The sequence below is a fragment of the Mchenga conophoros genome, linkage group LG6 (assembly GCF_057382185.1).
Source record: "Mchenga conophoros isolate Kocher_MC1m ecotype Shallow Benthic linkage group LG6, M_conophoros_male_GT1.1, whole genome shotgun sequence".
Classification (NCBI taxonomy): Eukaryota; Metazoa; Chordata; class Actinopteri; order Cichliformes; family Cichlidae; genus Mchenga; species Mchenga conophoros.
The window spans coordinates 15,462,513-15,606,691 of record NC_140531.1 but is presented as its reverse complement, the minus strand read 5'-3'; the positions used below and the strand labels follow the sequence as shown (position 1 = coordinate 15,606,691).

The following is a 144,179-nucleotide window of genomic DNA, read 5'->3' as shown; positions in this document are numbered from 1 at the left end:
GAACAGTTTTCCACTTTGCCTCAGTCCATTTGAAATGATTTCCACCACAGAATCATGACGTTTTTAAGATTAAGGGTATCCAATGATTATTTTCAGCCTTATCCTATGCACATTTCTTCAGAAACTCACAGTCTTTTGGTGACATTATGCACTGTGGATGATGAGATATTCATAGTTTTCCACTGAGGAACATTATTTCACCAGATCTAAAAACTGTTCCACAATTTCTATAGTTTATTTATTTTTGCAGACTGCTGAATCTCTGCCAAGACGGTCTTTTTGTATCCAGTTAAGTTATTAAACACCCTCTACAAATGTCCCCCAGCATGGTTTCTGTTTCTTCCCTCTGCAATCTCTGCTTCTAAGATATGTTTCCTGTGATGCTCCCACTGTTCTTTGCTTGTTGCCATGTGTACCGGTCCAACATGGCAAGCGCAAGCTGCGTTACATCTTCCCACACAGTGTCAGTGAGTAAATGAAAAGAAAATTTTTTCATACTTTTCTAGATGCATAGCATCTTGTTAATTTGACAGGTCTTTTCCCTTTTTATCTGACTGATTTGACTGTTTTGATCTAATTTCAGGTCACTTAGATTTTTTCTTTCTCTCTTTTTTTTCCTCTTCGGATGAAAAAGAATAGAAATGTGTTCTACTGCTGGCTTTGTTACCCAAAAGTCTTAATAAGAGCAATGGACTGTAGCTCTAGAATAAAGTAAATGTAAAGCTGAAATTCTTAAAAACTTCAAATAATATATATAAAACCAAAGCTACGACAATTGTGTGGTTTAGTTCCTTCTTTCTGTTGGCCTTGATATTGATTTTTGCAGAGATGTCTTTCAATTACCGACTCTTGTTTATCTTTGGAAAGTTTTTGTCACGGCGAGTGAGAAGAGCCGTGTGGAAAAGGTAAAGGAGGATCCAAACACAGGCAGTCATGAAGGCGTGAAGGTGATTTATTGAACACGAAATATAGATAGGCAAACGGCAAAACGGAGAACTAAACTATACTGGGACAACTAAACTACTGAGCATGAACAAGAACACGAACCTGGACATAAAGGAAGGAAGACGATGGTACATGATGATGACGGCAGGGAACACACGAATGAAACATGGTGGATACACAAACGGACCAGCCACTACAAACACAGAAGACACGACTTAAATACACTCAGAGAAACACAGGGAGATTACACACAGGTGGGGGATGCAGCTGGGAGTCATTAACGAGACGAGACAAGAGGTAAAACTGAACACACTCACATGAGACGCAGACCTTCACAATAAAACAGGAACAAGAAACCATCACACTAAGACGCAGACTCGACACTGAGAGACAGACAAAAAATGACACATAGAACTAGACCTATACTAACCAGACAAATCCGAAGAATAAATCCTAAACACAAATAAACAGAAACATGAAACTCTAATAATAAACATAACCATCATCATCATCATTAACACAACAAGAGAACAAGAAAACAATCCCTGATGCAAAATTAATCCAAAACATAATAAACTCAAAATACTGGGTAGAAACTGACCCAGAACCATGACAGGTTTTTTTTGTTTCTGAGTTTTTAAAAAAGCGAGAGAAAGCCCAAAGAGCAGCTTCAGTATAATGCTTGTAAGCGCCTTTCAGTCTTGGCTTGTCACTTAAAAACAAGCTGAGAAATGAAATGCAATAAAAACTGAGGAGGGGTTGGGGGATGGAAACTGGGACAGTTTCCATCGAGAACACATCGAGACACATATGGCACTAGAAAGGAGAAAAAAACCTTCAGAACAAGGGTATTTGTCTGTTCTAAGTCAATCCGTATCAAGAAGATAGCAGAGAAACAGGGAAAGCCTCTCTCAAGTGTGACCTATTGATCACACCTCGCAGCGCACCTCCCGGTCGAGCTTAGATGACCAGTCGAGACAGCGCGAGAGGATAAGAGCTGGGACACATGGAGGATTTTCCTGTGGCAGGTAGCGTGAGTCACTGAGGAAAAGGTGACGGCAGCTATGACTTGTTTCTACGATGGTAACAAGTCACGAGACGCCAAAGGGCTGACGGGTGTTCAGAGGAGAAGAAGCAGTAAATAAATGAATCTGCTGGTGCTTGTGCAGGCAGACCAGCAGCAAACTGGCAAACTTTTAAAGGCAGTAACGGTGGACAGAAAGCTGAGGAAGAGAGATTTTCCCGTGTGGCACTGCACATCTGCTGTCAGCCTCATTACTGTTAATGACACGTATATATGCAGTAGTATCTGTGCAGCTATGTTTCACATATGTTCCAGGTTCACACGTTACCTTTCACTATATGACAGTTAAGGTTACAGAATTCCATCATAAGGCTGCTGAATATTAATTCTGTCTTTTACACTGTGCTCTATGTGCATACTGTACTGACCCTATAGCTTGTCTTTGGTTCATTAAACCAAGTTCTTACTGTTAGGCTCATTTACATCTCCAGAGTTGCACTATTCACTGCCTTCTTCCCTTCCATCGTCTGTGTGTGTGATTTGTAGATTACTTTAAAGCTCTTTATCTGTGGTCTGACTGTGTACTAAATATTATAAAAGCAAGCCCCTAAATACTTGGACACAATTAAAGTCAAGCATCCAGAATTCTTGTACACATGGAAGCTAATTAGAGCCCCATGGCAGACCAGCAACCAGTTCAGGATGTACACTCCCTCTTCCCCTACGGCAGTGGTTCCCAAACTTTTGCTAGGGCCCCCTTTGTTTTACAAGAAAAATGTTCGCGCCCCACCACGACGTACAAACACGTCCTCCAACCACACACACCCATATCTTGTTTTCAAACTCCATTATTTCACACCTCAAACATTTAGTAAACAATTAAATAAATACAAGTAAACTGCAATAAATTACAGGTAGTAATAAAATACACTACTAACTCTGTCACGCTACGTGCACACCTACACGGGTATTTATGAAAACGCAGCTGTTTCTATGCGTTTGGGCCTTACCTCTGCACGTAAACGCCGTTTGTAATCACCGAAAACTGAGATTTTTTAAAACTCCTTTTTTACGTTTACGTGTGGGCGAGGAATACGGAGTTCATCACGCAACGTCAAAGGTATGTTCCTTTTTTCACGTCACGCTGTGCTCCACGTTATTGTTTACATGAGATGAATTGCAGAATGGCAGATAGTAAGATTAACAGTATTTTGTCTCTATCTTCAGGTTTTACACGCTTACATATATACATGCAGTTACTGTCTCTCCATTTAGAAAGGCAGAGGCGTGTAGTTGTTTTTTTCCTGTGTAATAAAATTCAACATTGCTATCAATACATTTTTGCAAAAAAAATGCCTCTCTGTGCAAAATGGGTTTAAAAACATAAACAACTGTGGGATACTGTTTGTCCGTGATTTGAATAGGGGAACAAACCGTGGCAGGATCAGCCTGATATTATTTGTATCCCACTGTAACTTTACTTTATAAAGAGCTCACATCCCCAAAATGTCAGGAGTAGTTAGTCATTCCAAGAAGTGCTTGTGAACTAAAAATCAAGAATGTGGGATACTGTTTGTCCGTGATTTGAACAGCCCAGCACTGCTCCCGATGCAGGGAAAACCAATTCAGGCAGGGGAGACCTACCTCGGCACTTGTGCAGGTGAAGCCAAAGGGAAGATATGCTTCACCATATTTTATAGTCTTTGGTTTGGAAGGAAGTTGGTTTGGAAACATATTTGGCGATGCTTCGTCTCCTGCTTTGCGTTTGTGTGGAAGGAAGCCCCGTCAAAAAAAAAAAAGTCCATTATGCTAGCAGTGTCCAAGTGTTCTTTCTTTCTTTTTTTTCATACCCCCCCCCCTTGCAATGCCGCACACTTTGGGAACCTACAGCAACTGCAATATACTCCAGTCCTTCCTGCAACCCAGAAATGGATAAGAGAAGGGAGGGTGGATGGAAACGAGTTACAATATGATAATACCTAGCCTAGCTAAGAGAGTAAAGGCAGTGATCAAGCACACCAAACACCAAATATCAATGATTCATGTGACTCACGCTTAACTGCAATGTTATGCAGTTAAGTCCTATTAAATCATAGTCTTCTATGAGAAAACACTTAAAGACAACTGGCTTTTAAAAAGTGGGTGTGGATTTTATGATAAAATTATGTGAACTACAGACACAAGGGGAAAAAAAGTCCCCACAGTTAGTCATTCGAATTTTGAGCTCTCGTGAGGGAAAAGGACATCCCCAAGAAGTTGCAAAGATTCATCATTAATTGACCTCATATACGGTTTGCCATGTAAGTAGATGATTATTAGCCCTTCACCTAGGCCTCTCATTCTAACATTGCTCGTTGCACACATTCAGCATCATTGCTGCTTCTGCGGGGGTGGTTTACAGAGAGACTGCTTCACTTCAGTGCACGTTTGTACTAGAGGAATACTACCACAGCGCAGCACAGTGTTGACAATGTTATGTACAATATTCTGTGTCAGCCCTAGAACTCGTTCAGTTTTATATTATTTTCTGACGTTCCCAAGAATACATTATTAAGGAATAAATAAACTGCAACCACTAGATGAGTAAGAACATCATTAGTTAGTGGCAACGCTTGAAATAAATAATGTAAATAATTAATGCCAGTTCACATACCACCTACCTGTTAAGGCTGACCTCGTGTACTTAAATACAAGCACATTAGACTGTATGATGTGGTGATTCCTTTACAGGCTCACAGTCCTTTCCACCACACTCGCAAAAACATGCAATGCATACATCATTTGCAATCATTGCACCAAATTTGAGTTATTTTTCAGAAACCTTCCAAATGCATAGGCTGGCTTACATAACATCCCGTCAAAAACACAATACGAATACAATCTAAGTTCTCATTTAATTAATTTTATTTTTAGCAAAAGGAAATTCCCGACGCAGATAGCGCATGTACATTTCCTATATTGTTCCCAGTGCTTTGTTTAGTTTTGAAACCTGATCACCCCTACACTCGCAGCGCCTGCTTTTTATTGTGTGACTAAAACTCCTTTGAAACTGTGACAAACTGTGTTAACTCTGTGTCTTATCTTTCTGTCTGAAACTCTCCCCTTCTTCACTCCTCCAGCAGCTCTTTTGATAGCTCATCTGTCTGTCACACTGCTCATCTCATCTCCTCTCATCTCTTCGGCTGTTCTCTTCTCCTCTCTCCTGTCATGTTCACTCTATGATGGTTGGATCATAAACGCTTGTCTTTTTTTCTTTTTTTTTTACCCCAGTTCATTTTATAGACGAATCTGACGACAACTTTGTGTGTTCCCGCCATTGCTGTGCTGACAGGTTATGGTGCTGACAGTGTCTGCTGGTGCCAGCTGACAGCAACAGAAGCAAGTAAAGCTGGAGTGACAACATTAGGGAGAGACTGATAAAGGTACCAAACATGGAGCGTGGTGCATGCAGTTATTTTCCAACTTTGAATTTGCAACTAGGTTTTCTGGCAATAGACTGTATATAAAAGATGAACTTTAGATGAACTCAATGCTGTCACCGTTAAATCACACACGAATTTCTAGAATTGGTAAGTGAAAGCACTGAGATTCTCGATGCCACATCGCTCGTGTATTGAAGCCATCTGTGGCCATTTTTAGAGGATTAGGGTACAATTAATCACAATGAGATGTATTAATTGTTAGGCAGTTCTATTAAATCTGTTCCAATTTACACCAACACTACAAACACAGTTGCGTTAATCTATTCTATTCTATTCTATTTCATTTACACAGCGCCAAATTACAACAATCAGTCACCTCAAGGTGCTTCATAGTGTAAGGTAGACCCTACAATAATAAATACAGAGAGAAACCCCAAAATCATATGGCCGCCTATGAGAAAGCACTTTGGTGACTATGGGAAGGAAAAACTCCCTTTTAACAGGAAGAAAGCCCCTGGTTCACAAATTATCCCTACAACACCCTGCTTTATCCTCCTTGCTGACTCTAAATGGGAAAATAATTTACAAAAATTAATAGCATGCTGTATGTATGTATGTAGGGTGCTCTAAACATGACTAAAGTTGGCAATATTAGCATGAGAGCGAGAGAGGGATTCACTTATATAGTTTGCACTGTTTATTTGTCTGTTTAGTTGGAATAGTTGAGACCTGCACAGACTCTCTCTTATTTCCTGAATGCCACTTTCACAGCTTTACAAACAAAGTAAAGGTAAAAGTAGAAAAATGTACCCTTCTTAGAACTGCTTCCGTTAAAATGTTTATTTTATGTAAACACGGCCACACCTAATGGCAGTTGGTTAACTTTGGTATTTTCGCAGATTCCTGTAGATTAATTACACTAGTGTACAAAAAGTAGAGTTTTTCTTGCAACTGGTAACTTTTATCCCTGCATCTAGTGTTTTTATATGTTTTCCATTTAGGCTTGGGCGTCATGTTTTTGAGATACACATCACTGATGTTTTTGCACTTTTGAATGTCAATATGTAGTCGAGTGCTAAAAACCTTTACCTTAATAACGGAGTTTTCCATCTGGACTAAATAAGTTTTCTCTTGGGATGTTACAGTGCCACTGAACACGTTCTTTGCTGTTTTCTTTTGAATGTGACACGTTATTAATTTGTAGTTGGAAGGTACATTCACAAGATGTTACAAGCTTTCACCACAAGGTGGCAGCGTTGCAGAGAACAGTGGTAACCCCGTCCAAATTTTTCAAAGTTCATATACTGATGGTAGTGATCAGTATATGCCGCAGGTATTTTTTACGTTTGTTGTTGTTTTTGTTTGTTTTCCTTTTTGTTTTTTACTTTTTTTTAATCGTCTCTGTATGTAATTAAAGTACTGCAACACTCTCTGTTACTGTGTCCTGTGTGGCAACTAATTTCCCAGACTACAAATATATCAATAAAATACATATAATTTTAACTATTTCCCACCAAAATAAATTGTGTTTATCTCGAAAACAAACCAGAAGACGGTATCAGAGATGCATTAAAGCATATTTCTGTCAGTTTAGCTCAAAATGAGGTTAGCTAGACAAAAACAGCTTTCAGATTTGGAGTCGGAAAATGAAATTGGTTCAAGTACAGGTGAAAGAATCCCAGTACCAAAAATGCATGTTGACCAGTGTTATTTCAGGACAACATGTTATCAGATTGCAGAGAACAATAATGCACTATTCCATCTGAAACGGACAAATATGTACCCTTGTAGTTGACCAATCTCTAAATTTTTGATAATTATTATTACATTAATTATTATAATTAGTATGAGCATTCCAGCTGGAAGGCCATCCACAGTCTTGAATGAAGCCTCGCCTTGAATTAAAGTGAAATAGGTACCGTGATGATGGTACTCGGTGCTCTCTCTCCCTATCTCTCTCTCCCTTTTTATTTTAATTAGATTTCATAGCACTGGAACAGATTTTAAGCCACCATTTCCATAATACTATAAAACTAAATCTAATTAGGAGTCACACCTTCTGCATTAACTGCCTTTTAACTGAAAAGGTGAGATGAGTGGGAAGCAGCTGATTCTGAGGGTCAATGTATTCCCATCTTAATAACCCGTGTCAAGCATCATATCAGACAGAGTAGCACGAGCTTATCCTCTTCACTTGGCTCGTGAAAAAGCTCAATGAATGTGCTCCTGCCAGTTCCACTCCGTTACACAGTTACCCTTGTTCAAGTGTGTGTATCATAAATCCCAGACGCGACTGTGACATTTATATAGTGACTGCAATTACCGACTCATTATACCACTGCTCCCCAGTGGTGGAAGAAACAATAGGATGACCTGGTCTCTGCTTCCCAGTAGCATCTTAAGCCTAAAATGATCTAAGACTATCAGCTCAGATCATCTCACATTTCAAATGTTTTGGGAAAGAGGGCCCTGACCGGCAAAGGGAGGGCATCTGAAAAACTTGAGGGGTTTGTGTGGTTCACTTTGGTACTTTTATAAAGTAGTCAAAGACTTTGTTGAACTGCAAATGTGTGGGATCAGGAAAACAGGACAAGTTTCACCTGACTTTGAAAAACTCAAAGTTTTTAACATTTGATTTATTGCCTGTAAAAACATGCTCAGGCTAAATAAGTAAGTGGAAACTTTAGGAATGACATTTCACTTTTTTAATGTGACTCTTTTAATTTTACCTTTTGAAATGAAAAAAAAAAGATGTTGAGTCAAACATTTTTTGACTGCCTTGTTTTCGGTTGCCTGTTGTATTTTTATAACCGTCTATGCAGTCCCTGCACGCTTGGTGATTTTTACATGATGTGAGAAGTGCACTCATACCAATTTCCATACTGACTGCGGTTATATTTGTGGTATTCATTAGGTGGTGGACAATCTTATGTAGTTCTGATTTCTGCAAAATCACATTCCCAGAGGTGAAATTGAAGTCGCATCATAAATACGGATGCTGTGAAAAGCTATTTTGGCGATATGATGCACCCAGATCCACATCATTAATGTAGATCGAGCTCATCGTACTAGCATGTGTCTTTTCTAGGTTTTTCTTCTTTTTGTCTTTTTTGACCTGAAGACTTCCTGTATTTGATTCCTTTGCAGTGAAAAATGCAGACATATTTTAATCAATTGCAGTTGCATAGAAAACCTGTTTCTCTCTCATTGGGCCTGGGATTTAGATGTTGTACTCAGTAAGACTTGAAACTAGAACCTTAGGTTGAAAGTGTTTACTGTGGTCATAGATAGATAGAGGAGAATCAAAGACTTGGTTTCCTGCAGATTTTTAGATGACAGAATGTTCCTTCGCAATCAGAGGAGTCGCCCCCTGCTGGACATCAGAATGAATGGGCACTAAAGCATTGGTTTAATCCAGTGCTGTCAGCGTTAATCTCGTTAAAATGACATTAACACTATAAAAGCATTAATGTGGCAAATCTCCCTTAGCGAGTTAACGCGGATTGCCCCGTGCGTGGGCTGCACAGCGTTAATGTGTTAGCAGGGTTAGCTCGTTAACGCGTTAGCCCCTCGCACGGGCCAATCCACGTTAACTTGCTAACGGAAATTTGCTGCGTTAATGCGGTTATCAGAGTCACAGTCAGAGAGACTTTATTCATCCCCAAGGAGCAATTAAGATAGGTACGATGGCGTTAACGTCATTTTAACAAGATTAACATTTACAGCACTAGTTTAATCTTTATGAACAGGAAGCTAATTTAACCATTTTTTACATTTCGTAATGAGAATAAATTAGCCGGATGCTACCATTTGAAGAAATAGTCAAGGGGTTAGGGTTAGGTTATTCGAATCATAAACATCAACAATGACATTAAAAATGTTGTTGCATTTACATTTAACAATACTTACGTTTCATGTCTTTAATTTGAATTGTTTACAAAACTATGTTGTTGATAAATGTGATCTAGCTGCAGTAAAAGGCTGGTAAATGAACCGTGAATGCCTTGCTTGTAATAGCGATTAACAGGGCATGGGTTTGAAAATGGAGCATGATGAAAAGGGCAAGAAAAAGGCTCACCAACTTGCCTCTACGCCTCGGGGGTTAAACTGGAGCAACACACCATGACTGAGAAAATGAAAATAAACTTTACACTACTATAGCGTTGTTGAAGCCCTTGATCATTGCACTCCTTTCTCTAAGGCCAGTAAATGTGTTTTGATTCAGTATGCAAATCAGTCCGTGCAAGTCTCCGACCAGGGTTGGTGCCTGCCATTTCCAATCCTATTCTTCCTGTCATGTTAAGTGCTCCTGCTTTGCTGGATATCTGTTACTTGTGATCATCAGGTTTTTGATCAGCCAAAAGTTTCTGAATGGAATGATTCCAATAATGGTGTAAGGGGAAAAAGGGTGAAGTAACCCTGTAAACTGGTCAACAGGGAAGAGGACCAGATTTATCTGAGCTGCTAAAGCCTTCGCTTCTTCAGCTTTATCTGCTATGACAATTTAAACACTGAAATGTCATTTTAAACATGATATTTAAAAAAAAAAAAAAGCTCTAACAGAAGAGACAGGAACACCAGAGAGAACGGCTGCTTTATTGCCAACAATTTCATGGTATAAACCTGGGATCTGTGTGTAACAGCTGCCCAGTCAGATGTGTAGAGTAGAGCAGGGCATTTTTAGCCTGACATCCTATATTAATGAAGTGTCAGCCACTGTGTCACCTGCATAAACGCGCACATGCCTCTCAATTTCATGAAGCACTTGTCCTTTCTGCTGCAGGAAAACCTCACACAGGCAGCTTTGCGCAACCAACACCGGAAGGTCTGCTTATGATTCTGCATATTCCTGAATTACATTTACTGACACCTGAAGATCATTACTGTGAGAGTTACACAGTAAAAACACATTCCTGAGATTTGCTTGAGAACAATTTAAAAGCTGTATTTTGAGAGAAATTTCAGTGAGTTGGGTCATTTAAAGGAGCGTTTTAAACAGCCAAAACACATCGAATCTGATTTGTGTTGTTGGAGGGTTGCATGTGTGCGTTTCTGCTGACAAAATGGAAGCTTTTGAACGCTTCTCAGTTTTCAATGTGTGTGCGAGAATGTGATGACAAGGCTGAAACAAAATGCTCTCCCCTTTCCACAGATGCTGTATCTTAAGATGAAAGCGTGGGGGCTTGCAAGCATCAATTACAAAACGGGATGGAAAAGAAGCAGCATTCAGACTGACAGGGATGTCAGTAAAAATGTACTGTTTGGCAATTCAAGAGAAACTTTGAGTATTAATTTGGCTCACCTGTAGAGTTCAGAAGAATATATAATAGAGTACTGTGCAAAAGTCTTGAGTCACCCCCCATTTCATTTTATTTTGCTTCCAAGGAGTCAGACTTTCTTGTCATTTTTAAAGCAGCCTTAAGCAACACTTCTCCAAACTTTCTGAAGGTCTCTAATTGGACATTTGTTGTGGCAGATCGCTGCCCCTCCCTGAGCATGCTCTGCATGAGGGTTCTTCCTGTTAAAAGGGAGTTTTTGCAGAGCCCGCGGGCACATCACTGCAACCCCCTCTGGCCTCTGCTCCGTGGCTGCTGGGTGACCTCTCGTTTGGGGCTCTCCTCAGCTCTTCCCAGGAGGGTGGCACGGTTGCCCCCCCTGGTGGTCCTCCTCGGGTCCTCGTATTCTGGGACCTCTGGATGTCTGGGGCCTGGATCTCCTCCATACCTGCTTCATGCCCTGGGGGACGGGGCTATGGCTCGCCACACTCCCTAGCAGATCGTTACATGGAGAAACCTTTTGAATACAAGCGTGCTGATCCACACAGGTGTACACACGGGTGTTCACAGACACAAACTACACCTTTCTTGGCTGCTACCTCAAAGCACATTGTGCGCTGTCGATCTTGCGTACTGCACAATAACATGTAATATTTAGTATCTACTGTTATCTACTGTTAGCTAGTTTATTGTGATGGTGCTGTATTTATTATGTTGCTCTTTTTTGTTTGTTTTCTCTTCTGTTTTTTCTTATCTCCATACAGGTGATCTAGGTGCTTTGTTTGTTTGTTTGTTTTTTTCTTCCCCCCTTTCTCACCATCTCTTCTCCCCTCTATTTTTCTTTCTCTCCCTCTCTTTCTTTCATTCTTTCTCCCTGTCCTATCCCCCAGTCATGTCTGTCCCGTCTGTAACAACCGAAAATAAAATAAAATAAATACATAATTATAATAAAGGTCAATCAAATGGACCAATATGGTAAGGCCATGATGATCCAATTGGTAAAGTAAATCCGCTTGGCATCTTTCTTGGCCTTCAGACAACAATTCTGAAGGCTAAAGATCCAAACGGGACACAAAAAAGAAAAAAAGAAAAGAAAAGGGGAGTTTTTCCTTCCAACTGTCGCCAAAGTGCTTGCTCATAGGGAAATGTCTGATGGGGTTTCTCTGTATTATCAGGTCTTTACCTTACAATATTAGGCAACTTAAGGCAACTGTTGTTCTGATTTGGTGCTATATAAATAAAACTGAATTGAATTGAATCAAAATGCTTTAATGTTTATGGTTGTCTGCACTTTGTTTAAAAGTTAAAAAAAGAACACATTTTAAATTGTATTTTCAGGCACTTTGTGACTGGCAGCTTCTTGCAAAAACACTTGCTCCCGAAGCTTTAGCTGAATCTACCGAAAACACAACAAGGATTAAAAAACTCTCTACATCAAATAAACTGAGTGGATAAACAGTCTCAGTGGAAGTGTGGCTGCAGAGAAGCCATTCTTAAGGAAGACTGAAAATAATCACCAATAGATCTTATAATGAATCCATATTTGAAATTTTTCCTTTAAATTTCTGTTAGTATGGATGAAGGAAGTCAGGAGAAGGATTACCAGCACCAGAGATTTATAGCACCCGTTGGGGATCTGCCCTGAAATACCATCTGGAAAGGATCTAGTTGGCAGCAACTTCATCTTTTCCACAAAACAGTAATTTCAAATACACTGCCAATGCAGTGAAAGCATACCTGGATTAAAAAATACACACTAAAAGGAACAATATCAGTCATGGATTGGCCTCCCCAGTCTCCAACAATACAGAAGCAGTATGCGGTCATCTTGACTGAGAACCAGCCAACATCCGAAGAACAGCTTTGAATGTGCTTCAAGAAGCCTGGAGAAGTTTTCCTGAAGTTTTCTTAAAGAAATTAGAAGAAAGCTTGTCTAAGACAGTCCAGCGTGGGCTGAAGAATGAAGATGGTCATACCAAATATTGACTTTCAAGCATTTGTTTTGCCATATATTATACAGTATTTCAATAAATGCTTCCATAATCTCAGCACCTGAGCAGAATGTCAGTGCACTTTGTAACCTTCAACTTGTTTATTTGTTTAGTAGGTGCAGGAGAACTGGCAGGCCAAACAGTTGTGCTCCTAATTTTTTGGCACTCCAAAATCTCACTTCATCAAAGTACACAGATGATAGCAGCCAGCTGTCTTATTCGCCATTTGGAATAGGTTGCTTCTCAAGAACTCACTTCAGAGGTAAATAACAGTAGTTGAGGAGCTTCATAAATAGATTTTCTTACATTTTCACTCCCATTAAGATTGAGTGGGAACATCTGTGTCTGGCAGATGCTAGGTTTTAATTCTGTGTGTGAAACATAAATGTTGTGATGTGTTCTCAGTACGGGATGAGTGGTCGACCTTGAAGCACAAACACTCTGACTGACTGTCGAAATGCGTATCACGTGGATTTCCCTGCGGTCTCTATTGGAATGTGAGATCATGCTCAGTAGTGTCTGCTTCATCATAACTTCGGGCTTGACTTCTCATGCAATAAATCTGTGAATCATGCAGTGAACCCTGAAGTGATCAATGTAGGTCACATCAAGATGGTCAGTATCTTGTCCTGTCCATAAAACAGCACAGGATATAAAGTGCATATGAGCTGACCTAATTAAACAAGTTTTTTTGTTTTCCAGAAAAAATATACTTATTCAAGAACATTGTACATATTATGTATTTAAATGGTTCTAACCTGTTACTGTAATGCACATTAGTTGTTTTTTTGTTTTTTTTAATCTATCATTCCTTTTATGCCTAAATGGTATCAATATCAACAATGAAGGTAGCAAACATAGTTTTAATTAGCTCTTTATGGCATTATTATCAGATCAAGCTATTGACCTTGAAGGTAAAACCAAAGCTCAAATGTATCATGACATTTGACCTTTTTAATGTAGTACTTTCTACAAGTTGACAATAGACGAGGCTTTTTGTCAATTTTTGACCAATAAATCAGTAAATTGGAGACCTTGAAGACCGTGGTTAATGTAAGCCAAATTTTATGGATTGTTGGCATAACCCTAAACTACACCCCAATATAGTTTTATTTACATAGACTCCCTCAAGTCCACCATCAGGGCAGGGCCTTTCTCTGTGGAATTTGCATATTCTCCCCATTCTCTCCAGGTACTCCAGCTTCCTCCCAAGGTCCAAACATGTGCCCTTTAGGTTAATTTGTGATTCTAACTTGCCCATAGGTGTGAATGTGAGTGTGAATGGTTGTTTTTTTTCTCTGTGTTAGCCCTGCGTGAGACTGCTGACCTGTCCAGGATGTACCCCACCTTTCTCCCTGTGGTAGTTGCCATAGGCTCCAGCACCCCTGCAGCTCTGATAAGAATTACTGTATAAATACTACAGTTGCAGTTTATCACACCATCCAGCACTGGAACTGCTCCCTCTTTCTTATTCCATCATCCACACTGCTCCGTCTCAGTCTGCAGACCCTTACCTCCTCAGCTCTGCGCCTCAAGCATTCTGCTCTGAATTTCACTCTACTTTCTCAGATTAGTGCTCCTTTGGAACCAGCTCATCCCAGTTCTTCACTCATTCCTCATTCACCTCTATAACCCATCTGTGACCTGTTCACCCTGCAGTAATTACTCATCTTTTATCTGACTACAGTCTAGTCTAGCATATCTGACTAGCTCTTGCTCACATTATAGCAGCCTTCACATGTATGAGTGTAAAGAAAATGTGTTGCTAGGGAACCATGCAATATGCATCATGGTTGGTTATATATTAATTCAGAATTTGGTTGGTTATGTTTTTCATTGTTGTTTAATGTCTAGCTTTTTTAGCATTTGAACCTTGAAATTAAAACTCCATGTCCCATATCCCTTGTCACAAGAGGATTTTCCTTTCCAGTGAGTTTGATTTTATCTCGGACAAGCCCCCAATTTATGTCCTATCCATTCATGTTACATGAAAAAGGCATCCACATTTGTTGTTTATGCCCAATTCTAAGCCTACTACCAGAATGTTTCAGTGGAACATCTGATCTACGGTCTTCAGACCACAGAACATTTTTCCAGTCATTTATTGTCAAGTTTTCATGAGCCCATGTGAATTTTACCAACTGTTTCTCGTTCTTGGTTGACAGGAGTTTCTTTCTTTTTCTTCCCCATTCTGATGCTTACTTTGAACTTCAGTATATTACCTAAAATCTGAGCTCCTGCCAAGTGATTAGATATTTCCATTATTGAGCAGTTGAACAGGTGTACCTAATGAAGTGGCTGATGACTGTATATGAGAAACTAACTACAATTTTCAGGAAGTAAGCATTAATTTTACAAGATACTCAATGTAATATTTAACAGAATTTATTCCACTGCTTTTTTTTACCATTTAAATCACTAAGATTAAGGTACCACAGCACAAACTTTTATTATATACAGGAGGTGTAAAGCATCCTGGGCTGTGCATTTTTACAATAGTGGAGGCTGAGAGTCAAAGCTATTTATCAGCAAGGCAAGATAATCTTAGTGTGCGTGCCTGTCTCCACTGATGGTTTGATTGGTGTCACATTGGATTGTGCAACTTCCTGAAAGGTTAGAAGTTGTGACGTCAAAGGAGTCAGCAGGATAATCTCAGTTATTATGTTTGAAAGCCCATTTTCACATAATCTTTTGTTCTGCACATATTTATAACTGGGAGACATCAGTCAGATCCATGTCCATGAGCTCATGCGATGTAGTCATTCAAAACTGCAAGGATCATAAAACTGAAAACCGTGTGGAGTCACCCATCACCACAAACAGATGTTTTTTTGCTTAAATGCCGCATGACTCCTGACTGCAGCTTCTAGCTATCAGTGTAAAGAGATTACAAATCACTATGAAAAATCTGATACAAATATGTTTCATATGGAAGGGTAAGCTGAAATTTGAAAATATACCCTCACCCAATATACCCTCTGCAGTGTGAGCTGTGCAAAGGAAGATAATAATAGCTATAGGGGGGGAAATCAAGACTGCAAAGCATTAATGGTGATGAATGAGACTAATTGTCAGGATGAGGTCGTGGACGAAAGAAGGAGGACCCAAACGCTGGACTCACAGGTAGGTGAAGATTGGTGTTTTATTGTCAACGGAGTGAACAAACAGAACAGAAGTAGGAAACGGCTGGCCGGCTGGACGACTGACTGAATGGATGAATGAAAGACTGACTGACAACTGACCGGCTGACCTGACGGAACTGAACAGAGGACAACCTAACAGCGGCGAGAACAACATCACAATAACATCAATGACACGACATTGGACTGGTTGAACTGAGGGACATAAATACACAGGCTGAGTGATGAGAGATTAGAACCTGGTGAGTACACAGCTGAACATAATGACCTAATGATAAACGGGAAGAGGACGGAACATAATGCACATGGACCAAGGCTAACACAATAAAACAGGAGGTGAAGCAGACAGAATATAAACAGTGAACATGAACTAAGAATACTGGGTCAAAGACCCAGAAACCCTGACACTAATATGGCTTCATATACATTCATCACTGTCCATGTAGTCAGAACTAAATTTGATTAATGTCAAAGATACCTCATAAGGTCCACACAATGATAATGACTTTTTGAAAACTTAAAATACTTCAAAGGAATAAAAGTGAACATTTTGCAACCAGTAAACACTCAAAAATCCCAAAGCAAAAACATATTAAACATTTTTATTACTTGAAATCTTTACAATAATCCTCCAGGCAGCAGGTACATCATGTACTTGCTTTTGTTTTTTTTAACCAAAACTCTTAAAGAAATTTTAGTGCATTTGCGCAGTACTGATATTTTCAGAAATAGTACCATCGCTTTCTGATGATGAGTTATTAGGCATAAAAAACTGAATAACATGTATATATAAAATATAATATATTCAGTAAAATGAGAGTCTTGATTCTCTATATATGACACAAGCAACAACTTTAGGCCTTGTGCAAGGCACTTTATACCCGGTCAGTGGCATCCTATACAGGACTGAGTTAATTCATCACTGTTATGTCTTTACAAATGGCCACATCAAAGTGAGGACAACTCCAGAACAAGGGAAAAGGTCATAGAGACAAAGCCTTGGCATCCTCTTCATTTAGGTTGCGGGCGTTCACTGGTGGCTACATTAAACACTGGCAGGGTTTTTTTTTCTTTAACTGTGGCGTCTTAAAAAGTCACACTGCAGCATTGTCAAATAACCAGTTAATTCAGCTTTTTTTTTAAAAACTATGTGAAAAAATTATTTGGACATGCCTTCCTTTAATTGTGACTTTATTAATATCTTGTGTGAGCCGTTATATCTGTGACAAGCTCCAACAAAAAAGTCCCATTTCTGATTAGATAACAGGGGTCTCTTTTTACCTAATTATATCTATTTTGTATAATAACCGCTGTAGCAGTTTTCTGCCAGGTGAATGCAATTATGTTCAGCTGAATCAAGGTAATGAATATTTTTTATTAGAGCCTTTATTTATTCAGAAAGGTGAACAATGAAAGCAATTTCTTTCTTTCTTTTTCCTTTTCTTTTTTTAAGAGTGCTTTCTCCAGAGAGTCAATTCAGCCGTAATCTCCATTACGCAGTTATTTACCAAAGGACTAACAACTGACGGTTAGCAGAGATAAATGCTTGATAATCACACCATGACCTTGTCATTGTAGCTGTTAATGTGCAATAGAAGCGATTGCCTGACTGATTTGTGAAGCGCTGGAAAGTATCGCCTTTTATGGTTAGGTGGTTGGAGCAAGAGAACTAGGATGAGAAATCGAGATGGACACGAGGTAAAACGGCATATGTATTTATTTAGGTGGAATATTATTTCACCTGCAGATGAGGAGCCAGATACCTCTACTCATTATCATCTCAGGCCTATTCAACTGTAGTTAATGTAGGTAACTGAAATATGAGTACCCTTAAACTGTTCTGATTTAAAATATAGGATAAGCTGACGCATGATCTCATCTTCTATAAGCCAAGCAGATGGTCTCATTTAGTCCAGCAAATTAAGCATGAGTGACAATTATACACAAATCTGAATCAATCAAAATAAACAGAGCTCATCTGGCCGAATTTGACTCCCAGACTAAATATTTCTCTTCTGTCTTTTGTTGCTGCGTCACACGTCACTCACCAGCCTCTCCATGATGTGCTGTGAAGTTTTCCTTTCCAAACTGACAGTTCAAATAAATGCAAAAGTGAACTTAGATGAATTTATTAATATCAAATTATACTGGGGTAGTTTCTCAATGTTCAAATGGAGCCGAATATTTTTTTCCAATGTCCAGCACAGGCCACAAATAAGCAAGTTCAGCAGACAGTGAAGGAGCTGGAGGACAAGAAGTCAAGCGTGACAGCAGTTATTCTAATTCGAGCTTTAATGAAAGGAAAACAAATTGCTTAGCAAGGAAACAAAGCCACTGGTTAAAAAGGACCCTGAAGCAAAATTTTTAATTTCCATCTTTGGAGAATGTGTTTACATTTTGGACAAGAGTGTGTTGAAGAGAGGGGGGTAGTTGATAGTTGAATGGTCACTAAAAGTCTTCAGCATATATGGAGCTAAAGCCGATAAGGATTAAGTCCAGCTTTAACCTTTGTGGCGCTTTAGCCTCGGTCCTCTTGTGCATTTTAGGCTCTGCTAATAATTCTGCTGCTTTGCTTCTCTGCACACTCCTTCACTCCGAAAATGGTAATCGCACGCTGCTTTGGTGTGGAGCAATTTTAGAAGCCACGCCATCCATCTGCTTGCACTTCAAGCCATTCGTTCCTCTTTTTTGTGTGTGTGTGGAAAAACCTGAGGAGCTTGTGACGAAACCAGTCTTGGAGAACTTGATAAGGTGTAAAAAAACAACAACAACAAACAAAAAAAAAACCCACACTTTTCTTTTCCACTGGATTAGAGAGAACATGCAGAGAGGTCACTTATCAGTGTTTATCCTCTTCGGTGTTCAGCTTGAGCCAAATTGATGACTTGACTGATAATAGCACAACTGAGCTTTTGTTGTAACAATTTCAACACAACCGTGATCATCTTTTTATATATGAAAAACCAGCTTAGAACGTGTTTAACATTACGATGAATATGGAAAATACATGTTTTAATGATAATGAACATTTCTGAGATTCAGAGATGGCATGAAGCAAATCTCTGTATTTGTGTTCCAGCGCCTTAATAAAAGAGTTTCAGTTGTGTGTGGGTCTATTTCTCTCTCTCTGTGTGTGTGTGTGTGTGTGTGTGTGTGTGTGTGTGTGTGTGTGTGTGTGTGTGTGTGTGTGTGTGTGTGTGTGTGTGTGTGTGACCTAACAAAACGTAAAGCGAACTAAGTTTATTTTAATAGCCAACAATTACACCTGCAGATAAACACAATAGCATTGTTTTACAAAGGGTCAAAAGTAGAGTTGGATCCCTTCTTGTATTAACTGAGCATCAGGATACTCACAAAGAATACACAAAGAATAATCTCAAGACAGTCTCTCAAATAACAAAGCAAAGGGCTTGACTATAAACAGAGCTACATGAGAAACAGTGCCTCACAAGCTGAGTAACTTCCCCTTTATTGTTAGAAGTAGAATAAATAGTATTAGTAGAAAATATGGTAGAATAAAGCAATTCTTGAACACAAACGTTCCTCTCCACCATAAGAGAAATAAGCAAGTACAGAATTTGCTGTATAATACATCAAGAATCCAGTCGTGGTCTCAGAGTGGAAGTAATGTCGCACTACTAGAAGGAAAACAAAGCCAAATGCCAATGGGCTAAAGTTCAATTCATGCTTTCATATTTACATGTCTGCAAGGAACTGTAAGGGGTCATTTTGCTTTCTCTTTGAGTCCATGCACACGTCTCTGCATGCAGCCTGAAAATATTAAGCACATAGTGGGATTACACTCCAAGCAGGCCGACTGCACGGTCACCAAGAACACATAGATGATTGAGAAAATTTGGCCTTAATCCACATTTTTGTAATTCATTTGTTAAAGAGTTGTAATTAAAGTAGTTGCTGCCAAGCAAGTTTGACTTTTAAATATTAACCACTGTGCTTGAGATAGGGTGTCAACAAAATACAGTTGTGGGCTTTTTCTTAGCACCTGGCACACCTCTCTGCATCTGTGATGAGATGCTATAATTTCTTGGTCAGACTTCCAAAAGAGCATCCACAGGAGCCCCGTGGATGTTTTGTGTTTTTCCTTGTTAAATGAGAGGGGCAATGCAACAGATCTACTATAGCAGACCTGGAGCAAGGTTGTAAATGGAATCTACATTCAAAGTCACCTCACACGTCTGTGAAAACCATGAACTGACCTCCACAAATACATTTCACAGTGGATAGCCGGGGAAAAGGTCCCAGTCTAGTTATTGGGAAGGAATAAGGAATTCTGGCAGCAACAGAAGAAGAAGGGCCAATAAGAGGGGAAGAACATAACTAAGAATGATACCTCAGCGTATCAAAACTACAGTGAAACATGGCGGGGGGAATATTCAGGTCTGGGGGGTGTTTTACCTTCACTGGTGTTGGTTACCTTTACTGAATTAGCTCCACACTGGCCGTGGTGAAATAGCACTTCATTTTTCAGAGACATACTGCACTGTTGGTAGGGAAACCGACTCCAAACACACTTCAAAGCTTTGCATGAACTACTTGAAGGCCAAAGCGGTTATAGAATTTCCTCCACAGCCACCTGATCTCAACCCCACTCACTATTTGTCGGGAGATTTGAAGCCTGACAAAACCAAACATTCCTGGCATGAAGTTCTTTGGAGCGTTGTCAGATCATGTGAGAGAATATGTGCTGTGGGGGGGAAGCTGTGGAGTGCAAAAGGATTAATTCCTTGATGAATAATAAAAACTCAGCAAGCTTAAATGATAATAATAATAATGACCAAATACAGTTTTTAGAAAGTCGCTGCTTTCAAAAGCGCAGTCTAACACACGGATATGCAGAATTAGAAGAAGAAGAACAGGTAAAAGTCTAGATAGTTAACATTCAGTTGCTCAAACATCCATTTACGTCTAATCCTTCTTTGGACTTCTCATCAGCAGTTTCTGCAAATTGTTTTGACCCCAATCCAACACCTTTGTTTACCCTGAGCTTCCTATAATTGAAACTTAATCATGAGCATGTCCAGAAACTCTTGTGATTAATGAGAAATGAATATAGAGAGATTATTTTGGAGTCAAAGTACAAAAGGGACTGATATACTGAGCTGTGGATGGCTTTTAAGTCTTACCCCCACTGTAGTAAAATTGGAGCCATGACCCACATTTCAAACAATTTAGCAGCGAGATTAAGTACTGGTGTACTTCAAAGGAAGTGAAGAATGCGTGGCCGTGGTGCCTTGAGCATTGTGCACCGGTGCACCTCAAAGTTGGTGGCTACCTACCCCTCACATTTCTGCGCGAACAGTGAGTTAGCGGGCACTGGGGTTTATTTTAACATGGAAGAATGCCTTCTGTGTTGCGACACTGATATCCTTGGCTGATAGTTTTGGTATATTTTCTGAGCTGTCTGATTATTGCTTCTCACTGATCCCCATTTTCAGTTTGTCCTTCTTCTAGACAGCCAATCTGTTGCTTTTACTCAGTCTGATATCTTATTTGCTTTCCCATCAATCAGATTTCACTTGATTCCTTTTCAGCTTTTTCTCCCTTCACGTCCCCCTGCATCTTTCCTCGCTGGACAACACAATCCTTATTTATTGCTTATTATTACTTACTGTCTAATGCGGGCATTTGTTTGATGTGAAAATTGGCGGAATCAAGGATGATTGAGAAGAAAGTGCTGGTGTGGTGTATGTGTGCATTTGTGCAGGCATGTGTGTGTGTGGAAGAGTGACTGAAAGCAACCAATAGAAATTGCAGTGTGTCATGTTGTTCCAGAATGGCCCTCGGTCAGATCTAGGGATGCTGTCACATCCTGTCCTCATCATCACTGGTCAGACTTTGTGTGCCAGCGAGATCTGCAAGATATTGCAGATGTAAATACTTCACCATCCTAACTATAACTTTTTCTATTGTCCTGAGCAGAGTTAGGGATAAAAGCGAAGCAACTCAGTAGGTAGAATACTTTTTGCTTTTACTAGTGACATGAACCCTGAGTTTAATAACTCTGGACAACTACATGAAAGATGGAAATAACTTCAATCAGTTTGTTCCTGGTGATGTCGTGTCACATTTCTGTTTTGATTAGTGCTTTTTCTTAAAAAATAAAAATGTTGTAGGGTCTCAAAAGACCCCAGTCAAAACGATCCAATTCTTCCATTGCAGTTTTAAGAAATGCAATTATTTCATCAGTTAATATTTGCTATAGATCCTAAATTAAGTGGAGTTATCATCTGAATTTCAGGAGCAGGACCACTCCTCCTTCAGACTATAAATGCCCCCTTCTCCAATACCCGCTGTGCTCATTTCCATGCCCCACCCTTCCCCCCTTTTCTTTCCCTCTCTTCTCTCCTCCTCCCTTCTTTCATTCACCTCTCATTAGTACATGGGGTTCTGCCCAGCCCGTGAGCCGTCGCCACTCCCCTTCGAAGCCTTCTCCAAACCGCAGCACCAGGTCATACTCCCTCATCCCTCTCCGCTTATCATTCAGAGGATGTGGTCCCAGCTAGTGAAATTAAGTAATCATCATCATTATTATGATCTGGAAGGGGAACTCCCATGATTTAAAGTTATCAGAATGTTGGAGATGCACCAGATCTACCAAAGATGACTGACTCGTGCCCTGGACGTACCACACATGAAAAAACAGAGCTGGTGCTTCTGCACTGTAAAGCCCAGACTTCACTTCACCCCTACTAGGAGTGAAGTGCTGACGTGACTGTCCAACAGTCAGCTGGAAAATTGACTTGAAAAAGATGTTTTGCTCCCAAAAAACAGATAAAAAAGGTAGAAACTGTCTACTCCTCCATTTGATCAGTTAACGTTTGCTATAGATTCTTGATTAAAGTAAGTACTCATCATCATTGTCACATATTAGCATGCCCTGAACATAGCATGAGGCACGTGTTTGTACTGCTTGTGGTTTGTTTTTAGCTGTATTTCTTGGCACAATGGTGGATGCTGGTCTCCACCTGGGCTGTTCTTCGTCAAAGATTTGATTCATAGATTTGCAGATGATGTGGCTCGGTGTGCTCATCTCTTCATCAAGAGATGAGCAGCTGAGTGTGAAGCAGTGGGAATGAGAATTAGCACCTCCAAGTCAGAGGCCATGGTTCTCAACTGGCAAATGTTTAAACTCCTCTACTCTGGCTAGTGACTGAAAGAACTGCATAAATTAGCTTCTCTGTCTCAGAGTAGAGCCACTACTCCCCACATCAAAACTGACTGTTTCTACATACGTTTGTGAAAGAATTATTTGCTCTCGGGAGCACTGGTACTGTGACAGGACACCTCCTGTGCAACAAATGCAAGTTGTGAAATTTTGTCGCTGCTAAATATTCCATAGTCAGCTGTTAGTGATTTTAAAACAAAGTGGAAGCAATTGGGATCGTCAGCGCCTTACCCATGAAGTGGTAGGCCACAAAGAATCGCAGAGCGGGGTCGCGGATGCTGAGGTGCATAGTGGGCAGATGCTGACAACTTTCTGCAGAGTCAAGAACAGTGCATAGAGAGCTTGATGGAATGACTGAGCATCCAAGCCACTGAGTGTGCAGATAGAAGAGCGAATACTTTTAGCAATGTAGTGCAAGCTAAATATGTTGGTTACCCCCAACCAGAGATGGGCAGTAATGCGTTACTTGTAACGCGTTACTGTAATCCGATTACTTTTTTCAAGTAACAAGTAAAGTAAGGGATTACTATTGCAAAAACGGTAATTAGATTACCGTTACTTTCCCTAAGCACGCTGCGTTACTGCGTTACTAAAACCATGATTTTTTTTGCGAGAATGCCTCATGACAGTGACGTAAGCGAGTGCGACATTCGTGACAACAGCTGTGTGCAGATCAACAATGGATCATATATTGAGTGCGGGAGAGAGTATGAGCGTGCAGCGTTTAAAGCGTGGAAGTACTGACCTTACTTTAAGTTTGATTCCATAAAAAGTGACAAAAACATTAGCGTCCATCGTGCGTGGGAAGAAAACTTCCTTTTACAGCGAAAAACCCCCTAAACTTCCAAGCAAGCACCGAGTGCGCTACGAGGTAATGGGAAACTCACAGAGAAACTCGCGGATTCTTCCACTGACCGCCGCGGCACACCTGCACCAGGGTAAACCTACGCCTGCCCTACTCCTGCTTTACAGGTGAAAATAGAGCAACAGGGCCGCTGGTCTTTGATTTTATTTATTTTCTGCTGTGTTTTACTTGCATCTATTTGAAAGACTGAGTGTAAACACACACAAAAAAATATGTGCTGGAATGTGCAGAAAATAGGTTTAAATATTAAACAAATTTCTTCCAGTCAGAATGTTGCATATAATAAAATTTTTGCTTGATGCATAAAGTCAAAAGATTAAAACTGATAAAACAAGTTTTAAAAAGAGACTTTTCCATTTGATTACATTTTGTATGATGGATTATGTAGAAAAAGTAGAATTGGGCTGAAAGATCTATCGCTTTATCACCTATTCAGGTTGTAAATCATGTTTTTAAAAAGTAACTAAGTAACTAAGTAATTAATTACTTTTGAAAATAAGAAATCAGTAAAGTAACGGGATTACTTTTTTGGAGAAGTAACCAGTAATTAGTTACTGATTACTTTTTTCAAGTAACTTGACCAACACTGCCCCCAACAGAGCCAAAATCGACAAGAAAAAAACATCATGTTTTAGCCAACCCACCTTTTGTCAGTCAGATTTTCCATTTACACCGTTAGTATAGTGAATATCTGCTAAATTTAAGATTAGATGCAAACAGCTTTATATCCCTACAACCTTGGAACCCAACACTGGTGCTGGAGTGAGTGAAGCTTCACTCAACAGTACTCCATTGTTTTTAATGGGTCCTTAAATTAGCATGAAATACTTGAAAGTTAAATTGGTAGTCTGTCGCTCATATGAATGATTTATTGGTAACATACAAGAAAGCACTTAAAATCATAATAATACAAGGATTCATTGTGTATAACCAGACGTCTGTGCTTCAGTAGATCAGGTGCATAACATCATCAGGAATTCAGATATTTAAATTTTATCTTTTATGCATTGCCAATGTCAGACTATGCACATTAACTGTGTTTCTGTTTTCCTTTCAATGTTCAATGATATGGCTTTTAATGCCCTTATTAGTGGTAACTGGTTAGTTCAGATTTTCTTTCAGACTACACCAGCATCATTCTAAGTTTTATCATGTTTCTGAAACTGCCCTTGTATTACTTTTTCATTTACAGTCCTTCTGTGGGACTCAGATCCAATCCAATTTCTTCCTGTGAGGTCAAGTTAGGTTTGTTGTAGAAAAGAATTAATGATTGTTTTAAAGGATGAGGAATTTTCCATCAAGAAATAAAATAACACAAGAGAGAAAAAATAAAATTAAACATGCCCATGTTGGAACTTTTTTCAGCTGCAGTTAATACGCCTTTGGTCTCTTGATGGAAGTATAATGCTGTAAGCTTGAGCCTTTAAATCTCTATTTTACCTTTAAATTTCATGTTCTGGCTGTTTCTGTGCGAAACAATACCTTATAAGGATCACAGAACATGACAAAAAATAAGGGAGCTGGCACAAATGTAGCAGAAGCCTAACCAGCAATGCACCACCTGGCAAACATATGTGATCTAAGCCTGCTAGAGTGCCCGTTTGTTCATGATATTACTGTGACTTCATATTGTGAGTCATAGGAAGTGGAAAAATGAAACCTTATTTGGACAGCAGGTCACTCTGTGTTGCTATACTCTAAACTTGAGAAAATCCCGAGGATTTTTAAGCAGGTCAGTTCAGGTCTGCCACATCAAGGAGACGAGAGACTGCTGAGAGATTACGATGCCTTGTGCCATTTGCAAACACGACAGCTATTTGGCAGCTTTGGGGGACGCTGCTCGTCTCACACTCAGATTGATCTTGTCATATGTAAATCAATGTCATTTGAGTTTTTAATTTAAATATGTTTCGGAATTTAGATTTTTTTTCCTTCATTGTCTTTCTGCATCTGGCTTTCACTGTTGGCTGTTGCTAAGATTGGACACATGGTGCTAATTAAGGATTGTTAAAGGAACATTGCATACATTTATAACGTGTCATTCAAATATAAAGATGCAGAGAATCTGAAACTCACAGGCTGCACACGTGCTGAAGACAGCTGTCAGTCACATCGACATGAAGCTGCTGGGCAGTGATACAGAAAAACATGTAGATACAGTCTGCTGTGTGTGTTGGTCTCTCTCTCCCTCTGTCTGACACACACACACACACACACACACACACACACACACACACACACACACACACACAGAACCAAGTCCTCCTTGTCTTTGTTTTGCACTCTAGAAAAACCATACACTACTGCCACTCCCTGGGCGTTAGTTTGAACTGCACTGTATTCGTCAGCAGTGTGGTCTCTCTGATCTCGGAGTATACAGTACAGATGTGTTTCTCTGTCAAGTAGCAGGATTTCATAACACGTTCAGCAAAACCTGAATTTTGAAGGAAAAGGGGAGGAAAAAAATCTGTCTTCACATTTCTCCTCTGGTTTCATTTCATTTCGTCAGAGAGCCCCATGAGGCGCACGCACATCTCGGATAAAGCTTGCTGACATTGAAATGTGATAGGAGTCTTTTATGTTGTTTTTATTGTTAGTTCACAGAGTTTTGCATTGCTCCTCAATCCATACTTCGCAGCTTTGTACTCCATCTCAGTGCCTGATCTAAATGCGAGCGACTGAGTACGCAGCATGTGTCGTACCTGACTGTTGATCCAGGGCTTCTGGTTGGGGAACATTCTGACTTGTGTGGTGGGCACAATATTTTCAACACAGGTGCTGATGTACCCAGTCACATAGCAGTTCTTCATAGTGGCTGCAGTTTGAAACACACCCCAGTCTGTTTGGGCAAAGCAGTCCTGCAGGATGCTCTCAGACTCTGGGGTCCACAGTTTAACAGGTCTGATGGATTGTTTCACTTTCTGCCTGTAAAGTATTCAAAGTAACTGCAGTTTAACCAGCAATTTAAACTGAAACAATATTTAAAAGACTGACAAAAACTCAGAAAAAACCCTACAAATTAGCCATATTTTGTTTCTTTATGTCTTGCGAATCATCTCACAACCATTCAAATTCATCTTGCAACCCCATGCACGGCCCAGTTATGAACCTGTGCTATTTTGGCAACTGCACATGTACTTTGAACTGTCTGTTGTCCCTCTTCAGCAAACCTGCCTTTGCACTTTAGAAACATTTGAACTTTGGCGAACTCAGAGTTAGTATTACGTCTGCAGAGCAGGGGGAAAAAAAGTTGTTCACAGAGAAAAAACCACAAAGATTTTACAGCGAGAATCTAAAATATTGTTGAAATTATTACGTAACTGCAGTGTGCTGTAAAATAAAAGCAGCCAGGGTGTACATGATGAGGTTACTTCAGCAGATTAATGGGGTCAGTCTTCTTTCCAGGTCTTCTATCATACCAAACTTACTTTGTTTTATACAGAAATGCCCAATAAAGTGAACAGTTGCTCGAGGCTACTGTAAGATTAAATTGATCTTGACAGTCTTTACAGCCAATGTGGTTTCAAACTTCAACAACATCACACTGTATGATGATGTATCACATACTTTTCTACTTATAGTTTTATTACAGTGTTTTGATACTTTAATTTATTGCATATTATGAGCTCAGTTTGAGTAAATGTATGTGTTATTGTTATAAAGGTGTCCTGAAAAGTCATCTCTTATAATCCATCTATACTCGAGCCCCACATAAAGCTCCTCTATCTCAGCCATTTATTAGAGATCCTCAGATAAATGAACTCTTCCTGCTTCATTTAGAGCTCGGGCACCTCAGCTCTGCTCATTGATTAGAGATGTGCTCAATAATTCAAAAAATAGCATTGGGAAAGAAGATGCTATTCATCATCAGTCAAGTCATTTGGGTGTTAGGCAATGACCCTTGCAGGCGCACCTGCTAAATCATTCGATGACATAATGAATGGGGTCATTTGTAACTGTATCATGCTGTGATTACCTATTCTTACAAAGGAGCCTTTTTGACCTCAATTCTGATTTAGTGAGTTTTGGTCTTGATACTCGAGAGCCTGAAAGTACACCGAGGAGAGTTTTAGAAGTTTTAGGAAAAAGTTTTAAGGACAAGTTTTTAGACGTGTGCTCAGAGCTGGAATGACAGAACCAACAACGCTAAACAAAAGATGGATTTAGCCCAGAAGTACCTTAAACCTGACCAGTAACCAACAGGAGGGGGGGGAATCGCCTAGTTTTATAGCAGTCTATAAGAAAATGACCCAAGGCTAACTTTCTCTTTGACCACAGCAAACACTTTCCTGATTAGGTTTACGGACTCGTTATGAATTCACTATGATCTTCATTTTGTACATTTATGGTCACATCAGTGTCCACAAGAACAATACATAAAGGTATACTTTGGAGCAGGCCAGCCTTGTGATCGAGCAGAACTATGATCAAACAGAATATCTCAGTTCCACAGTCCACGCTTCCATGACGGTGGCTGTGTCGGCCGTTTCCATGAAGTCTACAGCCTCAGCTTGACTCGAGGCTACAGACTTGGCTGCACGAATGTGGCTTGTGAGCTGATGGATGATGTGGAAATTGACCGTTTCATATGTGCATCTCTCATATGTCCAAATCTTTGAAATGATCCCAGAAAAACACAGTTTAAGCAACACTTTTTATTGGAGAAAGAATAGTAGGTTTTTGGTAAGTAAAGAAAATGAAAGCTACACATAAAGACAGCAACTATTTTTTTTAAAGGGGGGTCAATCCACAGAAAACACAATGGCTAAAGGTTCAAAATTACTATAGCACTTGAAACACTGCACAGTCAAAAGACAGATCTTGTTTGTACTGTAAGTGTAATTAATATCTTAAAGTGTGATTCAGGACTTCATTACAAGCTGATACCACAAAATATATATACATATATGTGTGTGCATGTACATAAGTTCCGTTTTTAATCCTCCATACTGTTTATCTACGTTACACAGCCACATACAAAATAACAGAAATGTGTCATACATGGGTATAAACTCTTGCAGAGTGCATAGTGGATGTGAATCATCCATCCGTCCATTCTCGTACACTTATCCAACTCAGGGTGCAGGGCGGCTGGAGCCTATCCCAGCTGGGAATCAAGATGAATGCTTTCATTTTTTCGTAAAATGGGTGTAACCTAGAAAATAATTATCTGTGACTGACTCCAGTTAAGTAGCTGTTTATCTCATTTTCCACAATTAATCAGTCGCGTGTTTTGAAATCGTCGGTTCATTTTTATTAATGTAACTCACAATATGGTGTAAATCTTATAGTTTGGAAAACTCTTTCTTTATATTTTGCTTTCGAGGATTTTTTAAGCCTCTTCACACTGACCTGTGAATCATTCAGCTCAAAGATGGACCAGTGCTGTGTCTACACACAACACAGCAAACAGCATTTCAGGATTCCTTTGTCATCTGTATTTATGAATATTTATCATTATGAAAATAGGAATTTCCTAAAATTACTAAAATATTTTTTAAAAATGTCACATTGTTATGTGTCATTAGATAAAAACCATGCAGAGAAAATTCCCCAGGATGCTGCATCAGGTGTTAGTTTGATGACGTTTGAGGCGTCTTCTTTTCTAATTTGATCACGATGCCCTTCTCTGGTCGTAGGATGAGCTCTCCAACCGGGCGGAGGTCTTCGCGTTTCTGACAGGCTTCGACTGTGAAGTTCCGCAAAATAGCCGCCAGCACCACCTTTTCTTCCATGAGTGCGAAACGCTGGCCTAAAGAAAATGACAGTAAAACAAACGAAGACGTGACGCACCTATTTGGAAACCTCACACAGCGAAGCGCGTATGGAGACTATAAATTTAAAAGTCCTTACCTATACAGTTGCGGAGTCCAGCTGAGAAGGGGACGTATGCATAGGCAGGCCTTCCCACCGAATTCTCCGGCAGAAAACGCTCAGGCCTGAACTCTTCGGGCTCGGGGAAGTACCGTGGATCACGGTGAAGAGAGTAGGTGATTATGATCGCGTTTGCGCCTTTAGGAACCTTGAAACCGTCTAAAAGTACGAAGAAAATATGACACCAAAAACAGGCAAAACCGATTACTCAGATGCATCTGTTACGTGGCCACGACAACAGAGGAAGACTGGCTTCCCTTTTTGTGAAGAGGTATCAGCACCGTCTTGTGTTTGGGGTCAATGAGCCATTTGTTTCAGGTGCCAACGATCTAATCTTTAACTCACTGATATAGCAGTCTTCACCGAGGCTACGAGCAAAGAAAGGCACAGAGGGAAACAGCCTCAGAGCCTCCTTGATCACACACTCCAGGTACTTGAGCTTCTTCAGGTCCTCAGTGCTGGTGGGCCGGGAAGATGTACCTTTGAACATTAAACAGCACCACAGCACAGATTAGACATACAGTGATACTTAACCTGCCTCAGTAGGTAAAAGTGCAACAGTACATCCTAAAATTCACCTGTAAATAGGACAGCACTCAAGATCTGTAACTCTCTATAGAGCAATAATTGTTATCAACCTTGTGACTGTAAATCAACAATCATTAACATAACAAATTAATTATATAACCAGGTGTGGTAAGGTAATCTAATAGCTCAGACACAACAGGATAAAAATAGGATAGTAACCTCTTTGCAAATATGGTGAGGTTACAAGGATTTTGGTAACTTTTTGCACTTTTAACAACCAATTGCACGTACTTGCAGTGGCCAGCTATCTCAGAACAACCACTTTTGATTCCAAGTCATTGCACAGGTCACATGGTGGGAGTCGACCTGTCTCCAAATAACTGTGATCCGAATCAGCCCATATGGGCTGGTGAAGGTTTGCAGACATTTGTGGCCAAATTTATAAATGCAGACAGATCACGAGGACATTGCAATCAATCTGGATCAGTCAGTGCAACTCATCTGCGGTGCAACTCTTTGCAATCGGTGATTTCACTCAACTGGATACCAGTTGTTTGCGTTCTTGTTATAGTCCTGTATAAAAAGCTGCATCTATGTCGGTAGTTAAATCGGAATTTTTAAATTCTTTTTTAGATCTATGCAGTTCTTTCTGTAATCTGAATATAAGTGGTTGATGTCAGTTTCTGTTTAATATTCATTTCTGTGTATGTACATTTGGGTGATTCACTGCAGTAAATTGCTGTACTATCATAAACACATTGAAAGTTATCGCTAACTTGCCCCCATTCAATCACAATCACAGTGATAGCAGACTGACTCCATGTTATTGCTGTTTTATCACCATCTTAATGCACCGCAGTCAACCTGAAGACAGCAACTGACCCTGGTCCCCGTCTTCAAAGCAACCATTTCAAAGACAAAAAGGTTATAAGTTCACTGCACATGGCTACAAAAGTCATGCCACGGTCTCCAATCACTGCTTCCCCAGGTGTGGCTGTAGCATAGGGTTTACATTGGAAATATAAGTGATGACCATATGGCAAAATTATCCTTCTCTACTTGTGGACAAATTAGCCTGGTTGCCTATGGTTACAAGGCCATCGGTAAAGAAAGTTATTATGCTGCACTTTTTGTCTGTGTATTCTGGCGGGTATGTTCACAGCTCTTATCCCTGAAAAAGCTCCCCGTGCCTTACAAAGAACAAATGAGTTTGAACAAAGATGAGTCAAAAAGCCCTCAGGCAGGAACAAAACAACACCATTAAAGTGGTAGAGCCTGTTATTATTACCGAACACCTCCTGTAGCTCTTGTTGAACTTTCTTGTGCACCTCAGGGTGCGAGCCCAGCAGGTGGAGAGCCCAATTCATAGCGGCGGCTGTAGTATCATGGCCCTGCAAATAAAGAGAGTTAATTAGAGACTTTTTTAAAGACCCTTTATTGAAACAGGATATGTGGATTATTCTCCCAGAAGAGGCTCACATCATTATCTCAGAAAGTAAATCCTTTATTGGCACAAAGTGCAGTTTTTTGGGTAATATAAATGTATTAATAAGAGCAGCCTTAAGTATTCCTTTTCATTGCTTAACCACCAACCCGAAACATAAAGGTGTCCACTTCCTCCTGGATGTCCTCATGGCTCATCTTGCTGCCGTCTTCATAGGTGGTGCTCAGGAGCATGTCCAGAAATGCCCGTCGTTTCCTCTTGCCTTGGTCGTTTTCGCTGTCTGACTCGTTGCAGGACATGTTCTCAGCTCTTTCATGGATCACCTGAAAATAAATGGGAAGAGAAGAAGAGATGCTTCTTCTGAACAATTTCATGATTTCTGCATGATCGCGCAACGTGGAAAAGCGACCCGCTCCGTTACTCACTTTGTAGGTAAAGGAGTGGAGGACCTTGAGTGTTTTGTCGTGGTCGCGGCCTTCACTAAAGTAAGTGTAAATGAAGTCAGGCCATAACCAAGGTGACCGCTGTCTGCGACTGACAATGTCGCTCATTCTGAGAATAAAGAGAAAGACAGCAGATTAGATCTTTTTCTTCTACTATAATTTGCATTAGAATGATAAAAGCAGTAACTCACCTGTACACGCTCCTAACATACTCCGAATCAGAGTTACTCTGTGCATAAATTTTCTTTCCCATTGCAGTTTCTGTCAAGAAATTAAGGGTATATAAATATAAAACGCCCTTTTTCTAATTATTTATTTTGTATACCTGCATTTGTTAAGCACAAAAAGGGTCAAAGGTTTATCCAACTCAAAGGGTTGACAACTTAAAGGAAAAACCTTTACAGTTCAACCCCTACAGTAAAGGGATCTGGTGTCTCCGTTATGTCGTTGCAGATATTTCACTGGATTGGATTCGCCTTCCACCTTATAGAGAAAAATGAATCTAGAGTTGTTCTGGGAGATCACCGTCATCATTTGACGACTGGACTCGTCTCTTCCAGAATGACATAATGCATGAGGGCTCAAAAAATGCGACCGAGACCCACTCATCATTTCAACCCAATTAGACTGCATGAGTGGATGAATGGTCTCACTGCTAATCCCTACCATTACCAATTCTAATGAGAGAATATGTTTTGGAAGGAGAAACCATGCCATGCTGAATCTGCTCTGTTCTGGATGCGTATCACCTTAACGCAGGGTTTTCCTTTAAGTTGTCCCAGATTTGCACATTCTGCTTACCGCAGATAATATCGAGAGCACAGAGGGTGATGAGACTGAAGCAGTTGAATGGACCCTTCCCTGCGTGGTTTTCCAACTTCTCCACCAGAATCTCAGCCTGCTCGTTCATCACTTCCAAGAAGTCCTCCAGGATGGAGAAGTGAAAGGTGGGCGTCAGCATCTTCCTCCGCTGACGCCACTTGGTCCCAGTGCTGATCAAAGATAAGAAGGCGTTATGCACTTTATATTATTTCATTTGCAATAATAATGCTGTAGATAGGAGCTTCTTTTTGTTTTGTGCATAGTCTTAGCTCAAGTTTTGATATATGAACGATCTAAATCTTTTGATCTTTCCTGATGGACAGATGGGATGTTTGCTATGCCACAGTTATACCTAGTAAGCAGACCAGTTCCCAGCCAAGGATGCAGAAACTTGTATGCAAAAGCTTTCTCCATGTGAATGCTGTTAGCCAGAACCGGCTTAAAGAAAAAGTAGACAGAAACATGTCATGAGTAATATTTGAGGCAAAAAGTTGTTTACTTAAAGAAATCTTCAGTGCACAATCGAGCATGCTATGTTCCAACAGTCCCTGTCGTCACAGGGGGAAAGAAATGATTCACTCAGACTGACCCTGCAAGCATCCACCTTAGTCCATTATCTTATCTAGATGTATGATGAAAACAAGTTACACATACAGTTTAGGTGGGACATATTGTAACTTCTTTAAGGAACATGAGGAATTTGTGCTAAGAGGAGTAACTGGCTTCAGCTTAATGTTTGAGTGGTGGGTGGCAGGAATTCTGTATCCTGCACTGTATAAAAGTGCAAAGACATCCTAAGATGTCATCACAGACTGCTTAGCTGATCTCAAAGACTTCAACGGGATCTCATCCAATCCATCTGTAACGACAGTGCAGCTTCCACTTCAGTGACATGTGTGGTTTGTTTACCTGCTTCGCTGAACGGGGATGGAAATTGTCCATAGGCTTACTCATCACAGGCATATTTACAGTATAAGACGTGCTGCATCCACTCTGTATTTTGGATAGGTGTCAGTCCGCTTACCTCAACCGTCTCAGCGTGATACAGAACCACAAAGGGGACCGGCCCGACCCAGAGTTTAAACAGCGGCTTATCTCGGAACTCCCAGGTAAAATCCTGAATTTGACGAAAGAAGTCTTAAAGAGAAAAATAAAGATGTTGGGTACAAAAATCACGAGAAACTCAATGTGCTTCATCACTTTGAGTACTTTAAATGAACACGTTGCTTGCTTGCTTACCGCCCGCATTGTTTTTGAACTGCAGAGCATTCCCAATGAAGGGGTAAGTGGTTCCCAGCTCAGGGATCGGCTTCATCTCAAACCATTTGTGCAGGTAATCGCTCAGCAGCTTGTAGGTTAAGTAGGTCAGAAAAGCAACAAAGATGCTAACTCCGAGTAAAGTTGTGCTGTAACTGCCAATTAAAACTGCCATTTTTCATGCCGTGTGTGTGCTCAGCCTGTGTGTGCTGAAATGTCGGTGCCAGGCTGTCCTTAAAAGCTCTGTGACATGTTTTTGCCCTGCCTTTTACTCCTCCTCTCCTCTACTGTCCTGTAGTGGGTAAAGGGGACCCCTGGTCTTACATTGCCATCTATTGCCCAGGAGGAGAGGAGGATGTGTGAGGGACTTCATAGAAAGTTTATTAAATTGACATTTATAGCATGAGATAACAGGTAAATGTACATTTTCAAATATGAAAAACGTGCTCTCTGCTGGCACGAATAACCCGTGTTAATTATTTACTGCGTGATCAAGAACTTTGTCCGATTTATTATCTCCGTGTATTTATCCACATTAACAGTTCGTGTCCTACCTGCCTGGTTAATAAGTGACAGTCTTATCTGTGATTGCCTTGTGTTTTTTTTTCTTTTTATGTCATCATAGCTCTTCAGCTTTGCACGCTAATTACCTTTAGCAATGGAAGGAGTGAGCCTGTAATATCTCAGCCAGGATTTCTGCTGCCCAGGCCCCACAGCTACTGAAAGGACTTACACTCCTTTACTAGAGAGCCCTGCTTTAAAATATGTGGTCTGCCAGTCTCCTTAATGTTAATGCATCCACATTAATAAGCATTGATATCTTCCCTGATGCTGGCTTTTGAACTGTGAGCTGATAACAAGGAAGGAAGGTCTCTGTTTTGACAAGGTGGTGCCCGAGGTTTCCAAAAAGGATTTGAAAATCACAGATTTTACGACAGGAGAGTTTTTAACTTTTCCTCAGTCGATTAAAACTGGAGATTTTGCTAGTAGTGGCTTTGACTCGTGCAGAGAATTCTCTGAATCTTTTAATAATATCATGTGTCTAAGTGATGAATTCTTAGATAAACCCTCCCAAGAAAGCCTGAACCATTGTGGGAATGTGATTTGTTTTCAGTAATTTCCAGACATTGTAGTCTACAAAGACTGTAAAAATGTCACTTTTAGAAACGAACATCCTTAAGACAATTTGTTCAGCCAGAATGTTTTGAAAAAGTATTTGTTGGAAAATAAGCATGCCATTTAAATATTGACTGATAATAAGGTAAAAATAATTTTGGTAGTTTTTACGGTAAAACATTTCCGCTGGTAAAAAAAAACAAAAACCTAGGTAAAGACAGTGCACCTTAAAAACATTGCCTGAGTGGCTGGAAATATACTGCAAATTAGAACAACTTCGTAGCTTGCTTTTTACTCCTTAGTACAAAATGTAATACTGAGCTTTAGCCACTAGATGTTCGATGTCAACTTCTTCTTTTTTGTTTGTTTTTTCCATATTACCCTCTGCATTGGCATACAATATAAAATAGGACTAGACTGGAAACAACAATAAAGGAGGATGTTACGAATGAGCAAGCAATAAATCTGTGAATTCCACGATTTTTATATTATTAATAAAACGTTTAATATTTTTATTTAAAATATTTATGCGGTTTTATTGCATTTATTATGCAAAAATACAACTCTTGCAGTCAGTCTCGTGCAATCAGTAGCGGTTTTTGATACGGTCGACATGGGCGGTTGCCCGGGGCGGCATCACGGGCATCGGCAAAAAAAATAAAAATAAAAAATTGCTCGTACTCATGCTGCCCCGACATCAGCCAGCGCACATTGGGAATGGCATAGGCACCGATCGGTTTTCTATCGCCCATTTGCTGGGAGTAAGGACGCCCTCCGTTTGCCAGGTGCGCCTGCTGCTTGCGGCACAGGGAGGAGAGGGCGGGGCGGCGACGGATTCACTGGTGGCTGGAGCGGCATCTAATAACCAACTCGCAAAATAAAAACAAACCAACAAACACGAAAACACCAGACATCATGATACAGAGTTATAATTTGCGCCGATGTTTTTTCGAAATTCTATACGTGAAAAGTGAGCGCGAGAGCCCTCAGTGCGCCTGCTTGCTGCTGAAGTCAAAGTAAACTTTATTGTCATCTCCGCTACATACAGTCCAGTGTAGAGAGAGACGAGACGACGAGGCTCCAGTTACAGCAGTGCAAGTAAACAAACAATAAATATAAGAAGAGTAAGAAAATGAATATACACTTTAGGACAAGGGGTAAAGGGATCAATAACAATTTAAAATTTATAATTTACAGTTTGATGATTTAAAGTACACACAACCCTTCAAAGGGGGAGGGGGGCCGGCTGCTTCCAGATAGAGCACATTTCATTCATAATGATGTAAATCCAAGCCCATTATGTATTCATGATTTGAATCCTGGGTTGTGTGAAATCCCAGAAATAAACCTTAGACAAAGTGAATCTGTGAACTAAGGTGTAGGTCTATTAGGTTATGTTGTGGCGATCCTGGAGTTGGGGGATTTGTGTTCATACTGGAGTGCAAAATCAAAACCAATGTAAGATGGGGCAAGGATACCTAGACCCCGGGGCTTAGAGTACGCTTGGGGAGTGTGATCGTGTGTACAGTGTCTCTTTATGTCTGTCTCCACGTTGGGTGAGTGTTGAGTAAGTGCATATGAGAGCATGAGGGTGGGAATGGATGTTTGTATCTGTGTGTGCCTGTTTGTCTGTGTCCATATGTCAGGTTGGGTATCAGACGCCACCTCTCTGGGGACATCTCAGGCCCTCCAAGGTCTGGAGGCCTATCTCCCCCCACAACTTCCCCTGCCAGTGACAGACGCCCTCAGACACCGGTGCGTTGGTGGGTCTTGGATGAGCGTCCAGGTACACACCGGCTCACTCCTTGGTGGCTGCTTATCGGGGCCTGGAGCCTGGGGCTCGCTCGGGCCACTTCGGGGGTGGGGTGCCCTCGGCCTGGGGCTCGGTCACTCTGGTGCAGCTGGCTGCCGGTGGAGCTCCCGGGCATGTCACTGCAACCCCCCTGGCTTCTGCTCCGCGGCTGCTGAGTGACCCCCCCCCCCATCTGGGACTTTCCTCAGCTCTTTCTGGGACAGTGGCGCGGCTGCCCCTCTGTTGGTCTTCCTTGGTCTCTTGTGTTCTGGGGGCCTCTGGATGTCTGGAGTTTTGATCTCCTCCATACCTGCTTCATGCCCTGGAGGACGGGGCTGTGGCCCCCCCACACCCTCTAGCAGATCATTACATGAAGGAACCTTTTAAAAACAAGTGTGTTCATGCTCACAGGTGTACACACGGGTGCTCACACACACAAACTACACCCTTTTTACCTTAAAGCACACTGTGCGCTGTCGATCTTACTTGCTGCACAATAATGTTTAATATTTAGTATTTACTGTTATATTCCCATAGATCATCATGATGTTGTTTATTCTATTGCTCTAGTCTTCTTCTGCTTGTTTGCTTTTTTTCCTCAACAGGTGATCCAGGAAAAGAGAGGGAAAAAAAGGTGATGAAGCAAATTTTCATTGTCTTTTCTCTCTCTCTTTTCTCCCTTTTCTTTCCCTCTCCTTCCATTAACTTTCTTCTGAACTTTTCTTCTTGTCCAGTCTGGCCTGATTACAATAACTTAGAATAAAAATAACTAATAAAAGAAAAAATGAAAAAGAAAAAAAAAACAATGTAAGATGGACAAGAAAAGTTCAAAGCCATCAGGTGCTCAGTTTAGAAAAAATAGAAAAGAAGAGGAGGAGAAACGAGCAAAAGATACAGGTAAGCAGATGTGTCATTGGCAGGTCATCCTGAAACAATCAGAATCAGAATCAGAATACTTTATTAATCCCTAAGGAAATAATGTGGATTACAGTTGCTCCAAAAAGAAATGGTAAAAATAGTAACAGTAACAGACTAAACTCCAAACAATACATTATGTTACAGATTTTAATATTAATTAGTCATTGTCAATTGTTGATTTGTCCTGTTCTCATTGTATGACGAATTATGATGGCTGTTTGGTAGCCGTTTGCATACAATGCATACTTCCTCTCTCTTCATATGTGTGTGGGGCAGAGGGAGTGTTCGCCCGGGTGCCAAACAGGCTAGGACCGCCACTGAGTGCAATGTTTATACAAAAGGCAACACAATCAGAAATTGGAAGTAACATACAAACACTAGTTTATGTTAATTCTTTTACCCATTAACCCCTGAGGCTCTTTTCCAAACGGAATGATTTCTGTCATATTTTAAGCTACTTGTAGAATAAAATCACTGAGTGTACATTAAAATTAAGTGAATGCGGTCTCTCGCTGTATACATCATTACTGATATACACTGAGTTGTGAAACTCATCATTAAGAATAGACTTGAGGTCTTCAAATCCTGTCTTTATTGTGGAAAGAATCAAGAATGCAATCTGTCATGATTATCAAGGATAAACAAGTCAGTCCTTCAGCCGATTAGTCAAGCCGAGCGCAATGAGAAGCTTCTGGTGAAATGCTGGTATCCTTTCCTTATGGACAGGCCAGTCCAGAATGCAACGTGAACGTAACATTCCTCTGCGGAGGAAGAGTGAGTGAAACAACTTGTGATCGTGCACATCCTGAAGAAAGACCAGGATGACTGAGTCCCTGCTTTCTTCGATGACTTGTTGAAGTGCATGATAGACTTTAAATCTGGTGACAAGAAAGAGAAGACATTGTGCTATTAAACAATATTATCCGACTAAGATAATTTTGCAACTTTTGCAATAAATAAATGACTGTTTGATCTCAAAATTATAGAGTTAGTGTGTGAACATGTAAAAAACAAGCAATTCGGAGCGCTTAAATCTACAGGTGAATAGGGACAAGTTCTACATATTGCTTGAAATGAACTACTATTGCTTTAAAAACACTATATGAAAGGTGTAAGTGTACTGATTTTTAATCAAAGGAAGGAGAATTTGATAAAACTGCCTTGCACATCACCATTTTTTTTCTTGTACTTAGCTTTCACCTGATACATAAAGTCACAATAAAGCATAATCTAGTGTATGTTTTATTTACCGTCTACACCAGGGATCTTTGAGGAGACTTTCGGTGACGACAAACATGATTTTTCTGGACTTTTTCATATTTGTCACAATGGATTCCACCTGTGACATGCCAGCGACTGAATCTCGATCCTCTAAACAAAACTGGCACTTTTCATTCTCTAAAGGGACCAACCTCCTCTCCACCCAACTGGAGTCTTCCTCCGTACGTATGACATAAGCGTCGTACTCATATTCTCTGCCTTCGTCAACTTTGGCATCACTGAATCCTAATGTGCGATTGATCATTATGTTCCAGTAAAAGTGGATCCTCCAGTCATGAAACCGCACCGTGAGTGCGGTTACAATTAGCAAGATGACGGCTGTGCTGCTCACTATGTAAAGAGTCTGAAATGGGGTCATGTCTTTGCAAGAAAGGGGGTCGAAATCCATGATGGAGTGGTTAAAGTAAGCTCGTGGAGTGTTGCACACATACTCGTCCCTGACATTTGGCACACTCGTCGTATTTGTGGTATTCAACCACGTCACGAACCACAGGATGCTCTCGCATGTGCAGTCGAATGGATTTTTGCCCATGATAAGCTGGGTGAGGTTGCTCATGGGAGTACGAAACACTTCAGGTCTCACGCTTGTGATCAAGTTCTTCTCAAAACGTAATACCTGCAGCGACTTCAGGTCATCGAAAACAGAGTCCTTGAGATTATTTATGAGATTGTTGCTAAGGCTTAGCTCCTTGAGGTGAGTCAAACCTTTCAAAGCCTTCAGTGGGATCTCATCCAGTCCATTATAATCCATCTGTAAGGATTTCAACCTCTGCGCATCTTTGAGAAACAACACCGGCCCACCAAGGTTGGCACTCTTCCACAGTCGGGCCAAGTTGTTGTGCTGGAGTTTCAACACCTTTAGGTTTACAAGCCCCTCTAGCAGATTGTCTTTGATGTTAGCAACATTGTTGTTGCTGAGATCCAAGACAGAGAGGTTGGTCAGGGGTTTGAATGGAGAGTGATCTAGGTTTAGGGCTAAAGCTTTAAGACTTCTCCCCAAAGTCAGGACTCTAAGGTTGGGCACATTAATAAAGGAACTGGAGCTTAGGTCAATTGACTGGAAGTTATTGCTCATGTGAATTTCCTGAACCTGATCTAGGCCTTCGAATTCTCTGCCTGTCAAAGTTTGCTTGATATGGTTGTAATCTAGAAGAAGAACAGTGAGGTTTCGCAAAACAGAGAAGCTTCCGGGATTGATCTGCGCTATATTTGTATTTATAAGATTTAGCCATCTGACTGGTGAATCTGCAAGAGATGCTAAGGTCTTGTTGGTGATGTTTCGGAGTGACGGACAGCTAATCCAGCTTATGTCAAGTTTTTTAAGACTTTTTAAGCCTGCAAAGGTGTGCTCTCCGATTTCCCGGATTGCAGTCCTCTGTAACATCAAACTCTCTAGCATGCCTAATGGCTGGAAAGCAAAATCATCAATAACTGGGGCAGCGGTACGACCTTTCACCAGTGCTTCTGTAAGTGCCAGTTTTTTCAATCTATTGAGCCCCTGAAATGTCCCATTGGTTAGGTGCTTAATGTTATTGTGCGACAAATTTAGAGTTTGAAGTTTAGATAGCCACTGAAATGAGCCGTCTTCAATTTTACCCATGCCATTACTGGACAGATCCAAGAAGGTTAGATTTGTCTTCTGCAGTCCTGTAAAGACTTTGTTTGTGACCATGACTAGACTCATTTTCCGAAGAGAGAGAGCATCGATGGCTGTCCCAGACAACTCTGAGCACAGTTTGGAAACCATCAGAGTTCCCAAGTTAACCCCATCCATGATTAAAGTGCGCAGGCCTGAAATGTGCTGAAAGCAGCCGGGCTCCAACTGCAAACAAACAATCACAGAGATTTTTTTTAGTGAGACGGAAAAAGGAAACAAAACAGACAACCGAAAGGAATGTGCTACAGTAACTCTACTTTCTACTGCCAGTTCCGATTTTGATGGAATTTCATTTCCCATTTCTGGATTAAACAAGTTTCTTACTGTTTTTAACAACACAGATGACAGGTTGAGGACTTGCAGAGAGGATGAATGGTCAAGAAATGAAAAGTCATCTTTCTTCAGAGTGGTGAAGTCATTGAATGCCAGGCTGAAGTTCACCAGGCTGGGCAGCTGAGGCTGGGAGCCGAGCTTGGGTGACTGCAGTTTGTTTTTAGAAACATCTAGAAAGGTTAGGTTCTGTGGATTATTAAAGAAGAGGGAGACAAGAAGAAGGGTTATTTAATGCTGTGCACAAGAGGCAAACAATTGATCCACAGCATATGTCAGACAAAATTTCATAAGCAGCACTTCTCTCAGGTCACAGGATAGTTTGCTCCATCTCTCTACAAAGACAGCTCACATATGCACCATCCATCCATTTCATATTAAAATTCCTCGGCTCTTTGTTTTTTTTTTATTATTGTTTTTTTTTTTTTTATTTTATTTTTGGTGGTAGGTGGAATTTACGTTACTCATGTGTATTACTTTTGCAGGACAGTCCATAGTTATTAGGTTTTAACTGTTCTTACTTGCCTTTATTTCCATTAAGTACAAATTAAAGAATGGCAGAGGAACTCCAAAGGGTCCCCCCCCCAACACCATCATCGTTCCAATCATAAAGAAAGCGTCCCACATTTTTCACTGGCTCTAGTTTTCCAAAGTTAACACTGCAGGGCGGATGCTTTTTTGGTCAAAATGTCTGGCTTTTTTATCTAGTGGCTGTGAAGAAACCAGGAAACATCAAGTGCAGGTTACAATGTCCGTGTCTTTTGTTGCAGATGCATGCAAAACTGAGAGAACTACACGTCACCACAAAGATATAAGTGGTGCAGATTTTGTAATTTAATGGAAACAACCATTAAAAAAAGGAAATACGGCTACAATGAAGACTGGCTGAAGCAAGCGGAAAAAGACTGTCAGACTTTGTTGGGGTGGGGTGAGTCACGCATATGAAATATGTGGCTTGGAAGAAATGCGCTGAGCAACAGATGCATCCCAGCTGAAAAGATGATTGGAAGGCAGAATCCGTGATGAAACAACAGCTAACAACTGCTGTAACAGTTAGTTTAGAAAAAGTTGATATGTGTATTTAATAAGACTGGAAAAAAAAACGCAGTAACTTTCACTTCCTGCTAATCATAGGAAGTTCGGAAAATCGAACTGAAATTAATACACAAACCTCTTCCGTTTACATTTGTGGGACTTGATTTTTGAAGCTATATGTGGCAAAATTTCTCTCTCTCAGAGGAAGTAGGAAGCTCCACATTTCCTCACACACACACATACTCTTTACCCCAAATTTAATTTGTTTGGATACCAACACATCAGTAGATATCAAACAAATGGCAGCAAGCTTTGGGCAGCAGGCTGTATAACCTAAATCCATGACCTAACCTAACCTAAATCCCCAAAACACTGATCACTGATGATTTGTATGATAAAAAGAAAACTAACTGAAACAGAGCTGTCATATTAATAATGAGGAGCAAACGTACAGTTTTTGGCCTTGAAATATAATTGAGTCAAGCAATAATTAGTCATCTAAGTGATCCGACACATCAGTACCTGCAGTGACGAGAAGGGTTCTCCCTGCAGCTTTAGTCTATTACTAGCCAAGTTCAACGATGTCAGTCGGGTGCAGTGGCTCATATCTCCAGTCTTCAGCAAATGCACCTGATTGTGTTCCAGGTTCAACATCTGCAGCAGAGGCAGTGTTTGGCACAAACCCGCGTCCACCTTGGTGATGCTGTTGTAACCGGCGTCGAGGTGCAGGAGGCCCGGGTACAGGCTTAGTGACAGCGGGGTAATCCCTCTCAGTATGTTGTGGGACACATCCAGGCTGGTGATGTTCCTGGGAAGGTCTGAAGGGATCGCACTGAGGCGGAGGCGACTGCAGTCAGCTCGGCCGTCTTCCACATAGCAGGAGGTCTTCTTCTCAGAGGCATCGCAACGGTACGGTCCCGTCAAAACACAACACGTGACGAGGATCCATGACAGGAGACGGGAACGATGGGCGCACATCATTTCAAAGACCTTTAAAGAAGAGAGAAGGGTGGATTTGCATTCAAATTTGTTGCTGGGATGGTAAGACTAAAGAAAAGGCTGAGAAGCCCTCTGTGGAGCTGGGTGGAACTGAGACATGTTTTTCTTACTTTTTTTTTTTTTTTTACTTTCCTCTATATTAATAACAATTATAACTCTACATAATTTGTTTATATAAAAATATAATATTTGGTATACTGGGAAAATTACAAAAACAATGTACCAACGATTTCAATTGTGACACTACACTGTAGAACTAGTAAACACTGTTGTGCAAAAGTCTTGGACCACCCCTCACTTCTTTATACAAGTAGTTTACTTCCAAGGAGCCAAACATTCTTGGGCAGTAGTTTACTAGACTTTGCCTGCAGTACAGGCTGGATAAACCTGAATGGAAAAATAAACAATAAAAGATCACGAGTCATGGATTGACCTCCACTGAGCCCAGACCTCAATATTACTGAAACAGGGTGGGATCATCTCGACAGAGAACAGAACAAAAGGCAGCCAACATTCAAAGAAGAGCTCTGAATGTCCTCCAAGAAGCCTGGAGAACTTTTCCTGAAGACTACCTAAAGATATTAGAAGAACGATGATCATACCAAATATTCACTGTCGAGCTCGTTGTTTTTACCTTTTCATGTTTCAATAAGTCGCGGCAACCTTTTCGTATTTCCTATCAAAATATAAAGAGATGAGCGGTGGATCCAGCCCTTTGCGCAGTTCTGTAACTTTGAAAGCTTTCAAAAATATCCGCCCTCGTAATTACAGGGTGACTACAGCGCTCCCACGCTGACCTTACAAGCACACTAATATTTTGAATGCAGTCCATACAGATTTCTTACCAGATGTGAACATTGCACAATACCTTCGACAGTCAGAGTCCAGACAGAAGATTCCCCCTGCAGCTGCACGGCTTCTGTCGCTGAACGCACACAGCCACAGCGGCGCTTATGAGGAAATGAAACTGTGGTTTCGTTTCTTCTTCGGTGGTGGGTATCCACTGGAGAGCTAACCATTTCACGCAGGCGGATAGCCACAGATATTGAGATATTAAGTTTGCATAAAATTTATATGCATCATATCCTACACTCCAGAGACACGTCGGGTGATTTGACGTCTAGTTTCCGAACAAACTTTTTGGACTTGCGTGTAGACCGTAGACAGGATTCAGGAAGGCGTGGTGTAAACAGGTTGAACAGGTTGAGTCAGCCGGTCGTCTATTATGTTCGTGCCTTCTGAAACATTTGTCGGTGGTTTCATATATTAAACCGGGAACCGTTTCTTTAAACATGTTTAACATCCGCGGTGAGTTAAACAGCGACTGAGATGCGCCTGAGCAAATACACTGCTGTGTAGGAAAAGTGTCGTAAATATGTGCAGGTAACAACAGACAGCTGTAGTTATTTCTCTTTTTCTTTTAGGCATCCTTTAAATTAATAGTTAATTATATTTATTATGTTATAAGTTATTAAAACAAAAAAATTGTTACTTTATATTTATTTAGTTAGTTCGTTTTTTTTAGGATATGAAACTAGTCAGATGTCATTTAGGTAGCTCAAAGTTTATATGTGGTACTCTAAAACGCACACTTATTATAGTGACAGGACCAGAATAAATACGAGGTTTTCACTATCCAAAAAAAAAAAAACAACTGCTGCTTCTCTTTTAAGAGGAGTAGCATCTTATAGCTAAGCACTTGTTATAGCAAGTGAACCACACACCTGTGGGATATGGTTTCCCTTACCCTGATGAGGTTTCGATTTGGGGTCACAAACACAAGGCCTGGGTGCCAGAATAAGCTCTGCTAAGAGTCCAATCCAACCCACTGCATAACTTTGGAAAAACTTAATTTTGAACTTTCAACTGTGTTTTAAAGCTTTTCCTACATGGCTTTTCCCTCATGGTCATTCATACATGTAATATTCTTTATTTTGGTATCAGCCAGGCTCTGCTCTCTCATCTTCAGCTAGTTCAGAATGCAGCTGCCCGACCCTTGACAGGCACTCGTAAACATGAATATATCTGTCCAGTCTTGGCTCGTTTATACTGGCTTCCAGTACGTTGTAGAATCGATTTTAAGATTTTCTTTCTTGTTTTTAAGTCTCTAAATTAGCTGTGACGGTTTAGCTCTCAGACCTACTCTCAGGTCAGCTAATAAGTTGCTTGTAGTTGTCCCTAGAAACAAGCTAGGGCCTTTGCGATTGCTGTGCCCAAACTTTGGAACAGTCTGCCTCTTCATATTAGGATCTCTCCAACACTTGACATTTTTAAAAACCCATCATCACTTAATTGTGACTGGGCTTTTGTGTGATTCTTTGTGTGTGTTTGTTCTGCTTTTTACTTTTTTACTATGTACAGCACTTTGGTCAACCTTTGTTATTTAGAGGCATAAACACAGTCATTTAAGACTGTGTTTTTGTTAAGTTATATTTAAGAGTACACCCTAAACAAATGTACAGAAAGCACACTTTACAGTTTCTCTCTCTCTGCTTTAATTTTATTACATTTATTCACAGAGTATCAAGTTCTCCCTGATTGTTCCGAGGCCTGCAGGAACACTGCAGCGTACAAACTGACATCTCATTACATGACCTGATATGTCCTTATTCAGAACGACAGAGAAGTGAAATCTTGTTGTTGTAAATCTGAACTTGGTGTTAGTAACCACTGGAGGGCAGTAAAACGCTGCTATTAAACCATGAGCTTAAGTAATGCTGTGCTGTTTGTTGGTGGGCGCTATGAGTCCTCTTTCAGGGTACAGCACATATTTATAGTGACAGGTCTTTCAACAGAATGACACAACAAATGTCAATGAGCCTGTATTATACAGTTTGTATGCATCTTTGTGTTGGAGATTGCATTACACATACTGGATAATGTGCTAAAATCTATGGATTTGTTTCTGTTTTGCAGGGTGCTTTAATTGAATATATTATCTGACCCCACATAACTTTTCTTCTTATTATTCTATTAGAAAATAGAATAATAAGAAGTCCTTTTGGTAGGGACCCAGAACAACACAGTTCAGAACGCAATCATATCTACACTATGGACATAAATGAAACATCAATGTTATTTCACTCCTGACTCTTGCAACCGATGACACTGATTATATTTATTTTAGTTCAAATTAATTATTTAATGCAGGGAGTCAAAGATGTATGACTTCCACCAGAGATGTACAGTGCAGGTAATTTCATTTTAAAGTATAAGTTACTATGATTGCAGCTGTAGGCTGCAGCTAAGTGCATTACATAGGCAGTCCAAATACCTATAAATCTGAAGGTAATCACCATGGCAGGCCTTTAAAAGGTCAGCAGTGATAGAAAATCAGAAATTACTTACAGCTGGTGTAAGTTACATAAAAAAAATTAAAAGCAATAATGTTAGATTGACAATTATTCTTTAAACTGAATTTCACTTGAGATAAAAACCTTTATTTTTTTTATGGAAGCATAAAGATACAAGTGCCAGTTGAGCCAAAGCATTTTCATTATCTTAACATCAATTATCATACTGCGGGGGTTGCATGTCCCATCTTTTGCCATACAACACTGCCGTAGTTCAAACCTGCAATGAAGTGCTACTGAAATCGTTTTCACTGAACTTTAAAAATATTTTTTCCTGTATTTTCAGCCATCATTTAGTTTTTTAACTGTGGTCTGAAAAAAAGAGGAAAAAAATGGACCAATCTTAAGAATTTTCACTGTGAGCGTGTTAACATTTAGCCTCAGAGAGCTGCAGCTGTGCACTTTCTGGATTTATAGTATCATAGAACTGCATACATAAGTACTATCTTTTAAATGTGGAGATAGCAACGTGCGATTAACATCTTAAATCTCTTAAACTCCACAGACCGTGTCAGCGTTTTTCCTGTCTTTTTCATTTTCCATCTCTCCTGCACACTGCTAATCGATTAATTATGCAGAGATGGATGAAGGAAGGTCACTGACCCTGCAGCAACATTTTAACACAGCATGTTTACTCTGTCTATTAACTGGATTAGTGCTATGGATGAGGACAGCTGTGTTGCATGAAAAGGAGGAAACATTACATTGCTTCAGTTTGGAAAAAGAAAAGCCTTCTTCTCTCTGTAGTCAGACCCGAAGATATGTAAACACACCATTCTCTCACCTCCCTTTTCTCCTTCATCCCCCCCTCAGATTATTGGGCTGCAGAGCAGGTACTTCCTGGAACAGACCTGAGGCCACTGATTGGTTTACCCCACCACTTAAGCTGAGGCAGCTTACAGGGCGTTGTGCCAACTCCTGGATTGCTGAAGACCTGCAAAAACTGAAGACAGCTGGCATGGTCAGCACTGTGGTGGTGCTGGTGGAGGTCAAGCTAGTAATGCAATAAATAAAAGCAGGAAGAATAGATTGAAAGGATTCAGCAGGGGGGGGGGGGCAGGAATAGGGGCAATCAAATGAAGTGAGATCAAAGGCGCATGGAGTGGAAAGGGCTGTGATGAGAACAGGAGCCTCTGCCATAACACCAACTAACTCATGAGATGCACCTTGATCAGCTCGCGAAGAGAAGAAAAGTAACCATCAGGTAACCATCTGATTCTGACCAAGAGGAACAACTTGGCGCTGGAATAAGGGATTAAGAATAAGGAGAAGCACCCCTACTTACCTGTGGACAGTGACAGGCGTTACTGTACTTATTTCACTTACTGTTGCCAGATTGTGGCCGGTGCGTGTTGTGCGTACGCGTGTGATTGAATGCACTCATGCAAAAGGGATAATTGGTGGGAGGCAACAGCTCCATCAGTGGGAGTATGTGTGCGGCTTGGGTTAATCTCCTCTCCCTCATTTATAGATTGAGTCTCCGGAGTGTTGGAATGCCCTAACACAAAAGGTGAGTTTCCCCTCTTGGCTCTTCGCTGTAGCGGTTGTTAACCTGTGCTATGTAATTATGTCAACAGCTTTAACTCACAAATAAATCTTCATCATCAGCGTGTCCAAACCCTCACTACACACTGACTGAGTGACACCTGTGCTTTGGACATCCATTTATTTACTCCCAGAATATGATTGTGTGCGTAGTTATAGGGAGTTGCAGTCTTATAGCAGCATACTGCCATTGTTTGGTGGACATGTGTGGACTTAAAAAAGACAAGCAGTGTTACTTTAAGTCTTTGTTAGCCTGACATTTTTAGCAGCGATGGGATAAATTCTCACAATAGGTGAAGTGGAAAACTGGAATGAAGAGATTTTTTGCAGAGAGGAATGGGGAAGAAGGGAACGGCTAATGCACATACAAGGAGATGTGCAGGCGGTAGAAGCAATGTTGTAGCATGTTCCCTCTGCAGAAAAAAAAAGACACTGCAGCATATCTCCCCCTCCCCAATTTGCTGACCAATGATGTTTGGAGGTCAGACTCCCAGCTCTGCTGTCAGCCCCATGACATACAGCTTGTTCAGGAACACACCTTAAAGGAAGCGCGGGGGAGGGGGGGCAAATAATCACAAGCAAAATATATGCACATATTTATGCCATCTGCTGAGAAGCTAGTGAGCAAAAATGTGCAAATATATGCATTCAGCATACTGTTACCCAAAAAATAAAGCTGCTCAGCACGGATGACTGCATGATGTGTCACCCCGCACAGAAACGGCTGTTTTGTCTTCAGTGCAGGAAAACGAGCAGCCGATGTCAGACGACAGAGATGTGGCCAGATAATTTTTGCACGCACTTGGAAACTCAGATTTTTAACAGTTTTGTCCTTATTTTGACTAAAAAGAGTGCTGTTGAGGAATAAACAAAATAATTACTGCATGTGAGTGTTTCTCATCAGTGGCTAGTGCTCACTAAGTGCTTACTCGGGTCTGTTCTCACTAGAAGTAGTCCCCGGGGGTGACAGGACATCAATACTGAATTGGAATCAGCAGCATGGATCTACTACCATACTCTTAACTCTTTGCAGTGTGCAGTGCAGCTCAGTGATATTCAGTGTGTAAGAGGCACAGTTTGAATAAAATGCCAGACATATGCATGTATGGATTTGAAGGACCTGAAATCAGCTTCTTGTTTTTAGAAATCTTTTCCTTTTTCTAATTTTCTTTCTTTCACATTTGAATTAATCTCTATTGATTTTTGTTCTTATCCTCAGTTACAGTGTTAGAAAATGTTCTGTTATTTTATGCGTGGCCTAAAATTTGCAATACACCTTCCATCTGGCTCGTTTAAGGTGGAACTTTTGTCTGAGTCAAAGTGAGTCATCTCTCTCAGTGGCCCATAGAAAACTGCAGATGTGGGCCACATTTAGACCAAACAGCAGTTACTGCTGTCTGGGCAGTGAGTCAGCATCAGAGGTTTGTTTGTCCACGTACTGAACACCTGTAGGTCGAAACAGTAGTTAAACATATTTTGAAGAACTTGTCTTAGGGCTGTAGTTGAGAAGGTAAACTGGCAGTCATGTGATAATTTCACATCTTTATCACTCTGTGTTACAATAAAATAAAAAATTAGAGCAGCTTTAAGGAATTAAAAATTGGCTGTGGCTTTCCTTTTAAGCAGACTTACTGATAGCGTGCAGCTTTTTCAGGCTGATCTGAGAAAGCATGTGACGCGATCTACAGCAAACATTTTTATTTTTGCCTACAGCACAAACAGTGCCCGAGCTGACCCACGACCCAAGTTTTCCAAGGTTGTGAGCCTTTCTGTGAAGAGCTGAGACCTGAGCTTTCTCTGTGTGATAAATGCTGTCGGACATGTGGCCTTTTCAAAGAGAGATTACACATTTCTAGCGCCAGCCTTAAAGTAAAGGAGGCAGCCACAGCTTTGTTCCAACACCTTAAGCTTTGGCAGTCTTAACAACCCAGCCTGCCTGTTATGTTTAGCAGATTGCACTAAATGCCTTGATTTAAAGAGCCAAGCAGACTGAGTGAGTGCTGAGAGTCAGTGGTTTGCTTTTATGTTAAAAATAGGGCATTATATTTAGAATACATTTTTTTTCAGTCTTGTTAATTCTAATGTAAGAGCACAGTAAAGTCCAGCCACCTGCAGATCCTCCTTTAGTATTTTTCATGTAATTAATGTGTAATTACAATATAACTAATGTCCAACAGGGAAGATTGTCCTAAAACAGAAAAACAACGGGAAAAAACAATTTAGGCTCAACGCAGTAATTACTACATGTCTTATTTTCAGCTGATAAATTAAATAAAATACTTTCATTCACTGCTGTGTGAAGTTCATCCCCTTTGGGCTAAACACACAAATATTTTTTCTGGGTCATGTGGTCAAAACTGATTTAGCGATTTAGGTCTCTTTTGATGTAGCAGAGCAGCAATGTTACCAAAGAAGGAAGAGGGAGTTTCAGGGGTCACATTCCTCACACCGGAAAAAAAAATGGACAGACTGCTTTACTCCTAATGCAACAGAACCAGAACGAAGGACACTGAAAATTGAGAGCAAAAGTATTTTGATGAACGAGATAGTCAATATTTGCTGACAATTCTGTCTGCAGTTCTCCCTTTTTAGGCAAACTAAAAGTAAGCACTGTTTTTTTATACACAAAACACTTTGCCCTTTTGCTACTGTTTGCATCCCCTTGTTGGTCTCTGAATGAACTTAGACATTTTGTTTGGTCGCCTAGTTTTCAAATCCCACTGCAAACTGTGCGTTGTCGTGATTGCGACTGCACACTTGTCTACCAGCACCATCATGTGTTTGACCTGTATTAGTCTCCTCCTGTTGGCTTCTAATAAATATCCCTGCTTCCCCCCCCCCCCCCTGGTTTGATAGGATTAATCGAGCCATTACTTAATTACAGGCTTGAGAAGAAGCTGAAAATCTATGAGGAGGATTTACAGCTCTTCCCATAAATCAAGGACAGATTTTTTTCATAACTGCTTTCCACTAACAGGATCATTAGCAAGGAAATGAAGGAAAGAGCTGGTGTTGCTGCTGATTCTGCTATCCAGGTAGCATTTCCAATGCTGGTCAGGAGTATTACAGTAATTACTCACTGTTAGAATGTGAAAATGGTTTAATAAATTTATGATTAAAATGTTCAATCAGGATTAGTAGCTCTAAATTGCAAAAAAAAAAAAAGCAGTGCAATTGTTCCATCATACTGTAGGCTTAGACTGTAGACTTTTGGCATAATGGTTCACTGCTACACTCTCATTGCTTGCTGAATTTGTAAATAATTACCTTACATTGAACTCAGAGACCAAGGATGGGGTCTCATTACAAATGCAAAAAAGTTTTGAAAAGAAATATTCAGTATTTGCTAAGTTAACACAACATCTCTACTACTGACTATTGATGGTGTAAACACTGCTTTAGAGTTGAGATCATGTCTAAGTATTTCTATACTCTGTTAGCAACCTCTTTTATTTTACCATGTAGAATAGCAGAGAGTTTGGTCCATGTTGGCCCAATAGCATCATGCTATTGCCGCACATTTGTCTGCCACACATCCACGATTGTACTGAGATCTGGTGACTGTACATTTGAGTACAGCGAGCTCACTTGCATGATCAACAGTTGATGTTTTGAGATTATACTTCTACAGAATATTATACAACGCATTTTAAAGATAAATGATCCAGTTAGCAAGCTCCTCAGAGGTCAGAGGAGAGTGGCTTGAGTTTTTCAAGCTAATGAAGGCAACAGTAGCTTAAATAAACACAAGTTACAAACAAGGTATGCAGAAGAGCATCTACAGCAGCAGAAGACCACACAGGAAACCGAGGTCATAATTTACACAGGTTCATGAAAATTGAAAAATAGAATATGGGAAAAATGGTGCCTGGGCTGATGATGATCAATTTCTGCATACACAACATAAAGACACGGATCAATCCTGCCTTGTATCAACAATTCAGGCAACTAATTGTAGTGTAATGACGTAGGAGATATCTTCTTGGCACACTTTGGGCTCCAACTTGTTCATGAACACACCTTAAAGGAAGCAGAGGGGCGGGGGCCAAATAATCACAAGCATAATAAATGCGAGTTGTTTAAATCCCGCAGCCTACTTAAGTATTGTTGCTGACCATGTCTATCGCTTTTTGTGACCACAATGCACCCATTCCCTGCTGGCTGCATCGTCATGTCACTGTCATATCATCTCAAACTGGTTTGTTGATCATGCAAGTCACCAGATCTCAGTACAATTGTGGATGTGCGGCAGACAAATGTGCAGCGACAGCGTGATGCTATCGTGTCAATATGGACCAAACTCTGCTATTTTACATGGTAAAATAAAAGAGGTTGCTAAAAGAGTTTGCAAACACTTGAAATGTTTATGCCGTCAGTAGTTAGTAGTAGAGATGTTGTGTTAACTTATCAAATATTGAATATTGAATATTTCTTAAATTGAACTGTAATAAGACCCCATCCTTGGCCTTTTGATTACAATGTAAGCTAATCATTTACAAAATCAACCAAAGACTCTCCAAACACTCAGGCTCTGAGCTGAGAAGGGGTGTCTATCCTCACTAAACACTTAGATGTGCGAGGAATGGCTAACTATGAGCCAGCTGGCATCCCCACTTGCCAAGCACCTCTAACTATCAGTCACTTTTCATACTTTCTACTTCTCCATACTCTCTCAGTGCACTTGCTAATAGTCCATTATCTTCTTTTTTGTCAGGGTCCCCCACCCAGCTGCACATCTATCAAGTTTGCTTTTGTATTTGTTGGTTCTCATTTCTGCATCGGCTCTGCCAACTGGCATATACACAAAGCTTGCATCAGCAACCGGCCACATTTCGCAGCACCACTTATCAATCCACTCAGCAGTCACACAGGAGAGGCCTGGCTTACCCACAGTGAAGAGTAGAGAGGTGTATTAGAAATGTGTTCCAGAGAGTCTGTCAGCAATTACGCTTAGAAGACGCACGTGGGAAACATGAAGAGGTAGCTATGTTGCGTAAGGAGCACAAGATAGTCTGCCGTCCTTTCATGCCCTGATAAGGAAAAGGAGAGAGGTGGATGCGGTTCCAAAGGTTTCAAATGTAAGATTGTGTGTTTCAGTATCAGGGTTAGATCAGATTTAATGGTGTTGCAGTCTTCATAACACTGACAAGACAACAATTACACATGCATGTGATTACTAAGTATTAAGTGTGTGTATTAATCTGACACTGATGGAATGCCATTCATTTTTGCAGGCCTATCATAAATGAAGGCACTGAACAAAACACACATAATGATTCACTTTATTGCTACCCTTTCAGGAGTGTCACCAGTGTCATTTCAGTTCATCCTCTGGACACCATGGAAAGGTCTTCCAAACCTAATGGCTCATCTGTTCAATATTTAGTCAGATATTTCAGTCTGGACCACAGCAGACCTGCTAAATAACAGACTAACACTGATTCACTCAATAGAACTGTGCTAAAGAGCCTATTCATGTATTATCATGGCTAAAAAAAGAGATAGGCCTATTAGGACTTAATGATTTCCATAATGATGGGTTAAAGGGTGAGGATAATTTGGTTATTCAAATTGGGTGAAAGCTGAACTTTAATCTGCCTTAAACGTTTATTACAATATGAGAAACTTACCAGCATTCAGAGTGAAAGAGACATAAGATCTTTAATATCTTGATGACATTGCCTAACATGTCCAATATTTGGCTATTTCCTTCTAGAAAGCATGCTATTCCTCATTTTAAAAGGTTATCTCTGTATGTCAGCTGTAAGTTTGATCCCCCTATGTAGCATCACACAAATTAGAAGAGGGAATGATATAGACAGAAGTTAGTAGTTATCTTAAACGCATCCTTGTGCCCTGCTGCGGTAATTACAGTGTTAATTATATAGCTACACCCTCTGTTGGCCTCTGATTGCTCAATAGCTGCTAAATCATAGTTTAAGGAAACACAGCTAGTGCCTAACTTTGTCTCTGTGAATTGTAGTGCCGGGAAGGTAGCGTATCCAAAAAATGGCAAGCGAAAAAATAGTCCAGGATGTCAGGTGTTGTAGAGTTTGATGGCCATAATGAACGACTTCCTGTGGCATTCTGTTTTGCATTGTGGTGGAAGGAGTCTTTTCCTGCAAATGCTGCTGTGACTGTTCAACATGCCACGGAAAGGGTGTATAGCATCCAAAAATGTGCTTAACTTGGACAGCATCCTCCTTTCTGACACTGACATCAGAGAGTCAAGCTCTACAGCCACGATCCTACTCGGCCAGCAGCAGTTTGTTGATGCCCCCGACCCGCAGTCTGCTGCCCGTGGACACCACAGACTCAAAGCATGCTGAGCATCATCCAACAAATATTAAAAGACCTCAGCTTCTTCAGAAATAGAGATTGCTTTGGCTTCTGTGTTTTAAGTTAAGTCCAGTATTGTTTTATTCTATTCATTTATTTGAATGAAAACAGTTCCCTGTAAGATGAGTTTATGAGAGTGGAACCTGGGGACAGTACCATCAAAACAATTAGTGAAATTAGCCTAAAAAGCTCAATAGTACTGCAGAGTCAGGTCTAACAATCTGTAGCTTTGGCAATTTACACAATACACATAGTCATTTTATCCGTTGTTGTTATAGGACATATTGATTAGTGGACTTTTTGAAGACTTCACAAGCACCGCAAGCAGACCAAAGACACTGCCGGGAGCATTTCCAAACAGCTACAGATAGATTATTAAAGCCACTGAGTCAGCAAATTCATTTGGGAGATCTATTACAATACTGAAAACACGTGCATGGGAAATCTTGCAGAAAATTAATTTAGTCCTGCCTCTTTTCCCTCTGCCTCCAGTCTGACTGTGTCAAACATCTTCAGCACTATTGGATTACTGGTAATTGCAAAATATCAAAAACCGAGTCGGCAGCGGTTTTGTAGCAGTATGCTACAAAAAGTGAGCCATGATTGATTTTATCATCCAAATGGCAATAAGAGTCTGAGAATCTGCCTCCGAGTGAGCCTAGGTGAGAATTTATGGCCGAGGAAAAAGGCTGAAATGCGTAATCTGTTTAATTAATTCAAAATATAATAAACATGATAGTGTGCGTTGGTTATGCTCAACATTTCACATGTCTGCAAAATATTTTAATTCAATTACATTTCTGCATGCAGCAACATGCTATCAAGTATAATTTTGTTATTATGGCATCAACCTCTGGTTCCCCTCTCGTCCTCTGAGCTCTTCACAGTCCTTTATATTGCTATTATATTTCAATTCTCTGGTATTCCTGAACTTCTCTCATGCACCATTTTACTACTTTATTCAAACTGAAGAGTCATGAGTGACACTGGCTTTCACACTGGGCAATGCTCACTCTTTCTGACTGATTACAGCACAGGAGCAGGGCAGAAGCCAAAGTGCTGGGTTCACGGTAAATTATACCATCAACTGGATGATTGATGGGAGGCGGAAAGATTTTTTTTCCCCTTTTTATTCTATCTGTGTAAGGTGGAAACTGACTCTTGACCAAGTAAAACACAGCTAAAACACAGCTAGCTTGATTAAGATAGTTATCTGACTAACTGCAGTCACGCTGGGTAAAATAAATAAGAGCAAATGGAAGTTAGGGGGTCAAAGATTTACTTTAATACTTGAGCTGTCTCTAATGACTCTGCTAAACAGAGAGAGGACGTAGACTTCAACATCATCGCCCTCTTACAGATCTGCTTTGGCATTTCACCTGCTCAGCTCTTAGACATCAAAGTAAGTCAGGAATAGAAGTGAAAGTAGCATGATGTCATTCCCAGACAATGTCCTCCTGTACTCATACGCCATGCACTCATTCTGTACCACTTCTTTAACACTGGCCAGACGAGTGGACCTCAGTATCAGCTGTTCCAAATGTGGATCTCTTTGGATAGCAATGACTGAAAGATGTGACAGAGTGCCACTGTTCAGATAAAAGAGTCATTTTCTCACAAGATCAGTGTGCCACCCTGCTGTCCTTTGTCCCGTGGGCTATTCTGAGAGAGACTGCGAGGGTGCTTTTAGTATACACTGTATGTTAGGGCTATATATTTATTTATATACATTTATTTATATAAAAACATCAGTAGATTATGAGGGTGTCTTGTGGGAACTTTTATGTATTTTATTTAGAATGAGTTCTACAGTATGATGTAGCTGTAATCATGAGAAAATGAAACAGTTGCAGTTGTTTAAAGGTTAGGTACAGGGATACTCTGTGTGACGTGCAGCGTGTTGTCTCCTGGCTGTGGCCAGCTTCAGTGTGTCTTGTATTTAATGTCAGTATTTGGAATGCATTTAAGACTTTACTAAATGAACGATGCACTATGAGAGCCACCCGCACTGAGGATGATTCTTGAACGTCAGTGGAGACTGGTAAGGATTCTTGCAATTATATTCATTGACCACTTTGTTTGAGTACATCTGTTCATCTCCAAATATCAAAAAAGCCAATCATATTGCAGTAATTCAGTCCATTTAAGCATGTCAACATGTTCTGTTGAAGCTCAAAGCTTTAAAGAAAGGTGATTTAAGTGACTTTAAATGTGGCGAGGTTGGTTAAGCTACTGGCTTACGTCGGAAACTGCTGATCTGCTGGGATTTTCTCACACAACCATCTCTATGGTTTATAGATAGTGGTCTGAGAAAGAGCAAAAAGAAATCCACCGAGCTGGAAAAAAATGCTTTTGTTGATCCCAGAGGTTCAGATGAGAATGGCTACACTGTGTCAAAATAACAACTTGTTACTGCCAAGGTATGCAGAACAGCATCTCAGGGCACACAGCCCATTGAACCTAAAAGCACCAACACATGTCAGCTAAGAACAGGAAACTGAGGCTACAATTTACACAGACTCGCTGAAACTCGCTGAAACCTACCACCAGGTGGGCATTCTAGCCTAGTTATTTCATTTCTATTACTTGAATCTTTAAAGTCCATAGCCTCTTCCCTCGGTATGTCTATACCTGTACCTCCTGTGGATCTCTGCATACCAGACACAATGTATCATCATCGTCTTCCCTGGCCCTGTAAGAATGCATGCCTGATAGTATGCCAGCGGATAACATATCACCTATAAAAAGGAACCCTCTTGACCACAGTAACAGACAGTAAGGGCTGCTTTTACAGCACATGAGTGCTGGTGATAAAAGACCGAGCAGATGCCTGCATACACGCGCGCTCACAGAAACACATATGCACACATACACACTAACAGATGTGGTCTTGCTGACACCTCACAAAGGTCAGCCATCAATAATGCTCTAAATTCGTACAGCTTTCAAGCTGACAGAAGAAAGGGCTCTTTATGGATGTGCTAACGGCAACATAACACCTCAGCTTTAACGCTGCTGATGAAATGCTGTTAATGTGATTGAAGTTATAAGATGACACAAATAATAATCACTCTTACTGAAGCATTAAACAGTGAAAATGTATCAGAAATGTGCAGTATAGTAAAGAAACTCACTTGAAAATCAAATTCAGACATAGTTTAAACATAAATTTGGCATCTAAAGATGAAAACCCTGCATATAATGTTTTCAATAATTTCCATATTACTAGAAAATTAGAACAACTCAAATTTTTGGCTTTGTGTGTGATTCTGTATCAACTCGCTAGACCATGTCTAATGGCCCTCAAAAGGTTTTTAAGAATTTATGAGCAAAAACTGCTTACGTTCACTTTAGAGTTACAACACATCTGCAGTCTATGTCTCTGTTACACTGAGACCTAAATAGATAAATAGACCAGCCACAACAAAGAGGTATTAAATTAGATAGATAGATAGATAGATAGATAGATAGATAGATAGATAGATAGATAGATAGATAGATAGATAGATAGATAGATAGATAGATAGATAGATAGATATTATTGGACACATTAAAGACAAATTATTAAATGTGCATAAAGAATATCTTCTGTTGGCTATAAAGGCCTATAGTAGATCAAGTTTATATATTATTTAATAGCTGGGTGTGTTCGGATGGGGCTGGGGGAAATGCACTTAGCTTCCAAAGTGAAGCCAATGCAGCAGTGCCCTAAATAGGCATTCTTTTCTAACAGCCACCAGGGGGTGACACCTGTAGTTGCATAAAAGGCTTCAGATCCTACAGAAATCTATGAGATAACAGCACTCTCCCTTTACCTCTGTAAAAACTGACTTGTGTTGCATGTTTTGGGGCATAATGAAAAAAACCTTAAGTCCGTTTTGTAAAGTCTGGTGTCAGAGAGGAGGATTATATTATGTGACTGACAAGTCATTAGCCAGTGAGCGTATAAAACAATTAAAACTGACCTGTTTTAATTGTTTTATGGCCTAAAGTCATGCATGAAGAGTGTAGCCACTTTGAGCATCTGTAGCTGCTGGCTTTCTGCTAGATCTCACCTTAGATAATTTATCTAAATTTCAAATGCAGGACCACACCTCGTACACTCCCCTTCTGCTTCTCTGTCTATATATCTATATATGACGCCCCTGCACTACAAGCTACGAGTTTGTTCTCATTTTTGTTCCTCACCCTCCCTCTCTTTTTCAATTTATTCACTTCTCACAAGTGCATGTGTATCTGCCCATCCCAAGAGCCGACGCCAGTCCCCTCCAAGGCCTTTTCCAAACCGCAAAACAGGTAGCTAGCATTAGCTGATGACACAGAGCTCAAAACTAATATCCAAATATGATCATCAAAAAACCTAGATGGTGCATGCCAAAATGTCAAACTTATGACCAGGTGATGTCATAGTGGACATGTGCATCTTTTATATACAGTTTATGGTCAGCACTCAAATAAACCCACACTATCACAGCAGAGTATTTCCCGATAATTAAAAGATTTCGCTGCCAAATAATAATAATAAAAAGTAGAAACAAATGTATCTAGAAGCAAATACCTACAGCTCACGGTAGGGACATGGTAGCTAAAAGAACTCATTTAAACCTACAAGCATGGTGATGGACAAAATGCTACCAGGACAGCATAGATATAAATCTTAACACAGCTTCAAAGTTATTCCTAGCAAACATCTATGAATCATTTCTTATTTAGGCTTCGAGCCTTAGCCTGTGTCATGGTCTAACCATTAAAACAAACCGTCAGCACCCCGCCTCATATCTGAGGTCAGTCTATTGTGTGTTTCTGCTGCAGATAGAAGGCAAAGTGACACTTTCCTGTTGGTGAGCCGTACACAGGCCTCCCGTGTGCTGTGTGTGTCCTCTGCAAACACTGATTGAACCGCGGGCGTTGCCATGGCTACACGCAGACCCAATGAGAAGCTCGCGGTAGACTGTTGCTGAATGAAAATAACAGAGGCCATTTTGCGAACGAAGCCAAGACATCATTCACTAATAACGAAAAACGGAAACGGAGGCAGAGCCGGTCCATTTCTGGACTGACGCCGCTTCTCTTCTCCAGAGTCGCTAGGGTCGGGACTGCGGCGCGGCTCGCGCATGTAGTCGAGAAAGAAAGGCAGGCGGTAACTTAATTGTGCCGCCTTCTCCTTGGAGTGTCTTAAGGAGAGGGGACAGGTTATTTTCACCGCATTGCTGTCCGAGGCCCAGTGACCCCCCGGGAGAGAGGGAGTAGCCTTCAGTCAAGGTTGGCACAACATCCATGCGCGTTGAAAACAGGTGTACGGTTTCATCACACAGTAGCTCCCGAAGCTTCACGGTGTGTGTCACTTCTGCGCCTGTCCGAGGACTTCACTCGTTTTATATGGAAAAGACATGTTATTAGACATGTTTCGGGAATTTGTCCGGTGAGGTGGCAGCTGTGTTAAGGTAAGTACACACTACCAGTTTGTTGTTTAAAAAACACAGGGGGGCTATATATTTATCTCTCCCCCGCGTCGCTTTTAGCAGCTGCACCAGCAGCAGCAGCACTAGATCTGACCCTCGGCTTAATTTCGTGGTGTTAGAGCTGGTAAACAAGGCTATTTGGGTTGTTTTAACTGCCTTACAAGCAGTTATGACCCTGCAGTTGTAATTGACGAAACTCGAGAAAATGAATTAGCTTATGCGGTCGGGTCGACTCGGTTTCCATTTAAAGTGCATTCCGGTGGACTGGTGTCTCCAGTGCATTAGAGGAAGATGCGGTTGGGACTGGGAGGATGATAAATGACGAAACCACAAGCTTTTAAGCTTTACAAAGAATATTTCTAAAACCGTAAGGACCGACATTATGAGAGCAGTGTGGGAAGAACATGCAGCCTCCTGATAGTTGTAAACATGAACTGAAATATCCACGTTTAACCTAGATCTTAAACGCTTAGGATAATCTCTATTGTTAGCTTGCACTTGTGCATTGGTCAATACAGTTTCCCGTATGTGTAAGAAAAAAGGATATAAGCGTATAGCAGATATTTATTTTCTAACTGGACGAAGAACATATAACTTATTTGGTTTTATGATGATAATAGTAACACTGTTACCCTGCAATTCTTTCATTTCATCTTGTGTGTAATATGTAGAGCAATGCTTCTGCGCAGGGCCACCCTACAGTCATCACTGAGTTGCAGTTTTTCCTTATTCCTGCTTCCTGAGTTCACATTCATCTGCCATTAAAGCTTTATCAGTCAGTCTCTATGCAGATAGGAAAACTCATCTGCTGCCTTGCTGTCTGACTTCCTCAAAGCCATTGCTGTCCCAGTTCAAAACAAGCAAACAAAAATAAAACGGATAACACAGCTTTTTCTGTCCAGTCTTCTAACTTGGTTAAACGGATGATGTAATGAGGGGCAACGGATAGTATCCGTAAGATGCATATGAATGCTGGATGAGCAGGGAAAATGGGGATGTGTCCAGGATGCACAGACTGTAACACTATCACTCCGGGAACCACATACCACTCCCAGTGAGGCCTACCTTTCTACCTGCCTTGTGAGTGTCTTTTGCTGTGTGTGTGTGTGTGTGTGTGTGTGTGTGTGCCTTAGGCCATACTGGCCGGTGTTTCTGATGTTGTCTTTCTTGTATTTCTGTGACTACACACTTCTGTCTCTGATGAGGAAGCAGCGGGCAGGATGCAGTGTGACGAGCAACAGTTGGCTACTGACTGTTTCGCAGAGGACCAATAACAGGGACTTAAATATACACTCATAATGAGCAATCATAGCATTTTTGATTTGATTAATGGCCAGAGAGCCCAAAACTAAGTGTCTCTGTTGCTAACTCAGTTGCACCTGCTAGTTTAGAGTTACTGGGAGAGAAGCTGTGTGGTGCATGTGTGTCCGAGAGGGAGAGAGAAAGAAAGAGGATCAAGGCAGGTTGTCAGGGAATGGGCGAATGTGATACATTTTCTTCTGAAAGTACAGAATGTAGCAGAGGGGGTTACTATCACAGTGGCCTTTATTTCACTCTATCATTCTCTCACACTCATTTTTAATTTTCCCATGTCTATTCTTTGTTTTGGTGCCCTCTCTTTTCTCATTGTATCCTCTGCTCTGCTTCCTCCTTTATCTCCCCCTCACTGTGCCCTTCTCCAGAGTCTGATGTCATGGCTCAAGTAGTGTTTGAGAAGTGGTGTGTGCCTGCTCCCAGAGCCCATTAACAATGTCCTGTAGCGTGCATCATAAAGTGTCATGCTGATGACTTTTTTTTTTTTAAAATCTCATCTGCTGAGCCACTTTTATCTAAAGAAATCCTCTTTTTTGCACAGTAATCAGTAATTCTTTGTTACTGAACCAGAGATACTTTATTCTGACAAATAAGCTACACATTGTAGCACAAAAAAAGACTTGATACGGTCCTGCATTGGAATCATTTTTGCTTAGTTATCTGGCTGTGCAACAGAGACGGCCCCAAAAAGCTGCTGTCGAGGCCAAATGCTGATTGTGGTGTGCAATGTAGTTGAGTTACCACAAAGACAAAGAAAAGCAAAAAACAACAGAGATGAAAGAAGCATGGATAGGAAACACAAACAATGGCTGTGATGGACAGTTCTGATTCTTTATTAGTCCTACTCCATTGTAGAGACGTTCTAGTAGATCATGACTTGACAGTGGCCAAACCAAAATGACTAACATGAGTGCAAACAAGAGCCCACATTACCGGTTGTTCCACATATTTTTTACACTGCCCCCTGGAGACAGTACACAGCGACAGCACACAGATGCAGGTCAGCCAGCCTCTGTTGCACCTGCGGATGACCATACAGGGACCTTAATCCCACCCAATATGGTTTGCTTAGTGGCAAACTTGTGCATATGTATGTGATGTGTAATAATCAAATGTGTAAAAATGGCAATATCTGATCTTATAAAATGGACTTGAACACATTTTTCTGGCTTTGTGAAAAACCTCTGCATCTATACACCGCTAGGGATGTTCAAATTATACTGTATCTGGAAAATTAAAAGTCTAAAAACTTACACTGCAAGTTGACAAGTATATCTTCACCTGTATTTCCAGCCAAGATCTTTCCCTAATTTAATCCTTGCACGTCAATCCTATTTCAGTCATGAGGCCTTTTAATCTATTTCAGTGGTTGTAAGAACAACCACAGGTTTCTAAATATAAAGGCTAAACACAGAAAGTAATACACAGCCAGCTTTGTTAAACAGCAGAAACACTAAGCCTCTGAGTACACTGAGTGGGCCTGCTATACCTCTGTTACACTTCATGTTATTCAAGTCCTGCCAGGTGCTTTCAAATTATGGTAAATCTAGAAAAGTGGACCAAAAGCCCGTGCAACACCACAGTTACTTGCTGTGGTCACATCCAGCTTGTCATACATCAGATTAAGCCCCGTGTATCCCTATATCATTAGGGGCTGAGGCCTAACCCCACTGACAAAGGGCAAAATGCAGGGCACACCCTCAGCAAGTCACTATACCGTCATAGACAGGGCTACCACATGAGGCAAACATGCACGCTCATACATATGACAATTTTAGAATTATCTACCAACCTAGTATTTGTGTCTTTGAATTGTGAGAGGAAGCTGGAGCAACCTGAACAAAACCCCAAACGGGGACAGGGAGAATGTGCAAACTCATCACGCAAATGCCCCCATCAGACCAGCTGGTTCAAATCTAGAATCGTCTTTGAGAGGGCCAACCAGTACAGTACTTGGCCACTCAAAAATGGCCAGATCTGAATGTATGAGTTATACTGAAGGAGTTCACAACACCAGTTATGTAATACATGTTTAAAAAAAAGTTTGTAGAAAAATAAATATTATTAAACTATTATATCTCTATTAAAGAGCACGCTGCTTTGTGAATATGCTTTTCCTTTTTTGATCTTCAGATTTAAGTGTTTTCCAGTAAGTGACACTTACTACATGCGCAGCTCTTCTGCTTTTTATATCCTACCACTTACTTAACTGGGAATGGCAGGGCCTTGGAGAAGCTGATAATGAATTAGGTGTTGAAACTGTACGGGTGAGAGCATGTCGACACGGCTACTGTAGTCCAGAGTGGCTCATAGGTCAAAGTGTCGGTGCGTTTGAGTGTGAGTTTGTGTCAGTCACTATAAAAATAGTTTGCTTTGGTACTTTAATAAGATCATTACTAAGCTGCTGCTCTGTCCGTTTACTTTAAATTAGGGCTGCTCGATTATGGCAAAAATGATAATCACGATTATTTTCACTGAAATTGAGATCACGATTATTTGACGATATTTATTTAACCCTTTAAGATCTACCATAGAACCAAGTCCGCCAGAGCTTATAATATTTTTTTACATGCTGTAGTGCCATTTGTGGGAGCATTTCAAGTTGCTATACATCAATACAACTGTTATAGCCCATATTTTAAAAATGTGTATGTATTAAGTCCATAGTAACTACATTAATTGCAAAAAAGTGCAATAAACTACAAAAAAATTGAAAATCGTTTTTGTTTTTTTTTTACATATATTTCTACTTGGAGAAATTTAAGAGGTTTATCCCTCAAAACTTTAAATACAAAAAAGTTGCAAAAAATAGTTTACAACAACAGGAAATTTATTTTGAGTGTCTTCATAGTTTTATTTTTGGAGATACAGCAATTTGTATATACTGCAGGAAAAACAAAAAAACAATCCTATGATGCAAATTTGCAAAGAATGTGCATGTGCATCAAAATAAACTATTTCCAGCAGTGCAATTCGAGTTCTAAGGCCTACAAGTAAAAAACTACATTTTCCGCGAAAATGATGTCACTTGCGATAGTTCGGTTGACGTCTTTTTCAATGTGGGAAGTGTTAAGAACAGCTGATCGGATCGGCAAAGCGTGTTTCTGGAATATTATGTTTTTGTTCCTGCAAGCGCTTTTTATGCAATTTTTGCAAAGCTATATGTGGAAGGAAACCGTGACCTAGGACAAGCTGATGGCATACGATGTAAGTACAACTCCTCTGGTTTCATATGGAAAAAATTTTTTATTGTGCTAGCTTAGCGGTTCAGGTTCTACAGGGATTTAAAAATAGTTATACAAAACGAGCATGCTGCTCTGACCGGCTTTAAAGGGTTAACAATAACAATGTATTGAATAATGACTTTAAAAAATAATATAAAATAGTGTGCAAATACTGATAACAGTGCAAATGTTTGCAATAAAAGAAATAAATGAAAAATGTAAACTTTGCAGTGTTGCTCTGTGGTGCAGCTACGACACCATAGCAAAGTTTACACACTGTGTCTACTTGATCCACGTCTGACTCCGCGAACCCATAATGTTTCCACACCACTGAAGTTTTTTGTTTTTTTTACCTCTCTTTTCAACCAACGGCAGTCCACTCCTCTCCAAATAACTTCTGCTTAGCTTTCCGAGCTTCCCTCGGGTCCTCTTAATTGTTGTGACGCGTGTTCGAAATGCAGAGCAGTGCGCTTGATTTGTCACACGGAGCAGCGCGAGAGTAAAGCATGAGGGAGGGGCTAATAATCGGCTCAGTCATTTTTAATGATCGTTGAAAGCCCAGATCGTAATCGTGATTAAAATTCGATTAATTGAGCAGCCCTACTTTAAATTGTCTTATAAATCATTCTTCCACATGCAGCACTAAGTAGGACACACCTAGAAGAGCCAAAATATGATCTCAAGTAAGGAATGTGGTCAAAAATCTGTTTGCTTTGATGTGTGATGCAGATCCTGCTGCTTGTGTTTGTCATGCCAGGTTACAAGATTAAGTCTATAGTTGATAGCACTTATGATAGAACTTTATTGGTCCCCTGGTACTGCCCTGATTTTGGCCTCAAGGTTGCATCATTAGCACCTGTCAGTTGTCAGCTTTTCACCATACCTCAGTGATCCTTCCCACATGATGAGATGTTTCTGGGGGGGCAACTGCTGTTTGATTATGTTTGTTGACACACTGATCGCTGCTGTGGGGCTTTCAGGAACCCTAAAGTCTGAAGCCTAGGTGTTTGGGAGACATAGTTGGAGGAGCGCTACTCGTCACTGGATCCATTCGTGCCCATGTAGACAGGATTTTTACATTACCACTTCATCATCTGCATGATGACAGCAGGCACAGAGAGTGTTGATCAAGACTTAGCTGTGTCCATGTTTGATTTAAAAGTTGGCAACAGGTTTGGCAGAGCCTATGAAGCTTTTTTTTTTTTTTCTAATTTATGGCCTTATACTAAAATAGTTGCTGGTCAGCTACTGTAGAGTAAGATAAATACATTTAAAATGACAGCAAACTAAAGAGATCCGCCCACTGTTTGGTGGAAGGTTTGTAGTATGAATCTCATCTGTTTTTGTCATATCTCAGGATTTGGTTTATGGAAGCTAATTAATTTCTTTTGTAGTGGCACCTCGGCTCTGCCCGAGCCTTTACCGCACTTTAATTTGTAAGTTGCGGATTCTTGCGCCTCTTCTGTTTATTGTTAAAAACTTGTTTTAAGTGGATGCGTTGGATGTTGTCCAAATAGCATGTTACACAGTAGCTGCCTGGCTGGTTTTAGGTATCCAGGCTCTAAATATGACATGCTAATAGCAGTAGTTACATCATCATTCTAGGAATAGCAGGGAGTCTGGGGTCTAGAGGTGCTTCTGGCTGACCTCTCTCCTGTGTATATTCGGCGTCTGTGTGCATGTGTGTGGTCATTTTCCAAATATACAGTCCCATATGGATTACAGCGCGGGAAAGATTATTAATGGTACAGGTGAGTGGTCATATAATTTGTATATTTAGAGCCTGGTATGACGTTGACAGTACAAGATGGATTTACATGGATTTAAAAAGGGAAAAGAAAAAGTGCAATTGCATGTCATGTCTATGTGGCTGGATATTCACATCTCCGAGGGAGCATTCTTGACACAAAGTCAAGCTGACCACAACAAAAAAGGAAAGAAAGAAAATCTCATGTGAGAAGGATTTAAGACTCCTGTCAGTTTCTGTGTGGATGCTGCCACTTTACATAGCCACAAACTGACAACTCTGGCCACTGTGACATAAAACCTGTTAGGAGGAGATGAGTACATTGAGGTTCTCTTACACCCTTCTCACACCTCAGGCGAGCCTAACATCTGAAAGGTGTATCTACCCGATGTAGCATACAGTAGAATCACTCTGCGACTCCTTTGGAATGTATGAATTGTGTGAACGTGTGCTTAGAAGTAGTTTGTCTTCATGGGCATGCGTGCGCTTATACTGCGTGGCATGCATGCAAACATGTGTGTGGCAAAATAGAGATACTCAGGCCTGTCACTTATCCCCCACCCATCCACACCGGGGGGTTACTTTCCAGTCTCAAAGACAAGCATGCCAGAGTCTGAAAATAACCGTATCTGATCACTGCTTCACCCAAACAGGCAACTCTCTTTCCCTGTCACTCCCACTCTTCGACTCCGTCTCTTAACTTTCTCCTCGGTCTGTTGTCTCTGTGCTTCCCAGGCATTGAACGGGGATCTTGGGACTAAAGCTTGAGCGGGAGGAGATACTTGTCCTGAGCAGAGGAGAGAAAGTGGAAGGCACAGGGGGACTTTAAGTCACAACGCCATACGTGACTCTTCTTAGCACTTCTTCAGTCTTTTGGGTTTATGACGGTAAGAGTTACATTTACTTTACTTGATGGACCACTGCACCTGCACTCTGTTGTCTGCAGTGGGGCAGGATTGCATTTCGTTGGCGTTCACAGGAAAACCATTTTTATTAAAACAAATTTAAATCCGAGTGTGGATATTTTGGATTTAACCTGTCCTAATATCTTATATTGCTTTCTTCAAAGACCCTCTTCAAGGCACGCAGATATTGCAGCGCTGTCTACTCGGTTGTCATGTGTCTATATTTACTTGTTATGAACACAGATGCTTTAAAAAGATTTAAATTAAAAGAGATCCGAATAGCTTTTACAGCCCAAACACCCAAAGGGAATAGTATTTATCTGTGCTGCCAAAACCAAAAATTATAGCCCAAGAGTAGAATTTTTGTCTTTTGTGACAGTGGACAGAGGAAATGGTGTCAAATAAAAACAGCGGTTTTGACCGCGGTCACCTAAGAAATAGGATCACAAAAAAAGCTTAGATTACAGTTGTGAGCGTTAACTTCCTGAGCATGACTTTATCAGATTTTTGTGTATTTGTTTGTTTGTAAATATATTTATAAGAACTCCGTAACCTCTTAACTTTTGCCCCAGAATCCTTTCCCTCTTCGGGCCCTTTTACATACTTCAGTCTCTTGTTACAGCCTTTTTTCATGGTTTCTTATTTCCTATTCAACAAAAGCCATGCACCAATTCCTCCATTAGGCCAATCTCAGAGGTGTTGTGGAATGTCACCTTGACCCCTTGGGTACACAGTAAGGGGTGGTTCCCAGCCTCGGTTTGTATCACGGGCGGCTGGATTTGTTTTCTTCCGGATCTCACATACACAGTCACTTTGTGCGTTCCCTGCAAACGTCACAGGGCAACCTCTTCTTTTTTTTTTTTTTTTTTTTTCTTCATTCATATGCGTCATTCCAGCCTCATTAAAACTGATTGCAGAGGTCAGCGATACTTTTGTAAAGGTTTTTTGGTTAGATAAATCTTTTTGTTGCTTTTATAAAGTCCACGCTTCATTGTAATGAATAGTTTTCTTCTTCAGCTGATGGCATTTGCTTGGTTAGATGTGTGTCATGTGGAGTGGCAGTTCTATGAAGCTGGTGTTATTAGAAAAATTAAATGAATCTGGCATGAAATCAGGGATTTTTTTTTCTGCAGTGTCTGTGTTTAAAATTAAGGATAGAATATTTTGTGGTAGTTATGATTATGAGCTTACCCGGGCTGTTGTTTCAGCCCTTCTTTTCCGCATTCCTGATTACTGGTTGTTTGTTCTAAAGCTGAAAATTTTTTTATTTTACTGAATCAAAGCGAATGCAAGGCTCTTATTTGAGGCTCTCATGCAAATATCTAGAATCCTGGAAATAGGAAAAAGTTTTTTCTAATGTTCTTGACCAGCTTCGAGGTTAAAAGGTCACGGCTAATGGCATTAAATATAGCGCCTCCTCTAATCAAGTTCCTCTTGTCTTCATGCTCGACACTTAACACTGGTACCTGGGGAATCCAGACTATGCATGGGGAATTTAATCTTGGGCACAACAGATAGCCCTGCCGCTTCAGCGTACCTCCTGTCTCAAATCAAAAAATATATTTTTGAACTGTTTGTCTTAACAAAGTCTTAGACGTAAACACTTTGTTTTACATATTGTAATTTGGAATTTCTTTTTGTTGTCATCTCTCTGACGTGTTTGCATATTTTCAGGATACATTTCTTTACCTCGTCACACTTTGTCGCCCTCGAGATGGGCGTGTTTACTCGTAGCATGTGGAAAAACTAACTTCTGCATCCTCTGCAAGCACAAAGGAAAATATTGCTTTTATGAAGTCCACACCAAGTTGTAATGAATAGTTTTCATCGGCTGATGGTATTTGTAGTTCAAACATCATATTTTAAACTCAAAATGTTTCAGATTCCAAGCTGAACAACAGTTGTTCTTCCTTCACTCAGAAAGCTGGAGCTTGACTATTACATTACGTCAAAATGACAAGTCAGGAAACGCTCAAGCTTCATCTTTGAAATTGCTTTGACATTTAGCCTAATGTCACACTGTCCTCTCATTTGCTCACTCTATTATCTTCTCGTAGCTCTGCCTATATTAGCTTGTTGTGTGGGCTGCAGTCTGAATAATAGTTTTCAAGCTTTTGTTAGATATCTTTGTGTGTGTTGTGCTTATTCTTAAGGAGCCGGCATGAAACTGTGGCAGCTCTAAATGTATTGTTGAGCGGGGCTGCTCAGATGTGTCCTCGGGCAGCTTTTGGCACAGAGCTTACACAATGCAACTAATATAATTTTCCATTTTCAGTAGGATGCCAGTTATTTTGCACTTCCTTCACTAAACACAACACAATAGGAAGGTTTTCTCTTCATCTCTTGATTTTATTAGATTTCTATGCACTTTTTTATTTTTAATTTTTAAATTGCTCTCTCCTTACACACAGAGCACATCATAAATTCTGTATAGGAAGACTGAGATAACAAACCCACCAAGTGTCACATCCAATTCATTCTTTTTCTCCCATATCCCCGACTCAAAGTACCAGGGATTGTGTTACATAATTGCATTAGTGCTCTCGGGCCAATGGCTGTGCTCGTTAGCGTCGTTGTGATGCAATCTGGAGAACACACTCTCTGTTGTTTGCCGTATGGGCAGTGAGTGGGCACGCAGGGTCAGTGTGTTGACCTCCCCTGTCCATTCTTACAGCCAGAGGGGAGGGGGGTCCGCTAATGAGTGGCAAGGTTGAGCAAACAAGGCTGATAACAGAGACTTTGTTGCAAGTGGTTGTTGTTCAACTACTGGCAGTAATGTGCTGGTAGAACAGTAACATGGCACCGACAAAACATTCCTGCATCTAACAACAAATACTTTAGAGCTTTTGTGAGAGGCTTAAACTGTGTTCTGCTTGAGGATTGAAGCTGTTCGTTTTGTACTTTAGAAAGGTTTCGTTTTTTTAAAGGAATCATTAAAGACCATTTATTCAGATTTAGTGGTATGGACGGGTATTTAACATACTTCTAACAGGCTGGAGTGCGGGGCCTAAACTGTTTCATGGTTCGAGTAATCCGCTTTTCTAAAGTGAATTGCAGGTCAGAAGTTTCTTAAGGTATGTAGGAAAGGCAGCATGCTGAAACAATAGCACCTCAATCATATGAATGGGAAATGACCGGCATATTACCAGGAATCATTGTGATGTGGCCATTAAAGGATTTTTAACACCGCTGCTCAGCAGAGATTTTGACACATGCCTCTGTGTTAAAGTGCTTAAAATCACCGTGACATGGATTACTCATCGCTTTCTGAATGTAATATTTAAATCTGACTTTGTTGCCACCATTATGGGAGGTTATATTTTTCATTACTTTGTTAGGACATTTGTGTGGCTAAATGATGCCAAGATACTTGGAGTTTTAAATTAAGCATAGACAAAAACTTGTTTGTTTTTTTTATGTTCTTCATTATTTGAAAAAGGAAAAGGTTACAAGCTCTTAACGCTTCCTCTGCAGCTTTATTAAAAGGCTTATAAACTATTTCAATGTTTACTTTTATTAACATTTGTTGGGCTAACGTGGCTACAGTGTCCATTTAAAGCACAGTGGGCAATTCTTTTTACTGTTTTGATTCTTTCGTTTCTTTTACCACAATCCCACACTCCCCACATTTTTACCACAAAAATGCAACACTGAAGAAAAAAAAGCAAAAAATTTGGCTCAGTTTCAGTAATTAAGGAATGAAGCAATGCTAAATCCTGCCTTTTTTGGAGGGGTTGTTGTCCCCGTCGGTTTGGTTTCAGTCTGGTCATGTCTTGACTGAGATTTATGTTGAATCTCCCGGGACCTTCTGTTTCCCTGTTTAAAAAAGGAGTTTGTTTTCTCTGATTCCTCCTAGATAGGTTTTCCAGATTTCTCTGTTTGCTGTTGTTGTATCTGCGTAAAATGCACTGGCCTGGCTGTTACTGTGTAGCATCCCTACAGGTAATACGCAGAGCACACATTCCAACTCGTGTCCATTAATATTTCTGCTGCAGTATTTTTTGTTTTTTGCTTCTTCTTTTTCTCACTGAAGCTTGTAACAAGCATTTTGAACATTGATAAAGCTGTTTTAACATTTTGCAATATGCTGAGTATTGCAATAACATAAACTGTGATTCATCACCTTTTTTCAACTGCGAAGTATGTTCAGAAAGTTATACTTTGTCAGTATCTTATTGGATAAGAAAGATATTGACAAACTTGTCTCACATCTATTATTTTTTTGCATTAAAATCAGATCAGAGTGGTTGTGAGTGTACAACGCCCTCAAGTTCTGGGTAGTCACCACGGGTTATGTGGCAGAACGTGGGGAAAATTCAATACAATCACCAGGCTGCCTCTGACTTTTGGTGACGTACGGAGGCCGCTGTCATATTTTACTTGTGTGACTGCGCCGTTAACTTGTTCTAAATTAAAAGGGCAACTTTGTCAAGCTAAGTGTGTCCAGTGTTTGTTTTTGTTTTGTTTTGTTTTTTTCAGGTGAACTGATTTAATATAAGTTTGCTCATCTTGGGATGAGTTATCATTTATAGTTTTTGATATTTGGTGCCCCTGTATTGATACAATATTGCCATGCAAAATATTTCAATGCTCTGTTGTATCAAACATTTTCCCCACCCTTAGAGTGCAGTCGGGCACATCAGCTGGTCTCCCCAGAAAATAAAGAGTAACAATAAAATTGGTTTGTTTGATTTACGCAACTTATGTGCACAAATCTCAACTGTAAACAGACAAGAAGTCAAAGAAGACATTGCTGTGGTTATAGTTTGTCAAAACAGAGGCCCAAAATATCAAAGTCACTTTATATGGAGAGGCATGCCCAGCCTCACCTTCAAGTAAGCAGCAACAGCCAAACCAAGCTGGACATAAAGTTGATATATAGCTGTTCTGTTTTTCTGACATCATACGGATGATGAATCCGGGCAGCTCTGAGTCTGTTGTTCTCAGTTCTGTGTAAAATACAGAGATTTAATATACTGCAAATGCTACCTATTAAATGTATTGATTACTCATAGTCCAATAAAGCTATCATATACAGTGGTCTTATTGCATTGATTTACATATTTTCTTTCCTCAAGACCAATTGATCATTTAAAGAGTAGGTACAGTTTCAGTCAGCCAGAGTTTACATTGGTTTAACTTTGGCCTTTATGTTGATGTAAATGTAATTAAAGCTGCCATTGAAGCAGGCTGGCTTCGTGTTTTGCAGGACTGTGTGCACACAGAGTTTCTGGTTGTATATGAAACACAAAGGTGTGGTCAGTGCAACTGTTTGTTTTGGTCTCAGATGTTCCTCCAGTGGGACATTCAGGGTCATATGCAACACTTTTAACAGATTTGCTACAAATTTTAATCTGTGAGTGCATCTTAGTGAGTGACCACTTCAGTACCAGAACCTTTGAGGCTGATGTCCCCTCATCACTAATGACCATTCACTCTCACCTGGTGATTTTCCCCCATACACACTCTTCTGCATAATCTTGAACAGCAAAGTATTGTTTTTATAATTATTTTTTTTCAATGCAGTTATAGCTTATAAGAAAACACCATCAGTTGTATAAGGTCCGTTTAGCAGGCACATGATATTGAAAAGTGCTTCTCTCAGCTCTTTAAGTACTCCCCCTAAAAGATGGTGGCATGTTTATTCTTAAGACTCTTGTTTTGTTTATGTCAAAGCAGTCAGTGACTAATGGTATCCTGTCGAACACTTTTTGAGGGCATATCTTTATTTTTCACAGCATCCTAGCTAAGTGACTGTTGTTGTTTTGTTTTTGTTAATACTGGCAAAGACACTTGTTCCTTCCGGTCTTTGGTGGTCCAGCTTTGTTGTGCTGTCTCCGCTCGGATTTTATGAGATAATTAAAACAGCGCTCAGATTACACATGGAATTTCCCATACATGTACTCAAACTTATCAGTTGTTTTCAGAAGGACATTTGTGTCAACACGTGATTGATTAAGTCAACAATATTAAAAGTCTTCCTGTTTAAGCTTACCATGTGATGAAGGGAAGGAAAATTAAGAAAACGGCTCATGGTGAGAAACTCAGATTAGCAAAAATGTTTTTCTAGTACTGACACAAAACAACACAAACTTCCTCTTACAGTAACAGTCTCTTGTCTATAAATAAAGTTTATAAAGTTTAAGCCCTATTAGTCCAATAATGTAAACCAGGTAGGTCTCAGAGGGCCACATGGCAGACTAACGAGACTTGATGGCCCCGATACTGGACATCACAGCTTTCTGCAGCTTCTAGCTCTGAGTTGTATATTTGCTGTCCCACAGCTATTACACTCAGTAATTATATACACACTGGTCTCCAGAGTGGCCAACCGATGTCTAAATTACAGTCGGTGGAAAAACCACAGCAAAGTAAAAAAAAAAAAAAAAAAAAAAATGTCTCGAAAGAAACTTGACATACCAACTTTAAAAAGTAGTACAAGAATCCAAAGCATCTTGCTGGAAAACAAAGTCCTCTTCTTTATTATTGAGTATTTATTTAAGGTTTTGAGAGCTGACAGAGTATCAGATGTTTGGTCTGTCTGCATTTATTTCCAGGCTTCCTTTTCAAGCAACACAGTAAGCATTTTAGGGGAGTATTTGCAGGATTATTTTGGAAACTTTCTTTCAAATAGAGTGAGGCACATGCTAAAGAGCTACTAATGGTCTATCCCAGGCTTTAGACGGGGTTGCTAGATTGTATTTAAAAGCTTTAAAAAGCTCTATATTGACAAGCAGGCAGAGTTGAACTGAGGTGTTGAGCCCGGAGCGTTTTACTTCCAGTGTGTAGCCTTAATATTACACCACGGCCACAGCTGCTGTGTCGCCGCTGATCTGTCCCCAAGAAACATGATGCTGTTTATAATCTGACCATCATTTGGACGCCGACAGCCTGCGACGCCAGACCCATGATTTACCCCTGGGTGCCTGCGCGCGTGTGCGTGTGTGTGTGTGTGTATGTGTGCGTGTTTGTTTCTGAGAGCAAGATTTATGAGGACACAGGGTATGAGGGTGAGGATTAGGTCTTGAGGGACAGAAAGTATCCCATGTTGTCTTCATGCACTCCCACAAATATTAGGATTTTATTTGCCAACCAAAATTAGCTGTGTTTGGAAGAATGAAGCAGTGAATATGGATAAACTAATCAAAGACATGGTGCTTGAAGGTTATGTCAAGAAGAATACAGATTAAAAAAGAATTTGTCAGTAAACGTTACTTCATGATAAAAACATGCTGATCCCATCTCTTATTGGGTGATAAGCAGGATACCTCTTGTAATTTAATTTATCTATTTAATGTACTCTTGTTTCGTTCCATCTCAGGGTGAGTTTGCTTATATAACTGCTTTACTGTGGGTCTACCCTGCTCTGAAGCAGATGGACACAGGGCTGAGCAGAGGAAAGTGTAGTAAAAATAATATTGTGTAACTGTAAGTGATAAAAGATTCAGCACTCAAAATCTCAAAGCCAGGGCAAAATATCTATAAGTTATGATAATAAAGATCTATGGCCAAAATAAAAACCCTTACCTGATTTATATTTGGCCCACCTCAACTTGTTACACACCTCTCGAGCATTTTGAGCTCACTGTGTACCTGCTACATTTTATCCTTTTGCACTTGTGCCTCTGCAGTGCATGCTGAATCTCCCCCATTGTCAAAGTGACTACCCTTCAGCTTGATTTTGAATTTTGGAAAGTGGTTGAAGTTGCAGGCAGCAAAGATTGGCACCTAGTCCAGGTGGTGAGTGAAGGTTGTGTTTGTGTGGCTAGAAAACACAGTTATAGTACAGCTGACGGTCTCAGCCTTGGGGTCGAGGATATGATGCAGCTGAAAACTGCTTCTGCATCGCTGTTCTCATCAATGATGATGCTCCTTACAGTCAAGTGAGGAGCATTATCAGGCCAAAAGGGTGATCTAAAAGGACAACCTTATTGGGTGACTGGCCAAATCAGGTAAGGCCTCAGTCACACTGGCTTGGGCCATTTGGCAACCCCCTGGCAACCTCTGGTTGCTGTAGTCTATTCCCCCAGTGTTGGCTGGAGGCATCTGGCTGATGCCTGATAAAAATCAGTTGAAAAGAGGTTGTTGCACAGATGCCCCTCATCTACAAACACTCGCCGTCTACTCTCCAAGCTGAGAAACTTTTCAAAGTCCAACACAATCTGGAAACAAAGAATGTTTGCCTTCATAGTAAAAGTTGTTCATAACTGCTGCAACCAACACGTTTCAAAACATTTACTATGAAGGAAAGTAGTCTCCATCCCCCGTTTGCATCACACTTCTTAGTTTTACTATTGCTTAGCAAGTAGTTTGTTACTATTTGTAGAAGATTCTGTGTCTTCAATTGGGAACCAAAGCAATCACAAGAAGGTTTGTCGTGCAGCACTGTATACCCCTGCAACCAAATCGACTGTCAACAGGCTCCCACGACACACTTTTCCCTAGTGACTAGTGGTTACCAGGGGTCTCCAGTCTCTACGCCTGCGTCAATTGATTTCACAGCAGATGCTAGCAACTGTCTGCTAACCGATCAGGGATTATAGATTTTTCCCTCATGGCGGGTAGTTTCCTGATGGTCTTTAGCCCCAAATGAGTTTAAGCTCTGTGTGACTGGGGCCCAAGACAGTTTCATCACACCTTGTGCATTTCTTAAAACCATTACAAGCAATCAAATAGAATCTGCTGACAGGAAAATAAAGTCCCTGTGATGGTAGATGTGTTTCACTATGTTTTGTATTACAAGTTAATGGTTGTAGCTGCATGTTTTTTGTCTTTTGTTTGTTATGTGTACATAAACTACTTAGTTGTAAATGAAATGGTTCTGAGAGGCTGGTGCTGTAGTTACTTGTATAGTTAGCAGCAATAAATGTTTCTTAGTTACTTCAAACTTAGTCTGTCATTAAAACTGTTTTGTATTTATCTCCTTGTTAAGACTGGAGTTGTGAGTGTGGTCTAATACAGTATGTACTAAAATGCTGGGTCATCCATCTCGTGCCACTCATTACTGGGGACAACTGCTAAGGCAGTTTACACATTTATGTCAGAATACAATTGCATACCGTCCCCCAAATAAGCACCAGTAAATGACAGCTGTAATTATCAGGACCTCACATGCGTGCAAAGAGGCCCTAAGCTGTCACAGTGTTGAAACAAATGTCTGATGATACATGTGTTTTGTTGGTGAATATAATCTGTTTCATCCTTTTTAACAAACTGGCAACATACAGCTATGGGGCATATAGCCCAAACATCTGTGCATTTCTCTCCTCAGCTCTAAGAATAGAAAGATAAAAAACAGAGTTAAACAGAATCAGGCAGTGTTAGCGATGTGAGTCTTGTTTCTTTGTAAAACAGGTGTGCTGTTTGCTTGTCAGTTGTAATGATTCTTTGCCTTTGATTTGTGTCCTTTTCCTGTCACTCGTATATCCAATAGTTTATATAGTTTATATAGTTTTTTAGAAATCATTTATTGCTGTTTCTCAGTGAAAAATGATCTATTCCATGTTTACAAAATACTATCATGCACCCAGCCTGCCATCATTTCTCAGAATGGAAAAAAAGCCAAATTAGTGAGCACACTAAAAACTAATCACAGTCATATGCTTGGTTGCAGTAAAGCAGGTACCTCGCTACAGTTTTGTGTTTTAACACCGGAATCTCCAAAATCTGCTTTTGAGGTTTTACCCTCAAGAAGATCTATTTGAGGTCTTGGATTTGAAACTCTATTCAAACAGTTTAAATCTCTTTCTAAAATACTTTGTATTTTGTTTTGTTTTTTAGGAAAGTGTGTGCCCCTGCTGCCGATCAGTAAGAAGTGCTCTTCAATATGAATACAGGTACAGTATATATCCAAAAACAAGTACAGAGTGCAGCGTTTACAGGATCGTTGGGAAGTCCCCCATCCACCTGTCCGATCCATGTCTTGCTTTTGTTTGGAAAAGTTAAAATAATTTTGTCATGTGGGTTTATCAGCCATGACGGTGATGAGCATACATGAAACTTTTACTACAAAACAGTGTCTTATATAAGACTTCAGGTTATAAGTGTAAAATGTATTCATCTATGAGAAAAATGGGAGAAATATAACAAGAAAGAGCATGTTTTACATTTCTGCCTGTCGTCATGTCATGATCATAAAATCATTAGTTTGGGATTTTTTTAAATTTATTTTTTGGTAATAACCCAGTTCAGAATCACGTTGATTTAAAAACAACTAATGTCTCACTTTATCTCTTGTAAATATTTAGGTTAGTGGAAGCTAATGCAGTAAATCATATTGACTTTGATTTGTTCACTTTTGCAGTTCTCGTGTTTGCACAGCTTTTTCCTAATTTTCTATTGAGTGCCAGTAAAAATCAGCTACTTGAAATGCATGTGCTTTGCCTCCAAATCTGCCTTTGTTTGCAATATTGTTACTGTAATTATTATCTTTCCGGCTGAATGCATTTGTTTATGGCAGTATGCGCACAAGCATGTGCATGTATGCTTCAGCTTTTGCTTCTATGATCATCTGCCTGGCTGTGATTTCTCAGATAGCGGAGGATATGCTCGCAAATGTGTGGCCTTGTCACTCATGCTCTCTCCCATGAAGAGGGTCCAGAGCTCACCAAATCTAGCCACAGGTACTAACACTCACAAACATACAAATGAACATAACTATTTCCCAAAATAACCCAAATAAAAGGCCGCTGCAAGTGTTGGCTGAGCCAAACTATCGGTCAAGGACATGAGGTACATCTAAGTGGCTTGTTGTTGTTGAAAATCCTGTTATGGCTTGAACACATTTGAAATACTTTGAAATAGGCTGTGGCTGCCTCGGTATGCTTAAGCAATGTTTGGATTGTGGGATGCTATTTTTTCCTAATCAGTTCATTGTGTAATTCTTTCATTTCCTTTTGTTCATTTCCTTCTTTTGCTTCCTTCACTCATTCGTCATATTTGTATCTATGTGCTGTTATTCTTTTGCTTCTTCTTTGTAGAAGTGATATTATGTTCTCACATCCCACAATGTCTTCTCCCTGTCTATGTGTATATTACCTTAATGTTTTTAAAGGGTTTTTTTAATATATGTTTCTTTTTTTGGTTAGGCATTACACTGTTTCCTTGACCTAAGCTAAATTATCCTCAGATACTCTGTGTACAGAAAATGGCATCGTTAATGAAATTACTGTTACACTAGATTCACCACAGAGTACTATTGTTTGTGAGTTCAGTGTTAAATTAGATTACAGTTATTTGATTGTATTTTTAGTCATAGGAAGCAAGTTCAGTCACTGAAGCAAATGCTGATATTTTTTTATGCCAGGAGTTTGAAATGCAGAAAAAAATCATTTTGGCATAGATTTTGATATTACAGTTTGATAACTGTCTCTATAGAGTCTCGATTTCTTTGATTTCCTTTTAGATAATTTCAAGTTCACTCAAAGACATTTTTAGGTTATCTCACATATTTTCCTAAAGCTCCAACTTGCCTTTCTTGAAGTGGCTCATAGTGGATTTTAACATTTGCTTTAGATGATGCTCCTGTTACAGCGTGAAGCGTGAAAATTGCTTCAAGAATGAGTTTTCTGTCTCTATCCTTTAAGCTGACGGGAAAGCAACCTCAAGAGGAAACCCACAGACACGTTGTAGCATGCAGGGGGGGAAATCATTAGCTGTTAAAAATGCAGTAGAAGCAGTTCTTGGTAATTAGGTGTGAATTGTATCTTGATGTTTAAGAGCTTTTTAAAAATGTTTGCACAGTAGGTGTATATTGGAGTTTGTTGCAGAGATGAATGTAAGGAACACTCAGCCATGTTGCTTATTATTGCTGTGTCCTTTTTTCCCCAGGGAGTGATTCTCACTCATCGGACTTGGGTAAGTGCCTGATGCTTTTGGTGATTTCTGGTGGACAATCCTAACACTGCTGTAAAACATCCCACATGATCCCAGCAAACTTGGTCAGAAAACATTAGTAATGGTAAAATTACTAAATTTATCTTCAGATTCTTGGCGGTCACACAGCGCAACAGACGGCCTTAAAAACGGAGATGCTAGCAGCTCATCGCTTGCTGCCAAAGGCTTTCGCAGCGTCAGACCCAATCTGCAGGACAAAAAGTCCCCCTCACAGGTGAAACATCATTCACAGTACACTGACAGACACTCACGCATTTATTTCTGTTGTTGCTATTTAAAATTTAATTACAAGTGTAATTTCATGATGTGATGTGCTTCTGTTGGCTTTTGAGTGTCTGAGTGGGGAAAAAAGTTATTTTTAACGTCATTAGGAATTTGGATAATATACATATATTGTTGCTGTATTCTGAAACAAGTCTTTTAAACTTTCTGATCTCATGCTTTGTGCTGATGATTTTTTTTTTCTGTTTTGTTTTTCTTTTTTGCTGTTTGAACTTACATTGGTTGCCACTTTCTAATTGGCTAACAAGGATATCAGTCCATTGCCATTGCCACCCCCCAGAAAAGAGAGTTTTCACTTCTCGCCTGCAGGCACTAATCCTCAAAATTACAGTTCCCTTATTGGCCTGGCTAATGATTTGAGTCCTGGAATGCTAACAATCACTAAAAATGAGCAAGCAGTCTTGAAAGAGTCCTACACTGTAAGAAGCACATCATCCTACTCATACTCAGAAACCAGTGCAAACACAGTCCAGCAGCTGAATGAGTCCGTTGTCTCGAATGACACAAGCAATGCTAATACAAAAGAACGTAAGGTGTCTTCCCTTACACTAACTCCTGTCACCATCCCTGACCCTCCTGCACACCTCAATTCTTGTGTTGATCCCCAACATAAGACCCAAACCACAGGGTCCCCTCCACCCACTTCCTCACCTCCACAAAGAAGTCCCATCCTATCTCAACCCGTGACACAGACAGCTTCGATTTCTGTCCGCTTGGACAAAGAGAATAAAAAAAATCCTGCTTCATCTAAGACAAACTCCAAAGTGGAACTCGAGGTCTCAGATCAAATGGCAGCTCCAGCTCCATCCCAGGTGGAGATGACGAAGCCTCCTCCTGCAATTCCACCAAGGCCTTCTCCTGCAAAACTGTTGGTACATAACTGACTACAGACCGGTACAGCAGAGCAAAATACACAGTTGTGTTCATTTAAAGGTCACTTTAATCCAGACACTGGGTTTATGTCTTGGTGACATCAAGACTGATTAAAGGGTAACACACCAACTGCATCATGTCACTTGGTTGCAGTAGGTCCCCAGAAATAACAGAAGTAGTCAAGCTACTATTACAGTGATGGCCCAAATTCTAAACTAGCTTCTTTTCTTATATGTTGAGTCTGACTGTGGCATTCTGTTAAAGCAGATATACCGTAGGGGTTTTAATGCATGTCTCCTACTTGTGTGTGTTGCCCTTTAGTTCATTCTTGTTCTTGATAATACCTTCCACTGAACCAAACAGTGATTCTACATTTGTGTGAACTTGTACTGCATTTTAACCAAGTGTATAATATGTTGTACACCACAGTTAATTACCATGTAATCTGGTGCTTTTTCTGTAAAGTGTGAATTAACAAAACATCTTCAGTTTCCAGCATTAATGCGTTCAGAAGAGGGTGCTGCAGCTTTATGACACAGTGTGGTTTCACAACAGTAATTCACCTGTTGTCACATGTTATTTTTACACATCCCTTTTGACGCCATGTCTAATAAATTATATCACTAAGCACTCTCCTCCTTTCCTCCTTTTCCAATGAATTACCTTTTATTCCAACCTCAGGGGCCTCCCTCGCCTGACCCCACAGCACGGCACTCCCCCTATCGCTACCACAGCTCAGAGTCACTTGACTACCTGTCAGGTCTAATGCCCAAGGCACTATCACCCACTCCGTATGTCCCAAGTGGAGCTGGTGGCACAGCTGGTGCGGCCAGCGGGCCAAGCCACGGCGCAGTCAGCAGTGTGAGCTGTGCCTCGCCCTCGGCTTCCCCCGTTACCGTGTCAGCTCTCAGCCACTACTCGACATCCACGGTCGGTCTGCTGGACGAGCTGCAGATCTGTAGCCTGGACTCGCCTGTCGCCTCACCCACGCCATCGCCCACTCTGAGCCATGTCTCTACCTACACGCCCACTGCTGGCCGTGATGATGTGCTAACAACCTCTGTGGCCTCCACTGCTGCAGCAGCCACTTTCACTAATGTAATTATCCAAGTCACATCTATAACATACATCATTACCAAGAACAGTTGGTTCCCACGCTCCCTCCACTCATTTTGATGGCTGAATCAGAACTCTACAAAGTGTGTGATCACTACCAATTTTTAACTTTCACTAACTGTTATCTACACCCTACCTGTCAGATACTGAAATTAAATCCAGCCCTCTTCGTTCCCTTATTATGTTACTGTCTGTACTCATTCAAACATGTCTATGCGTGTCTATATTTCTCCTTTTGTCGTTTTTGCCATCGTGTTTCTTAAGGCCAGTTCATATCAAAAATTCATGATGCAATGGAGTGATTTTTCTAAGGTGAAGGTGCAGTACTCTGCTGGAAGCCATTAGCTATGGATTATTAGCATCTAAAAAGACTGAACTCCTGCTGTTTTTCTTCTTTCTTTTTTTTTTTAGTACTGCAGCATGTGTTTGGACTGTAATTATGTGACCATTCAGCTCATTATATTACACTGCAAATAGACATATTCTACTTTATTGTTTCTCTATGTTATGCTAGGAGAACATACATGTGTATGCTGTGTTTGCAGTTATGCAAGTATGATATTGAAAGCAGTAGATTTCATTTTGGTAAACTTGTTTCTTAGTATTTTAATCTAATTTTTGCCTTTGGGGAGAGCATGCAGTGCTTTGTAAATGCATGTAACTACACTGCTAATCACTATGTGGATAACAAGTGTTTGCAAAAGTACTCTAAATACAGAATTCTTCAAACCTTTTTTTTCAATGAGATATACAATGTTACCATGAGAAGTTAATTAGTCATTTTTGTTGTTTCTTCCTGTTAAAAGGGAGTTTTTCCTTCCCACTGTTACAAAGTTTTTGGTCATAGGGGGGTTGTCTGATATTGGGGTTTTCTCTATTATTGTAGGGTCCCTACCTTACAGCATGAAACACATTGAGGCACATTGGCGCTTTATAAATAATACTTTATCTTTCTGCTATATGACCACTATGACTAAAATATCATATTGGCCTTTCTTTATTCAGTTTATTAAAAAATCATATTCTAATAAGTAGCTTTAATTAGTATTCTCTGTGTAAGTAGATTAGGGTACTACAGGCAGGCAATCTCACTTGAACCTATGTATAAAAATAATTGTGTGTGTGTGTGTGTGTGTGTGTGTGTGTGTGTGTGTTTTTGTTTTTTACATAATTTTATACTATTCATATGACAACATAATAGCATTATATGCCAAGCACACTTAAAAAAGCAATTCATTTTTTAGTCAGTCTTTCTTTGGGTTATCTGAGTCGAAGATGATGGTGCTCTGGCTCTGTAGTACCTCCCTCTTGCTTCACCATGAATCTTTGGTGTGAACAGGCAAACTTTAAAACTGAAATGCAGTGCTGTGAAAAAGTATTCGCCCTTCATGAGTTCATAGATCTTTGCTTAGTTCTCACACGTTTCAGAAAATATAACTATGCCACCCACAGCAGCAAGTATAACTGTCAATGATCTGTGTCAGATCGCTATGAAGGAATCTTGAAGAATTATTTCAGTTTAGCAGCTTTGCGGGGTTTCCAGCATGAACAACCCGTATAAGGTCATGCCAGAAAGTCTCAATGAGATTAAAGTCCAGACTTTACCTTTTGGTTTGGTTTGGTTTGGTTTGTTGGTTGTCTTTTGTATCCAAGTCTTGGGGATCATCAAGATGTTTTCTGGTAAATGTGAGACAGTCGCTCTGTTCTTTTCGGTCAGCAGTGGTTTGCTCGTTGGAACTCTCCCATGGATGCCATTTTTTTTTCTCTTAGTAAATTAAATCATCATTTAAAAACTGCATTGCTTTTACATGGGTTATCTTTTTCTAATGTCAAAATTTGTTTTATGATCTGAATCATTTAAGAGGGAGAAATTTGGGGAATAACAAAACTATGAAATCAGGAAGGGGGTAAATGGTTTTCACAGCACTGTACAGACTTTTTATTCTTTTTCAGTTAATGTAACTTCTTCCTGTGACATATTGAATGGGAAGAGCATCCCATTGTAAATATATCATGTCCACTATCTTGTTTATGTCAGATGTTTGTTAACTAAATAATGAGATGTGTGTGAATGTGAATGGGCTTACTGTCTCTGTTTTAGTCTTTTGTTTTTTTCTTTTTTCATGTATTTTATGTACACTGTGACGTGTTTCAGTGAGTGACCCTTCCCCCCACTAACTGTCTTTATGTTTTAGTCACTTCAGATTCACAACTTACTGTGAATCACGTTCACTGTATGTTCACATGTCCATCCACTCTTAATCAGAACTGGTTCTTTTACCCGCTCTGATTGGAACAATGTGATGACTAATGTTGGATGGTAAGACTTTGTAATAGCCATTGCTAATAAACCACAAATTGATTGTTAATTAATCTTTACTAAGCGGTTAATTTACTAGAAACAAACAATGATTTGTTTTAGTGTTAATGAAGTTATAACTTAGATTTAGTAGCTGTTACATTATGATGTCACCAACACAAGCAACATTTTATAAACTTCTGTTATGTGTTTATTGCAAAACTGCATTAGCATTTCGGTAATGATTAACCTGCCTGTTTTCACTCCCGGGGGATTAAATGCTGCTGTTTATTCAACTGTGCAGGTGTCTCACATGTATGCACAAGGTGTCCTTTAGCCTTGGTCTTATATTGGTTCCTTGAATATTTACCTAAAACACAATCTTTTCATAAACATATGCAGTATTTTGAGGGCCTGCACCAAACCAAACAACAAATGTAAACAGCAAGTGACAATAAAACTACACACCGACAGAGACGTCACTGTCCAGGTTCCCAACTCTTATGATTTTTAGTCCACTAGTATCCATCCTTAGCAATGGTTATCATGAAGTGTTATCTGGCGGCTAATCCTTTTGTTTCCACAATTTTTTAAAAATATATATATTATGTTAAGCCAATGTTATAGAGCTTTACAACTGTAAGTAGTGTAGGTTTTGTCTGCTGTTGGTGATTTTCTTACACTCCCTGTTTCTGGGTTTTGGGTCGCTCCTAGGGCCAGGTTCTTTCTCACGCAATGAATGGAAGTACTAGCCATCCACATAGGCCACTGTCTCCCCCGTCATATCCTCCACCTCCTGTCTCACTCCACACGGGGCTTCAGAGACAGAGCAGGAGTTCAGGTGAGTCACTGATCTGTGGTGATATATGACATGCCTAAAAAGATTGAAAGACATTAGACTTAAGACTACACAAGCACATGCAGAAAATAGAACCTAAGTTCAGTCAGATAATTGAACTGAAACCTCTCACAGAGGAACAAACGTTACATCATTGCTTACATCATTGTAAATGTAAAAGGATCTTTACAGTGTAACTGTAAACGTTAAGATGCCAAGTAAGGTGTATGTATCTATGTCTCAGGATTCATATATAATCTATATCTGTAGCAGTCTATCCATTACAAACATTTAACTGGAGCTTGTGGAGGACCTGTATTACTAACACGTCTGTCTCCTCTTTCTCTGCTTCCTTCTTGGATCCAGAGGGCAGTGAAACAGTCACCAGAGAGTCTGTGATGTCAGGGCACACCAGCATCAGCAGCACTGTGCCCATTGCCCGTTTCTCAGAAGAAGAAAAGAAGGTGTCGGTCGTTAAAGCCCCCCACTACGAAGGCATCGGCCCAGTTGATGAGTCAGGCATTCCTATCGCCATCCGCACGGTGAGAGAACTCGTACAGTAGACCTGCTCTCGTAGATGCTGTAGTAAAGCAGAGGAGTTTCTTTGAAGCCATTTTCTCCTGCCTCCTTGTGTGAACAGGTTTTTTTAAGCAAGGAATTACTTGAAGCTGTCAGCAGCTTTTGACCCCATGTTCAAAGACTCTCTCCCGCTCTCACTATCTCAGTTTCGCTTCCTTCTGTGTGCTAGTCATGAAGATGAGCTCAAACAAGGTCTTTGCTTTGGTACTACAAGGTCCTTGCTGATTACTTGTCAAGGAGCGTGTCCCTGTGTGTTATCTCTGTTAAGGCTTTCCGTGTATTAACACTTCACTCAGTTATTGGTTGGTTGAAGAGCAGCATTTAAAGGAATGCTCGCTGAGCTACAAAATGAGAGAAAGAGAAATGGGGAGAATAAGAGACGAGCAATAAACGAAAAGAGTTGAAAAGAGACGAAAGCAGGAGAGAAGAAAAACAGATGCTCCTTGTTTTAAGCGGGCAAACATTTTTGTGGCCACTCTGTTTGGTAACCGTGGAGAGTGAAGTGGTAATTGGCGCATCTCTTGGCTGTGCCAGTGCTGCGTGCACAGTCACATGCTCTTTCTCTGTGGAGCCAAACTGCCTCCTCTCTGACCGGAATCCAGGCACATTGTTTAGTGCTACTGAATAAAGAGAGGATTAAGTCTCTCTGCCATTTGATGGGTCTTTTTTTAAGTGTCTGTTAGATCTATATTGTTTACACAAAGGCACACATACCAGGGTCTCTCCTTGATTCTCCAGCCACAGCAAGCAGAGCCCCCACTTTGTACCAACAAGGATTCGACACCTTTGTGGTTCAAAACTGAACCTGCTGAGGCAGCTTGACTCGAACATACGCACTGATAGTCATACCAAAACAAACTGACATAGTAGTCATTCAGGTAAGTGATAGTGTGTCATTTGTGGCTATTTAAACTATGCATTTAAATATTCTGACCTTACATAAACATCATGTTTTTTTAATTGCTCACTTTAAGATCTCAAAGTCATAGTTAGAAAGAAGGACCCCACAGCCCTACTAAGGGCTGCAGCAAGTGCCTGATTTTAGAATATTACAAAAGTAGTTGCCCATGCTACAGTATCGTTTGTCCTGTTCACACTTAATCACACTGAGAAAAGCATAAAAAAGGAGTGGTAAATACAGGCCATATGCTAATAACGGATCATTTTAGCCCATTGCTAAGTAATGATGTCATGTAATAATAATGTATCATGCATAATTTGAGTTTTGTGTATATCTGTTGAAGGTTATTCTCATGAAATTAAACCTATGAGATGATTTTATAAGGTGTTATAGGCACAAAATGCTAAAATTTAGTAATTTTAGCCATTTTGTTTGCTTGCAAAAATGACAATATAATAGTTGATATAACCAAAAAATGTCCTAAAGGTCTCTGAGGAATATGCAGACACAAACAGAGGTTCCACATATTATCCACATATTTAAACACTATCACTGCCAAATATTCTAAAAATCTGTTTTTTCACAGCTCTTGTGTTTCTTTTCATATGAATATTCAGTGTAAGTTCTTGGTGAGACTTGTATGGTTACTGAATATTATCAAAATTTCTGTCTAAAAGCTGTCTAAACAAAAGACTATCTTAACCTTTTAACAAATGTCAAGTGAAAAACAGTTATACAAGTTACAAACACACTATATGTGAAAAGCAGCCATACAGAGCAGGAGTTGTGTGAATAAAGCAACTTTAGCCAGTGGTCAGACACTAGCCTGATATTTGATGTAGGGATGCACCAACTAAACGTTGGCCCGGGTTTCATAATTAGTGCTTACTTAATTTAACGGGTTTGTTTGTTTAATCAACAGAAAACGACAACACACAAGTGGCCATGACAGAATAACCTTATTGGCAAATACAAATATTTCTCTCGGATAAGACGCAGTCTTGGTTTTATTCTTTATATTAGTTATAGTTATATTAGTATTAGTCTGTTTATATTAGTTAAATTATTTATATTAGTTATATTATCCCTGTGTGAAGTATAAATGCTTCAACAGGCTTACTGTGTTTTTTCAGCTCTAGAATGTCCAATAACATGTTGTGAGTCCGTTTATAGTTTCTAAATTCAGCCTTCACATTTGTGTTACATTTAACGGCACATAACTCTGGTTATTTCTTTGTCTGCAGACGGTGGATAGGCCCAAAGACTGGTACAAAACTATGTTCAAACAGATTCACAAAGTTCACAAAGCAGGTAAGGCCTCTGCTGTAGCGTGCTGAAATGATGTGCAACGACTAGATTATTAGACATTTCATGCAGAATTGGTCATGTATGCATGCTGTTTGTATGCGTGTGCATATTTTGTGTGTGTGTGTGTGTGTGTTTGCATGCCAGTTCTCATTAAACCAAAAGACCCAGATGATCCCAGAGCCAGAGCTCGTTAGATTGCGAGCAACAGCCTGGAGAGGAGGAGGAATGGAGAGAAACCTCTAATAGACACAGAGCCATCCTGGGAAATCTGCTCTAATTTTGTGGGCTTGACAGAATCACAGAATCAGTACAAGGCTTGTTTGTTCTAAACTGCTCAGCCTTCTGCTACAAGAGCACACACAAAAAACTCATGCACTCTCAGATACACAGACTATTTCACGGGTGTGTGCGCTGAGAACTCATCCAAAGGCTCATTATGGTCTTGATGCATTTTATTTTTTTGATTTTACTGGAAGCACAGGCAGTAGTATGCTTTCCCCATCCTGCAACCTTGATTCGTTTTAGTCAGAATTTCAGTCATCTTTCATCTTTAAAGTTCAGAAAGAGTTCTGGGAAAGTGGATCATGTTGCTTTGGTGCTTTTAATATACTTGTAGCTGAAAAGAAAATCACTTGTGTAACTGTTCATTTCCAGGCTGGTTAAAAGTGCTATCTTTGAGGACAAACTTGTACCCTGTGTACAACAAAGTGTGCTTACACGTGTTCCCAATCAACTGTTTTGTACATTTCCTCTACAGATGACGACTATTCCGACACATACAATGCTTCATATGCTCTCGTAAACAATGGTGAGACCTGCTCCTGTGTAACACAAGTTGTATTTCCTAAAAATCAATAACTTCTTCCCAACCTTCCTTTCTGGCTTACTGGCCTCATTGCTTCTGCCTCCACTCTCTCCTCCATCCTGTCCTTGCCAGATAACTACAGCCTGTCATCCAGCACCACCATGGCCCACCCTGCCCCTCGGACACATACGTACAGGCCTCTGTCCAAGAGCCCCTCGGATAACAATGAAGGGCATCTTGGACCTCGGGAGCTTTCACCATCCCCTGTACCCCCACCACCTCCACCCATGCCATCCCTTCTCCAACTGAGGGCGAGAGACAGTGATCGCGAGAGGGACTTGACAGACGCGTAAGTGCGAACTTTCTCAATATTAACTAATATTGATGATATATTGATATGCTGTAATATTTTTAATAATCTTTATTTTAATGTCAGTTATCTCAAGCGTTTTTTTTTCTGAAAAAGCATGTGTTTGTTTCTCTCACACCAGCAATGAATGGGGTCCTCCAGACCGAAAAGTGGACACGCGAAAGTACCGCGCAGAGCCCAAGAGTATTTTTGAGTACGAGCCTGGGAAGTCCTCTATCTTGGAGCATGAAAGACCAGTGAGTAATTATTATTATTCTTTTTTTAAATACTGAAATTCCCACCCCTCTTAAAATATGCAGAGAAATGCCTCCCTGTTTATCTTCACCCTGGCATCGTGTGAGAACATCAAGTGATTTCCTCACAGTGTTTCTTGGTATCGTTTGGTAGAAGATTAAATAATTCAGTCACTGCTCAGGCTGTTTTTAGAGTGAAAAAATAGTCACAAGCAAGAGCGCCTTTTTTTTTTTTTTTTTTTTTTTTTTTTTTTAAACTTGCTAGTCTGGTAGACAGACATTAGTATGTCATTATATTGTTGGCTTTCACATGGCTCTTCTTCTGTCAGAGACAATGTGGGCGTTAAAAGCTTCCAGTGCTTACATCCGCTAGCGACAGTACTCAGTGTTAATGTTTGTGTGGGGTGAAGGACAAAGCAGATAGCAGGAAAAAAATGCAAAAACTGACTGTGTTGACAGGCGGGACTGAAAAAAATAGTATTTGAGATTAGGACGGAATAATGAATAATGTGTTATAAATGAGTTGTGTTTGCAAAAAAAAAATGGCTGTTTCGCAGATGTTTTATGTGATGACTGCTGAGAGTGCTTCCAGGGCAATAATGCATGAGTCACTTCCTGATAGACAGAGGTAATAAAGGAGAAAGCTGTAGAAGGACCCACGCTGTTTAATGTGCTGCTCGGTATAATTTTTTTTCTCCATTAACCAAAGTAAAAAAGTGTCACCCCTAAAACAACCTGTATGTTGATGACGCACTCGTTTGGGTAATTATGGCCTTTAAGAGGCAAAAAATGTTTTTCTGTTACTCTTGTTCGTTAGATGTGTGTGTGCAAGTGTCCCTAATGCATTTGTGTGATTGGCAGTCTCTGCTCCAGGCTTCTGTTTTGTTTTTTTTTCCAGGGTGACTCATCCATCTGAAAGCTGAATTTCCTTTTAAGCCAGAGATGTAGCACTACAACACCTACAAAACATCTCCTGGCAGTTTTTCATTTGGCATGAAAACTCAATTTTATGTGGGATTGGGGTTAGAAAGAGCAGACAGCGTGGTAAAACACACAATGCCATCTCTACAGTTCAAGTAACAGTAAATGGAAACAAATCAAACAAGCTGACCTTTTATTAAAATGTGTCTTAAAAGGCAACAAGACATACAAGAAAACTAAGGCAACTAAAACATTAATATGGACATCATTTTAAAACGTGAAAAACATCTAAATGTTGTCTTTTTTCATTCACAAACATTCACTTCTGAGTGGTTCATGGTGCTGTTTGTGTTTGATGTTTATAGACTGTATAAATGCATACAGCAGCACAAAAGCGTAGTCAGTTACAGTTATTATTTACATGTTTAGCCTGAGCCCTTTTTGGATTGTGGCAGTTTGTTGCTCTAGACTGACTGACCACTGTACTGTAGGAGTGAAACTTGAGCTGTAAATGGGCTCTGCTGCAACACTTTTGTTTCCATGGGCAAGCCTTCATCCTGGTTCATCCTGTGCCCATCTCCCTTTGCCACCTGTGCCCATTCCTAACCACGAGGACCATGTCTCTCTTTGTGTGTGACTTCTTTCCACACTTCCTTTCTCCTGTCTTTCTTCTACTTCCTCTCTCTGTCACTGTCATGCTTTCCCAGACCTATGATGACATAGATTTAGAGAACGAGCCTTGGTATAAGTTCTTTTCCGAGCTGGAGTTTGGGCGGCCGGTAAGTCAGGGCCTAGCTACTCCTTTAAACACAACTCTGTCATAGGCATACACCCACTATCTCCACTCCACCCGGGACTTTTTTTTTTATGTCTGTGCTATTAGACTGGGTGGGGCTAGTTGTTTGGGCATGTGATACTTGTTTGGTGCTTGTTTGGTGCCCCCTTCCTTACCCCCAAAACACCTTTGTGACAAACTGCGGTTTATCTCTCTGCTGCTGGGTTTTTGGTTCTTTGACTAGCAGGCACTAAAATGCTCACACGTGAACCTCGACACTTTTGTTTCAGTTGGTTCATTTCTGCATCTTGTTCAAAAATAAGCAGGAAATGGTTTAAAGGCAGTGGCCTCCAAACGTTTGAGATAACTTGAGGTCATGAACAGTCAAAACATTAATAAAAAAGATGCAGTAGCAGAGATTCGACTGATATTTACTTTTTGCTCTAAACTCTTTCTTAAATAATTTGTGTAATTTTGTTCAGTATCTATCATACAGTTCTTTGCGAAAGTCTTTAGCCACTTCTAAATTCTTCATATTTAGCATCTAAGAAGCCAGACTTTCTTGTAATTTCTTTAGTTCTCTGGGCTTTCTGAAGTTTTTCTTTGGACATTGGCTGCTTTTTCAATCTGCTTTTTCATTCCAGTCATTCTGCCTCACCATTTTCAGAAGAATGTGTTTTTGTTAGCTAAGCCTCACAACGCTGACCTATGAATCATTCAAGCATGAAACAGGCTCCTAAGTCAAGGAATGAATCAGTGTTGTCTCTACACATACAGTGGGGCAAAAAAGTATTTAGTCAGCCACCGATTGTGCAAGTTCCCCCACTTAAAATGATGACAGAGGTCAGTAATTTGCACCAGAGGTACACTTCAACTGTGAGAGACAGAATGTGAAAAAAAAATCCATGAATCCACATGGTAGGATTTGTAAAGAATTTATTCGTAAATTAGGGTGGAAAATAAGTATTTGGTCACCTCAAACAAGGAAAATCTCTGGCTCTCACAGACCTGTAACGTCTTCTGTAAGAAGCTTTTCTGTCCCCCACTCGTTACCTGTATGAATGGCACCTGTTTGAACTCATCATCTGTATAAAAGACACCTGTCCACAGCCTCAAACAGTCAGACTCCAAACTCCGCCATGGCCAAGACCAAAGAGATGATGAGATGAGATGAGATAGCCTTTATTTGTCAGTTGCAGGTCTTTTGCCCACAACCGAGATGACAGACCTTGCCGACCATACATACAATACAAACATCACATTGGGGAGACAGGTCAGGCCAGGTAGCGAGGAAAAAAAACATTGAAATGTACAACACAAAAGGATAATACAGGAATGCACAGGTATCAACTCACAATAACACAATAAACACAGACAAGCAACATGGGAAAGAGTTCCAGTGTGTACATCTGATCTGGGACCGCTACAATCTTTCGACTGCGCCTCCAGCTGACCCGATGTCCACATCATGGGGGAGGTAAGCGTTGGAGGTGGCGTTGGAGCCGGGGTAGGGAGGGTGTTGCGTCAGTGAGTGCTTATCAGTATCAGTATATGTATGTGTGTGCGTGTCCATAGTTCAGCTGAGACAGTGTCCTTCGCCCTGCCAGAGCTTTCAAAGGACACCAGGAAAAGTATTGTAGACCTGCACCAGACTGGGAAGAGTGAATCTACAATAGGCAAGCAGCTTGGTGTGAAAAAATCAACTGTGGGAGCAATCATCAGAAAATGGAAGACATACAAGACCACTGATAATCTCCCTCGATCTGGGGCTCCACGCAAGATCTCATCCCGTGGGGTCAAAATGATCATGAGAACGGTGAGCAAAGATCCCAGAACCACACGGGGGGACCTGGTGAATGACCTGCAGAGAGCTGGGACCAAAGTAACAAAGGTCACCATCAGTAACACACTACAACGGCAGGGAATCAAATCCCGCAGTGCCAGACGTGTTCCGCTGCTGAAGCTAGTGCATGTCCAGGCCCGTCTGAAGTTTGCCAGAGAGCACATGGATGATACAGCAGAGGATTGGGAGAATGTCATGTGGTCAGATGAAACCAAAGTAGAACTTTTTGGTATAAACTCAACTCGTCGTGTTTGGAGGAAGAAGAATACTGAGTTGCATCCCAAGAACACCATACCTACTGTGAAGCATGGGGGTGGAAACATCATGCTATGGGGCTGTTTTTCTGCCAAGGGGACAGGATGACTGATCCGTGTTAAGGACAGAATGAATGGGGCCATGTATCGTGAGATTTTGAGCCAAAACCTCCTTCCATCAGTGAGAACTTTGAAGATGAAACGAGGCTGGGTCTTCCAACATGACAATGATCCAAAACACACCACCCGGGCAACAAAGGAGTGGCTCCGTAAGAAGCATTTGAAAGTCCTGGAGTGGCCTAGCCAGTCTCCAGATCTCAACCCCATAGAAAATCTGTGGCGGGAGTTGAAAGTCCATGTTGCTCGGCGACAGCCCCAAAACATCACTGCTCTCGAGAAGATCTGCATGGAGGAATGGGCCAAAATACCAGCTACTGTGTGTGCAAACCTGGTAAAGACCTATAGTAAACGTTTGACCTCTGTTATTGCCAACAAAGGTTATGTTACAAAGTATTGAGTCGTATTTTTGTTATTGACCAAATACTTATTTTCCACCCTAATTTACGAATAAATTCTTTACAAATCCTACCATGTGGATTCATGGATTATTTTTTTTTCACATTCTGTCTCTCACAGTTGAAGTGTACCTCTGGTGCAAATTACTGACCTCTGTCATCATTTTAGGTGGGGGAACTTGCACAATCGGCGGCTGACTAAATACTTTTTTGCCCCACTGTATGACAACTTGGCAAAGAAGCAGTTTTAAATATTACCTTTAGGCACTTTGTTACTAGCAGCCTGTCACAAAAAACACATAATTTGTTCCCATTTCTTTAGCTAAATCCATGAAAATAGTTGACAGGCATAACATACTATTGTTGTAAAACTTGGTGTGCAGTGTGAGTTTTAAAAATTTCTAGAAAACTGGACAAGTTGGGGACAAAATAAGAAATGACCTAAGAAGGCATAAAAAAATGGTTACAGCTAAAAGTCATGTCCTCGAGAAGTAGGAAAAAATCAGTAAAGACCTGACAAGACCTGAGAGATGCAGCTAATCCTTCAGCTGATTGGCAGCAGGCTTTATAATCATGTATCTGAATTTGAAACTTTTTGTTCACAAATTGTAATCAGTATGTACAGAGGAGGTCTAGAGAGAGGTACAACAGTGTCTGCAGCCATCTATAAAACACAGTGGAGGCACTGTCATGGTTTGGGGCATTTCAGCCTGTGGTATTGGGAGAAAGCGTCTGGTGGCTTAATTTTTCAGCATGATAATGACCTCAAAAGCAATGCCAATGCTGTAAAGCATACCTAGGAAGTAAAACACTATCAGTTATGTATTGGCCTTCCCAGAGCCGGGACATTAATATTAATGAAGCCTTGTGGTATCATCTTGACAGAGAACAAAACAAAAGGCAGAAACACTGAAAAAAGAGCTGCAGCCTGGAGAACTATTGCTGAAGTCTACTTAAAGAAATGACAAGAAAGCTGCCTGAGAGAGTTCAGACTGTGGTGAAGAACATAAAGAATAAGAATGGCTCAAGACTTTTGCGTAGTACTGTACATGCCAGTATTTATTTGTCAATCTGCCTTTACATACCCTGTTTATTCATTTGATCCTTGCAGTACTATGAGGGAACTCTCTGCATACTTTGAAGCTAAATGCTTTAGTGCCCTCTGATGGATGTAAGTGGTAATAATGTCATAGTGACTTGAAACAGAGATCGCCTCCAGTCATAAATGTGGGATCAAATTACCCACAACCTGTCTGATTTACAAAGTGTCACATGGACATGCCTCTGTCCATGCCAGCGCATGACATCAGGTGTTGACTTGCTGGGCTTATTCGAAATGTTCAGGTGAAAATTTCACATTCAGATCTAGCATGACTTTCTGTCTTCTCACAGTCATGTTTAGCTGTTTTGTGAGATTTCTACCTGCAATGTTTTCACTGTTTCACATCATTCAATAAGCCCTTAGAGTGTAGACATTTTATCTGACTGATACGGCCACGGTCAGAACCACACACTGTGTTCAGTTTTCGATTGAGGCGATAAGTCACAGCATTTGATTGTGCAAGTCCTTGCACTCTCAAAGAAACACAATGTCGCAGCTTGTGCTTCACTTTGCTTTTTGCTTACAGCTTGTTCTTACACTCTGCATGTGTGTGTGGTAAATAGGCACAGTTGCGTGTGTTGGTGTGGTTTATAGACTGGTGTAGTAGGCCTGCGTTGTTTTAGCCTCGACAATCTGCAGTTTAAGGGAAAAAACTAATAAATAGAATACATTAGAAAGTGTATATCAAAGAACGTGTGTGATGAATAGATATATGTAGGTGTGTGTCAATGTGTTGGTGTAAGTGCACAAGTGTCTGATACAAGCAAATCACATGTGCTGTGGTTGTCTGTGGTTACTCAGATTCTCTAACAGGTGTCACTCTCTCCACATGTTTTTTTTTTTTTTTGTTTGTTTCCCCCCCATGATGTCACCACCGCTTCTCCTCCTTCACCTCCTCCATCTTCACCTTCTTATTCCTCCTCCTCTTCTCCTCCCCTTCCTGCTCACTGCTGCTGCTTGGGGCTCAAGCCTCCTAAAAAACGGCTGGATTATAATCCAGACATCTCCGCTCGCCAGCGCATTGAGGTAATCTCACATTCACAAGTGTTCCAGTAGTGTTAATTGTACCATTTCTAACCCGTTACAGCAATCAGGATCTCGATTGCTAAGACATATTTAAGATACGACTGCTAAAAATGAATGTACTGTGAGTTTAAATTAAAATGCTAGCCATTTACTAAAATTTGAGTGGGTTGTTTTGTGAAGGCTGTTGAACATTTGAAGCTTTGAAGTGCTGGTTCACGTCATTCTTTTTTATCAGCCTTTGGTAACATTACAGTATGAGCTCAAAACTTTAGAAAACCAATAGATGCTTCAGACATAAGTGTCCACCCATCATTTTTCTCAATCCAATTCAGTCTAGTTCATGATCATGGGGGTTGGGGACTTGCACCTACCCAAGTCATCATAGGGTAATCACACATTTATCCCAGTATAAATGTGATTGCAATCGATGCTGTTGATTTCCCTACTTTTGTCATCAGCGTTGAACACTCTATACCACTAAGACCCATTCCAGCTGATCCATGCCAGTTTTTGCAGGGTAACATTTGCCCCCCTGAGCTGAACCTCCATAACACCCTTCAGTGCATCACCTTTTCCATCATCCTTCAGAGCAGCACGACAGAGACCAGAAATTTGTCTTCGGTATGTGTGCACCAGCAGGGCCTCTTCTTGGTCAGGTGTGCCATGTGGAACCAGCATCCATTGCGCCTTACGCTGGGGGAGTGTTTTGAGTGTGGCACAGCAACAACCGCATGCAGGCTGTGTATTGTAAGCTGCTCTGCCTCAAGTCTTTGTTCCTGCGGGGCTCACTTTTCTCTTTTGTTGTCTGCCCTATTCCAGACATCCCTCCACATCACTCCTGCTGACAAGGCTCCAGAGAGACCTGCAAGGTAACTGCTGCTTCTTTTATTTTCCTCTGCATCACCCTCATCCCCTCTTCCCCCTCCCCCATCCTTTCACCAGCAGCTGTCCGTGTTGTGATTCAGCTCAGTAGAAAAACTAAGGTCTTTCTTATATTGTCGCTCGCACAAACATCTCGTGCGTGTGCAGTAAATGATGACTTGTGAAGTCTTAATTTTGCTTTTGTCACTGATGGTAGGGCGCTTTGCCTCGTTTTTTTTTTTTTCACGAGCTGAGCCAGAATAAATGAACCCAGCAAACCTATTGATGCTGCTCTTCACCTCCTGTCCTTCCCTCAACCCCCATTCCTCCCCTCATCCCACTCCCTTTCATCAATGGCCTGCTTATTCAGATGCATTATACTCTGTGAAGAGAGAGGGCAGAGCGGGGATGTGATGAATAGGCCGGGTCATTTATTTAACTGTCCTGAACAGAAAGCCCCCTTGGATTTTTAACATTTAAAACTCAAGTTACTTTATTCCCTTTGTTTTGTTTTTGGATTTAAGTATAATCTGGTACTTTGTATGATGATCTTAGATATACTAGAAATGTATTCAAGGTTTTCATATTGATCATAGTGATTTTAACATTCTCTCAATATATAAAACCTATAAAGTATTCTATGTAAAGTCAAAGGAGCTTGCAAAGAAAAGCGTCTGGACTTCTTTAAGTTGCTTGAAGACGTTTCACTACTCATCCGAGAAGCTTCTTCAGTGGCCTTCTTCGGGCCTTCTTCTTCTTAAAGTCAGCAAAGAGGCACAGAAAAGAAGACCAGACACCAGCGAGGGAGGATAAGAAGGACAGACGCAACAACATTGTCATCCCCTATGTAGCCGGTGTATCAGAAAAACTCAGGAGAGTTTTCTCCAAGCATGACACCCCGGTGCATTTCAGACCCAGTAACACGCTCAGACAAAAACTGGTTCACCCGAAAGACAAAACGCCAAAACACAGACTTAACAATGTGGTGTATGCTGTACAGTGCAGCGAGGAATGCCCAGACCTCTACATTGGAGAGACCAAACAGCCACTTCACAAGCGCATGGCACAACATAGAAGAGCCACCTCCACAGGACAAGACTCAGCAGTCCATCTGCATCTTAAGGATAAAGGACACTCTTTCGAGGATGCCAATGTTCACATTTTGGACAGAGAGGACAGATGGTTTGAAAGAGGAGTGAAAGAAGCCATCTATGTCCACTGTGAGCGACCATCTTTGAACAGAGGCGGGGGTTTACGACACCAACTCTCTGCCATCTATAATCCAGTTTTGAGATCCCTTCCCAGACGCCTTAACGCCCACTCACATCCTGGGCCATCTGACCTCAGGAATTCGCATGATAAGGTGGGGCCAGGTTTCACAATGAACACACCCGAAACTCTGGCTGATTGGGACCCACACCCAGTCTCACACCTTGGCTCAGGCGATTAGAGGATCATCAGGGGGTCCTTTTGTCCCTCTGTGGGGGGTTACTCCCACTAGTTTTATATCTGGGACTCTCCACCATTTGACCTTAGAACTGAAGAAGCTTCTCGGATGAGAGGTGAAACGTCTTCAAGCAACTTAAAGAAGTCCAGACACTTTTCTTTGCAAGCTCCTTTGACTACGATGACCTGGATGACTGAGAACCTTCACAGACATATTCTATGTAAATTTAACATCTCCTTTTGTCAGTAGCATCATTTCTTACAAAAGAGGTTATTTCTTAAAACTACTGGGTTACTTTTAATTTATTTATTTTTTGCCTGTTGTCAATTCAACTACTCATGACTTTGGTAAATAAACAGTGCTCCCACAGGAGATTTATAGTGTCTGTATTCGCCTTCTGCAAACTGGATTCACTGACTGTTTGGCCCATTCTTTATTGTAGTGCTGCCAGTGACTACAGGAAGAGAAGGAAGTCTGAGCCGTCAAGCTCCCAAGTGAATGCTCCATCTCAGAGCCGAGCTGCAACTTCCCCTAAACCAGTGGATGCCTACAGACCCAGCAGCAGCCTAAAGAAACCCGTCATTCGTTCCTCACCATCCTCACCCTCCAGAGCCAAAGGTAGCCACGCTTTCACAGATGCAGCTTCTTTCACTTCTGGGTATTTCATGAAAAGAGATATTTTTTTGTATTTTGCTGTTTGGCAAATCCAGAAGAAAGTTACCATTACTGTTTAGCCACCAAAGGCTCACCCTAGGTCAGGTTGTGTTTGTTTTCCCTTCTTTTCCCAACACATGCATGTGAACTGTGCTTATATGATTTTGTTGGGTTTTTTGCAATATGATGCCTTTCTGGTATAAACCTTAAAGTTCACTGATTGGTGGAAGTCTGAAGGAAAAAAAAAAAGAACATCAAGTCATCTGTTTTTTCCATCCATTCTTCTCTCCTGTTTATTCTCCCTCTCCCCAGCTCTTCTACTGTTTTGCTGGGTATTATTTCTTAACTTGCTTTCCTCCTTCTTCTCTCTCACCACGCTGCTCTCTATTGGACATCTAAAAGGTGGGGACGCATGCAGCATGTATTCAAACAGTTTGACCTCTCCAGGTCCTTATCAGCAGCCCTTTGTTCCCCCAGTCCCATCTGACCCTCTCAATTCAAATGAGGATGGCAGCCAAGATGGCAGCTCTTCCTCCAAACAGTCTGTCTGTTGTAAGAACAGCTGGCAGACAAAACGCCAGAATGCTGAGACGTGGAGCAGTGCAGAGGAAGCGCCAGCTTCTCCTGCCAAGCTAAAGTCACGCAGTTGTGATGACCTACTCAACGATGGGCGTTCTAGCTCGGGTGGACGAAATGCTACCCGCTCAGAGAGTGCTGGGTCACTGGTATGCGATGGAAATCTCTCCACAGTATCATCATCTACTCGTTCATTACCCCGTCTCCATCGACGACGAGCACACGACTCGCCGGGCTTTCTCCAGCTCTATCGAAAGATGCACCAGATCGACAGAGCTCAGCTAATTCCATCTGAAGTCATCCGGTCGGTCCGTGCGCGCATCCTGGATCTAGAGCGTCAGCCTCATCTGCTTCGGCATCGCCTCTCTCCTTGGACACCCTCCTGGGGTGTGGAAGTGCCACGTGATATGGTGCCAAACCGCATTTCTGAATATGAGCGTCTTATTCAGAAATCCAAATCCATGCCTAACTTGGGTGATGGCGAGGTGCCTTCAGGCACCACCACACCAGGTGGCTCATCATCTCGAGCTAGCAGTGGTGGTGGTGTCACACCCAGTTATCCAAAACGCCGTTTTTCAATAGAGTCTTTACTGGAAGAAGACAACAATGGAAACAGTGGAACAGTACCTCAAACCATGGATCACTTACACCGACCTCGTAGCCCCCCTGAGGGACAGCCTCGTGTTGGACCAGACCCCGGGCGTGGACGGTCCTTCCCCGCTCCTCCTGTTCTCCAAGGCCCCCAAGCCAACCCAGACTATTCTGACAGTGAACAAGACGCTGTTGCCTCTGACCTCAGTGACTTCATTCAGGTTGAAGGCTCGTCATTTTGCAGTGAGAGTGACTTTGACCATTGCTCACTAACCTCCTCTGAGAGCCTATACGGCTCTTCCACCCTCCACCACCATCACCACCACCTCCGTCACCACCACCACCATCACCACCATCATCCTGGTCACCAGAGTCTTGGCCAGAGCCAAGGCTACCAACACCGCCATCTCATCAGCACCTGCAAAGGCCGCTGCCCGGCTTCATATACCCGTTTCACAACCATGATACGTCATGAGCGGGAACGCGCGCGACAGGAGCACCAGAGACCTTCACAGCAGACCCGCAGCAGCCATTCCCAAAACCAGAGCTCACAATCCCAGCAATCGATGTCCAAGCTGGCCTTCCTGGTCAGTCCAGTGCCTTTCCGCAGGAAAAAGGGCTCACCACCTACCTCTAGAAGATGCAGTGGGGGCGGAGGTCGAGGTAGCAGACCCAAGTCTAAACAGGCAATTTACGAAGCGCTAGATGCAGCTTTGAGAGACATATATGAGCACATTCAAGCAGAGAGAGGCCACAGAAACCCTCGGGCACCTGATGATAGCATCCTGAGAAGAATCTTGGCAGAACTGCTGCCAAATGTGCCAGAACGCAGCTCCTCGTTGCGGGGAAGGAGGGGGTGTTGGCACGGCGGTCACTCCTCTGCATCGTTGTACCCAGACAGTAGCCCCACTGGGTATGCCTCATATAGAGGAGAGCCCTCAACACCACGGTTACAGTCACCACGGATACAGTCACCAATCAGTGCCTGTTATGGACGACAGTTGGAGACCTCAAACAACAATGATTATGGAGAGGAGCAGGGCAATGGAAATGGTCTCTGTTACTCAGGTGGAAATAACACACATGTAACACCTCAGATACACACTACACTTAGCAGTCACTTAACATGAGTGTGTTTCACAACAAATACATGCATGCATACAAGCATAAATACACGAAGGCACATATACATCCACTTACATTTATCTCAGTGTCTCTTTCAGTTTTGTCTGCACTCGTTGCCCAGTTCTCCTCATTGATCTGCCGACACTTCCATTACCATGCTTTTCTGTTTAATTGTATGGCATTGATTAAGACCCATTTACTGTAAATTCTCGAGACAAATCTGGCTATTTGTTTATTTTGTTAAGTTAATGTGAGTGAAGCTTCCTGCTATTTTTTTAGTAAAATAAGAGGACAGTGCTTCTGCTTTAATTTGAAACACTGCACAGAATGTGGAGTTTTATTGGCAGATCCTCAATGAACAGATGAAGAAAACAGTGGAGAAGCTGAACTATTACAGTGAAATAGTACAAAAGTACAGTGAGGGATACAAATAACATGGTCCAAGTATAATAAGTCTGTTTTAGCACTGATGAAAAGGGTTTGAAACAGGAGAGGGATTGTTTCAAATGCTGGCTTTGTTTTCTGCAATTTTGGAAGACAGATATTTGAGAATTTACAGTATATTGCTCTGTAATCCTGTCTCAAAGATGTAATATTTCTTTACACCTTACTTTTAGGCTCCTAATGAACGAGTCATTAACTGGATTTTGGAGTTTGGCTATACAAAGAATTGAATTCTCTCACCAGAAGCCGAGGTTTACGTGTAGACTTGAATTTATAGTTGGGTTTAGGCAGTGTCTAAACCTCAAATCACAAAACAGAACAGGATGTGTAGTTACTTCAGGTGGATATTGATCAAACACTTTTGTTTTAAATGTGTTGTCAGTGAATGTGTTCAAAAAATCTACTTTCATGTTCAGAGTAAGAAATAATAATCTGGTTACAGTTTCCTTCAAACCGTATTTGTTATTTCAGTTTATTTGTAAAGAAATATAACTTCTAAGAGACAAGGTTGATGTTTGGGGTAAATTGTTGTGAATGTTCCTTTTTTTTTTTTTTTTTTAATGCATTTTGTTTTTCTTGTATCATTTGTCTGTTTCAAACATTTATTTATAGTTATCGCATTATTACCAGGTCATTTTCTTTCCCGTAATCCTTTTGATCCTACGTTTTTGTTGTTTGCCATATTTTTTTGCTCTGTATTCCCCGTGTTTCATTTTGTTTTCCGGGTATTTTGTAGCATCGCATGTGTCTATTTGTGCTGTTGTCCAATCACCTTGTTTTCTCCAATGAAAAACAAATAAAACACACCTGTTTATGACCCAAGCTTCCATTCCCTCATTTACCTGTTTGAGTGGCATCATCACTGTTTCCCAGATCACACTTTGTATTGTAGGTGATGTGGCATGTTCGCTTAGTAACTCCTGTGAACCTTTTCATGTGTCTCTGCTAATCACAGACCAGGACATCTCCAGGAGTTCCACACTGGATGGACGCCACACACCCCAGAACAGAAGACCCACTCCTGACAGAGAGGTACAACATTGGAACTGGTGGTGCACTTAACACATTTATACACGGTGCATTTCTCTCAAATAACATGTAATCAATGTGCTCAAAAGGGTAACGTCTTTGTCTTTAATTTCCCAGTTCTGTAGCACATTGATATTTATATTTATTCTTAAAAATTCAAAATAATTATGTTACATACGTGTTTCATATACCTGGTAATGCTTGTGGGCTTTCTTTCTCTCACTCCGCTCTTTTAGGTCTCCCATAAACAGATGACACAACTTATTCTGTTCTCTCTCCTCCATCAGAAACAACCTGCAAGAGCCATTTATGATTTTAAGGCACAAACGAGCAAGTGAGTACAACAAGCTTAGAGTGCACGCGTGAGAGAGCCGAGTCTAAGAACGCAGACATCTAACTGCACGTCAGCAAACTCAATGTCCTTTATTTACATTTTGTAGTTGTAATATTGCTTTCATGTATACCAGTATAACACCTTACCACCATAATCTGATGGGGGTTTTTTTTCTTTTAGATGTATGCATGAATAAAGCTGCTTTCTGCATTGCTGTCTCTTATTATTTTGCTCTTATTACTTATATTATTTTGCTTTCCTGGCTGACATTTTGTCACCGATGCTCGTGCTGCAGAAGTCACCGTGTCTTGTTCAGCTGCTATGTTATGTCCATGCAGTGGATGAAAGATGCATGCAGAGGCCCTTCACTCATAAAACTGTGTTACAGGGAGCTGACATTTAAAAAGGGTGATGCAGTGAACATCATCAGGCAGATAGATAACAACTGGTATGAAGGAGAACACCGTGGGCGAGTGGGAATATTCCCTATAGCATATGTAGAGGTAAGTCGGCTGCTGATTTCTGGTCTGAATATGGCTTGGTTGTATTTGAATATGCATCTCCTCCAACATGACACGCATACAGGTTTACACCATTTTTCACACATTTACAGAAGATGCCGTCTTCAGAGAAGCAGCAGCCAATCCGTCCTCCTCCTCCAGCACATGTCAGAGAGATTGGAGAGGCAGTGGCCCGCTACAACTTTAACGCTGATACTAACGTGGAGTTGTCACTGAGAAAGGTATTTCAACTTAAAGCATGTTTATAATGTTTTTGTCATTGATTTAAATATTTGAAGTGCTGGCTTTTGCAGTTATATCTAAAGGTAAAGATGTTACTAAATTGTAGTAAAAAAAAATGCAGTCCTCTGAAGAACTAAATTCCCGGTATTCTCTGTTCCATAGGAAGGAACTTCTAATCAAATGCAGTTTGATAAAGCAGACATATTGTATAAATTCCTCTATTCATATCAGATTTGAGGCCTAAAGCTAGGCCAAAACTGAGCCATGCAACAGGACAATGATCTCAAGCACAGCAGCAAATTTATAACATAAAGGCTGAAAAAGAAAAGAATCGATGTGTTACAATGATTGAGTCAAAAGCAAGAAAGTGCATAATGATATGCGCATAAATTGATGACAAAGAACTGAAGCAACGCCGTTAAGAAGAGTGGGACAAAATGATGTAAAATGACATGGGGAAAAAAGCCACATTGTGGTTTAAGTAAGTGTGAGAGGACCTGCTGTGGGGTCCTGTTCATTCCACCGTTCCTGATTTGCAGCTAAGTGCCTTGTTTGTGTGTTGTTGGTGTGTCTGATGTGTGCAGGGTGAGAGAGTGATTGTGATAAGGCAGGTGGATCAGAATTGGTATGAGGGGAAAATCCCAGACACAACCAAACAGGGGATCTTTCCTGTGTCCTACGTTGACCTTGTCAAGCGATCTCCATCCAAAAGCTCCGCCCATCACATAGATCCACATGGTTACCCCAGCAACAGGACACCAAGCTCCACACCCGTCAAGGTAAGAGAGTCTAGAGCCTGCTTACTCGTCAAGCCACAAAAAACAATAGAGCAACTTCAGATCAGATTTGTGCCTTGAAGATATTGATTAAGTTATACTTGAACTTGGCTTTTATTATTTATTTTATCAAAGTTATAAGTAATCAGAGCCTAATTATTGTTAAATTACATTGTTACTGTTTAAAATCACGTGTTTGTGTGATGGTCTCTTTATTTCCTGTTTTATGCAGTTTTCCTCACAGTTGTATGGGATGTATGTATAGTCAAAGTTTATTACAGAGGACACTGTTTATTTTCAAATGCGCTCTATAAATAAACTTTACTTGACTGTACGACAGTGCAATAATGTAAATAATGCATCTCTTTCAGGGGCTTCATAAATTCATTAAGATGTGATTTTGGGGGGTATTTCTTCATCTTAAAAAAAGCTGTTGGTTATCAACTTGCACCCCAAATAAAAAGAAAATAAAGATCCAAAACTTCCCTCTGGTGTAACGGTAGTCTAGTAATTAGTGAATACTTTAACTATAGTAAGTCTTCTGTTCTACCTTGAAGAGTCAAAACGTACATAAAAACACACAGCACGTCTCTGTTCTAGTTTCATAAATCACCCACTGTTCCTTCTTTTTTTGCTTTATTTTCATGGAGCCTTTCTATCATCCACCTCCACCACCCACCACCCACAAACCCCCCTCCCCTCACCCCTCTTTGAGAAGCCTTGACCTGCAAGCCATCACCACCGAGTGGCTGTCCCTCACAGTGGAGCCGTCAGCATCCACTCAAGCTCGCTCCCTCACGAACACCCCTCTGCCGCCCACACCGCCTCCTCTCCCCTCTGACCTTGCATCTCTCCTAAAGGCTCAAGAGCCCAAAGCACTCTCATCTGCACAGCCACAAAAAAGTTTCACCTTGTCATCCCTAGCAACCACAGCCTGCAAAGAATTTTCCAGAACGCCCACTTTTAAAGACGCAAACCTCAGTTTAGGTCACACCACAGCTGTCTCACCCATCTCCCCCCCTACTCCTCCTCCTCCAGACCCCCATTTCTCATTAACCTCTCCACTGCCTGACTCTTCATTTCAATATAACTGTGGCAGAGGACTGCATATCACTGAGGAAGACTCAAACTTAGGAATTACTACACCTGAGGTTTTATCAGAGCCGATAAAATCAGCCACACCTCCTGCACAAGAGCACAAATCCACAGTACGAGTAAACAAAAGCAGGGAAACCCCGAACACTAAACTGCAAGTCAAAGACCCTTATGATGAGCTGTTGTGCATGTTTTTGGATGGTTCCAGCAGCACAGATGATGGTGATGTTTTGAGATCATCTCCAGTAGATTCTTCAGCAGCTAAGCTGACCAAAACGTCCCAAAGCAGGCTCTTCCCATTAAAAGCGGAAGAATCCCATCAGTCGGACGTAAAGCCCCCAGCGGTCACTCCTGCAAGCAACTCAACAGGCAGCTTTCAGTTAGCAGTGCAGCTTCACAAGCCTGTAACAATGGAGCCCCTATGTGTTTCGTGGGGAGAGCAGTCAAAAAATGTGAATGGGCAACGTTTTGACTCACATAGACCACCGTCAGTACAAGCAAAGGAATACACTGAGTTGTTCATTGAAGAAGACGATGAAGCTAGAAGTGAGAAAGAGCAGGATGTTAGAGTTTTAAATCAGATGCACAGCCCACAGGTACAGCATGGTGTGCACTACATCTGTTGAGTTTGGAAATGCTATAGGGCCTTAGAAGGGACATTGAGGAATTAAGTTAATATACTGTATGATGTCATTCCCCGCCAAAATTAGCAAGTGTGTCCCATCGTCCTTTTTTTATGTTTTGTTTTGTTTTCTCCCATCTCCTGCTGCGCGACTGCAAAATGCTGAGGCGCATAGTGCGTATAAGTCGCTAGCACTATGCTGACTCATTAACTGCAGAGCTCCAAACCTCTTCTGGCATTAACATCAGCATAGAAACTGTTCACCAGGAGCTTCTTGGCATTGGTTTCCATGGCCGAGCAGCTCCTGTAGGTGCAGTACACCCAGGGTTGTTTTTTTTTTTGTTTGTTTGTTTGTTTGTTTGTTTGTTTGTTTTTTTGGGGTGGGGGGGGGGTGTATTTAGTGTTCAAGAGGCACTTGAGTTCTCTTTCCAGTTTTTTTTAAAAATTGTGTTATTTTTGGCATCTGATTTAAAAAATAATACATTATTTTTATTATTGTTATCTAGTCTAGTCTAGGGCGCATTATAGACTTGTGTTCTTATTTCCATTCAACACTGATCACAAGATTTTTTGGAAACATCTCATACTCAGTGGAAACTAGTGGATATATTTTTGTTAATTAGGATACTTATCACAAGATTGTTTTATATATATATATATATATATATATATATATATATATATATATTAATTATACTTTCCTCCATGTCCCGTCTGGGGTGTAGTAAATCACAAACAGAACAGCTCATCCCGTGGTTACACTTGAGTATTCACATGTGTGTCTTTACCCCGTAGGCTGAAGTGTCTCCATCTACTCAGTTTCCCCACAATGGTCCCTCCTCCCCCTCCACACCACCCCCTGTGACCTCCCTGCTTTCCACTTCTTTTTCCTCTGCTTGCCCTTCATCCTCTTTCTCCCACACACAACAGCAGCACAATCGTAGTATCGTCCCTTCCTGTGACCATGCCTCCCCTCGTCCTCCGTCCCTTCCTCAGCTCACAACGTCACTGCTGCCTCCAATTTCTCCATCTGTCTCACCACCTCCCCTCCACTTCCCTCCAGACGATCCCTCTCAGCGGTCTGTCGCTCACCCCTCAAGCTCTCCTTTTCTTTCTAGTCCGGTCACGACATGTCCCATCTCAGAGCCAAATTTTCCCCTTCCTCCCGCTAACATTGCCCCTCCACCCTCCACTCAGCGCTGTCCCCCCACTGCCCCAACTGTACCACATCAAGGACGTAGGTCGCCTAAGGTGAAGGTAAAGCTGGCATGTAACGAGTATGCCGTTGATTTGTGGTGATGAGGATGATAAGAACTCTCATAATAGTGTATTTCTCTAACTACTAAGACGTGAACTGAATTGAGAAGTAACTGATTGGTTATATATATCAAAGATTAATTACAATTTATAATCAGATTTATAGATGCAATGCAAGCAGTACTGTTAGTTTCAGGCACTAATTCTCATTATATTAACATGTAAGTACCCAGCTGATGATTTTAGAGGCAGCAGAATACATGCTTGAATAACTGTTAATAGAGTTGTGAGCTGTAACTGTACTGTGTTGTGATTAGGAGGCTTTTTATTGGCATCAGCATGTTGATGATGTTTTACAGCATGTCTTTAGACTCTCTGTCTGTGTGCAGAGCTCAGAGTCGAGGTTGCTGTTGGTTACTGTTAAAGATTATAGGTGTGTTGCTTCTGGTCTTTCTGCCTGTTAAGCAGGATCCAATTGTTGGTGGTAAACCCCCTCGTAGCCCCATCTTGTCCCGGAGGTCCTATCTGTCACCCGTTAGAGGTCGAAGGGTAGGGGGGCATGTCTTCATTCAACCATGCTCATAGTGCACTCCTGTCTCTGTGCAGGAGGGAGATGTTGGGAATAACCATATCATTCATGACTGATAACGTGCTACAGTATGCTTTTTTTGGTTCATTTCTTTTTGTTCTTTTGTCATATGATGATTTATAATTTCACTTTGTGAGAAGATAAAAATCAAAAGTATCTTAGAGCAAAAAAACTTGCTAAAATCTTTTCTCCTCAAACACTAAACAAAAGCTCCACAAATGGCAAAACACAAATTTGTGTTAATCATTTGTGTTTCTCTCTTTGTCTCTAAAACTCAGCGGTCAGTACAAGATGCACTCCACGGTGGAGGAGACCCGTAAGTAGTATGATTTTAATTTTTTTTTGAATTGCTATTAACATCTTTCTCTGTGCTTTAAAAGGCGTGTGTGTGTGTGTGTGTGTGTGTGTGTGTGTGTGTGTGTGTGTGTGTGTGGCATTAACTGTAATCAAAACAACTGCACCCATCCAGTTTAAATTAGCTGTACTTAACTGCAGTGTTGGTCAAGTTACTTGAAAAAAGTAATCAGTAACTAATTACTGATTACTTCGACAAAAAAGTAATCCCGTTACTTTACTGATTATTTATTTTCAAAAGTAATTAATTACTTAGTTACTTAGTTACTTTTTAAAAACCCGATTTACAACCTGAATAGGTGATAAAGCGATAGATCTTTCAGCCCAATTCTACTTTTTCTAAATAATCCATCATACAAAATGTAATCAAATGGAAAAGTCTCTTTTTTAAACTTGTTTTATCAGTTTTAATCTTTTAACTTTATGCATCAAGCAAAAATTTAATTATATGCAACATTCTCTGACTTGAATTAGTTTAACATTTAAACCTATTTTTGACACATTCCAGCACATAAAATAAAATATTTTTTGTGTTTACACTCACTCTTTCAAATAGATGCAAGTAAAACACAGCAGGAAATAAATAAAGTCAAAGACTCAGCGGTCCTGTTGCTCTATTTTCACCTGTAAAGCAGGAGTAGAGTAGGCGGAGGTTTACCCTGGTGCAGGTGTGCCGCGGTCAGTTGAAGAATCCGCGAGTTTCTCTGTGAGTTTCCCATTACGTCGTAGCGCACTCGGTGCTTGCTTGGAAGTTTTGGGGGTTTTTTTCGCTGTAAAAAGAAGTTTTCTTCCCACGCACAACGGACGCTAATGTTTTTGTCACTTTTTATGGAATCAAACTCAAAGTAAGGTCAGTACTTCCACGCTTTAAACGCTGCACGCTCATACTCTCTCCCACAATCGATATACGATCCATTGTTGATCTGCACACAGCTGTTGTCACCAACGGCGCACTCGCTTACGTCACTGTCGTGAGACATTCTCGCAAAAAATCACGGTTTTAGTAACGCAGTAACGCAGCGTTCCTACGGGAAAGTAACTGTAATCTAATTACCGTTTTTGCAATAGTAATCCCTTACTTTACTCGTTACTTGAAAAAAGTAATCAGATTATGCGTTACTGCCCATCTCTGCTTAATAGTGAAGAAATACTTGCCAAAGAATAAAAATCAAATCTTTTCCAACCCAGGTACCAGGCGCTGTACAACTACATGCCTCGCAATGAGGATGAGCTGGAGCTGCGGGAGGGAGACGTCGTTGATGTGATGGAGAAGTGCGATGATGGCTGGTTTGTTGGTAAGATGAACAGACATCAGCCAACAAAAGTAATAGAGATAGAAATACAAAATGCATTGAGCCAAACACATGATGAACTAAAGTGAGTTTATCACTATATAAGTGTATAAAGTAGTAGAATTATATTGTTACACTTGCCTGCCTCTTCTATAAATGTATAAAATCCAATCATCCAGTCACATGGCAGCATCTCAATGAATTTAGGCATGTAGTAATGATCAGGAGGACCTGATGAAAATGTACAGGATTTTCCCAAATAACCATCTCTGCAGAACAGCCTGAAAAATAGAAAATGGCCAGACTGTTTCCAACTAATAGGAGGTCAGCAGTAACTAAAATAACCACTCATTATAATCAAGTTATGCAGAAGAGCATCTCTGAATACAAAGAGCAGCAGAAGACCATACAGGGACCCACTCCTGTGAACTAAAAACAGGAAACCGATGCTACCATTTACATGGGCTCAGAAAAATTGGACATCAGAAGATTGAAAAAATGATTTCTGCTGCAGCATGCAGGTTGTTGATGACATTGTGCCAATGTGGATTGGAATCTCTGAGGAATGTTTCCACAGCACTTTGTTCAATCTGTGGCACAAAGAATTAAGGAAGTACCAGCAAGACGTCGATAATTGTCATAATAAATGAAGCAGAAATGAGCGCACTGACTGAATAAGCAGGAAGAATGCAGAAAATAAATACAGTCAATGTTTAACTTGATAATGACTCCAATAAAGTGCTGAACTACTTTCAGTTAAATTAGGAATTTGATAACTCTGTCCACCACTGTATATATCAAAAAAATCGATATAATTTTATAGATACTCACAAAAATCACAGAATTTACCTCAAGGAACTTTTACACTTTATACAGTGCATTTTGTGCTTTTGTTTGTTATTTTTTCCTGTTGTGTTTGTGCTGGTTTCTAGCTTTTTAACCATTATTAATGTATGAGTTAAAGGTTTAGTCAGTTACAATGGACCGAATGGACCATGAAATTAATGTGATTTGAGAACACCAACTTTGGACCCCCTCCTTAATTTAATGTCTAAAGTCAGGGTGTAAAGACAAACACGACCTAAAACCTTCTAAAAAAATAGAGGAAAACTAAAGCATAAAAATGTAGAAAAACTAGACACACCACTAGATGTCAGTGTGGCTTCAGCACTGACTGTGGGAGAAGACAAAACAACCATATCCCTCACAGCTGAGCACAGATTAAGTGTCATTTCTTTGTTTTTCAAAAATGAAACTTGCTTAAATGTTGGTGTAGTTCTGAATCTCCACAGTTGGCAGATTTCTAGACTACAGCTGACATTTGTGCCATAGTCGTGTTTCAGCCCTGACAGTTTCCTTTCATTGTTCTGTGTTTGTGAAGGGACCTCTCGAAGGAGCAAGTTGTTTGGAACCTTCCCAGGAAACTACGTGAAGCAGCTATAATGATTCCAAACTCCCGCTGACCCAGCCCCTTTCTATGACCCGTTCATCGCCCTCCTCAGCACAGCACCCGCAGGACATCAACAAAGACCTGCAGCACACGTTTGTGTTTGCGTGTATGTGTGTGGCTTGTCAGCTTCACACAGACAAAATACTTAGCTCTAACTAGCCATCTTTAATGGAAGACTTCTATAAAGTAATAACGCATTTTTTAAACTTATCTTTTTACCCTTATTTTTCTATTATGGAGAACCGAAGATTTGTGCTGCACCCAGTGACCTTTGACTTTTGACAATAACGGAAGTATATCTGCAGTGATGCTTTCCTTTCTTTTTCAGTTGTTTAAGGACATTAAGATCACCAAGAATACCTTTTTTTTCTCCAGTAACTCAAAATTTAAATCACTTATAGTTAACTTCAGTGTTTATTTACAGATGTCTCCACAAAGATTTAGTGCAGAGAGTGTTAAAGGAAAGCAGTATTGTGTCAGAGGCCAGATGTGTTTTGGCAAATTAGGAGCCAACGTGTTGCATCATCATGCCAGGTAAAAGGATGGTTCAGCAAATGTTTTTTTGTTTTACTTTGGGGGATATTATTTTAATAAAATGAACAATAAGTTTAAATACTGCAGACGTGAAGAAAAACACTATCACAGACTTAGCTCCAGATTAGTAAACACGTTGTTGCTGTTCAGTTATTTTCACGTTAGAATTGAAGCACTTTTACTGAACTTGATCACAAACAATCTCTTTGGTTTCTTTTTTTAACCTCACTTCAGATTTTACACAGCAGAGGTCATTTTGACTGCGCCTGGCTTCGGGGGAGAGGAGTGTGTTGAAAGTGTATGCAGAAAGGTTACTGACCTTTTTTTAGGTATTATATTTATTAGAAGACGAAGGCTGGTCTCACTGTGTTATACGATGATTTTTAGAAAGAACGGAGCACCACATTGTTTTTTTTGGGATTTTTTTTTAAGCATATTTTAACAGTACCTAACTTACATTTGAATGATTGTTATTTTATGGTCATCATTATTCAAAGTCCAGGTTCTGAGTGATTACAGAAAAACAAAAACACAATGGTTAATGGGCTAAAAAGAACTTACTGTTGTTTTATGATGAATTTATTTAAGTCAGATACAGGACGGGAATTTTGAAAACCTTTGGAAATCACAGAACTGCTGTTGGATCTTTTATAGCTGTTGTCAGAGTGAGTGGGTAGTGTGTCATTACTCATGTTTGTACTGTTGTGAAATGATTGGCAATTTCCATCTTAGCGTGTCGTTCTCAGTAACTGATCTCTGTTTTGTTTTCTTCACAAAGAATGGACACTGACAACAAAACGATGTAAAAGCACCTTAAAATATTTTATCATTCACTGTCCTTCACGTCACTCTCTGTCATTCACCATTTCAGCCGGCGTGAGTTCACTGTGTGCGAGTGTGAGCGTGTCGTGTTTTTGTAAGCCTTTTTTTGTTTTTGTATGTGAGCTGTAAAATGGCCAACATCCACTTGCTTTATAAAGTCGGCTTTTTCTCATCCACCATCACGTTTGGTTTCCTCTTTCTTTCCATTTCGCATCATCAGTGGTGCTAACCCGCATTCTTCTGAGAACGTCTCGTGTAGCCGGGCTCGTAGGATTTTCTTTGCTCCAGTTCGTCGTTTTTACGTTGGTGGGGTATTTAAAGTGAATTTACTGTAGGTAGACCGAGTAGAGTTGGTGATCGCTGCCTTAAATCCAGCTCACTAATTTAATAGCCATGTATATGTAAACCTGTGATGCAAAAACAAAAAGAATAATTTATGCATATGTAGTTTAGAAAGTGTATGAAAGTGTGCAGAGAACATACAAAGTGTTCAGTGTTTAAACGTTAGGCCCTCTGCCTGCCTTTGATACGAGCGTAAGAACAAATTCGAAGCAAGGAGATGAATTTGATTGCTGATATGTTTATACGTGTATGAAGGTGTAAATCTTATGTTATTCATGTTATTATTGAACTCAATGCACACTCTTGGACCTGAGTATTTCTTGTAGGACTTGTTGGATGATTTTAAGGGGCTGTATTGCTAATAAAATCCAGCTGGTAGATCAAATATTCCAACAATTTTTTTTCTTTCAGCTCAACAGAAAAAGATTATGTCATCCACCTGAAATGAAAATCTCAGGTGCCATAGGCAGAAATCTAGAAATCCCTGGCATAAATCCTCTCCTACCAGAAGGTCACAGGACACACGCGTGAATTAATGTTCACTTTTGACGTCAAGCAGAATTTAAAAACTGCAAAGCGGTTTGCATCGGTATTGGACTGAACAGAGTGAAAAGTTCTGGGTATACAACCTACACAGATGTTCTTAGGTGCTCACATTAAGCATAGGTTGAAAGCTGATTGATAGAAATGTGGGCTGGAATACGAAAGCGAGTGACGTCAGAATTCAGCATGAAGGGTTTTTCCCCCTTCATTAAAACGTAAAACATCAAAAGAGCAGCACGAAAAGCAAAGGAAGCACCTGCAGAGAACAACCGTTTAAACCGTTTTTAACACTTGGTTTCACTTCACTACTAAGAAGGTCTTTGTCTATTATTACTTCAGCCCTATTCTCAGTAGACGCTAAGCTAAAGGACCAACAGACAGATTGTCATGGACACCGCCCCCTGGTGACAGTAAACTGCTACAACGTATACACGACTACTGGAAACTACCAATGTATAACCGGTGAAAAGCCCTGTGGTTGGAGAAATCTTGTGTCGGATGCTTTTTCTTTTGTTTTTTAAACCAGAAAACAGAGCCCAGAGTAGCTGGAGGCGGGTCGCTCCCTCTCAGACTTGAATTATTTTATTGTTGCCTGCCCTAGCTAAGGTAGGACATATAATTTAGATGGACACGAGTACCTACTAATTAGTGCTAGCTGACTAAAAACACAAATTTTGTAGACTGGAACTCAAAGCAGGGCACGTAATTCCATTCCCTGCAACCAGGCAAGTGTTTGTGGTGTCAGTGCCACAAAAAGAATTCAAACATCCATTTCAGTCCAGTTGACTTCAGGTCAGTGTTGGTCAAGTTACTTGAAAAAAGTAATCAGTAACTAATTACTTATTACTTCCTCAAAAAAGTAATCCCGTTACTTTACTGATTACTTATTTTCAAAAGTAATTAATTACTTAGTTACTTTTTAAAAACACGATTTACAACCTGAATAGGTGATAAAGCGATAGATCTTTCAGCCCAATTCTACTTTTTCTACATAATCCATCATACAAAATGTAATCAAATGGAAAAGTCTCTTTTTAAAACTTGTTTTATCAGTTTTAATCTTTTAACTTTATGCATCAAGCAAAAATTTAATTATATGCAACATTCTCTGACTTGAATAAATTAGTTTAACATTTAAACCTATTTTCTGCACATTCCAGCACATAAAATAAAAAAAATTTTGTGTTTACACTCAGTCTTTCAAATAGATGCAAGTAAAACACAGCAGAAAATAAATAAAGTCAAAGACTCAGCGGTCCTGTTGCTCTATTTTCACCTGTAAAGCAGGACTGCGGTAGGCGGAGGTTTACCCTGGTGCAGGTGTGCCGCGGTCAGTGGAAGAATCCGCGAGTTTCTCGGTGCTTGCTTGGAAGTTTTGGGGTTTTTTCGCTGTAAAAAGAAGTTTTCTTCCCACGCACAACGGACGCTAATGTTTTTGTCACTTTTTATGGAATCAAACTCAAAGTAAGGTCAGTACTTCCACGCTTTAAACGCTACACGCTCATACTCTCTCCCACAATCGATATGTGATCCATTGTTGATCTGCACACAGCTGTTGTCACTAAAGGCGCACTCGCTTATGTCACTGTCATGAGACATTCTCGCAAAAAATCACTGTTTTAGTAACGCAGTAACGCAGCGTTCCTACGGGAAAGTAACGGTAATCTAATTACCGTTTTTGCAATAGTAATCCCTTACTTTACTCGTTTCTTGAAAAAAGTAATCGGATTACAGTAACGCGTTACTGCCCATCTCTGCTTCAGGTGACGTAAAATCACTGAACTGAATCCCCAACCCCAGAGGCAATCTTTTAATACAGGAGTTGACAGAGATTGACTCTCTTTTGGAGCCAGTAGAGGAAACCAATCTGCAGTAAAAGGCGGTCGTGTGCCAATAAGAAGGCAGCTGCATGTTCAAGTAAACCATCTCAGTATTTTGGCTCTCAGCTACAAGGACATTTCTTTCTTCTTACAAACAAAACTTTTGCAAAAGGTCACAAATTCTTTGCGAAGAAGCAAAGAAACAGCAGTTGGTGTCTGTGAGTGTGGAAGGTCCGCTTCAGTCCAAGCGATGTAAATTTCACCATCAGGAGGGGAACGTGTGCCCTGCAGTTTGTCACGACACTCTGGCTACAATCCACCATATGCACGGCTCCTCTAGGCAGACTTGAAAACAAGAATAAATAAAGGATAAATAAGGAGAGCTCTTTCAGTGGGTCTGCAAACAAGCAGAGTCCTGGTTTCAGTCACGTTCAACAGCGCTAGATTAGATTAGATTAGATTAGATAGAACTTTATTAATCCCTCAGGTGGGTTCCTCTGGGAAATTTGATTTCCAAAAAAGCACAGCACCGACAGAAGTTACAGAGTTACTGTGTTGCTATTGGTGGATTTTGAAGCTTCATCACACATTGAACCAGTAGAGCAGTCCTGATCTATGTTGCATTAAACTTGCATGACATATATAACTGTTCCATTCCTCAGGTAAAGCAAGGTAAACATAAAGTTCATATAATGCCTATATGCTTATGTACTTGAACGCTACACGTGTGCTAAATATGGTTTTGGTGTTACAGAGAATGGATGCCTAGATCTGTACTCTTACTGTTACGGCCTGTTAATTCTGTCCAGAGAGAAAGAAATGTGGAAACACAAGTGATTCCATGTCATGGCAACCACAGAAACAAACCATGAATCTGATCCACGCTGAAATACTGCAAGTGGGAAAGGGTTTTCAAGGCCGAAGGCGGAGTTTGTGGTGTGGATTCATAATGGCACATTTACATGATGAAGCCGCTCCCTGCTCAGGCTAAATGGCTATCACTGTTGACACAGATTAGTATGCCTTACTCACAGGCATGGACCATTTGATGTTTTTATTTATTTTTTATTTTAACTTATTAATAGTACTACACAGATATGAAAGGGGAGCAAAGAAAATTCTGTATTGGCTGAAAAATAAATTCCTGAGATCACAAAGAGCGAATTCAGATTTTGGCCTAGAAGAAGTCTTTAAAGACATGAAAAATGGCTCAGTTTAATAGAGTAGACAAAGCCCGGTTTCTGCTGTAAACACAATAAAAAATAAAAAAAACTTCAAGTCAGAGCTGGATTGTTATCAAGCTCGGCTAGGAGTGAGAGTCCTGGGTCCCTTCCAAATCAATAGTGACTGGAATGTGCCTGTGAGACCTCCAAGGCCTCAGAGAGAAGCTTTGCCTTCAGACCAAATAAGGGCAGGAGCAGCAAGACCCATCAACCAGAGCAAGAGGAGGCCAGCCAGACCTCGAGCTGCCCAGGGATGAGAAGCATTAGTGGGGGCTGGCTTCTGACAGAAGCTGGTTTACATCTTCAGTCTGTGTGTGGACACGAGTTCATTTAGGTAAGCAGTTACTGAGCCAGAAGTGGTTATGAGTAAAACAAGCAATGCTTTGGTTTTACCTCATCATCATGACAAACACTGGCTTCTATTCGGAGAGGAGGAATAGTACTGTAAAAGAAGCAACGAGACACGCTCAAACAGAATTAGTACAGACTTGAGAGTCAGTTCCCAAAATCTGACCAATTACCTCACTCACGGGGCGGGAGCTGTCCATCCTCCTCCCCCTGACCCCCTCACTTGGTTCAAAATCTCCATCACTTTGATATTCCACTGCTCTTTAACTGTGATCCCCACAGTGTGCAGTTTACTGTCTGTGCTGCTGTCAAAACAGCAGGGAGACTTTAAAGGGTCATGCCACTTAACGTGGTGCTGGATGGGCCGGCCCCCTGGGGCTTTCGTCTGACAGGAGGAAAGGACTTCAACCAGCCCCTGACCATCTCCAGGGTGAGTGAGTGAGTGAGTGGCATAATGTCTGCATTATAAGAACAGAAGCAAAGTGATATCAGTTTGCCAGTTTTTTAAGTAGTTCTTTAAATCATTTTTTTCTTTTCCCAGTGCATTTTTCAAATAGCTTGAGGGTAAACATTGTGCTTCCAGACGATTCATTCTAGAAACATTCTGGTGTGGTATGAAGCTTGCACCTGTGCCGCAGTAAATGCAAGAGGCTTAGATACAAATAGCAGCTTGCATTGTTATCCAACATATGTGCACACACGCACACGAATACACACACAAACACGGATGTCTCATTGAGTAAATTTTGAAGCATGGAAAATATTTCCAAAATCATACTCTAATCCCGCTGCCTGTGTGAATAATCACCAACTTAAAGCCGATGATCTAAACAAATGTTTGGACAAACCTGTGTGAACCTCCTCACGTTACAGGACGAACAGACAGTGCCGACGCTGGAGTGATGAGCGCAGCATTATGAAATGTCTGTTAGAACAGTGCAGCTGTTGAGAAGAAAGTACACCAACTTTGGATCAGCTTACAGCATCAGGCAGCTCGTCATCCTCAACAGCACAGAGAGAGATAAAAGATGAGAGAAGAAACAAAAATAACTCGCAAATACAAAAAAAAAATTCCAACTAGATTAAGTCATTTGGACATGTGAATGACTGACAGTAGGTGGACTTGGAAGATAAGAAAATGGAGAAACTCTTATCTGTATGGGGTCATCGGTGATGAAAACGATAATTTCCTGGAAGAAATTAGGTATTTCCTGTTGACACGAAGTACTAACAAGGGAATCCTCACAGATACCAATAATGACGTTGTAAATTTAGCACAAATTAAATGGGACAGTTCACATTCTCTGTTTCTGAAAATATGTTAAATATGTTCATGTATTTTGTAGGCCAAAGCTGGATAAGAAGATAAATACTGTAGATAAGTGACTGGGTGTTGTTGTTAGTTTAGTACAAATATGATAACGGATAGTCTTTCATATCTCAAACCTCACTGACTCTTTATGTTGCTGTCCTTAAGTCACCAGGCTCTAGTCTAATTGTATAAATTTTATATTATTGTTTTTGTGGTTTGCGTGTGTGAGAGTGCAAATAGCATTCTAATAAGTAAGTTTTGGGAGTGCAGGTAAACTTAGAGAGTCCAACTATCTGTTTCGCTTCAGAACGCTAAGCTAGGCTATGCTAACCAGTGGCTCCTATTGTCTCATTTTTAAAGGAAAATTCAGGTAATTTTCAAACCTATTTATATCTTCTAATTTGGGGGACCTAAATGTTTTTTGACCTAAATAATTTTTGACCAAAATGTTTGTACTTTCTAAAATAGAGCAAGAAACCAACGACCGTCAAGCACGCTAATCCCACTTAGCAAAGATCTGTGTGAATGTAAAAGCTTGTTTTTGCCACCAGCAAACTTAGACTGTTATTCTGAAGCGCCAGTCAAAGCTATCATAAAATGTTTTTTCATTCATTTATGGAATCATATCTACAACTTCAGAAAAGTGGTGTAGCACCTAGCTTACTAATGCTTGGGCAGGAAACCTCGCTGCCACTCTTTCACACACTAGCAAAATTTTTAACAGTACCAAGTAGTTCAATAAACTTCAATAAAACCCTCCAACATCTAAAACAGAAGCCATTAGATGTAGATGGTAGAAATTGCTTTCCAGTATGTAATTTATATTTTAAAAAGGATTATATTAACTATTTTGTTTTTTTAGAGCTAGCTAACTTTTGCTGCCAAAATCTAACCTAATCATACCGTCAAAAGGAAAGTCTCAACAGATGTCCTAAACGGGATGTGAACTTATTCCTTATGGGTGAAAAATCTGTCATTTTTGTTGTAGTCTCTGTAAAATGGTGACTTCCTGTCAGCTTTTAGTGTAACTTCAGATGTTTTCAGTTCCATTCTCACAGGCATATAAAATAAAGTGTCCAGCCATGCTCAGCTCAATGAATTTGATCATAATACGGTGACTACTTTAAAGTCTTCAACTTTAAGCATTATTCCAAAGTGGAAGCATTTAGGAAACACAGCAATGCCAGCCACGTAAGTTGCTGAGCGGGGATGAACGTGGTGCTTAGGAGATGCTCTGCGAACTGCACAACTGCAGACGTTCATGGGGTGTAACGTGTAGGTGATCCAATATTTTTTGAGCATAGCCTGTGAGTAAGAAAACCAGTCTCTGTTACTTTGATGAGGATTATTTCTAAATGAGATTACATCGTCCCTTGTAGTTGGAAGTTTTAGCGTTTTTGTTCCATATTGGTCAAAATCAAAACTTTTTTTTTTAGCTTTTTAATAATTCAGACTCCACAAACCTAATAAACACATAAGAATTTCAAAGGATGCACACAGTTAACAGACATTTATATTGGCTACTGCTCCAAATAACTGTTTTGATCACTGCAAAATACAAAAGTTAGGATTTTGACGATGAGCACTGCTTTCTCCATCTGTGTTACAACTTGCCTGTGGGCTGAATCCCCAGAGTCAGCCAGAGATGGAGATCAGTAATCCTGTTATGTATGATGGGGTTATGTGAATCTATATTTAGAGAGGGACCTCAGGAAATACTGACCAAAAGCAATTTTAGCTCACAAACCACCAGCTCTTTCCAGTAAACTCACACCTGTTGTGTTAGTGGACACTCAGAGGCCTGTATGAGCACAGTGATGAAAGAAGGCTGAGATTGAAGAGAGAGGGGAAGCGGAAACGATATGAGATCAGTAATATGAGAAGCTGTATCCTCAAATGCATTTGTAACAGAGACAACTGTTAAAAAAACCAAACCCCAAAACAAACTATGATTAAAAAAAATGGCTACAGGGCAGATTAAAAAGCTGCTACTTCAGTGAACCCACAAGATTTATTTGAGAGCACAAGTGATTCGACTCGCTCCGTTCAATGCCATTTTTGGTTAGGAACATCCTCCCCTTCATGAGCCGTTGGTGTTCCCAGCTGGTGAAAGTAAACACAAGTGATAATCATCTTTTTCTTCAGCACACAGGGGCTGTAAAGTGGGCGCCGCTCTAGATTTACCCATGAAGATCTGCATCTCTGTGTGATGTCTCCATGAGGGGTGTAAAGCACATGGATTCAATTGCCTAACATGCATTACGTGTCTCTGCAGGATCTCTGTGAGAGAACTACTCCCATGATGTCATTACTTTGGCTTAATTTTTAAGACTACAACTGTATATGCTTATCAGAGTCCAGCGGTCCAAACAGGCAGAAAAAAAAAAAAGAAGATTGCAGCTGACAAGAAGGCTGAGGTACTCCTTCACAACGAGCTTCAACCTGTCACATTCCCAGTCTTGCTACTTCCATCCCCTATTTTATCCCGGACTCTTAAGAAAATAGTTTTAGAGCAAGCAAGGGAGGTAAAAAGAGAAGAGAGAGGCAGGACGGGAGAAAAGCAGAAAGAAAAGGCAGGCAGGTGGTTGTAATTTAAACAAAGACAAACGTTTGACATGACAGCTGAACTCCGAGGAAGCAAAAGAATGTAATTAAAGAAAAAAATAAAAGCATGGCTGTGTACCTACTCGATCCAGACATGAGAGCAGCGAGACAAAGTCTGACAGCGCTCTCAAACAAATGCTCCACTGTAAATTACCGCTCCCTCTTTTGGAAGCATGAGACATCCCCTCACCACTTTTATCCGCTGTTATTTATAGGCAGATGACCTAATTTAAGTTTCACCGTAACATCTCAGTGTAGCTCAGTCTGCAATGTCCAGTAATGCAATATGACTGAGCACAGGTCGTGCCCTGTGTGGCGCAAGTGGACATTTTGGGTACTGTTTGATGTTGCCTCGGGAGAGGTGAGCTGTGACCCTGGTGGCTTTCTGGCAGTTCTTGCTCTTTTTTCCAGTCACTTCCTGACCATCAGAATACATATTACCATCTGGACGCTGTCACTCGGTGTTTACTTTGGCTCCATGACAGGAGAGTTTACACACATGCATACCAACCAGAGCAACGTCTCTCTGTTAGCAGCTACTGTGGAGAGTGCACGAGCTGCTGAATTTATAGATTTAGCTCATCAATGGTCTGAATTGTGTTTTGAATTTGTGTGTGTGTGTGGGGGGGGGGAGGTTATAAAGCTTTGATCCAAGCAGGGGAACAGAAACAAGGGGCCCAGCCCCTGAGTACTGTATTAAAAGATGACGTGCCAGTGATGGAGAACAGACTTTTCACAGCACTGCAACATCTGGACGTACTGGACTGTATAAAGGCAATGTACAGAGGGAATCCAAGTCAAGGCAGAGTTTCTGTTTAATAAAGCTAAAGCTTCAATCCATGTAAGAATCTTGACCATAACGTAGAAATGAGATCACCGGAATATGTTGGGGTTTTGTTTTATTTTTTTACTCAAGTCTTTGTGTGTAAGCATGTATAAGTTTAAGCATATTATGTATTTGCTCGTTCGTGTAAGGTGTTGTTGAAAAGAACTGCATTTGGACTCTATTGAAGCTGGATTTAAATGCTCAAACATGCCAAGTTTTCTGTTTTTGAGAAAAGAACACTTTGTTATGATTGTTAGCAAACTATGATACAACAAACAGGAAATAGTTTTAATACAGACGTAAATATCGTGCTCATTTTCCACTCCCTCTATTGATAATGATACTAATTCAGGCTGCTTCAACCTTTTCCGCTGCATAACTTGGTCTTCTGGTCCCAAACTTTTCCCATGACCCCACCAGCTACAGCCGTACATCCCTGAATTCGTCGAGGGCATGTTTTTGTTTGTCACTGAAACTGAGAGGAATAAACTGATATGAAAATTTAGTTAAATCGTAGGACGAAAAGCAAATGAAGACAGCTGCTGCTGAAATTAAAAGTTGGACGTTGGACAGACTAATTAGGAATTAGCTAATGAATGGTGTGTCTTAGTAAAGTGTGTAACTCCCATAATTTTCAGAAATAGTTGCTTGGTGAAAAACTTGTTGTGTTTCTTAAAGATCCCCCATTCAGTGTTCCCAGGGAACACTGTCTAGGAACTGAAACAGGCCATAGAATATGCTTGTTAAAGTATCCTTTGTCCTACATGGAGCTGTTTGCATTATTACTGACCGCCACAGTAAAATGAAAGCACACCCAGTTTAAAATTTATCTGGACTTACAATTGGATAAATACACCCTCAGATGAACTGTGTCTGTGAAGTACACCTGTATTGCTTAAGAGGATAAGTAGCAGCCATGAGCTACTGATCAAATTCACCAGATTAACTGAGCATCAGCAAATTTTGGGAGTTTGCTTGCCTGGAGCATTCAGGTGCCAATCAATCCGGAGAGGGTTATAAGGCAATTTCTAAAGTCCATCATTCTACAGGGAAACGTTATTTACAAGTCAAAAACATTTAAGGCAGCTGCTAATCCTCACAGGAGTAATCTTGCCCCAAGGTTGGGCCATGCATCTTCAGAGAAACACTAAAATTACCAACAACTACATCCTAGACTCTACAGGCCTTAGTTGGGACAGCAAATATTGAAGTTCATGGCAGTACGTATAGAAAAGTCCTGTATGGCTTATTTGGAAGAGTTACTAGGAGAAAGCCTCTTATCTCTACAAAGGCTAAGTGCTACTTTCAGTAAAAACCAAACACAGCATAGCAGCACAAACACTTTGTACCAACAGTCAAGCACGGTGGTGGAAGGGTGAGGATTTGGGCTAACCTTCAGTGAACTGAATGGGTTCTCTCCGTGTACTCTGACTTCTCGCCACAGTCCAGAGACATGCAGTCAGTGGGGTTAGGTTAATTGGTGATCTGTCACTGTGTGAACCCTGTGGCAAATTGCCGACCTGTCCATGGAGTACCCTGCCTCTCACCCTATGCCAGCTGGAATAGGCTACAGCAACCCCACGACCCTGATAAGGACAAGCTGAAGAGAATGGATGGATATTTGTTTTTCCTTTTTTTTTGTTATCCACTTGTCTATGATGCTCGCCTTGTTTGTTGACTCCCATCCAGATCACTCCTGGCAGTAAGGCATCTGCTGCCAACCTGTGCCCTGGTGATGTCATCCTGGCTATTGAGGGAGTCCCAGCAACAAACATGCTGCATTGTGAAGCTCAGAACAAGATAAAGGAATCCACTCATCAGCTCTGTCTCACCATTGAAAGGTTGCGGGAGTATACACATGCTCACAAACCTTTTTTTGGATCATTCAGCTTTTGATTCAAGTTAAATTTGAAGTTGGATTTTTTGGTGTTAGCTATTTCACAGGTGTTCGCTTTACTATAAAGGTATAAATCCATGACTAATGTATCCACATTCTGTAATACAGATTGTTACTGCAATTATTTTGTGTGTTGACCCCTTAATTTTAATAATAATATCCACTGCTACTACAAAAAAAGCTGTGGGAAAAAATGTGGAAGAAATATGTAGCCTGTGGTACTTAAGGAAAGACATAAATCTAAGGTCAGTTTAGATGTTTTATGTGCCAGGATTAGGCTCACATGTGCGCACAAGCTTCAAAAACAGGCATTTAACAGTCAGTTCATCGTGGTGAACTTCTGACCAGGATCTGCCTTTAAATTCCAGAAACGAATCAAGACTGTGGACTCCACGTGCCATGGAGGACGGGAGAGCTCACCCATTTAAAATAAACCTGGAAGCAGAGCAGCAGGTCTGTGAGACTGTATGTTTAGTAGCTATGATGCCTTAAATCTTTGTATCTTGTTACTGCTTCAGTAGTGTCCTTGCTTCCTTCTTCTCCTACCAGGAATATAAACCAATTGGCACAGCTCACAATAGAAGAGCTCAGCCATTTGTGGCAGCAGCGAACATTGATGACAAGCGCCAGGTAGTCAGCACATCCTACAACACGCCTATAGGCCTCTACTCCAGTGGCAACATCCAGGATGCTATGGAGGGCCAGATCCGAGGCTTGGTCCAGCACAAGCCTGAGAGGTGATCAGTGCAAATAATCATTAGTTTGTCTAAAAGCACCACATTACACAAACTAAGTGCTAAAAACCTGTTGCTTAGAAATACTTTTCCATCAGTCATTGTGTTGGTATGTTTAGAAATATAAAGGTGCGTAAGTGTAAAGCCTAATGGTTCACACACACAGAAAAATGTTAGCACGACAGCATGCCACACTGTGCCACCAACACATTACATCAACAGGAAACTTATGCAATGAAGCTCCCAGCGCACAGTTTCAGTGCTTGATGTTAATGTACAAGGAGATTTGGAGGTCTGCAGCTATTGAGTGAGCAGAGCATTGGTGACTTTTATGCACTACCTCAGCACTTGGCAACCCTGCTCTGTAACTTTGGGGTCTGCCACTTTGCAGTTAGGGTTACTAAATGCTCCCACTTTGCAATGATATCACTTACACTTAATTTTGGAAGAAATTCCATGTACTAAATTGTTGCAAGTGCATAGCTGGCATCTTATTACACTACTATGCTTGAATTCAGCGAGCTCTTTAGTACAACTGATTCTTTATTGGTGCTTTATTTTATACACCTGTGGTTGAAAGCACCTGAATCCAAAGCCTAACAGGTGCACAATACTTTCACAATACTTTTGTACACATTATATACTCCACTTAACCAACTAATGTAAAGCTGTTCTGCGTCACTTGCCCTGTGTGTCTACTTTGCCACAGCAAACATAAGTGGAAATTCTTACATGAGCTTAAATGAAATGAGTACACATACTGATTCTCTGGAGTAGTTTTTGCCTTGTGGCTTTTAGTCTCACTTTACAAAGGCCTTCTTCCTCTGCGAAGGACATCATTGCATCGTTGTAATTATACACAGCAAATAGCTGTTTACTCTTCTATTAAGTATGTGGGAAGCTTTTAAGATTGTGCGTGTGTGTGTTTATGGTTGAAAATAACTGAGCTGACCTAAGAATATTTAACCAAATAACTGATTAACTAATTACTTTCCTCTGGAGCCTCTCTTATGGCAACTCTCTTTATTTGAGTGATAAGGATCCAGCAATACAACAACAGGAATGAATAATAACCACTGTAGATCCTACAGAGCTACTATTGCACCAATTGTTTTTGCCCGTTTTACATAACTCACCTCCAGAATCACCCGTCCAGTGAGTCACACAGATGTGCTACAGCATGTTAGCCTTCAGCCTTCCCATGCAGTCATATGGATTCCATTAGCTTGTTTGATGTACGGTGTCTTAGGGAATATAGGAAAGAATCTCTTTGTGGCTCAACCACAACTTCTGAATAGGTCACATCCGACCAAAGCCACTCACTCATGCATTACTTCTGCACTGATTTAGATGAGCACTGCAGCACATTATCAGTACACTGGAAGGGATCATTGTTTATTAAACCATAATTATGGTTAAATTACAGCTCAAATTGTACATTAATCAAATCCGTGTGATTATTTTTGTCTCGCATCCATTTTCTCCTTGTAAGGCTGACCCATCATGCTGCGTGATCGTCACCTGGTTACGCACATTTGTTGCACACACTAGACACCAACTTTAAAGCGTGATGGGTGAAACTTTCATTGGGTTTTTTTTGTCAGAATTATAAGAAAACTCCTGTATTGCAGTTAGTAGAATTTGATGGGGTTTTTCTGTGTGTGTCTCGATGCACTGCTCAGTCCCAGAGCTCTAACCAGCATTGAGGATTCTGACGTTTACCGGATGTTACAGAAAGACCAGGAGGATCCCCAGGAGCCTCGGCAGTCTGGCTCCTTCAAAGCCCTCCAGGAATTTATTGACAGTGATGGTGAGCTCTCTCCTAAATTATGCATCTCTTCCTCAAAAAATCAATTCATAAATCATTCATAATTCTTCCCACTTTTTCAGTCTTCACCTGGTTGTAGTGACACTGACAGGCAGTAGTTTTGTCATCAAACACTTTTCAGTTCACGAGATGCTGTTTTTTCACATAAAGTTGCCGTTTTAAACCTTTTTTTTTTTTCAGCTTTCCCCCTGTAAGAAAAATAAAGAACAAATTTGAAAGTTTCATATCTTTTTCAACCCTGGTTGGAAGAAGGGCTCAGGGATTGATCTAAAAACCCTTTGGCTTAAAGTCATAGCTGAAATTACATGTTGATGACTTACCTGTGGCATTAATACATTTTCAATAAATTACACTGTGATTTACTTGGACAAAAAGGACTGAAAGTAAGTAGATCATTTATGCAATACTGTGACAATGTCTCATATCACACCCTATTAAAGCTCCACAGTGTGTGTCATTCTCCTTATTTTTGGAGTATTATTAATACAAAAGCACTTTTCCACGTGTTTCCTTTGTTAGCAGAATACGTATAATATGCTGAAAAACAAAAAACAGAAACCCAAAATGAATGATCATTCATGCCGCTTTGTCCCCGTCTCGTGGTTTTTCTTTTCATGTGTGTGTTATGATCACGCAGGGTTTTTGTGTTGAGTGGTTTCTTTCTAATGTGATCAGGCACTCGCCCCATTGTGACCAGGACAGTAAAAGCGCCCACAACCAAACCAACTACGCCCACAGGAAACCTGCAGAAACTGCCTGTCTGTGACAAGTGTGGGAATGGGATTGTGTGAGTAAAAATAGAACGACTCATCTGCGATTTACATTAAGACCATCTATGCAGAAACAGCACAGTTCAGCGCAGTACACCCAGAGGCTCTAGCATCGTTTGAAGATCGCAGAAACTGCATAAATTATATGCGCTCACCTGCTACCTCATTAGGTACACCTGTTCACCTCATTGTTAATGCAAAAATCTAATCAGCCTAATAATGCACTGAGTGGCAGTAACACAGTGCTGAAGTGAAAACTGAGCATCAGAATGGGGACGAAAGGAAAGTTAAGTGACTCTGAATGAGGCATGGTTGTTGGTGCCAAACAGGCTGGTCTCAGTAGTTCAGAAACTGCTGACATACTGGGATTTTTCCCCTCACAACCACCTCTAGGGATTACGGAGAATGGTCTAAAAAAGAGAAAATATCGAGCGAGCGGCAGTTCTCTCTGTGAAAATTCCTCGTTGACGTCAAAGGTCAGAGAAGAACGGCCAGACTGCTTTAAGCTAATACGAAGGCAACAGTAACTCAGTGCAACCAAGTTATGCAGAATAGCATACGTGACCGTGCAACACGTCGAACCTTGAAGCAGATGGATTGGAGCAGCAGAGGACCACACCGGGTACCACTTCTATTAGCTAAGAACAGGAAACTAAAGCTGCAGTTTACATGGGCTCAGCAAAACTGGACCACAGGAGATTGGAGAAATGATGCCTGGCCCGAGTCTCAATTTCTGCTTCAACATTTGGATGGCAGGATCAGAATTTGTTATAAACATGCAATTAATGGATCCATCCTTCCTTGTACAAACAGTTCAGGCTCCTGGTATGGGGGATGTGTTCTTGGCACACTTTCAGCCCACCAGTACTGGCTCAGCGTCATTTAAATCGCACAGCCAAACCATCAAAAACTGAATTCTTGAATGTGTCAGTAAGTTCACTGCACTCATATGGCCTCCACCATCATCAGAGATTGCTAATATAGATGTGCAGCACCTGTCTGATGGACCGAAACCTCTGAGAAATGCTTCCAAAACCTTGTTGAATCTGTACCAAAGAGAATTCAGACAGTTCTGAAGGAAAAAAGGGATCCAATTCTGTACGAGCAAGGTGTACCTAATAAAGTGGCCACTGAATGTCAGCTAGAAACACAAATGTCTTACATTTTGAAACTCAATACATTATCAAAAGCTTCTGGGACTGGGGGAAAGAGAAGTCTGTTAAACCTGTGTGTTTTTAGATGGGCAGCAGAGGGCGACTTTTCTGGTTGCAAAAACACAAGTCGCATTGAGGTTGCACTGCAGGAAAACAAGTGTTCCAGTTATTTGGGTTTGTGTCCATCTATTGTCTTTACACTTGGAGCCTGTTTAGAGTACATCTACCAGTGTTTCTAACCTATAAACAGTTAGCACAGCAGTAACTGGGTTCTATGCTTTATCGTGAAGCTGTACCACTTTTTAAGTGCCGTATATTCTGTGCTCCTGACATCAGTTTGTTTTTGATGCTTCAGTGGGACAGTGGTGAAAGCTCGGGACAAATATCGTCACCCTGGTTGCTTTGTGTGCTCTGACTGTGATGTCAACCTGAAACAGAAGGGCTATTTCTTTGTGGAGGGACAGCTGTACTGTGAGATCCACGCTCGTGCCAGAATGAGACCAGCGGAGGGACACGACCTCGTCACAACATTTCCCTCTGTATAGAACCCTGCCTCCCTTATATGAGCACAGACACATAAAATCTAGGAAGCCCTTCTATTCCTTACATATGTGTTCATGTGTTCGTCTGCACTTTGGTGCTGTGTGTAATAATATTTCAGTAAGAATACACTCTTCACTCTTACTGATATGATGTATTTTCTAGGCAATAATGTAAACACCTGGTTGCTTAGAGAGTCCAGTGAAACCACAATCTGTCTTTCCAATAAAGGCCTCTGCTCATAATGTTAAAGGTCTCTGTATGTGTAGCCTTAATAACAACAACAACATGGCTAAATTACGTCCTCAACATGTCTTGAAGTTCTCCAGAGGCCTGGTAATGAAATAAACATTTGATTCAGGTGTGTTGGCCCAGTGTGACATCTAAAACCTGCAGGACACCGGCCCTCGAGGCCTAGAGTTCCCCACCCCTGCTCTAACAGATCCAGCTCTGTTTATGCATAGTTTAAGCAAGAGGTGTCGGACTCCAGGCCTCGAGGGCCGGTGTCCTGCAGGTTTTAGATGTCACACTGGGTGAGCACACCTGAATCAAATGATTAGTTCATTACCAGGCCTCTGGAGAACTTCAAGACATGTTGAGGAGGTAATTTAGCCATTTGAATCAGCTGTGTTGGATCGAGGACATATCTAAAACCTGCAGGACATCAGCCCTCGAGGCCTGGAGTTCGACACCTGTGGTTTAAGCTAACAGATGTTAGCAAATTAAAACGATGAATGTATTTGTTAAAATTCAACATGTACAAACTCATTAAATCTCTGGCATGGTTGTATGCCCATCATTGGTGTGAAATATCCACCTGCTTCATATTTGAAAGGTGGATATTAAATGTTGGCCGTTTATAAGCTTTATGGCTATAAGCATTTGTTAGCCACGACAAAAAAAAACCCCCACTCCACTGATGACTTGCTCTTAGCCAACACCCTTAACGACTTCTACTGCCGTTTTGACGAGCCATCAGGCAGCCTTCACAACTCCAACGGCCCCAACAATAGAGACACTTTGGACACTAATTCCCCCACCTCTCCCCCCTACATAGAGCCATCACCACCTTCAAACCGTTCACCTACAACACCCCCCTCCTCACCCCACACAAAAGAGGATTTCACACCACCTCCTCCCACCACAACTCTTCATATTCATGAAGCAGATGTGAGGAAGCAGTTTAAGAACCTGAATGCTCGGAAAGCTCCCGGCCCAGACGGTGTGTCTCCTGCCACCCTCAGACACTGTGCAAACGAGCTGGCCCCAGTGTTTTCTGGCATTTTCAACTCCTCACTGCAGGCATGTCATGTGCCTGCCTGCTTCAAGTCCTCCACCATAATCCCTGTCCCCAAGAAACCTAGGATCACTGGACTAAATGACTACAGACCCGTGGCTCTGACATCTGTGGTCATGAAGTCTTTTGAGCGCCTAGTTCTCTCCCATCTCAGGACCCTCACGGCCCCCCTCCTGGACCCCCTGCAGTTTGCATACAGAGCCAACAGGTCTGTAGACGACGCCATCAACATGGCCCTACACTTCATCCTGCAGCATCTGGACTCCCCAGGAACCTACGCCAGGATCCTGTTTGTGGACTTCAGCTCTGCCTTCAACACCATCCTTCCAGACCATCTCCGAGGCAAGCTTTCCCAGATGAATGTGCCTGATCCCATCTGCCGGTGGATCACTGACTTCCTGACGGACAGGAAGCAGCATGTGAGGCTGGGAAAGAATGTCTCGGACTCCCGGACCATCAGCACCGGCTCCCCTCAGGGCTGTGTTCTTTCTCCTCTGCTCTTCTCCCTGTACACCAACTGCTGCACCTCCACCCACCAGTCTGTCAAGCTAATCAAGTTTGCAGATGACACCACCGTTATTGGACTCATCTCGGACGGGGATGAGTCTGCCTACAGGAGGGAGGTTGAACGTCTGGTGTCTTGGTGCAGCCACAACAACCTGGTGCTGAATGCCCAGAAGACAGTGGAGATTATTGTGGACTTCAGGAAGCACACAGCCCCACTCCCCCCCATCATCCTGACTGACACCCCCATCACCTCTGTGGACTCATTCCGCTTCCTGGGTACCACCATCACCCAGGACCTGAAGTGGGAGCCCACCATCACCTCCGTCATCAAGAAAGCCCAGCAGAGGATGTACTTCCTGAGGCAGCTGAAGAAATTCAACCTGCCAACACGGACGATGATGCAGTTCTACACTGTAATCATTGAGTCCATCCTCACCTCCTCCATCACCGTGTGGTACGCTGGAGCCACTGTCAGGGACAAACAGAGACTGCAGCGTGTTGTGCGCTCTGCTGAGAAGGTGATTGGCTGCAGACTCCCATCTTTGCAGGACCTGTACACCTCCAGGACATTGCGGCGTGCAGCTCGGATCTCAGCTGACCCTTCTCACCCTGGACACAGTCTGTTTGACCTGCTCCCCTCAGGCAGGAGGTTCTGGTCCATTCGCACCAGAACCTCTCGCCATAAGAACAGTTTCTTCCCCTCTGCTGTTGGACACATGAACAATAAACGTACAACTGTTCCCACCACTAACACCTGACCCTACGCTGTGTTCACTGCATCATTCCATGTTTGGCACTGATCACCACCTGCACTCATGTATATATCTTTCAACGTAGCAGCAACCACCCTGTGAGATCACCTATATGCAATACGACAGCCACTCCTTAGTTCGTTGGCCTCTTTGTATTGTTTGTTGTGCACCATATCGCACAATTCCTCTTGAGTGAATGAGTAGCTAACCTTGTTATGCACCATTTCAAAGAACAATGGAGAGTTACACAACTGAGTCTGCAAAAGAGCAAAACAGGCAGATGAATCTGTCACTGCAGACGCACAAAACCGCATAACTTTATTTTTATCCTCAGTCAACATCCGATTCTAATTTCCAGGATGTCAGATTGAAACTGTGGTAGCACACAATTGGAGTCATAAAATAAAAATACAGCATGTGGTTAAGTGTTATAAAATCCTTGAAATTCTCCATGATCTCAACTATTGCAGTGCTGGATCTAGTCCAGTGTTAAATAAACAATAATACTCAATATTACCAATACTATGATTAACTGTCTTAAAATATTGGAGAGTAACTTTAGTTTATATGACATGAACCTGTTGAGACAGCAGGGGGAGCCATAGCATTATTGTTTGTTTTGTTATGACCATTCTACATGATGTTTTTGAAGTGTTTTGAGGTTAAATTAATTACCTAAGTAGCAATTGTGGTGAATTTTCTCTAGGTCCGAATTTAACATTTAAGATAATTGTGAATTATTAATCAAGAGATTGTACCTAAATTAATTTCTTTAATCTGCACTCATAAAACATCTTGATTAACGGCTGATAGTCAAACCCTCCAGCACTTTCTAAGCTTTTTAACCTGTCAGTATATTTGACCTACATCTTAATCAGGTGCTGGAAATTAGCCAGAAGTTTCACACATTAACCCGAGCAGGAGGTTAAGTCAATTAAAACATAATTGCTATCAACAACACGTTACTAATCTACAAATCTAGCACGTTGAATATTCAGAAAACTCTTGCAGAAGCTGGACAAAATCACAGTCAAAAGCCATTTACTGTTTAGGTTTATACTCTTTCTCTGAGGAAAGAAAAACTTCTAAGGATACAAACAAACTGTGACACCTAGAGCTGAGCGATTCCAACGAGGAAATGCTCGGGAGGTTTTATAACATTTACTATTACAACATAATCAGTGACGCGCCTAGCTAACAAACCTAGCTTTATCCACTCCGAGGACCAAGTTTTAAAAAAATAAAATAAATAAGGGACCAAAATGCCAGACTTGGTATCTCACACACCAGTTGGAGATGTCACGGTAGGTATGAGCTACTTTTTATATGATATATGAATGGACATTTTCTGTTTCTGTAGCTGCTGCTAACATGTTGTTTGCTTATACAAAATAAATCTGATGTTGGTCACATTACTTAAAAGTTTATTGGAAAAGGTTTGCACACAAACTTTCACTTTAGATCAACACATTAACATACATTTTAGACTTCACCTGCACCACTTTACCATCTGATGCAAATTTCAGTCAACCAGATATAATTTATTTCAGTTGTGCAATTAACGTATAGTAGAAAGAAAATACTGCTTTTCCACTCATTTTCAGTCTAGTACTTGTACCTGATCGTTTTCAGATAAATGTTGTTGTTTGTTACAACACTTAACATTGACCTACGAATGATTCAAGCATAAAAAAACGACCAAAGGATGAAAAATTGTTGTTTCTACAAGTAACTGACAGCTTAAGAGAGAACCAAGATTTAAGTTTTACTATGACGCTGTTGCAGAAACACAACATTTGTTTCCATTTCCTTTGTTGAATACGTCAGAAATGTCAAAGATAATACAGTTTGACAGACATGAAATAACCATGTTGTACCAACACACTGATTCCCAAAGAACTATTAGCCAAAACCTTGGCATATCCCAACATGATGTGCAGTGTGTCCTTTGAGGAAACTGGACAAGTGTAAGACAAAAGAGTAAGTGGAAAGCTTAAAACTGATCTTTGGCAGATAACCAGTGTCTGAAAGTCATGTCCTTGAGAAATGGGGGGAACCATCCAGCAAAGACCAGACACTGGACCTAAAAGATACATCTGAAACTTTGATCCATCTACTCCTCACTGAAGCTTCATCAGAAACGCTTTCAGTGGAAGGGTGCATATCAAGAAGCAATTCTTCAGGAAAGGAAGTGAAGGGAAACGGCTGAGGTGTGCCAAATTACACAGGAACTGGACTGAAAATCAGTGGCCTTGTAGTAATTCATCTAAATTGAACATTTTAGCTCAATCTGTCGTCAGTATGTATGGAGGAGGTCAGCAGAAAGGTACAACAGTGAGTATCTACAGCCATTTGTAAAACATGGTGGAGGCTCTGTCATGGTTTGGGGCTGTGTTTCAGCCAGTAGTGTTGGACATCTTGTAAAAAAAAATCAGATTTTGATTCACCATGCAGTATGACCTGGAAAGCATGACTTCATTTTTTCGCATGACAATTATCCCAAACACACTGCTAATGCAACAAAAGCGAAACACACTGTGGGACACGGGGAGTCATGGATTGGCTTCACCAGAGCCCGGACTCAGCAAGCAGTGTGGGGGGATCATTTTGACAGAGAGCAGAACAAAAGGCAGAAACATCCAAAGAAGAGCTTTGAATGTCCTTTAAGAAGCCTGGAGAACTGTTCCTGAAGACCACTTAAAGAAACAAGACAAGAAAGCTTCCAGGCTGTCTTGAAGAATAAAGGTGGTCATACCGAACATTTACTTTCAAGCTCATTAAAATTATAAACCTTGTTTTGGCCTTATATGCTGTATTTCCATGTGTGCACATTTCAGTAAATCACTGCACTTATTTCAAATTTTCCTGGGAAAACATGAAGAAATCAGGGAGGACTCAAGACTTTTACACTGTGTTGTATATATAATAACAGAAAGCCACTCAAGTGGCTGAAGAAACCCAGGGAATCACCAATAACCAATAAAATTTTCTTCTCTACATGTGATTAGTATCCTGCCACACCATCTAATTATTTCACAATGGGAATACAATTAATTGGCAAAATCAATGCTCGCGATATCTAACAAAATGTCATTAATTAAATATTAATACATGTTGACAGAAAGTCGTGAGATTGACATGGCAGATGACTTAAGTGCTTTCTTGTATGAAAGCCAAAGGACATGGCGATCAGCAAAAAATAATAAAATCGAATTTGTTTTCAAGCTATTGTTCAATTTATTTGATTAGTATGTACCCTCATCCTGGACAGATGCTTTGTGACAGCAGCACCTGCTCTGCCAAACAGCCAAAGAAACAATTATTGATTTAATGCTGAATACACCATGAATAGCTTACTAAAAATGGAGACCCACAGCCAATATCCCAGTCCCTTGGGTCCTCACGTACACGTAAAGTAAATCACTAAGGACGCGGTCAACAGGAAGAACACTTTAAAACCTGAGTGCCGAGATAATCAGTGTAAGAGTGAATAGTGGTGATTACAATGCTCACTGCAAACAAAGACAATTCGGGGAGGGGTGGGAACTATTTTACTTTCCTGTTGAACTCAGAATTAAATTAAAAAACAAAAACATGCAAACATCTGCAACTACAGCTAAGACACCACTGAATATCAAATGATTCTCAAATTTAAAGCAAGAACAGAATAATTAGTGGAATTTACTTCACATGCCATTTCTTACATTTGTTACATTTACATGTCACGGATTAAAATGTATTTCATATTCATTATCTATCAATAAAATAAGTGTGTATGAAGGTTAATTCACACAGGAAGGCAATAACGTCATCATTGTACACAGTTTTATAACTGTGACCACAGATGATCACAGTCAAAATTTCAACGTATTCACGACTCCTGTACTTCAAACCATGCATTCAAATCATGACCATTAACAAGAGCATCAAAGAAATCTTTAAAACCCAGTCAGATTAAGTGTTGTTTACGATGCAGATTAGTTAGAAAAGAGCCACTCTATGTCAGAAATAAAGTTTAGGAGTTTAGCATTAACCACACGTAAAAGTTTAAGGAAAAATTAAATAGATGCAAGGATTTAACGGGAATACGATAATTCGGGTAAAAAGCCTGTTCTTGGTTTCACTTGCTTGTCTCAGCTGGGCTCTTCTGCTGAATCGTCTCTAAACGTGTTGATGCTATGAGAAGCACAAGAAAGCACATGATCAACATAATGATAGTATATTTGAACCATCACTGCAAACACTGAGCTCATAATAGCACATTTTCATTTTGCCACAGTTTGTTAACCTTGTAAACCATTACAGCTTTGCTGCTTTCTTGCATGTTGAAAGTGAATGCTTAAACAGAAGCATGGACACGTCTGACACAGTGGTCAGCAGCACAGGAGCACCACAGGGAACTGTGCTGTCCCCTCTTCTCTTCACCCTGTACACCTCTGACTTCTGCTACAACTCTGAATTATGCCACATTCAGAAGTTTGCAGATGACACGGCCATCATGGGGTGTATCTGGGATGATCAGGAAGAGGAGTACAGAAGTCTGGTGAGGAACTTTGTCGCATGGAGTCACACAAACCACCTGCAACTCAACACCTCAAAGACTAAGGAACTGGTTGTGGACTTCGGGAGGTCCAGAGAAGGTCCACTGCCGGTTCAGATAGAGGGGGAGGAGGTGGAGGTGGTCAACAAGTACAAGTACCTCGGGCTGTGGGTGGACAATAAACTGGACTGGTCATGCAACACAGAGCACCTGTATAAAAAAGCCCAAAGCCGACTGTACTTCCTCAGGAGGCTGAGGTCTTTTAACATCTGCAGGAAGCTCCTGAGGATGTTTTACCAGTCGATGGTTGCTGGAGTACTTTTCTATGCTGTGGTGTGCTGGGGGAGCAGCACAGCAAAGAAGGACTCATCCAGGCTGGAGAAACTGATCAGGAGGGCTAGCTCTGTGGTCGGCATGAAGCTGGACACTCTGGTGACAGTGGCAGAGAAAAGGACATTAAAGAAACTGATGGACATTATGGACAATGCTGGGCATCCTCTGCACACGGCCATAAACAATCAGAAGAGTCTGTTCAGTGACAGGTTGCTTCTCCCCAAGACAAGAACTAACAGACTTAAAAACTCCTTTGTCCCACACGCCATCAGACTGTTTAACTCCTCTCTGGAGGGGAGAGGGAGGGGAAACAGGAGGACAAAGGAGGGGGGAACAACTAAGCTGTAGTGCCTCTGCACCTCACTGTACAATACCTTATGCAATACTTTTGTAAATAGTCAACAGTGCAATAGACTCAATACTTGAAATGTGCAATTCACTTGTATTTTTATTTTTTATTCCTATTTATTCTATTTATCCCCTTTGTATATTTTATTTATATTTGTCTCTGTATTTATATATGTGTGTGTGTGTGTGTGTGTATATATATATATATATATATATATATATAACAGTTCTGTAACTGTAACTTCGGTCGTTGCTGTGCTTTTTTTGGAAGTCGAATTTCCCAGAGGAACCCACCCGAGGGATTAATAAAGTTCTATCTTATCTTATCTCTTATCTCTCTGGATACGTTAACTTTTCCAACTATATCTTTACAAGAGCAGATATTCTTTAATACTTTGTAATCTGATGCAGTTGTGCAGAACACTGCTTGTTAAACACCACACGTGTTTCTTCCAACACGTTGGTGAAGAATGAAATCTCTTGCAATCATTGAGATAACACTTCTCTCCAGTCTTTGCCAAACATACCTGGAAACACCCACACATGCTTGAAATCAGTTATACAACAGGCAGTCTGAACCTTAGTAGCTCAACTCCCTTGTAAGAACTCTGCAAACTTTGAGATAAAGAGGGTGGGAGGAAGAGGAAGATAAGGGGAATAGGAGGGAGAAGATCAGAACCAAGAACATACCTTGGTCCGGTCCTCTTTTTCAAGCAATGAAAGGCATGCAAGTACATCAATGTGATTTCAGTCCACTCGACAGAAGAGCAGGGTGATATCTTCCCCGTTGCCAAGCCACGGATGGCACAGCTCGTGATGTGGACGATGTGACGTGTGGAGCATAACAAATGACAGGATCAAACAGTACTTTTTTTGTTTACCTTACATTTTTTCATTTATTTTGTTTCAGTGAGTTTCTATATAACCCTATAAGAACAACCAATACAGCTGTTAAACTTTTCTGTTTCTGTGTTCACAAATGTGAGCAGCAGATACAGTTATTGCCCCTCTAAAGGTTTAATTGTTTGAAAAGCAATTGCTAGGTTAGACTGCAAAGTTTCATTTTGACATAGAAGTTTGGTGTTTGTCTTCAAGTCTTGTGTCTTATCAGTGTGTGCATTTCTAACACAACAAGACAAATTCCTTAAAAAAGTGTGGCAGGGACCAAAAAATAAAATAAAATAAAATAAAAATAAATTAATGATTACAAACATCAATTTTTTTTAATTGCTTATGATAAAAATGCTTACTGTTTTAATTATTTATTCATATTGTGAGAAAATAATCTAATTAGCTAATTAATTAATTAATTAAACATGTCAAGACTTTGCTACATTTCAGTAAAATGTGTCGATAAATACGCCATTAAAGTCTGTGCAGCCTGGCATCAGCGTGAGCAGGAAAATAAATGATTAGGGTGAACAATCAGAAAAACGTGAGATTATGAGAGGTTTTTGCTTTTCAGCTTTTTTGTCACAATAATATATTGTTGTTTCATTCTAGTGTCGATGAAGCTTATTCTGATGTTTGAGAAGATTTTGTGGCAACTTAAGGGTGGGAGCCGAACCAAGAATTTGAAGGAAAAAATCAGAAAAGCTTAAAATCAATTCATGTTATGCAGATATTGTAAGAGAGCTGTACTGGTGGCGTTGCTGAACAGAAATCAAAATTGAGAAGAAGTTCATTATTGCAGCGGGTATTTGTCAGTTATTTTTCTGACTGCAAAAATGTAGATAACACCAGTATATTGCGGATGGCAGATTGGATCCGCCGTATTTTAAATGATTAAGATTAAAGACGTATACATGTATGTTACGAAGCCGTGAGTACAGTTTCACAGGTGTGTTAATGATGCCCCCCTTTGTTGCTCTATTTGATGTTAGAAGTTAGCTATTTTAAAGTTTAAGCCCTTTAAAACATTTAAAAAGTCATTTTAATCATCCATTATTATGTGTGGTCAAAATGCCCAAAATAAACATAAAATACACACTTCACATTTGAACAACTAATTATCAGTCCATTCCCTTAAATTGTGCAACTTTAGACATTTGTTGATTTACAATCAGTACAAACTCCATCTTCGTCTTTCTGTGTCTCTCTGGCTTTGGAGCATCTTGCGGTCACGCTGGAAAGCGGGAAACACTTAAACACAGACATAAAAGCCATCCTGTAGTTGTTGTTCATCCAGCCGTACAGGATGGGGTTGACGAATGTTGAGCACATTGCTATGATATGGAACACAGTGAAAAGCAGCTTGAAGTCCTTCATGTACGGCACGCTGCTGTCGATGTCAACGGCCAACTGGAAGGCGTGGAAAGGCAACCAGCTGACGGCAAAGACCACCACCATGGTCAGGAGCATCTTGGTGGTCTTCTTCCTTCGCTGATTACGGTCATTTCGATCGTTTCGATGAGCCATGTGATTCTTCAGTTTATTCCAGATGCGAATGTAAGCGACAGAGTTGATTATTAAAGGCAAACAGTACTGAATCAGAAGCATCGATGTACTGTAGATGGCTCCATTCATGCTGCTTCCCGGCCACTTCTCCGCACACACGTGAAGAGTCTCGGCCGGCGACAGATCAAGCATCTCGTACTCCCTGAAAATGGCAAGGGGACTAGCCAACAGGGCACTGACGGCCCACGTGATGACGATAACAACAGCACACATGTCTTTGGACATCTTAGTCTCCATGTGGTAGACAATGTTCCTGTGGCGGTCCAGAGCAATGATATTCAGAGTGATGGTGGACACGTGCACAGCCATGCCTTGAGCACAGGGTAGCATGAAGCACAACACCTGACCAAACATCCATTTGCCATAGAGGGTGTTGACAAGGGTGGAAGGTAAGCACAGCGTGTTTACGAGCAAGTCAGCAACAGCCAAGTTTACGATAAAGAAATTGGTCACGGTCCGCAGATTTTTGAACTTGTAGACGACATATATCACTAAGGAGTTCCCAGTGACTCCAAACAGGATGATTGTGCTGTAAGCAAGGATGAGGATAACTTGAACTGCAACCAGCCTTGTGCTGTCATCCTCCATGAGAAAGTTCTCACCATACACTGTGTACGCGGTTGAGCAGCAGTTAGAAGGTTGAAGCTGATAATCTTCTACTTGAGTCATGTTTAATTGTTCTGCTGTGTTCATGACTAAAAGAACCAGAGTAAATCTGTGGAACAAAAAGTAGATATGGACATTAGTTGTGGCTCATGTAATAGTCTATTAACCATTAGCCAGTAGTTTATATTGCGTGCTCTATTAGTAGTATTAGTATTAAGTCTGCATTAGTCAAAATCACAAGTAAGCTCTGTAAAATGCAAATCTACACGTGAGAAGTCACTGAGGGACAGCCCTCATTTTAATTAATTCATACATTGAAAGTTTTTTTTTTTTATGTGGTTTAACTTTGAAAAGTCCACCATTTATGTTAAATATCAGCCAGTTACCAAAAACCTCACAGTTACACCGGAGTTTTGACAGAACACTTGTTGGTGGCACATAGGTTTGCTTTGGGTGATTGCAGATATTGACTCCGAAGGCTTGGCTTCTATCCAAGAGCACAATGCGCTTCTGATGGGGTGGATTTCCTTTTAAGAGGTCTTGGAATACAATGAACGCAGGAACCAGAGCCACATACTGTAACGAGCAGTGCCGCAATTATCTTTCAGTGCGGCAAACACAAATCTGTCACTAGCTGAGAATACTAACCCCCTTCTCAGCTGCTGGATTGTGAAAATCTTAAATTAACATTTACATGCCCAATAGGATGCACCGCGCTTTTGTGGGGGGCTTGTAAAAAATTGCAAATGCAACAGTTATTAAGTCATGTGGCAATTTGTGATGGCTATTTATCAAGAAAAAACACGTGACAGTTTGAGTATAAATGAGACAGCTACTCTGATCAAGATCCACTCACCTCAATCTGCAGAGTGAGATTGTTAGATTCCGCTCATCGTTTGTGCCGCTAGTAAAGTTTTGGTGCTTTTCTTCTCGTTCCTGTCATGTCCAGATGAGCAAACCCATTTAAACACCAGCTGGGGGGGAGAAAAAGTGTCCTTATTCTGAGAAACAGCAGCAGCAGCAAAGCGCGCAACAGTTTGCCAGTGCGCACTGCGGTCCGTTTGGCGTCGAGGGTTCATTAACTGCTCTGTGAGACTGAGCGATACAGAAAAACGAGGCGGGTTAAGTAACAGAGAAGAAACGAGAACGCGGTCTTTTGGGGGTCTTCATCCTGTGAGAGTACAAAATGTAATAAATGTGCGCCAACAATAGGAAAACCTAAAAGTGCAGATGCGTAGCGTGCTTTATATGGAGCATTTGAGCAATAGCAAAGTGTAAAGACTGTGAGAAGATGAGACTATAAAGTCAATTATAAAAATGTTTTATGTAGAAAAAAAAAAAAAAAAAAGCTTGGCGACAACGTGCTTGCAGCATCTGCGTATTACAGGGACTCCGCTGATGAAGTCTGGGTGTGCCTCCGCAGACTGTTACGCAGCACCGGTAGCAGCTTTTTCTTTTATCTTTTGGGGTTTTTCATAATTAGTATTTGCAGTTTAATAACTGCGCCTAGAACATAAACACTATTGTATGGTATTAAAAACTCTAAACAGATTCCTCCAAATGCGTCAAGGTGCAGCTAGGACGTGACTCCAACATGTCCTCGAAATGCTACTTGCAACAACAAAATTTACCGTGACTTAAAATCAAGTCACAAGCTAGAGCATATTTAGCATCTTCTCAACTTTGTAAGCAGTGAGTCAAATGTGACATAAATTTACCACCCACGCGTTAATTATCTCTGGACACTTAGGAGCTGAACAGTGGCGTGTCCAGCGGGGGCCTGGGGCACAGGCCACCCCCCCACCCCCCCCCCCCGCCAACCAGACTGGCCACCCCAGGTGCCACTCCGAAGCTAAAACAATAAAATTTAATGAAATATCAAATGTACGATTATGGTTTCACAGTGAAGCTCAGATATCCGAGGGTAAGTGAATGGAGCACCGGCTTCTGCACTATGAGCATCATGTTAGCAAAGGTAGGAGAGCCAAGCACAAAAGACGGCACCGCAGAAAACATTTTTTCTGCGAAAGATTAACAAGTTAACATAGCTGGACTAGCCATCGGACATTTGCATGGTGGGCTGATGACTTGTTTTTTTTTGTAACGGCATGAACAATGAAAGTGGTGGATTGGCCAGATGCTGGCCAATGTGTAAAAATAACTCAGTTGTTTGGTGGTGGCTATGGCAGAGCTTCCACAGAGGCAACAGGTGGATGAGGGAAGGTGAGGCAGGAGGAGAGACCCGAGGCGGCCGCCGGTCCAAGTGTCAGGTGAACTGAACTTCAGGTAAGAAGTTATGACCTGCAGTCTATCTGGGTCAGATATAAACCAAGTTTAGGTGCAGTTTATTTTTGTTAAGCTGACTTTTTACAGTCAGTTACAATACCTCGTACTGCGTGAGCTAGAATGACGAGTTTCTATACAGCTGTTCGGTTGCTATGATGTTACTGATAGTGAACTTTATTTTATTCATAAGGTTAGTTAGTAGAGTTGCCAACAGCTCCTTAAAAAATGGAATGGTCCCTCATTCAGAGAAAATATTACACGTTTCGTATTGAGCTGAGAAGAGACGCAGTTTGTCCCGTACTTCAGCTAGGATGGAAAAAGACACACAGCTGGAGTTATTCTGTCTTTACAGCTGCCTCTTCTATTGCTACTTCAATCATGAAACTGATCAGCTGATCAGCTTTTCTCTCTTGTTTATTTATCGCCCACTTTGTGCCAGAAACAGGAAACCAGCGGATGTCACGCTAAACAACAGCAGCACGTTTAAGCTTGATCAGCTGTTGTTAGAATTTATTTAATATTAATTTCTAGTATCAGCTGATGTTTGCTGGAGCCACAGCTGTAAAGCTGCTGGTCATGATGTCGGTTTGGATATGTGGTGAGAGGGAAACATGAAGATGAAACCAGGAGATGTCCTTACTGGATCATCAGAGCTGTGATGGAGAAACAGGTTTACCTTTTAGGTGACATGAATGAGTTGAAGGGAAGTTATGAACTGTTTCTGAGAGACAAATAACACCAGGATCCTTTTTTACGTAGCTGACAGCTGGTAACTGTGCAGGGGCGGGTCTAGGAAAGTGTTGCCAGGGGGCCAGGTAGGGCATTAACAGGGAGACGGGGGCACAAAGAAATACTTTTCTTTTTTTATTGTCAATTCAAATATCTAGCTTTTATTAAATAATTATCTGAATCTTGCGAACAAAGTTTTTATCTGACGTAAAATGCATAGAAATCATACATATACCAAAAAGACTGTACATCACTGTCACAACAGCATTTGTTTTCATTCAAAGTCTTTATGGCTTTAATACCTGGTGGGCCGGTCTCTAGTCAAAATGCCCAATTTTCTGTCCCAGTCCAGCCCTGCAGGTTAATACTGGCAGTGTCACCATGCCAGCTGACTGTATTTCATCATCAGCCAATGCTGTTATTTATACATCAATATTACCAAAGTTTACCATAAGGCAGCATAGAAAGTATTTACTTGCTTTCAGGTTTTATTCAAATGTTAGTCTTTTCAGTTGTTTCTCCACTTTTTTCCTGTTTCAAAATCAAACACCAGTTTGTGAGAAGATTATCTTCTTTTTTTTAACAGGCATTGGTTTTGCATTGGCATTGGCTAATTTGCCAATTGTATGTTAAAAATGTTCGTATTTTAATATTCAAAAATGTTTTTGCCCAAAACATATGTGCACTACATGTCAGTAAAAATACTATGCAAATATTGCTGTCCTTGAATGCTGAGTAAACACTGACTGATTGTATCTCTTCTACTTTATCAACGCAGTATCTAAAAACTTTGCACCGTAGTGGTTAAAATCTCATTCTAATAAGAGTTAAAAGCGCATTCGGTTATTAGGTTTACAGGGTTATTGAATTATGGTTAATGGTTGGTAGAATTGTTTTTAACAATATCTGCCAATTATATCTGCCACCCTTCTCCAAATCTGTGCCCCTACCTGGCCCCCCAACAAAAATTTTCTAGACACGCCACTGTATAGTGTATGTAATTAAAGTTGTATGTAATTGATGTTGTTTTCTTTTTGATTGTTTATTAGTATGTTTGCATTGTTAAATTACGTTGTTACATGAAACAATATCAGTTTCAGTTATATGAGCGTCCGTGAGTCTCTGCCGCTTTTTTTCACTGATGCCATCAATCAGCATCCTCTGAAACGTCTTTTTTCCCCACAAACTCATCATTAGAGACCTCACTTTTTATATTCTGGTGAATAACAGCGCAGGTTCCAGCTTAAGGTCTAGTTCAGTGAAGCAGGTCCATTTCAAATTGTTAAGCCTGCGGCTTATAATTGCAATCATTTGATTACCGCTGTTATAAACCAAGTCACCATGTGGCCATTAGGAACTGAGTTACTGTAGAACTGTCTCCTTGGCAAACGCCTACCAAACTTGCCCATAGAGCTACAACACAGATGGTGAAATAATGAGGAAAGAAAAACAGGAAACCTGGGCAAGGCTTTCAGGAAGATTGCAGCAGGCTGAGCAGAGTGTAAATGATCTTCTTTAATATGGTAGCAAGAAATGATTCTTCATTTGTCATTGCAGATGCCTCACACTGTGATTTAAGGCTTCAGCTCCTGGTCAAGGAAAAAAAGAACATTTCTGTATTAGTAAGAGGTCCACATAGATTATATGTGTGTGTGTGTGTGTGTGTGTGTGTGTGTGTGTGTGTGTGTGTGTGTACTCTATGTCAGAATAAAATGTTTTTTTCTATTATACAATTCTTAAATTGTATCTGTTTCACTAAATAGCTAGTGCAGGGATAAATATGTAAATGAATCAGAATTTATTTGCCTCTTATTTCATGTTTTATTCATCCTATTTAGCCTCTTACCCTCACAGGCTGCAGCCTCCTGTGACCCTGACTTGGAGAAGCGATTAATAGAATGGATGCATGGGTGCATGGATAACCTTTTTCTTTTTTTTACAGTACAATTTTGTTATTCATTGTCTCAGCTCACATCTTAGAAATTAGACTTATTTGATGCACTCAACTGGCAGCGAGCAGGTAATTGAACATGACAGCATTTACATAGACATCATTGAATTGTGCACTGGAGACATCAAAAACAACTGAAGCAAACCTAAATACCTGCAGAATTTTGCTTGCTGTGTGTCTGTAGAGGATGACACGACATATATCATTCTGAACAACAAAGTGTTTGATATGATAAAATACACAGAGAAACGTCTCTGTTGCAAAGAAACCAAATGTTAACCAAATAAAGACAGTGGTCAGTGCTGCAGAACCTGATGCCATATTAAGATCCAAAGACCAGATGTCAGTTTGTACTTAAAGTGATTATGCAGGGGACTGTATGCCTTTTCCCCTGTGGAACATGGTCCTGCGCCCTGCTGGACCCTTCTGCCCCTCCTTGGGATGAGGTTGCTTGTTGGTTCTGGGGTACATGGCTGGATGTTCTGGTGTGGACTTTGGCCCGCTCCCTTGGAGGCTGGGCGTGGCTTAGACCTCCTCTTTGTCAGCAGGCTCTGGCAGGTGCGGGATAGTTCTAGGCTGCCTGGGACCCTCAACTCTTCTCTTCTCAGCTTGCACCAGGGTGGCCAGCCTCTGGCAGGGTTGACTCTGAGACTCTCACCCTTTGGTCG

General features: G+C 40.7%; 5 protein-coding genes across 22 annotated transcripts; 2 read left to right on the top strand and 3 right to left on the bottom strand.

The window, feature by feature from the left end:
- Positions 1 to 28,489: 28,489 nt before the first annotated feature.
- On the bottom strand, positions 28,490 to 34,469 carry cyp4v2a (cytochrome P450, family 4, subfamily V, member 2a). Its single transcript, XM_085276437.1, has 11 exons — positions 34,200 to 34,469; positions 33,985 to 34,097; positions 33,313 to 33,398; positions 32,940 to 33,130; positions 32,330 to 32,399; positions 32,121 to 32,247; positions 31,845 to 32,018; positions 31,540 to 31,642; positions 30,069 to 30,203; positions 29,703 to 29,882; positions 28,490 to 29,601 (listed from the first exon to the last, which is right to left on the bottom strand). The coding sequence occupies exons 1-11, from the start codon at positions 34,390 to 34,392 to the stop codon at positions 29,423 to 29,425; spliced, it is 1,551 nt and encodes a 516-aa protein (XP_085132563.1). The 5' UTR covers positions 34,393 to 34,469; the 3' UTR covers positions 28,490 to 29,422.
- Positions 34,470 to 37,519: 3,050 nt separating this feature from the next.
- tlr3 (toll-like receptor 3) lies at positions 37,520 to 51,014 on the bottom strand. Of its 3 annotated transcripts, XM_085276435.1 has the most exons (6): positions 47,483 to 51,012; positions 44,214 to 44,356; positions 42,869 to 43,336; positions 41,306 to 41,500; positions 39,294 to 41,146; positions 37,524 to 38,921 (listed from the first exon to the last, which is right to left on the bottom strand). In XM_085276435.1, exons 3-6 carry the CDS (start codon positions 43,325 to 43,327, stop codon positions 38,690 to 38,692), a joined length of 2,739 nt encoding a protein of 912 aa, XP_085132561.1. In that variant the 5' UTR covers positions 43,328 to 43,336; positions 44,214 to 44,356; positions 47,483 to 51,012; the 3' UTR covers positions 37,524 to 38,689. The 3 variants fall into 3 exon arrangements, with proteins under 3 accessions (XP_085132559.1, XP_085132562.1, XP_085132561.1); XM_085276433.1 differs by having other exon boundaries at positions 37,520 to 38,921; positions 44,191 to 51,014; XM_085276436.1 differs by lacking the exons at positions 44,214 to 44,356; positions 47,483 to 51,012 and adding an exon at positions 43,980 to 44,162 and having other exon boundaries at positions 37,523 to 38,921.
- sorbs2a (sorbin and SH3 domain containing 2a) lies at positions 47,786 to 111,941 on the top strand. Of its 16 annotated transcripts, XM_085276431.1 has the most exons (29): positions 59,409 to 60,026; positions 67,065 to 67,216; positions 77,015 to 77,070; positions 77,767 to 77,856; positions 79,064 to 79,090; positions 79,219 to 79,343; positions 80,966 to 81,382; positions 84,414 to 84,540; positions 84,904 to 85,079; positions 87,262 to 87,328; positions 88,083 to 88,133; positions 88,263 to 88,479; positions 88,622 to 88,736; positions 90,362 to 90,433; positions 95,113 to 95,169; positions 95,989 to 96,038; positions 97,920 to 98,095; positions 98,534 to 100,366; positions 101,823 to 101,899; positions 102,133 to 102,230; positions 102,619 to 102,733; positions 102,844 to 102,972; positions 103,558 to 103,752; positions 104,400 to 105,440; positions 106,262 to 106,723; positions 107,189 to 107,272; positions 107,591 to 107,628; positions 108,855 to 108,961; positions 110,340 to 111,941. In XM_085276431.1, exons 3-29 carry the CDS (start codon positions 77,061 to 77,063, stop codon positions 110,399 to 110,401), a joined length of 6,018 nt encoding a protein of 2,005 aa, XP_085132557.1. In that variant the 5' UTR covers positions 59,409 to 60,026; positions 67,065 to 67,216; positions 77,015 to 77,060; the 3' UTR covers positions 110,402 to 111,941. The 16 variants fall into 16 exon arrangements, with proteins under 16 accessions (XP_085132547.1, XP_085132546.1, XP_085132557.1 ...); XM_085276421.1 differs by lacking the exons at positions 59,409 to 60,026; positions 104,400 to 105,440; positions 106,262 to 106,723; positions 107,189 to 107,272 and adding exons at positions 47,786 to 47,902; positions 79,660 to 80,283; XM_085276420.1 differs by lacking the exons at positions 59,409 to 60,026; positions 104,400 to 105,440; positions 106,262 to 106,723; positions 107,189 to 107,272 and adding exons at positions 48,009 to 48,208; positions 79,660 to 80,283.
- A 4,343-nt stretch (positions 111,942 to 116,284) lies between these two features.
- Positions 116,285 to 128,006, top strand: LOC146572364 (PDZ and LIM domain protein 3-like). Its single transcript, XM_085276415.1, has 7 exons — positions 116,285 to 116,470; positions 122,472 to 122,623; positions 123,048 to 123,132; positions 123,229 to 123,416; positions 125,096 to 125,223; positions 125,917 to 126,028; positions 127,521 to 128,006. Exons 1-7 carry the CDS (start codon positions 116,378 to 116,380, stop codon positions 127,708 to 127,710), a joined length of 948 nt encoding a protein of 315 aa, XP_085132541.1. The 5' UTR covers positions 116,285 to 116,377; the 3' UTR covers positions 127,711 to 128,006.
- A 9,404-nt stretch (positions 128,007 to 137,410) lies between these two features.
- Positions 137,411 to 139,438, bottom strand: npy2r (neuropeptide Y receptor Y2). The gene is made up of 2 exons (XM_085278629.1): positions 139,402 to 139,438; positions 137,411 to 138,654 (listed from the first exon to the last, which is right to left on the bottom strand). Exon 2 carries the CDS (start codon positions 138,630 to 138,632, stop codon positions 137,523 to 137,525), a length of 1,110 nt encoding a protein of 369 aa, XP_085134755.1. The 5' UTR covers positions 138,633 to 138,654; positions 139,402 to 139,438; the 3' UTR covers positions 137,411 to 137,522.
- Positions 139,439 to 144,179: the final 4,741 nt, after the last annotated feature.

Excerpts from the sequence above, each read along its gene's own strand:
- LOC146572364 (XM_085276415.1), top strand. The coding sequence starts at position 116,378 with ATGCCACTTAACGTGGTGCTGGATGGGCCGGCCCCCTGGGGCTTTCGT. Across the intron at positions 123,133-123,228 it reads ACCTGGAAGCAGAGCAGCAG|GAATATAAACCAATTGGCAC; the intron begins GTCTGTGAGACT and ends TTCTCCTACCAG. Across the intron at positions 123,417-125,095 it reads GTCCAGCACAAGCCTGAGAG|TCCCAGAGCTCTAACCAGCA; the intron begins GTGATCAGTGCA and ends TGCACTGCTCAG.
- cyp4v2a (XM_085276437.1), bottom strand. The coding sequence starts at position 34,392 with ATGGCAGTTTTAATTGGCAGTTACAGCACAACTTTACTCGGAGTTAGC. Across the intron at positions 34,098-34,199 it reads GTTCAAAAACAATGCGGGCG|ACTTCTTTCGTCAAATTCAG; the intron begins GTAAGCAAGCAA and ends TTTCTCTTTAAG. Across the intron at positions 32,248-32,329 it reads TATGTTAGGAGCGTGTACAG|AATGAGCGACATTGTCAGTC; the intron begins GTGAGTTACTGC and ends CTTTATTCTCAG.
- npy2r (XM_085278629.1), bottom strand. The coding sequence starts at position 138,632 with ATGAACACAGCAGAACAATTAAACATGACTCAAGTAGAAGATTATCAG.
- tlr3 (XM_085276433.1), bottom strand. The coding sequence starts at position 44,364 with ATGGTTAGCTCTCCAGTGGATACCCACCACCGAAGAAGAAACGAAACC. Across the intron at positions 41,501-42,868 it reads AACCCTTCTCGTCACTGCAG|AACCTAACCTTTCTAGATGT; the intron begins GTACTGATGTGT and ends AATAATCCACAG. Across the intron at positions 41,147-41,305 it reads CATCTGTGTTGTTAAAAACA|TTGGAGCCCGGCTGCTTTCA; the intron begins GTAAGAAACTTG and ends GTTTGTTTGCAG.
- sorbs2a (XM_085276431.1), top strand. Across the intron at positions 95,170-95,988 it reads CCGCTCGCCAGCGCATTGAG|ACATCCCTCCACATCACTCC; the intron begins GTAATCTCACAT and ends GCCCTATTCCAG. Across the intron at positions 101,900-102,132 it reads GACCCACTCCTGACAGAGAG|GTCTCCCATAAACAGATGAC; the intron begins GTACAACATTGG and ends CCGCTCTTTTAG.